At 35.2% G+C, this 121,896-nt stretch overlaps 16 protein-coding genes and 5 pseudogenes across 21 annotated transcripts; 7 read left to right on the forward strand and 14 right to left on the reverse strand.

The window, feature by feature from the left end:
• Window positions 1-7,561: 7,561 nt before the first annotated feature.
• Window positions 7,562-10,336, reverse strand: LOC145203142 (osteoclast-stimulating factor 1-like). Its single transcript, XM_080075835.1, has one exon. The coding sequence runs from the start codon at window positions 9,218-9,220 to the stop codon at window positions 8,582-8,584; it is 639 nt and encodes a 212-aa protein (XP_079931961.1). The 5' UTR covers window positions 9,221-10,336; the 3' UTR covers window positions 7,562-8,581.
• Window positions 10,337-11,468: 1,132 nt separating this feature from the next.
• On the reverse strand, window positions 11,469-12,116 carry LOC145207395 (uncharacterized; annotated as a pseudogene).
• A 4,117-nt stretch (window positions 12,117-16,233) lies between these two features.
• LOC145221327 (cytochrome b-c1 complex subunit Rieske, mitochondrial-like) lies at window positions 16,234-19,007 on the forward strand. Its single transcript, XM_080088017.1, has 5 exons — window positions 16,234-16,395; window positions 16,759-16,894; window positions 17,351-17,506; window positions 17,876-18,050; window positions 18,587-19,007. Exons 1-5 carry the CDS (start codon window positions 16,342-16,344, stop codon window positions 18,879-18,881), a joined length of 816 nt encoding a protein of 271 aa, XP_079944143.1. The 5' UTR covers window positions 16,234-16,341; the 3' UTR covers window positions 18,882-19,007.
• A 2,201-nt stretch (window positions 19,008-21,208) lies between these two features.
• On the forward strand, window positions 21,209-23,322 carry LOC145221295 (ribosomal protein S6 kinase beta-1-like). Its single transcript, XM_080088015.1, has one exon. The coding sequence runs from the start codon at window positions 21,258-21,260 to the stop codon at window positions 22,752-22,754; it is 1,497 nt and encodes a 498-aa protein (XP_079944141.1). The 5' UTR covers window positions 21,209-21,257; the 3' UTR covers window positions 22,755-23,322.
• Window positions 23,323-23,725: 403 nt separating this feature from the next.
• On the forward strand, window positions 23,726-30,818 carry LOC145221279 (N(6)-adenosine-methyltransferase catalytic subunit METTL3-like). Its single transcript, XM_080088014.1, has 15 exons — window positions 23,726-24,058; window positions 24,374-24,451; window positions 24,850-24,971; window positions 25,087-25,186; window positions 25,473-25,599; window positions 25,669-25,954; window positions 26,115-26,223; window positions 26,475-26,698; window positions 27,065-27,178; window positions 27,486-27,559; window positions 28,000-28,038; window positions 28,670-28,778; window positions 29,109-29,174; window positions 29,901-30,013; window positions 30,642-30,818. The coding sequence occupies exons 1-15, from the start codon at window positions 23,965-23,967 to the stop codon at window positions 30,760-30,762; spliced, it is 1,776 nt and encodes a 591-aa protein (XP_079944140.1). The 5' UTR covers window positions 23,726-23,964; the 3' UTR covers window positions 30,763-30,818.
• Window positions 30,819-30,822: 4 nt separating this feature from the next.
• LOC145221311 (arsenite methyltransferase-like) lies at window positions 30,823-33,309 on the reverse strand. Its single transcript, XM_080088016.1, has 8 exons — window positions 33,184-33,309; window positions 32,819-33,087; window positions 32,323-32,459; window positions 32,084-32,235; window positions 31,743-31,874; window positions 31,471-31,592; window positions 31,225-31,359; window positions 30,823-31,085 (listed from the first exon to the last, which is right to left on the reverse strand). The coding sequence occupies exons 1-8, from the start codon at window positions 33,239-33,241 to the stop codon at window positions 30,999-31,001; spliced, it is 1,092 nt and encodes a 363-aa protein (XP_079944142.1). The 5' UTR covers window positions 33,242-33,309; the 3' UTR covers window positions 30,823-30,998.
• Window positions 33,310-33,654: 345 nt separating this feature from the next.
• LOC145209258 (arsenite methyltransferase-like) lies at window positions 33,655-39,157 on the reverse strand. The gene is made up of 8 exons (XM_080079525.1): window positions 39,070-39,157; window positions 37,660-37,928; window positions 36,521-36,657; window positions 36,082-36,242; window positions 35,633-35,758; window positions 35,172-35,290; window positions 34,375-34,509; window positions 33,655-34,151 (listed from the first exon to the last, which is right to left on the reverse strand). Exons 1-8 carry the CDS (start codon window positions 39,113-39,115, stop codon window positions 34,104-34,106), a joined length of 1,041 nt encoding a protein of 346 aa, XP_079935651.1. The 5' UTR covers window positions 39,116-39,157; the 3' UTR covers window positions 33,655-34,103.
• A 7,951-nt stretch (window positions 39,158-47,108) lies between these two features.
• LOC145209166 (arsenite methyltransferase-like) lies at window positions 47,109-51,261 on the reverse strand (annotated as a pseudogene). Its single transcript, XR_013855019.1, has 6 exons — window positions 51,246-51,261; window positions 49,806-50,074; window positions 49,595-49,731; window positions 49,336-49,483; window positions 49,065-49,196; window positions 47,109-48,738 (listed from the first exon to the last, which is right to left on the reverse strand). The product of XR_013855019.1 is annotated as an arsenite methyltransferase-like (transcript).
• A 1,822-nt stretch (window positions 51,262-53,083) lies between these two features.
• On the reverse strand, window positions 53,084-61,856 carry LOC145214573 (arsenite methyltransferase-like). Its single transcript, XM_080083138.1, has 8 exons — window positions 61,746-61,856; window positions 60,898-61,166; window positions 60,686-60,822; window positions 60,424-60,575; window positions 58,551-58,682; window positions 55,881-55,999; window positions 54,432-54,566; window positions 53,084-54,235 (listed from the first exon to the last, which is right to left on the reverse strand). The coding sequence occupies exons 1-8, from the start codon at window positions 61,789-61,791 to the stop codon at window positions 54,143-54,145; spliced, it is 1,083 nt and encodes a 360-aa protein (XP_079939264.1). The 5' UTR covers window positions 61,792-61,856; the 3' UTR covers window positions 53,084-54,142.
• Window positions 61,832-63,108, reverse strand: LOC145214602 (glutathione S-transferase kappa 1 pseudogene; annotated as a pseudogene). The gene has a single exon (XR_013857079.1). The product of XR_013857079.1 is annotated as a glutathione S-transferase kappa 1 pseudogene (transcript).
• A 68-nt stretch (window positions 63,109-63,176) lies between these two features.
• Window positions 63,177-64,305, reverse strand: LOC145214591 (glutathione S-transferase kappa 1-like). Its single transcript, XM_080083155.1, has one exon. It carries the CDS (start codon window positions 64,303-64,305, stop codon window positions 63,616-63,618), a length of 690 nt encoding a protein of 229 aa, XP_079939281.1. The 3' UTR covers window positions 63,177-63,615.
• A 26-nt stretch (window positions 64,306-64,331) lies between these two features.
• Window positions 64,332-65,649, reverse strand: LOC145214612 (glutathione S-transferase kappa 1 pseudogene; annotated as a pseudogene). Its single transcript, XR_013857086.1, has one exon. The product of XR_013857086.1 is annotated as a glutathione S-transferase kappa 1 pseudogene (transcript).
• Window positions 65,650-65,712: 63 nt separating this feature from the next.
• LOC145214582 (glutathione S-transferase kappa 1 pseudogene) lies at window positions 65,713-66,826 on the reverse strand (annotated as a pseudogene). Its single transcript, XR_013857077.1, has one exon. The product of XR_013857077.1 is annotated as a glutathione S-transferase kappa 1 pseudogene (transcript).
• Window positions 66,827-70,464: 3,638 nt separating this feature from the next.
• Window positions 70,465-72,766, reverse strand: LOC145209000 (B9 domain-containing protein 1-like). Its single transcript, XM_080079252.1, has 5 exons — window positions 72,529-72,766; window positions 71,926-72,106; window positions 71,378-71,537; window positions 70,995-71,094; window positions 70,465-70,859 (listed from the first exon to the last, which is right to left on the reverse strand). The coding sequence occupies exons 1-5, from the start codon at window positions 72,595-72,597 to the stop codon at window positions 70,758-70,760; spliced, it is 612 nt and encodes a 203-aa protein (XP_079935378.1). The 5' UTR covers window positions 72,598-72,766; the 3' UTR covers window positions 70,465-70,757.
• Window positions 72,767-80,087: 7,321 nt separating this feature from the next.
• Window positions 80,088-87,165, forward strand: LOC145238841 (uncharacterized). The gene is made up of 12 exons (XM_080102441.1): window positions 80,088-80,222; window positions 80,486-80,695; window positions 81,196-81,310; window positions 81,666-81,853; window positions 82,291-82,443; window positions 82,726-82,889; window positions 82,953-83,007; window positions 83,313-83,426; window positions 83,707-83,877; window positions 84,268-84,405; window positions 84,610-84,865; window positions 85,207-87,165. Exons 1-12 carry the CDS (start codon window positions 80,103-80,105, stop codon window positions 85,476-85,478), a joined length of 1,956 nt encoding a protein of 651 aa, XP_079958567.1. The 5' UTR covers window positions 80,088-80,102; the 3' UTR covers window positions 85,479-87,165.
• Window positions 87,166-89,402: 2,237 nt separating this feature from the next.
• On the forward strand, window positions 89,403-90,735 carry LOC145204720 (CCAAT/enhancer-binding protein gamma-like). The gene has a single exon (XM_080077656.1). The coding sequence runs from the start codon at window positions 89,642-89,644 to the stop codon at window positions 90,143-90,145; it is 504 nt and encodes a 167-aa protein (XP_079933782.1). The 5' UTR covers window positions 89,403-89,641; the 3' UTR covers window positions 90,146-90,735.
• Window positions 90,736-91,402: 667 nt separating this feature from the next.
• On the reverse strand, window positions 91,403-105,100 carry LOC145237398 (RNA polymerase II subunit A C-terminal domain phosphatase-like). Of its 2 annotated transcripts, none has more exons than XM_080101381.1 (19): window positions 104,579-105,100; window positions 104,406-104,489; window positions 103,990-104,068; window positions 103,476-103,616; window positions 103,057-103,298; window positions 102,356-102,465; window positions 100,972-101,036; window positions 99,037-99,229; window positions 98,454-98,810; window positions 97,959-98,122; window positions 97,674-97,793; window positions 97,265-97,392; window positions 96,832-96,923; window positions 96,360-96,533; window positions 96,146-96,256; window positions 92,913-92,998; window positions 92,524-92,624; window positions 91,962-92,166; window positions 91,403-91,642 (listed from the first exon to the last, which is right to left on the reverse strand). In XM_080101381.1, the coding sequence occupies exons 1-18, from the start codon at window positions 104,794-104,796 to the stop codon at window positions 91,998-92,000; spliced, it is 2,634 nt and encodes an 877-aa protein (XP_079957507.1). In that variant the 5' UTR covers window positions 104,797-105,100; the 3' UTR covers window positions 91,403-91,642; window positions 91,962-91,997. The 2 variants fall into 2 exon arrangements, with proteins under 2 accessions (XP_079957507.1, XP_079956758.1); XM_080100632.1 differs by having other exon boundaries at window positions 98,454-98,813.
• A 203-nt stretch (window positions 105,101-105,303) lies between these two features.
• Window positions 105,304-106,454, forward strand: LOC145202624 (PIH1 domain-containing protein 1-like). Its single transcript, XM_080075827.1, has one exon. It carries the CDS (start codon window positions 105,481-105,483, stop codon window positions 106,387-106,389), a length of 909 nt encoding a protein of 302 aa, XP_079931953.1. The 5' UTR covers window positions 105,304-105,480; the 3' UTR covers window positions 106,390-106,454.
• A 152-nt stretch (window positions 106,455-106,606) lies between these two features.
• Window positions 106,607-108,323, reverse strand: LOC145203856 (ubiquitin-conjugating enzyme E2 C-like). The gene is made up of 5 exons (XM_080076570.1): window positions 108,087-108,323; window positions 107,883-107,969; window positions 107,616-107,820; window positions 107,351-107,410; window positions 106,607-106,988 (listed from the first exon to the last, which is right to left on the reverse strand). Exons 1-5 carry the CDS (start codon window positions 108,219-108,221, stop codon window positions 106,933-106,935), a joined length of 543 nt encoding a protein of 180 aa, XP_079932696.1. The 5' UTR covers window positions 108,222-108,323; the 3' UTR covers window positions 106,607-106,932.
• Window positions 108,324-111,583: 3,260 nt separating this feature from the next.
• LOC145214621 (ras-related protein Rab-2) lies at window positions 111,584-115,797 on the reverse strand. Its single transcript, XM_080083183.1, has 8 exons — window positions 115,637-115,797; window positions 115,387-115,458; window positions 115,178-115,245; window positions 114,875-114,957; window positions 114,624-114,716; window positions 114,361-114,472; window positions 113,239-113,307; window positions 111,584-112,937 (listed from the first exon to the last, which is right to left on the reverse strand). The coding sequence occupies exons 1-8, from the start codon at window positions 115,680-115,682 to the stop codon at window positions 112,839-112,841; spliced, it is 642 nt and encodes a 213-aa protein (XP_079939309.1). The 5' UTR covers window positions 115,683-115,797; the 3' UTR covers window positions 111,584-112,838.
• A 1,884-nt stretch (window positions 115,798-117,681) lies between these two features.
• LOC145220647 (dnaJ homolog subfamily A member 1-like) lies at window positions 117,682-121,608 on the forward strand. The gene is made up of 8 exons (XM_080087862.1): window positions 117,682-117,914; window positions 118,161-118,305; window positions 118,549-118,787; window positions 118,958-119,084; window positions 119,343-119,457; window positions 119,777-119,892; window positions 120,101-120,320; window positions 120,407-121,608. The coding sequence occupies exons 1-8, from the start codon at window positions 117,774-117,776 to the stop codon at window positions 120,501-120,503; spliced, it is 1,200 nt and encodes a 399-aa protein (XP_079943988.1). The 5' UTR covers window positions 117,682-117,773; the 3' UTR covers window positions 120,504-121,608.
• The last annotated feature ends 288 nt before the right edge of the window (window positions 121,609-121,896 follow it).

Below are 121,896 nucleotides of genomic sequence, written 5' to 3' on the forward strand. Positions count from 1 at the left end.
ACAGTAAACAAAAATGTCACACGAGGAAACGTCCTAAAACTGTCACGTAAACCTTTGGCTAGATGTACCTGTAATACCTCATAGTGTGCATACTGTTCTATCACTGCAATGTAAGAGAAAATCTGAGATCATTTGGTGTTGTCAGACGTTGGCAAGCCTCGGGCTCAGAAAAAGAAAAAAAGTTACAAAAACAATTTTGTGTCTATTGAAGGTCGCCGAAACGAGAGGTGTAGTAAAAATGCAAACCAAACACTACATGACTGACGTCGTTTGTTCAGCAGGGCTCAGTTGTTGACATTTGTTTGAACGTATAAATGCGTTAGTCGTGTCAATGTGAGACGCAGCTTTGAACAAAATACAGCCTGTATTGTTCTCGTATTTGCGTAAGTGTAGCCTACGTTGGATCTTACGTATTACGTCCACATTGATGTATGTTCACTGAATTTATTTTTTTTGCGTACATAATATGTTGAAAATCATGGAGCAGCACATTGTTTCTTTTTGTAGCTCATTTTGTGATGTAGCCTACGCAATAGTTATGATTTCGAAATGTTTGTTGCTTTGCCATTTTCTATGCAAAGGTTAAATATACTTAGTTTATCAACAACTTAATATCTTTATCTAAACAAAGCGGCATCCGTCACAAATAAAGTCATTGCAGCAGCAGTTTTGGTCACTGTAAAATGTTAGGGCCTACACGCATGGTTGATTTCAAAGCGGCATTTATCTTGGCACAAGAAAAACAACAATCTCAACTTTTCGTCTTTATCCGCAATGTTAGTCAAATAGCACTACGTTAATATGGGTTGAAAACAAACATCTAATGGACTGTACTGAAAAAAAAAACCTTTTAACTTGCACACCACCACAAGGCTATAGTTACACCCAGTGGTGGGATTCAAATTTTTTGTTAGGTTCTATCACTAAAGTCATATTTTTCAGCCGGTTCTGTACCAAAAAGTCCATTGATAGTAACCAGTAATGCTAACCGGCTTGTTGATCTTATAAAATTTCGTTAGACGGTTCTATAGAACCGGTACGAACCGGATAAATGCAACCACAGGTTACACCCCAAAGTCTTAAAGTATAAACAACTCAGGAAAGCATCCTTAAAGTTTAAATGTTGTCTAATCGTAAAAAAGTTGGAATAAATATCTGATATAATAGTGCAGTATTCAGCATGCTTGCTTATATTTTATTTTACCACAAGCCTACCGCTTGTTGACAACACTCTTCCATTAACTTTCAACCTGCAACAAATTTTACTTCTTCGTGGTTAGTTAGCCTGATCTCCAAAAAATCATACTAAGCACAACACGTATTGCACTATTTCATTATAAGCTTAAACTGGCACAAGATGGACACCACAACCTGAATACGTCCCTTTGTTGACCAGCTATTCTGTCAAAATAAGTTTTTTGCTAAAAATGCTGAGAACAAAAACTTGCAGAGTGAAGTTGTAGTTTTGTTGGTACAGCTATCTGTACATAACGTACAGTGACTTATCTGTCTATAGTGGAAGCAGGTAATTAGTGTCACATCCTCATCAAATATGCATATGTCATTATTTATACGCTCCACTAAACGTGAGTTAAAGGGTTTATCCAACCCAAAGGGCAAATAGAAACTCTCATGTGGAGTATTTGCGGGAATCGTGTTGCGAAAAGTAGCGGTTTCATTTGATCTGAACGCAGAATAGTACACGATTGACATTTACAGCGCTTAGTATAAAATTTCGCCTAATTTCGAGAAGTATACATTAACATGCGAGCATATATTTACAATTGGAACCGGGACAAATGATCACATTCTTATGTTCCAGTTTTCACCTGCATTTTTACTATTGGTTTTCGTTATGTTTACTCTTATATTTGATAAACTTGGAAATTAAACTAGCAAAAGGCTCCGTGATTATTCTATTATACAATGCCACACCCAGCATAATCAATCTTAATTGTGGCTGCATGAACAGTTACTTGACTTTAGTTCTTTGTTAGTGCGACGACTACGTAGTGCTTCGATATTTCTTAAAAAAACAACGGCTTGCAGTGAAGAGCTAACATTCATGATTTAACAAAAACTGCATCTCTGCAATGAGAACGTCAGCTGTTTGTTGCACCCGCACTTTGCAATAACATCGAACAAAACTTTGCTTTCTATGTTAAAAACTGTACAATCACTGCATAAACTGATTCAACTCACAACACTAATTGTAATGTAAGCATTCACTGGCAGGAAGTTTGACATTTGCTGGCTGTACAGATTTGCGACAAATGACAAATAAGCGCTGAGATAGGTTGATTGATTAATCGTTTAACAAAGAAATGACGATTCCTACGCACGACCCATAAAGGCCCCCACGATAAAACGTATTTTGCCCAACGCATGCACTATAATAGCCTACTGCGGGTGCTCCAAAAAATACCAGGAGGCGTTTCGGATTCGGTTTGTGCAAAAATATATTTGGGGTTCGTTTTTTTTCTTTGAATTAACCTGGCCAAAGGGGATTAAAAATCCATTTTGTTTAATTTCCATTCTTATTTTACCTACCGGTGCACCAGGAGTTTTTAACGATTTCAGTAATTACCCCTAAAATGATGATTTGAAATCATGCAGAAGGCAGTTAGTTAATATTTTTAGTTTGACGTCACAGTTAATTATATACGCTTTTTTAATGAGGCTAAATACGGCAACATGGTGGTGTTTTTTTCTGAAAAGTGAAGAACTATTCCATTTACAGCAGCGGTTCCCAACCTTTCTGGTGCCGTGACCCCTAGATAACCTTTGCCAATTTGCGGTGACCTCAAGGAAAAAAAGTACGTTATTAAAATTTACAGCATTTTTTTTAAACAATGAAGTGGTCCATGTGTTTATTTTATTGGGGCTAGTGGTCCTTTCTATTTGAATAAGACACTGAAGATGCTTTTTGAGCGAAATATATTTGTTTGTTTTTAAAACTGACAACTGATTTTAACCTGGAAATAAAGATTTCCCAAAACGTGTGCTAGTGGTCCATTGGCTAAAACAAGTTGAAAACCACTGCTTTAGACGAGCCCAGGCAAATTATCACCCACAGGTTGAGAACCACTGATTTACAGGTTACAAACAGAGGCGATTGTTTGCGCACAATCCCTGAACTCAATGTTCAGTCGGGTCTGTGTTGGTTACGGTAGATACTTGTTGCGGGAATATTAAACATGTGTTTAAGGGTTACCAAATCGTTCTGCATTGAAGTTCAAAAAGTTAAATAACCGATTGGAATCACGTCAAGTATGTTTAAGAGTGACACTTGTATGAAAGAATTATTGTTAGGCATCTGTTTTATGAATCTCGTTTTTGCTTTGTCATCGAACGAAACAAATCTCTTTTTAATAAAACGTAAAAACCCTCTGGTGGAACTAATCGACTGAACGAAAACAATTGTTGTACCAACAGAAAAATAATTCGACAAGTTAAAGAAGCGCCTACTAAAAAACTTGCAATGGATTTGCTCCCCTGCTGTAAGGCTTTATCCATGCATACATATTTTTATAGTATAATATTATATAGGCTATAATCTGTATTATACATACAGATTTTTATAGCACTTTGTGTAACATAATATATAAAACATACAGTGTTTTATATATACTTTGGAGCTGCTCTGCTAACACAAAAACTCACAACAGAAAAGTTTGCCGATAGATGGTGTAGAGCAGTGGTTCTTAACCTTTTGTAACGGTCGAACCCCAACGATATTCTTCAGCCTTTGGTCGAACCCCAAAGTTACATGCTAGGTTTTTAGCTCATTTTGTTTGGTGGGTCGAAAAAGATGAAGTAATAAGTTTTTGCTGCCGACAAAATTTCGTTGTTTTTCTGCTTACGAACAAACAAAGCTTGTTCTAATGTTCTGTGTTACGTCAAAAATAAAAGAAAATAAAACCTTAGTGCAGGGGTGCACGACCATTTTGCTAGGACGGCCGCATCGCAGATTCTTATTTCACCAACTGCCGCCATTTACCTGCTTATTATTGTTTTAAATACTTCGTTTATATGATGTATTTACCATCTAATAGCGCCCAAAAGCCCAGATTAATTTCTAGCTCGGTGCACAGATTGAGCTGCACAACGAGGAGATCAGTCTTAAGTGTTTATGATGTCATAATCTATATTCTATATTGTGGTGCTTTGGTACCTGTTTTGTTCGCATTGTTGGCACACAATATGCGTACAAAAAGATTGACACATACGGGTATTAAGCTGGTAATACTTTTTTAGTGCCACAAAAACTGTTTAGTGCAGTTTAAAACACCCCTGCCTAAGTTAACCTTCCAGTGCTTTGATATTGAGCAAATACAAATTGCCGTTTTTAGCGACAATAGACCCTAAAGTTTGACAAAAACGAGTATTTGTATTGTACTTCAAAAAGACCTTCGTCGAACCCCTGATTCAGGCGTTGCCGAACCCCTGGGGTTCGGTCGAACCCCGGTTAAGAACCACTGGTGTAGAGAGTGCAGTTGTTTAAATTAACAGTGAGACTGGGTTAGGAACTGAAATTAACGTTTGGAGGTTGATTATATTGTTCTTATTATTATAAAACCTCACCCTAACATTAATAGCCCTACTGTCAGTATTTTTTAACTAAGCTCGGGTAGCGCTGTCTTCATGCGTGCTTGCATGTGCACTAAAATCGATTGCATGTCAATACCAACTGGTGATTGCTTAATGCAATTGTGTCGCTATGTGTTCTTTTACCAAGCGAAATAAACTCAACTGAAATATTCGTGAATGCTCTTTACGTCGCCCACCGTTATTTTACAAACTTGTCTGGTGTTAGTTCTTGTAGATTTTCCTACCTTTTGTAGCGGTGATGGGTAGCCTACATAAAGTAGTACCGGCTGCATCTTTCCTGGTTGAATTCCGGTTTAACGCCAAACATAAGATAGTCACATATAGTTCAACTCTGTTTAAAGCTTTTTGGAAAATTTGAATTACGATTAAATTTTGGTTCGTGCCCAATGTAACAAACCGCCCAAGCCGCTTTGAAGTTTAGGCTCATGGACCAAAAATGTGTAGGCTACTGTGACAAAAAGAGTTTTTCTTGTTTGAAGAGAAGGCAATTTCGACGAAAAATATTTGTTTTAGTGATTTACCCAATTTGAAAACAGTGTTTGGAAAATTGGATAACAAAGTGTTAACGCTTAGCCTGTAGGAAACTTCTCTTTTAAGCAAGTAGGCCTTTGCTGTCTACGCGAAAGCCCCAAACATATTTTTCATACCGAACAAATCAAACGTTTTTGAACAAATGTTTGCATTTATTCCAGCCATGACATATATCTTGTTAAAAAAAATTAAAGTCAAAAAGAAGGTAATTTCTTAGAAAAAATGACAATAACTTTGACCTCCCAAATAAGGACGAAATGTCAACCCTAGGGTTGTCCCTGCCTATATTTTGCGTTTTTGAATTAACGATTTGGGGACATATGCTTGTTCAGTTAACATTCGGGAGAATCAGTTCCGGATAGCTACCTACCACGCGAGTGAATTTAAAAAGCTTGAAACACCCTTCTCTTGGCCAAACATGTATCGTTAGGCAGAAAAAATAAAATACTGACGAAACATTGTCCTCCTCAGGGACAGAGACCCATACCATCTATTGCAGTGGTTCTCAAACTTTTTCATTATTTTTTCAAAACGGCCCCTTTGCCATTATAACGAGGACTCGAGGTTCTTCAGCCTGAATGTGTATTTTAGCAAAACGAAAGTTGTGTTGCAGAATTGTTGGTAATTATGGAAAATTACGCATAAAAATGATCCAAATTCCAAAGACAGCTTGTAAAATCACAGACAAGACAAAAAAAACCACTACGATTGTGCACGAATAATTGTATTTTTGTTAGTTACATGGAATTAAGGCTATTGTTTAGCAATGGAGCAATTTTACTTTGATTTAACTTATTCAGTGGCACAAACTGACGCCAAATAAGATTATAAAGTACTTCAACCTTTTCGCGGTCCCGCAAAATTACTTCACGGACCGCGGAACCGAGTTTGAGAACCGCTGATCTATTGTGAGGTGACAATTAAGAGCGATATCAACGCGTTGATTTGTTTTAATAATAATTGGGTCGAAAAGAGTTTCTCCTTTGACGGCCCATTACGTTCTTTCCAAACCTTAGTGTGGCCATCTATCCCCTTTGTCTTGGACCACACTGCTCTAACCATTTTCTAACACGTAATTAGCAAGAATACTTCGTAATGCAACTATTTTGAGTTGGCAATTACCCAATTATGTAGAACGAAGAAAAATTAATTGGAACACAGGCTATTGGTCACATCATGGTGCAACCGATGGCGTCATTCAGCAGTTCAAATACGTCACAGTACGCGAACCACACGCGCAACTGAACTAAACTTCTACATATGACGGTGTCACCCTGCACACAGACGGAAACTACGAAGCGAGGCAGCAACGTACTCACCTATTTTGGGGATGTGAATCATGATTTTACGAAACACCAAAAAGTGCATTTAAAACGACGAGCGAATATTTAATTGTTTGAACATATCGCTTGGTTTTATGTGAACTATATGACATAAAACATTTACTAATGGCGAATAAAACCCATAAAAACTTGTACTAACAAGTACTACCAAAAGGCAGCTAAGTTATTCATTTTAATACAATCAAGCTTCACATTGGGGATATGTATTGTAGACCTAAATGGGCAATTTCTATGTCATGACATTGTCCCGAACAGTTTATTTGTCATGGTGAATGGCCGGATACATTCTCCACACCATTATACAATAGCAAGATTACAGGAAGGAAGTTTTATGTTTGGTTCCTGGCATACGCACAGCAAACAAATGGAAAAGACAAATTATTAACCAGAATTCTCTCAAGTTTTTTTTATCCAACAACCTCCTAAACATCACCAATTTTGTTCCACCAATTAATGCCTGTCGTTTTACTTTCAATTTGCTATGTACATTACCTCTTCAACATGTTTTATGCACAAACAGGGTGCATATTGATTTCAATGTTCAAAAAATCTAAACCTAATTAGTTTAAGATAATACAGTAATACATGGGTCGGCAACCCCTGGCAGGCATGCCAAGGTTGGCACGCGAGGTGGTTTTTCATGGCACGCCAACCGATTTGAGTTTTTATATTGAAGTAACAATTTAACCAGTTACACAGCTTGTTTTCAGTTTTTATCATGCCATTGTCTTAAAATTCAGCCCTATGTGCACAAAACACTTTGGTTTCCCTTTATTATTGATATCTGCTGGCATGCACCACTATTATTTAGAAAAACATTGGCATGCGAGGTCATTAATAGTTGGACTCGTTTGCCAGTACATTTGAAATCCAAGCGTCTCTGCGGGCCGCACAACCTTTAAAGAAGGGCCGCATACGACCCGCAGGTTGCCCACCCCTGGTGTAGAGTTTGCAAATCAAATTAAATGGTTGGTAATCTGTTGGAAACATTTGTGTCAACGCACAAACCTGAACATTATTTTTACTTGATTTCTCCCCTGTAAAAATCATTAGAAACATGACAACAAGTATATATATATGTGTAAAGCCACTTTCTGTTGTTCCAAACAATGTAATTTACAGTGGTTTTGGGAGAAAACATCATTTAAATCACTTTTTTCATGACTTCCTTATTTTAATTGCATGTTATATGCGGGGAAGTCAACATTCATTGAAAGACAAATGCATTTGGTAAAATGACTAACACTGTACATCTTACATAATTTTACTTCCTTGTAATTAGTCAGCCAATTTACAGATAAAGAATACATACAAAATAACTGGGGTATAAAAAATTAACACTTTTACACTCAAAAGTTTAGCAATAAGTTTTTAAATTAATTACTGAGAATATCATAACATCTTGGATTGCAAAATTAGTAAATTCAAAGTAGCCAACATCAATTACAGAGACAACTGGGTTTAAATTAATGAAGCTTAATGCATAAAACTATTGGTAAAGGAATATAAAATAAATTTCATAGCAATAAAACATTATATTACAAGGGCAACTAGTCGTAGTTGTATATTTAAAAATTAGTAAACCAACTGCATTAACAATTGATTGAACACACAGTTGATTTTTCCAGCTGATTGAGTTTAATGCACAGAACAGTTGAGTGTATAACATAATTCAAAAACATACATATATATAATTGTGAAAAAGGAATATTATAATACAGGGGCTATGAGTGATAACTGATAAGTTTATTTTAACAGTATACAAATATATCTGACACACATACTTCTGCTGAATAAAAATAATGGTAGACATTAGATACACAATAACCAAATATTTTGAAATGTTGTACCAATGGAAAGTTTTTTGTACTTTAACTTCTAAAGACAGTGGTACCTTTAAATGAGAGGCACAGGTGGATTTATGATTTGTACAGTTGAAACAACGAAAGTTTTGTAGGGAATGGTTTGAGTCCACCTTGACCTAAGTGCACTTATTAACAAATATCAAAACAAACATACACAATATACATTGCTGTACGGCAAATCTTGTCTGCATAAACGCACCATTAAAAAAAGGTATTGTAAACTTGTTCACCTTAGTCAGAGTCACCAAGATAGTCATCATTTGAACTGCTGATTGATCCTCGTCCTTTGGGTTTCAAAAGTGCAGCTGTAGCAGGATCATTGGCCAAGTTGAAGGGTAATTTATTGTCATTATTTTTTATATTCGTGTCAGCCCCTTTATGCAGCAAAAGCTGAACAATATCTGCATGGCTTTTCCATGCTGCAGCATGTAAGGCAGTATCACCCAGCTTGTTTTTTGAGTTAAGGTCGATGAAATTGTTTTCAAGAAGCATGGAGACAACTTCAGTATGCCCACCATGGCAAGCCCAGTACAAAGCAGTACTTCCAGACTTGTCAATGCCATTTATGGCAACTTTGTTGTCCAGACATTCTTCTAGAAAGCAGATGTTACCACGCTTAGCTGCTTCATGTAGTGGAAAGTCAATGGAGTCAGCTATATCTTCTGCCACATAATTACTTGGGACCAAGCCAGCTTTTCCTTTTACTGTAGCCTTCCACCATCCGCTTTCAGACTGGTCCGATATATAAATTCGATCACCTTCTTCAAATGATAGCTCATCTGGCTGCTGGGATGTATAACTCCACATGGCTTTGTAAACCTTTACTACTCCTGGTTTGGGAGTCAATTTGGGTGGAGCTGGTTTTGACATTTTTTGTATATTTAGTGATTTTAAAGTAAGCAAGCTGTACTATTCTAAAACAAAATGGATTCAAAACAACAGTTTCATTGTGATTTGAGTTTCCTATAAACGTGAAAAGGCAATACAAAAGTACATCAAGTGCATGTACTTCAACACCACAAGATTATATAATACTAAGTTTTAAACCTTATAGCTACAAACAAAAATTGATTTGAACTAGAAGGGTGGCTTAGCACATATTGCCCTTACACATACACTATACCCTATTTTAAAAGATTAATACACTTCCTTTACATATTTTATACTGGGTCCCATATCATCCACTGTCTTTTATAACTTCGGTTGTTTCTGTGAGCAAAAACTCATGGGTCCCCACACATGCAAAGTTGTAGATAATGCATTTCAATAGATAACAATGAGTAAGTTTGGTATTGTGAAGACAAACACAGTGATTGGTACTGTGCATTTTTAAATATGCTATATGGAGTACAAACTATTTAAATTAAAAAACTCATTTTATGGGGCTAGTAGGATAACTAATGGAGGTTCAACACACACAAACTTAAAAGTAGGAAACCACAATGACTCAATCAATAGTACTGCAATTTCAGTCCAATCTGCCAACGTTTAAAATTTCAACCACTAGAGGTGTTTTGAGCAACAACCGTTAATGTTTCTGACGTCAAAGGGCTGTTAACAACCCCTGAACTGTAATTGCGCAATAATGTCCACCAAGCAACCCACAAAGTCACAAACGAGTAACATACAACTGGTTGCCCTTGTAAGACTATTATGTCACAGAAATCTTTTGTTTGTGTTGCACAATAACATACACATACGAAGCCGCCCTCAATTCTAAATAAACCGCACAAACAGCAGGTAAAAAACAATATTTACAATCGAGTAAATACGGTACATTTTTGACAGCAATGACTAAAAAGTATGGTGTCAAACAACACAAAAAATGCTATGACACTTCAATTAGTAGCAGCATTCATTGAATTGTACATATTTTTCTGAAATCATTGCATGTCAATAAATCTTGTCCAGTACTGTAAAGTTCCATCAAAGTAAACTTAAACAACCAAAGGACAACAACAAAAAAAACAAAATGCAAAAAAAATAATGAATTTTGTTTCTTTTGCGAGTGCCGGAGCTCGTCACAAAAATATCAAAGTTAATGACTAAAAAATATAAGAAAGATTTCCTAGCCACTAGGTTTAATTAAAATATAGCCAAGTTAGCCAACAAATTAGCAAATCTGCCGACTCTGATGATAGTGTGCTTTTCCAACGTTGCCGTATTGCTGATCAATCTGTTTAGAATTTAGATACGCCTTCCTTCGGAACGACGGAAAATTGGGAATCGAGGGCAAAAAGGCGGAAGATACGGAAGTAAGAGGCAGATTTTCAATTTCGACGGATCTAAGATATTATCAAATTTTTCAAGAAAACACAAAAACAAAAAGCAACAAAAGACCGTGATAAGTGCGTTTGACCTGACTGAAAAGCGGGATTCGCTAAAAGTTTGCAAACACAAGCAGCACCGTATAACATAGGCTTGTAGCGGCCTCTCTACCGTTATCGTGTGCTTTCATAGTACCACACAGCGAACCGGACAGATTGCCTTTTTTCTTTGACTCTCGTCTTGTTCGGCGTATGCGCACATTGTGTTATTCTATTACAGTGGTTCCCAACCTTTCGTGGACCATGGCCTCCTTAAAGTAACTTTTTGGCCTCATGGCCCCATTCAACTTACCATGTAGGACCTGTGCCCCCCTTAAAATGTAGATAGCAATCTCGCGTTGGAATGCGGTATTAATTTTGGCCTTAAACAGGTCTAAAAGAGGAAATGAGTGTGATAAACCTCACTATAAACGAATAGTATGTGAAATAGTCGATTAAATTCGGGACAAAAGTTAAAGTGAAAATGACTTTTAGTGGGTCTCTCTTGTAAATCTACGCGCGTGGCCCCCCTGGGGGGCCATGGGCCCTGGTTGGGAACCACTGTTCTATTACGATGCACCTCGAATAAACACCTCGCTACAGGCTTGTCATATTTTGATGTTGAGCTTAGTCATGTCAAACGTTCCCTTATTGCGTCGATTATGGTCACTATAGAGCATGGGTGGCCAAACTGCGGCTCTTTAAGTCTTTTGATTGCGGCTCCTTAATGTTGCAGTGTTGCACATGTATTTCCCCATCTTGCCGAGTTGTTTAACCTGATTATAAAACAATGCATTCTATCACGTATTTGTAGTGTTTTATTGCCAGGAGCCAAAAGCACAACCGCACAGCATGCGCGCGTAACTAGAATGACCTCCAAGAAGGTGGAGAGGTACAAGAAAGACTACGTAGTAGAAAACCACCCAAGCGTATAAATACGTCACAAATTCACTACATCTTCCCTCTTCAGAAAGATTGTAAATACAAACATAACAATAATAGACAAAACGAAAAATACGTAACACTATTCGCTAAATCGCTGCGGTGCGTGTATAGTCCGACCAGACCGAGTGTGGTATGTTGAACCTTCCAGTGAAGCACTCCGAGCGTCATCATTTCTTTCGACATCTTCTGTGTGAGGGATAATGGGCTCAAACCGAGCCTTGTACAGAAACCGTCGATTTCGCCTGAGCAAATCGTCTTTTTTATCCTTAATGATGTAAGAACGATGCTTGTGAGAGGCTTTGATAACAGTGGCCGGTTCAAGATTTTTGTCACGTCGGTGATAAGATTTTGTCTCCAGTTTGAAGTGGTGGAAGTGGTCGAGCACCTTTATCAAAATACTTCTTCTGTTGGTTCCGCCTCTCACGCATATATTGTTGTGCGACTGATACAGGCACAGTCCTTGGCTCAAGATGTCTGGATGTCATAGGTGACAATTCTCTTAATCTTCTCCCCATCAGCAATTGCGCTGGCGAGCCTTCGTTTCCGATCGGCGTATTCCTGTACTGCAAAAAACTTAAATACGGGTCTTCATTAGACTTGAAGGCTTTATCTAACAAACGTTTTACAGTTTGTACAGTTCTCTCGGCCAAACCGTTTGATTGTGGATATAATGGACTCGACGTTTTATGTAATATGTTCCAATTTGTACAAAAATCTTTAAAGTTTTGACTGTTGAACTGCGGACCATTGTCTGATATGATAACCTTCGGAATCCCATGCCTTGAAAATAAAGATTTTAAATGAGAAACTACGGCTGGACTAGTTGTAGTTGTCAACAAAACCACTTCAAAATACTTGCTGTAATAGTCCACTACAACTATATATTCATTTCCATTCCATTGAAATAGGTCCATAGCGACTTGCTCCCATGGCGTCCTAGGTATTTCATGATTGACTAAGGGTTCTTTTGGGTGCTTATTTTGAAACAATTGGCAAACTTTACATTTGGCAATGTAATCGCGGATGCAATTTGTCATTCCGGGGCAGAAATACAAATCTCGTGCTTTTTCTGTACACTTTACAATTCCCATGTGTCCACCATGAATGCGTTTTGTTACAAGTTGTCTCAGAGACGAAGGAACAACGATTCTCTCACCTTTTAACAGGACATCTTCTGTTACAGACAGTTCGTCTCGAAATCCCCAAAAATCACGTGTCTGCTGGGTGCATGAATTTCGCGCGGTGGGCCAACCGTGAAGAATATACCTTTTAAGCATTTGGATACATGGGTCCATCTCAACAGCGCGTTGAATTTCTTTGAGATCATGAATCCCATCTGATGGCAAATCTATAAAATTAACATGCAAATTGTTGTCACATTGGTCCGATTCGTCACTGTTTTGAGGGTGGTTTCGAGATAGGGCATCTGCAATCGGGATATCTTTTCCAGGTTTAAACGAAACAGCAAAATCGTAATCTTGAATCTTTATCATCATTCGCTGCAGTCTAGCAGAGGCTGTCGAAATCGGTTTCTTGAAGATGATTTCCAAAGGCTTGTGATCGGATTCAACTGAAAAATGTCGGCCATATATATATTGATGAAACTTTGCGCACCCAAAAACTATTGCTAGCATTTCCTTTTCAATTTGTGCGTACTTTTGTTCAGTTTCGCTTAATGCTCGGGATGCATACTCGACAGGACCATTGTCTTGTAACAAGACAGCGCCCAAACCATGTTGCGATGCATCCACTTGAATTTTTAATGGCGAATTAGAGTCGTAAAATTTAAGTACTTTACCGGTTTGAGTAACTTGTTTCTTTACAGCGTTGAAAGCTGTTTCGTGTTCTGTTTCCCAGCACCACTGCTTGTGTTGGAGTAATTGCCTTAACACAGAAGTCTCTTCGGAAACCTGCGGCGAGAATTTGCGCAAGTAGTTAACCATTCCTAAAAAACACTGAAGTTCCTTTACGGATGTTGGCGATTTCATTTTTGATATTGCCTCAATACGTTTCGGATTGGGCTGAATGCCATTCTGACCGATCACATGTCCAAAATACTCTACTTTCGGACAGCAAAATTTGCATTTGTCAAGATTAAGTTTAATACCTTGTTCCCGGCAATGTTGCAGCACTTGTCTCAAGTTATCTATTGCTTCATCTAACGTGTCCGCCCATAGCAATATATCGTCGATTATGGCAGCTTGTTTGGGTAAACCATGCAAGGCTTGTTCAATTCTCTGTTGAAAAACGTCTTGGGCCATTTTTAGACCAAATGGCATTCTTAAGAATTTGTATTTTCCGAAAATAGTGTTAAAAGTAGTAAGGTTTGAGGAAACTGAGTCGAGCGGAATTTGCCAATAGCCCGATCTTGCGTCTAATATCGAAAAGTATTTGGCACCAGATAATTTACTAAAAATGTCGTCAATAACCGGCAGTTGATAATGTTCTCTTTGGATTGCTCTGTTAAGAGGACGTGGATCCAAACAAAGGCGAACACTACCATTTTTCTTTTTAACAACTGCAATTGCGTTTACCCAGTCAGTGTACTCACATACAGGTTCAATAATTTTCTTTTTCACTAAGTAGTCGAGTTCGTCTTTCACTTTTTCCTGAATAGCAAACGGTATACGTCTTGGTGGACTTACGGACGGTTGAACACTGTTGTCTAAAATAATGTGGTAAGGCTCTGAAAAACATCCAATACCTTCAAACACATCTGAATATTCTTTACACAGATAGTCGGGAGTTTGACAGGGAATATTTTTATTTATTTGCATCAGTATTTTTATTAGGCCCAACTCTATGCTTGGTCTTAACCCCAAAATTGGTGGTGAATTTGAATGGACAACGTAAAACACTTCCGTGATTTCTTTATTCTTGTACGTGCATGTTAAATTAACTTTTCCAACAGGGCGGATTACTGATCCGCCATAAGCGACTAAAGTCACATTTGTTCTTTCCAGTTGAATGTCCTTCATTGCTGTTTTGAAATAACTGTGAGGGATGATGCTGGCTTGTGCCCCAGAGTCTATTTTGAATCTAATGGATAAACGTAGTCTATTATAGAATATATCCACAGAAACTTGGTCCATCGTGGTAGAAAATGTTTCAACAGATGAAATCTCACCTTGACTATACTTGTAGCACACCTTTGCAAAATGATTCCATTCACCGCAGCTGAAACAGCGTTTTCCTTGTGCGGGACACCTCCGTTCACGACTATGCCTTGTTCCACATTTGTAACAGTGCTTGAGGGGAGCACGTGTAGAATATCGAGGTACCATCCCCACAGCATCAATTGAAGACCTTTCGTCCTTGTTTAAAGAAGTTAATTGCCTCTGCGCGAATTCGTCTCCCCGAACCACGTCGATGCACTGGTTTAGCGGCATGTCCGGTTCCTGTAACATTCTTTGAACCACTCTATCATTTCTAATGCCACAAATAATGCGATCTCTAATGAGACTGTCTTTAATGTCCCCAAATTCGCAGTTAGCTGCCAACAGCTTTAGCTCGGTTGCATAAGCATCAATTGTTTCATGATCCTCTTTATTTCTTACAAAGAATTTATACCGGTCCATAGCTAGATTTCGTTTAGGTTTGCAATATGCATCGAACTTATCAAGAATTACCTTCGGATTTTTTCTTTCATCATTACTGAGTTCCCATGTATTGTAAATGTCCCGTCCATCCTGACCGATGTAAAGCAAAAGATAACTACATTTCTCCACATTGGATTTTGCCGATAAAGGACCAGAAAAAGTCAGTTCAATCATTTGTCGCCATTTCCGAAAATTCTCGGCAACGTTTCCATTGTGAAAATCCATTTCTTGTTTGTTGCTTGGAAATTCCATTGCAAATCCAACACTTCTGACACCATGTAGCCTAGTGTTTTATTGCCAGGAGCCAAAAGCACAACCGCACAGCATGCGCGCGTAACTAGAATGACCTCCAAGAAGGTGGAGAGGTACAAGAAAGACTACGTAGTAGAAAACCACCCAAGCGTATAAATACGTCACAAATTCACTACAGTATTGACAATACACCGACTGTTTGTAATAACCAAGGCCTACAGAGTCAAATGTTTTTAGAAAAAAATTGACTCCGACTCCACACTGGCTGCTGTTGGGTAGCGCAAAACATACTCCGACTTCTGATAATAATCCGGTGTAACCGTGTAACAAACAATAGTCGTTTAAACAAAGCAAGATGAACTCCAGCTTCATCTGCTCCTGTTCCGGCTGATCTGACAAAATGTAAACTGCGGCTCCGGTTGGACCAATGATACTATAGAATTAATTTTGTTATAGTATCATTGGTTAGACTCCGGCTCTGTACACTCCAGTGCTTCGGCTCGTGTACACCTCTGCAACGTTTTCGCTTTGTCCGTACTAGTTTCAATATCAGAAACAAGTTACTTAATTTGGGGATCAACTGATTCACATAAAACCCGAATTTTAACTTTTTGAAAATATTATTGGTGACACCAGTTAAGAACAAAGTGTATTTTTTAGATGTCATTATGCCTTTAACAATATTAGATAACTGGGCAAAATCTAACAAAATTAATTTAAAAATATCCCAGATGGAGTACCGTGCCGCTCCGGATAATACAAGATTAAACGACCTCGAAGTGATTTGACGCAGTTAGGTTTTCTCAGTTCAGGTTCAGCACGATTTTCTGTTGGCAGCGTTTATTTTAGTAAAGTGTTTTATTGATGCAAGTTACATCAACTTGAAGCGATGTCTTCTATTGCCAGGGGTGCGTTGAGTTCCATGGTTTCAAATACGGTGCAGGTTCGTATCTTATTTCTGTTCTAGACTGACTAAAATAAAGATATTTACGAATCAACTCAAAATTTTCAATGCAAGGTAAAAAATAATGATATTTCGATTAATTGCAAGCCATTCTGTAAATACTTAATCTACTGAACTCCTCACCAAATGTAAAAAATGTTTAATCCATGTATCAAATTTAGTTTATCATCAATTCAGGTTAACGTGGTGAGGTAACCAATGGTTATTTGCTGTTCTTCTGTACTGGGTAAAAGATAAAAATTTGCATTTCTAAGAGCTAGTTTGCTCAAAATAAACAACACTTCAGTTAAAAAAATATTGTAAATATTTATATATGCCTAAATATTTTTGTGTTAAACATAGGTAATTGGAAACTCAGTGCCTCGATCAACTCCTGTTGTGTTAAAAGCTGCAGATGTTCTTATTCCTAGAAACAACATGACTTTGGCCAATAAAATGGCTCCAACAGGACGAGTCTCGACCACGACTTCATTTAGTGGTGGGTACTGCCCAGATTGGAAAGAATGGGATAAATCCTCCACGCAAAATTTTGGATTTTCCCTTGTAATTCGCGCAATAAAATGTTGTCCTCGTAAATCCACCTGTCAATCAAAAATCAATCTGCGCAGAAAATTGTAATTCTGCACAAAAATCCGTGCAATTGTTTTGAAGAAAAATTTTCAGTGGTTTTTGCTCCATCAAGTTGGGATCAAACTGTAACTGATTTGGGCCGTCTATAGGTGTTTCAAGTTATTGCTTAACTAAGAATGCATGGTGAAATGTATATTTATCAGTTGGCCGAGGTGGTTTGAAACCAACTTTCCCTATTATTTGCAATTGGTTATGTAATTCGTTATTTTTTTACCTGTTAAAACTATTTTTTGAAATGCAAAGATCCATTGAATTAATGTGATAAAGATATTTATAAAATTTATACATGATATTCACTATATAGGGCTCATGAGCATTAGGTATGCTCACAGCGATGTCACAGTTCCAGACTACAGTGACTACAAGGTTGATAATGTTACGAAACAGAGCATAACCGACTTTAGAAAGAGCGAAGATGAACGAAGAACAGAAAACAAATCCTTTAACTATGCTGTATCAGGTAATTACATGGATCTGGTTTTAAAATGTATAATCAGTTTTATTTTGTAAATGTAACACTGTACTTATACTATGCTGGTTTTTATTTAGGATGTTTAAAAAACTTATTACAACACGACGATTATAACATAGATACAGATTAACCAAAAAACCTTCACCCATTTTATTTGAAAAACTTGAACAAACATGTTTGTTTCATGTTTAGAATTGCTAAACCCCGTTCAATTTGCACAAAAACTTTAAAACAGATCTTAAATTTGAGATTATGGATTTTTTTATAACTTTAAGATGATAACTGGGAACAAGGGCAACTTTCTGGAAATATGAGTATTTAACTACGCTGGTGTAATATTTATGCATTTTCTTGCAGCTGCTGTTTGGATGGGAGGTGTTTATGCAGCCAAATCAACTGTCACCGCCTTTATAAAGTACATGAGTGCGTCTGCTGATGTTTTGGCGCTTGCATCCATCGAGGTGGCCCTGTCTGATGTGCCTGAGGGTAAAAGTGTAACATTCAAATGGAGGGGAAAACCACTATTTATAAGGTGGGGCTTTAATATTTCAAGGTTGCAGTTTGCAGAAGTTATTGGCAGATCTCGAACTTGTTTCACTCTTATAATATTAAATTAGAAAATGTCAGGGTGCAGTTACTCAACACTAAAATGTGTCGTTCTATAAAATGGATATACATAAGTTTTAAGGTATTAAGGGTCCGTTTTCTCAAGGTAAAGCATTTTGATTTTGCTCAATTTCCGTTGTTATATTTACCCCATAACACCACCAGTTACTCCACTGGGCCAAAAAAGGGTCAATTTTTCATAAAGTTATCCTTATGTTTGACCTTAAAGCACCAAATTTCCATCTGCTGTTTTAGTTGAAGGCATGTTTGCATGTGTGGGGGCCAATGAGTGTGTGCAAACGCAAACAATAAAATATGTTTATGATCGTTATAAATGTAACATTAGCCACACAAATTTAGGATTTTAAGATTCTAAACTTAATAGGCAACAGTTTCTGTCTTACCTGGTCATGTTATCTTTCATTTGAAGATTTTAGGTTTTCATGTTAAGTTTTGTTGCAGGCACCGAACACCGGAAGAGATTGCGATTGAAGAAGGGGTTAACGTCGCCGAACTTCGTGATCCCCAACATGACAGCGATAGAGTTCAGGATTCTAAATTCCTGATAGTCATAGGAGTCTGCACCCATCTTGGTTGCGTGCCTATTGCAAACTCGGGCGACTTTGGAGGCTACTATTGCCCTTGCCATGGTTCCCATTACGACGCCTCTGGTCGTATTCGCAAAGGCCCAGCGCCGTTGAATTTAGAAGTTCCTGAGTATAATTTCCCAAGTGAAGGCATTGTAAAGGTCGGCTAGTTGGTTGGGGCTGTTCTGGAGATTTTGTATTTATGTTCAATTATTAGGTTATGTTCTCAGAAGTTCTTTGGCCAAACTATCTCTTCTATGTTGGTTTCATAAGATTTAATAAATTGCGACAGCCTGTTGTGGTGTTTTGTTTCAAGGTCTATGATGAATATCATCTTGACTAGGCGTTTAAAAATCTGATGGCAAATTTGTAGGATTCATTCCAACAACCTACATGTGTCAGCAAAGACACAGCCACCCTGAAAATAACAAATTAAAAGATATTTGTGATTAAACTGGCAAACTAAATTTTTGCTATTAAGTGTGTTCATGTCAGGCGTGCCTAAACTTTGCGGGAAAATGCGGGAAACTTATTTGCGGGTTGGAGACTCCCGGAACCCTGGCATCAGAAATTTAAAAACACAATGCCGCGCAGGCTTTGTTTCGACAAAGGTGTTTATCGAAACTTTTAGTCATTTTGTATTCTCAGGCATGGTAATACCCCTAATCTAGACGTACTTTTGACTGGCACTTCTACGCAAGATGTATCCTCATACCTCACTTCAGAGTTGTAAGTCGGGCCGGGTTCCTCTTCGGTTTCTTCAAAAAACGGGACTGACTTTACACTCTGTCGGTATTTTTTTGAATATATTTAACTAGTCTATTGTGTTTGTTGTCTTGGTCTTTCCTGGTGCTACTATGTGTAGGCCTGTCAATCAAACTTTCGAGCCTAAATGGTCTTCACAAAAACGATCCGGGTTTCGGTCTTGTGCTTTCGGGCTCCAATTTCAGGCCCGTTTACCACTCGGCCTCACTTAGGCTACTCTTTTACTGCGTTGATCTGCAGATGAACATTTAGGGAGGGGCCAAATAGTTTGCTGTCTAATAAATTTTTGCTAATGTTTGGCGTAGGGCGTGCTTTTACCAAACACGTGACTTGCCAAACCTTGGTTCGACGGGACAGCCAAACGCTTTATTGATTTATTCGATGTCTACATAAATATAAAAAAGCATGGATTTCACCTCACAACTTGGTGACAACAGTCATTTTTGTTAATTTATAAATTTTTTGATAGTTGAAAGACTAAACCACAATGGCTACGCCACTGGACTAAATACCAGCAAGTGAAACCGCTTGTAATTTGGGTTGGGTTCACTATTTATTGTTTTACCTTTTTTATGAGGTGGTGGCAGTTACAAGTAGGAAAGACTGCCTTTTACTGGTTCGGCGTAGGTTCAAACCACACACCAAGGTAATCCACGCCAACGATTTCTTCGGAAACAAAATCCAAGCCTACGCGCTTAAAGTTGACTGCTTTCTGATTGATATTCAAATCATCTTAGACAAACCACTACTACACACAAAAATGTTGGCAGGTCAAGACATTGCCGTTTTGAGGTAACAATTACATGGGCACGGGGCGTTTAAAACGACCCCAAACTTCCTTTTTTCAAAAACACTTTTGTCACCATCATGGACGCAAATCCCGGAGGAAAAATTTGTTGGGTGGGGGGTGACTCCTGTGCATTTGTATCCCCCCCCCCCCCCAATAATTTTTAATGTTTATTTTAAAAAGAGAGAGAAAAAATACCAACAAAGTTTTCTTTTCTGAGTGACGTACGAGTCTGAGCAAAAAAAAAAGTTACAAACAGAGGCGATTGTTCGCTTACAATCCTCGAACGCCCCTGGTTGTCATTATCGGTAAATAAATGCCTGACAAGAATACTTGCAAGATGACTGCGTTTCATGTTGCATCAAATTTGTTACAATTTAAAATTATTTTTAATCGTCTTGTTTTCTCAATACATAAAATTAAAAATATGATGTCTATGTCGTCTCAATTCGGATTTTGTTGTTGCGGTCGTGTTTACTCGTGATTTTTACGCACACGCGCGGCAGCGTGACGTATATCCGGATATTGCGCAAGAACCCGCGACTGTGACAAATCGTATGAGGCCAAAGCCGGTCCTTCAGGCGTTGAGCGGCGTGGCGCGAATGTCCTTTTAACGCTGTTAAGTGTCAAAAACAATAAAACTAGTGAACTTGGGTTTAAACAGCTTTTTATCCATTGTTTGCCGTGGAAGATGTTTTGCTTCTGTAAAATTTACCGAATATAGTTGTGGATTGTTCGAAATGCAAAGTTACTTGTACAAGCATCGTGAATAGTTAAATGTCTTTGTTTGCGTCGGTTTTTTTATCGGTTTTTTTCTGATGTGAATAGTTCGTTATGTGCTGATAAAGTAGAATTTTATGAAGATTGTGGATACATACCTTATGTGTCCCTTAACAAAGCTAAAGTATGGTTCCTCATTTGTCTTAAGTTGAGTAATTTATACAGTTTAACACTTTCTTTTTTGTAATAGTTTGTTGTAGCATCTACAGCAAACATGGCAGGTGTTTTTGACATTGATTTGGACACTGAGATTTCCTCTGACAATGAAATTGAGGACAACATTGAGCTTAATGAAAACATGGCTGAGGATTTTATGAATGAAGATGAACTAGAAACTATCGACCTAACTGAGACAGTTGTAAACAAAGGTACAGAAAAAGTTGGTCCTCATTGCTTTCAGCTTCTGAAGGTACTTGGAAAAGGTGGATATGGCAAAGTTTTCCAGGTTCGTAAAATGACTGAGCCTGATGGAGGGAAAATCTTTGCTATGAAAGTGCTCAAAAAGGCGTCAATTGTGCGAAACCAGAAAGACACAGCACATACTAAAGCTGAAAGAAATATCCTGGAAGATGTCAAGCATCCGTTTATTGTTGACCTTAAGTTTGCTTTTCAAACTGGAGGCAAATTGTATTTAATTTTAGAGTATCTCAGTGGTGGTGAATTGTTTATGCATTTGGAAAGAGAGGGAATTTTCATGGAAGACATGGCCTGCTTTTACCTTGCGGAAATCACCATGGCATTGGGACATTTACACAGCAAAGGTATTATCTACAGAGATCTTAAACCTGAGAATATTCTCCTTGACATGACTGGGCACATTAAGCTTACTGATTTTGGGTTGTGTAAAGAATCAATCCATGAAGGTGCTATGACCCACACATTTTGTGGTACTATTGAGTATATGGCTCCAGAAGTCTTAACCCGGTCTGGACATAATAAAGCTGTGGACTGGTGGAGTCTTGGAGCTCTGATGTTTGACATGCTCAATGGAGCCCCACCTTTTACTGCAGAAAACAGAAAAAAGACAATAGAGAAGGTTTTGCGAGGGAAACTGACTTTGCCACCATACCTTACTGCGGATGCAAAGGACATTTTGAAAAAGTTGCTAAAACGTCATGCCCCTTCAAGGCTTGGTGCATCATTAGATGATGACAAAGCTGTTAGAAGACACCCATTTTTCAAGCAAATTAATTGGGAGCAACTGCTAGCAAGAAAAGTTGAACCACCCTTCAAACCTCCCTTGAAAAATGAGGAAGATGTCAGTTTGTTTGACACAAAATTTACCAAGCAATCCCCTGTGGACAGTCCAGATAACTGTCCTTTGTCAGAGAGTGCCAACCAGGTCTTCCAAGGATTTACCTATGTTGCACCTTCAGTCCTTGAGAGCATCAGTGAGCATTTTGTGGGGCCAAAAATCCGGTCACCAAGAAAGATCACCCCCTTGAGTCCAATGAAAACTGATAGTCCTTGGCAATCACAAACCATAATCCATGACATGAGTTCAAATGACATGGATTGCACACCAGTTGTGGTTACTACTACACAAGGTCCTGTGTCATCAAACAAAACTGGATTTGCATCTTTTGCAAGTGGCACAAATGTGTCAAATTTTAGCGTAAGAACTGAAAAAAGTCCACCGATTATGGTACGGGGAACAGAACTGAATGGAAAGCAGGGAAACAAAAATAAAAAGCGCCTTAATTTGTTTTAATATGTTTATTTTTAATTGCAAGGTGAAGGTATCCATAAATGTAAAAAAATCACATATAATTTTGTAATATTTTTAGATAATGATACAATTGAATGGACACCATAATGTTTGTTATGTGATATAAAAATGTTTTCCTATTAAACTCACTTCTTCTCATTGGCAATCACGAATCCTCACATATTTTTGTAACTAGTATTTATTGAGCGATTGTGTTCTGTTCCTTTTAAGCCAGTTTTAATTTTTATCAATACATGTTTTAGGCAATTGTTTGAACTTCTTGTTCATGTATACATTTCCATAATAGGCCTTCAAGTTGCTCTAACTCATAATATTCATGTATTTATTGCTGTCTGTTGCTATTTATATTTTGTCTGCTGAAACCCTTAACATTTAAATATGTTTCAGTGGTTTTCTGTTTTTTCATTATTGTTTTGCCATCTTGCAAAGAATAAACATTTTGAAACAATGTAATGACTAAAATAAGAATAAATGTTTTTGTGAAATTATGAAAACGGTTGTTTATGTTTTTCGTGAAACAGCACAGTAATAAACAAGCCACTGTTTTTAATTGATGAATTGTTTTTCTAGTCCTAAAAAGTGATGATTTTGTTTAATAATGGTACCATAAAAACACTGGTAATATCGTATTATGCATACAATTGCACAACTGTAGCATCATGTATTGGAAAGAGTACAAAGCAAAACAACATATTTTGTTGATTGTGTGCCGGTTGGCAATTGCAAAAAGTTTTTTCCCATTTTATTTCTTATCATTTTAAAATTATATAAGGGCAAAATTACTAATAAATTATGATAGTTTCAAAATGCAGCCAAATATTTGCATTGCTGTAAATTTTTATTGTAATGGCATTCTTACAAAATTTTTGTGTAAAATCCAATGTCCAATACAAAGAAATTGTTCAGCTTTGAAATTTGTTAGCTGCTCAGTTGAAACTTATTCATATTTTATTGTTTCATTGTCTATGTTTAGCTTTGTCTAAGTATGCCCCTTATTTTTACTGTTTGTTTTCTTTTTTGAGCTCGCATGTTGTAAATTTCTATGGTAGAAAATAAAAAAACAGTCGATTACAGTCACAAACGACTTTTTTGCTTTGATTTATCCGCTTCAACTGTTTGTTTATTCTTTTCTTTGCAAATAAAAACCCAGTAGAAAATAATATTAGTGTTGGTGCTGGTTGAAAAAACTGTGATGTCTTCAGAAACCTGGAAAAATATTCAAGAAAACAAGAGAAAGTTGGATTCCTTTCGTGAGAGGTTACAAAAGCGGCGCAGAGAAAGGCAAGGTTTGTTGCTTCTTATTTGGACCTCCATTGTGACTACATGCTAATTTTAGAGTTTATTTCTTTCTAATTTGGGGCTTACATTATGTTTATTCGGCTTTTCAGAGTTTAAGCCAATGTAGTTGGCAGAAAGCTAAATTAGGATTTTGTGTTTTGGGTGTACAAGCAAGCAAAATCTTTTACCAGGAGTAGGGCCGAAAGATTGTTTATCATAGCCTTAACATATGAGGAATAAAAACCATGAGAATAATTGACTTTTCCTGCAACTTTTCTACCACTGATGAGACCATTGTTTACCATAGAACAATTGTCTTTTAGATGTGTTGACAGTTGGTGCAAAAGATATTGATATCATCGAAACTCAAACAGTTCAAAAATCTGACCAACAAATAGATGGTGAGTATTCTAAAGTTTGTTTTTACTGACACTACATTTATTTTGTCGAGGCAATTAATGGATTTCATTATAATCGTCAGCTTTATTCATTGTTTATCCAGGAACACTTTATTATAGTATATCATTGCCTTACAACAGTCAATGCCAAAATTGGGGTATGGTCCCATAGTGACAGCAAAGCCACTTTTGCATGACTACCAAAAGCTTGCAGTCATAAGTTCATATCAATCAACTAAAAATGTGATTGTTTCCACCTAATTTTAATGCCTGCAAAGTTATAAAACAACCCTTTAATTACGGATATGTTCAATTTCAAGATAAATTAAAAATAGTTTTTGTATGTTGCTCTGAAAATATTTGTCTGCTTGGAAAATTGCACAGTTAAAGTTTTGTTTCAGAAACCAGTGACTTGATTACATATGTTGATCCAAAGATTGAAAAGATGCTTCAACAATACTTGTGTCTTCCAATTTTGTCCTTTCCGCTTGGTGTGAGAGAAGTAATGCAAGGTTTAAACCAGGTAAATCACCCAAAACATGTTTTGAAATGCTAAATATAGATTTGAAGAACATATTTGAAATTTTAAATCTGTTTTAAATTTGATGAAAAAACTGTAACAAAGCAATTGTTTTCAGGAGTTATTGACACACTGCACTGAAAATATTAAAGTGACATTGCTGGAAGTTGAATTCCTTTTGCAAAAACAAGCAGCTCAACAGTTCATTTCTCTTTTCAGTGGGTGCACCAACATAGTATTATGAGTCCCATTCCCTGAATGGGGAACATATTGTTTTGTTGGTATTTTTTTTTGTCTAACACAAGCTTGTTCACGCCTTTGGCTCAAAAAATGTGGTTCAACCTTTTTTATTGTACACATGAGATATCAAAAGTTATATATACTTATATATGTGTGTGTGTATAAAATTTATGTATAAAATTTGGCAAACCATATGAAAGACACCTTGATAGTTTTCATCAGTTAACCTAAAACAATGTGACCTATCACAAACGCTTTATCCAGGTGATGGGTCAAAGACCGATGTAATGTCAATTGAACATGACAAACTTACTGCAGTTGTGGGTGAAATGGAACAAAGTGATACAGTGAAAGGGGAACCAAAAAAAACTGATGAAAAAAAGTTGGAAAAGTAATATTATGTGTTAATTATGTCTAATGCTGGCCACGGTTATTTTCTTAACGATGTTAAACATTGTAGAAAAGATTTTGCAGAAGTGAGGAATCACAAGCCTCCCAAGCGAGTGTCCAGTGATCGTTCTAATGAAAACCAATCATCGAGTCGTAATCGTTCTAAAATTGCCAAACCAGAGAGATCTAAGTCTTCATCTTTAGGTCTGGATGACATTGAAGCTTTGCTTTCCACTAAAACTGCCAAAGAGCAAGATACAAATAGAGTGTCTGATGAAATACAACAGCTGCTAAGAACTGCATCAACCAAAGAGTTATCTTTGGCAGAAAAATTTAGATCACTAGGAGGACCCCAGGTAATGCTTTTTGAGTTTGTGTAAATCAAGAAGTTTCTTAGTGTTTGTAGAGAAACAAAAACTTCGGTTTTAAATGGTAATTAATCAAAAATAATTGGTCAAAATAGTTGTTTAACAATATGTTTTTTAGCACATTAGGGCTAAAGTTGTTTACTAAAAGGTGCGAGAATTTTGTCCTCATGCAACAAGAGAGGAATGCTTACGACACAATCGTTCATATTCATCATGCCAAAAACTACACTTTAGGAAAATTCTAAAAGCCCACACAGGTTTGATATTTTTTTCAAAATGGACTTAGAAATATAAGGCCTTTAGTAAAAAAACAGACATATTTGCGTGACATTTTTGAAACAAAATAATTATGACAACGTGTTATTACTTACATGTGCTGCTGAATAAGTGTGTTCATGTATGTATTGTTGTGCTATAATTTTGCACATTTACTTTTATAACCATGCACCACATCGAAAATGACAAATACCTTGACTATAGTGTATCTAGTGTGTACCTTGTTTTTCAGATGAATCTTTGGGGGATTGTTCATTTCTTAACACTTGCTTTCACATGGACACATGTAAATATGTGCATTATGAAATTGACTACCGAGGGACAGATTTGGACCCTCGAAAGCACAGAAAGGCTGGAAAACGCCGTGAAGAGACTGGACTCAAATCTCAACATGATCTACTGCCAAAGTTCGATTCTGATGAAGATTATATAAACAGGAAAATGCTACCACCTCAGGTTGTGAAGCATGTTTGAGGTTGTGTGCCATAATACAAAATTTTGCAGAATAGCAAACAGTTTAAAAGCACCCAAATTTTAAAATTTTAATACAATTCGAGTTTAAGAAATGATTTAAGAAATTAAACAAAGCATTTTTATGAGTACACTTGCTGATACTTTTTATTTTCTAGTGTTTTTACTTAATGTGTCAGAATGTAACATTATTAGACCCGAAATTAAAGTAATATTGTGCAACTAAAATTACATGAAATAATTACCTGTATGCTAAAGCCAAGGGCCAGTGTTTATTTTTTCTGTGTGTTTTAATACTTTACCAAATAAGCTGTTAGGTAGTTTGTAGTTTCTATGTATATTTTTTTCTAGTGGATCAACTGTGATATTCGTTATCTGGACTTTTCTGTGTTGGGCAAGTTTTCTGTTATCATGGCTGACCCACCATGGGATATTCACATGGAGCTGCCATATGGAACTATGCAGGTACCATTGTGATGTAAGCACCACACATATATATATATATGTGTGTACTAGCCTGTCATTCCAGCTAATTTGCCTTTCAATATTGCCCGTGTTTGTTATAAATGCCACACAGCATCAACTGTAATTAGTTGTAAGAAGCGAAATTATATTCCTAGTCCATTGCTGTTGGCTGTAACTTGATATCCTAAGACTGGTTTTCAGGCATGGTTCAGTGTACTGGATATCAGTTTAACATTTTTTATTGTTTGTCATTCTTCCTTAGTATGTACAAACAAATCATTTGTTTTCATTGCTATTCTGCATTTAGGATGATGAAATGAGGGCAATGAGAATTCAGGATTTATCTGATGATGGTCTTATGTTTCTTTGGGTTACTGGCAGGTTTGTGGAAAATTGACTTGTTGCATTACCTTAATATTAATAAAATTGCTGTAGTAAAAAAAACTATTGTTTTGTAAGAACGCAGAAAATTCCCAGTGCTTGAATGCAATGTGTTTCTGCAACCTACATTAAAACATGATTTCTAGTAGACACAACTTTTTTGAGTTTCAGACGTTGGTGATTGGTACATTGCAAACTATATAAAGGCTGTTTAACCTTCTTAATAAATTCACCTTAATTTTACTCTTTTTTCCCAGACGCTGTAGGTCAAAAATACACCCTTTAATGCTCATTTTATTTATTCAAACTTCCAATTGACCTTGTAATTTCTCTTACATCCCCCAAAAATCTGTGTAAGCGATAAACCATGGTGCCTATATGCACAAATATATACATACATAAAAATAAAAAAGAGCCACCTTTATATTACTTGGTTTTAGAGCAATGGAATTGGGGAGACAACTATTTGACATTTGGGGGTAAGTCAACTGGATTTTTGTATGTTAGAATTTTATTATTGTTGCACTTTGTTGATACCCTGTCTGTATAAAATCTTACAAAGTATAACTTTAGTGTAGTGTTGACATAGCCACACACATTTGTAAAAAGAACACCAAATGAAAATAAAACGTTGATTAAGCACAATCTGAATACTGCAAGTAGATTACTGTTTTTTAATTATAACACTGTTTATGGTTGCAAACATATTAAGGTAAAGAAAGTGTACAAGAAAATTGCCAACCAATACAGCATACCGCATAAACCCAAATTACCTTTGTAATCACTTTAAGTTGTAAGAATGACCAGTGCATTTTGCCCAAGGCATGTTAGAGTAGCAATTAACATTTCAGGTGTAGATTAAAGTAATTCTTTATTGTTTGTTTGTATCATTTTTATCCTCAATGGATGGGCAATGCTGTACTTAGCTCACTATGTATTCAATGTCAAATTGCCTGTTTTATTGGAAGTCTATTGATTAATTTTGTTATTAATGTTTTACTTAAAAAGTGTTGACTTCTGTTCAGTTTACCCGATCTGGTTACTCTGTGAAAACAAGGTAGTTGCACTCACCAAAATATTTTTGTAATTGCCCGTATAATTTTGTAACAGCTACAAACGTTGTGATGAGTTAATATGGGTTAAAACAAACCAACTTCAAAGACTGATTCGAACTGGAAGAACAGGTCATTGGATAAACCATGGAAAAGAACACTGCTTGGTAAATAACTAACTTGTAATGATTATAGGCTTTTGATGGTGATAATGAAACCAAGTTTAAGTTATGTATAAGTTTTTTTTTCTCAAAAAAATGAACTTAATACTATGCTGAAGTTTTTTATGTTTCAAAAATTGCAACCAATGATCCCATTTAGGTGTATAATTTCTATTAATTTTTGCACATCAACTTGTACCATATGTAGCATATTTGTCTAATAGAAAAAAAATCCCTCAAAAGTAACATGTGAAACAAGCAAGTTGTTTTTAAAGAAATTGTTTTTTTGCCAAAAATATTGTTGCAAGTCAACATAAACCCCAAAGAAATGTTTAGATCGGAATCAAAGGCAACCCAAAAGGAATTAACAGAAGACTTGACTGTGATGTCTTGGTAGCAGAGGTAAGTGTAATCAACTGAATTTTTGCTTTTGGTCTTTTTTTTCTATCATTATAAAAAATTAAATTGTTGTTTACTTTGGTTAAAAAATTAAATACCTTGTTAACCACATTTGATTATCCAGTCCCCTTTTTGTTATTATAGTGTATATAATATATGTTTTAATCTTAGCATAAAACAATCCTATTTTTTACGATTTTTATTTAAAACCAACATTATCTGAAAAAGCATTGTTTGTATCCATTCAAGACAAGTTAAAGGTTTGGTTTAATATACAAATTCAATTATCCTTTTTTGGCTTATTCTGTCACATTTTTTTAAATTGGTAGTTGAATATTATTTTAAGAGGAAACCAATGGGCCACATGAAAGGAAAAAGGGACATGCTTTATTCGTGAATTAATTGTTTCCACATTTTAAAATTGTTTTTTTGCCTACAAACATGTGATGTAATGTATAACTTCTCTACCATTCAGTAATTTTTATAAATCATTAAGTAATTTGGGTAATATTCACCATATATATATGGTTAAAATCAATTAAATGACACAACAATTTTTTTGGTGTGTGAAATTTCAGCCCTGAAGGAATTATGGCTCAGTGGCTTGGTTTAACACCACAAAACAAAAAAGAAATAGATACAACAACAAACTGTCAAAAGCAATAACTACTGGCCAATTGTTTGTAGTTATCATTTCCTGTTTTATGCAACATTTGTTTACACTGCCAGGTAAGAGACACTAGTCACAAACCAGATGAGATTTATGGAATTATAGAACGATTGTCTCCTGGAACAAGAAAACTGGAACTGTTTGGCCGAATGCACAACATTCAACCGAATTGGTAAAAATAACAAGAAAAGTGTAAAAAATGCATTTTTAAATCTGGCATACCAGTAAAAAAAAACATCAGCAGAAACACAGCAGTAAAAAACATAAAAATACGAAATACACTCTTTCTTTATTGGTTGGGTACTTTTGCTTTTACTGTGACATAGAACTGTGATAGATTTGAGTCCTTTATTTGATAGAAATACAAATATTGTTTATTGATTAGAAGAGTCACATAGAAATACATAACATCATTGAAATGTTAACTTTCACAGCTGATATAGTTGTTTGACTTTGTAGCTCATGTGGTTGCTTTTTAGCCCTAAAAGTTTTTTTTTATGTGTGCTCTTTAGCATCCTAATTTTTATTCATTAGCTTTTTGGGACTAAGATCAGAATTATCGTCCTTGACATGCTTTTTTCCATTTTATTCTAGTTGTTTGATACTTCTTATGAGTCACCCCACAAACCGATGTTCATACATGTTCTATAAACTAATGTGGTTTTGTTTCGCAATGTTGGTTTCATACAAAACATATTCAGTGTATTGGTTCCCAATAAGTTATGTTTAATATATTGGTTCCTTCTCTAAGGAAATGTAAAATGGTAAAAACACCCTTCGAGTATGTATGTTTTGCATAGGGTGACACTTGGAAATCAGCTTGATGGTGTTCACTTGGCAGAATATGAATCTGTAGCAAAATTCAAGGAGAAATACCCAGATGGAATTGTTACAAAACCGAAAAAGAATGATTTGTATTGACCAACTATTTTTACAAATTCTGCCGTTTTAAACATGTAATAAACTTTGAACCATAATTAGTTTGATTTCTGTACTACAGTACAAAACAGTGTTTTATTATGAACATTAAAAAATAAATACACAAGAGAACAGTGTCATGTTAAATTGAAGTCAACAAAACATCTATAAATGAACATAAACAGTCACAATTGTCTTGTCTGTATTTATAACACTGTAATTATGTGATACAAAGAGTTTTAACAGCATTTTGATTTACCACCGCAACAACGACTTTCTTCGTTTGGAGGAATAATTTGTACATCAAATGGATTCACTTCAGTCACCTGTTTTGGTAGAACATAATTTATCACAATATTAATGGTATGGTGGTTTTAAAGACCTTAAAAATTGTTGCTTGGCTATTCATATCCAATGTTTTAACATATATTTTCTATAGTGTATTTTTAACAACAAAATGATTACCTCTTTGGGTTCAGCACCACATTTTGGTTTAGAAAATATGAAGTGGTCCTTAAAACGTGATTGTTGTAGAATTGCTGCAGTCGTTCCATCAACAGTAATATCATCACCTTTCTTGAAAGTCAAATTTCTGTCAAACTGAACAAAACATGCGCTTAACATTTTATTAATGTTCACAAATGTTTGTATTCAATAATACTGGTGCAAACAACTGTATTGTTTTCATGACATTGGCTATAACTTTCAAACCTTTATTGCTTCTTCATGGCCACTGACTGAGCCTTTATAAGAAACTTGACAGGCTTGGTCCCTGGTGCTGCCTTTTTGAAGCTTAAATAGTCTGTAGACCACTGACACAAACTTTGCATCACCTAAACATTATACAGTGCTTAATTTATAAAAAAATTTCCACTAAAACAGGTTCAAATCCCACCAGCTTTAATTTTAGTTGTAGCATTTTTAAATGATAATTGTTAAGGAGGTCCAAAGAAGGGTAGTGTGGCAGTTGTTTCAATACAAACCTAAAACCTCCTTCAAATCTGATTTTTCCAAAGCAATAGAGGTGCATGTAACAAGCCTCGGAGCCTCAAAACCAACATCTTTTGCTATTTCACCAAGTTCTGTCCAGCACAGTGCACCAGCCACACACTCTCCTATAAATCACATTTAATATAAGCTAAACTGTTTAATCACTGCAAATGTAGGTACACATTTGAAAAGATATTCCAGGTAAACAAAATAAACCTTTTTTGAATATAAATGACAATTACCATGAAAATAGAGTGGTAATAAAACATTATTTTTTAGTTTAAAAGTAACAAAGTAGACTTAAATCATACAGTATTGAAATGTTTTAACGTACCCCAAAGAAGCTTATGACTCCTGACATCATCTGAAAGCACTCTGTCAGCATAAACATCACTAAAATAAAGTTCTCCCCCATCTTTTAAAACCATAAAAGCTTCCTTTAAAACTTCTTTTTTATCCTTGCACAGATTGATGACACAGTTTGATCTGTATAGATTAGCATCAAAATATTTTGCACCTGAAACCCTACCTCAAATGCTTAAAGTTATGAAAAGCTAATACACATTAACTAACATTATTAAATCAATTGAATGCTGTTCAATCCCAGCTTCAAGCAACTTTTCAATATATCCATTCACAAACTTAACATTGGATTTTGGGAACCCAAGCTGCTTTTGGTGATAATCCTTGTATTTGTTAGCAAGTTCAACCTTCATAAAAAGAATAAACCAGTACAAAAAGTTAAATTAGGGTGTGAATCATATCCTTGCATAAGTATTGTCATGACAACAAGTGGAAGGTTCCCAACTTCCAAAGCCTTCTTATAGCATCAATATTGTATTGCTTAACACAAGAATAAAATGAAACATTAAAAATTATTCGACCATGGCTATGAAAAAGGGATGCACAATGTTTTTTCTTTAAATATTTTTATGGTGCAGACTGCAGATTCACAAATTAAACACCTTTAAACGCAGACAGGAAATCAAAATTGGGTAATAATAACTTGATCGGTTAAGAAAATACGACAAGCAAGCATACAAAATAATTAGAGAAAAAACCTATTCACCTGCTCTTTTGTCATGTCAATTCCAGTCACAAATCCCCTTTCCCCCACTAATTTTGCGAGAGCATAACAATCACGGCCACTTCCACTGCCCAAATCTAATATATTCATATCTTGAAGACATTCTGGTACCACGATGCCACAACCATAGTATTTTGAAACAACTTCTTCATGTACTGAGGTGAGGGCTTCCTTTACATGTTTGGGCAACTGTTGTGATGGAGTTTTGCAAGCCGGTGTGGCAAGATCATTGACATTTTTGAGAGTTTTGCCTAATAGATTGCAATGTCAATGGGTCTAAGTAGTGTATTTACACAGTATAGCAGCAATTTGGAAAGGAATAACAGCCAAAACCATTTAATACCTACCATAGTATTCTTTTACATCTTCGATAATAGAACTTTTATTTGTCTCACAACAAGCCATGAGTTTAGTTTAAAATTAACTTAATTATCTTTCACCATAACACAAGTAATAACACCAACAGCCTGATTTTTGCCTTTTCAATAATAGTGATATTAATAAACAAAAACTAGTTTTGTTAAAATTTTGATGATGAAATACACAAAGTGCCGAACTAAATCAAATCATTACCACTGTCGGAAGGCAACTAGTTGAACAAACAGAGCCAGATACATTAAAAAGTTGTGCGTACTTTTATACACCATTTGCAAACAAACTTGTTTGCCAAAGAGTCAGCAAATTTCGTGAACCCTAAACTTAGCCAATGCTGTTAATGTTTGATAGAAGTTTAAGGCAAAGCACAAAAGTTGCCAACCAACTGTACAAAATGAACATCCTGCATTAATGAAGTGTAAGAAGTAATTTGTAAACTCAAGTATATATTTATTAGCAATTATCACAAAATTTAAAATGCATTTTTGGAGAAAAACAAATTGGACACAGCAATATGTTAGTTTTTTTACATTTGATCGGGAGAGTTTGGGTTTGAACTAAGAATACAAAGGAGAAAAAAAAACACTTGTTTTACAATATTATTGTCACAATAAAATTCCAACATGTTTAAAATTTAAGAAAGCATTAATATGAAATTACAATAAATTTGAACTTTACAGCAAAAGTTTTGAATTTGAACTTTACAGCAAAAGTATAAATAAAAATTTCACACAAGTTACTTTTTGATGTTTAAATAACTTAAAACAATACATTTACAATTCAGATGCTATCTTAGCATTGTTTAGGTTTCAAATCTTTTAAAACATGGAACAGGAAATGACAGTTGTGGTAACTTGTTGATCTTGCTGAAGGGATCATATTCTGCCCCATTTCATGATTCAGCTTTTTCCAAAATTTCAAAGGGGTTTACTTTCATTACCTACACACAAACAATATTACATTGTATATTAAAAAGTCTTTTTTGACATTGTGTAATCTATTTATTTTTGATAAAAATTATTTAAAAAATATTTAGCTGCTTTCATGTACAATAAACACAACTTTTGGGTCTGAGTAGTATAGCTAGTTTCATGTTTTTTTTAATGTTTTACTTCAGTGTTGTAGCACAGTAATATTAAAATTTCACCAAACATATTTTTAACCTCGTGGGGTGTTGCTGAAGTTAGTGGTTTTTCAAAAAGGAAATCATCTCTGAAACGAGAATTTTGCAGGATAGCAAAAGTACTTCCACTGACAGCTACAGGTATACCCTTTCGAAAGGTTGTATGTTGATCCAACTGAAACAAACATCATTAATGGACCAAAATAATTGTACATTAACTGTTGCTGTCAGACATAGTATATTAACTAAATACTGCTCTTTTGGCAAATGTATTTCTTTAACCGACATTTTAAAATCCTAACCAGTTGGCCTTCATCAGGGTATTACCACTCAAAAAGTAAAACATACAAAACAAACAAAGGGCAAAATTCGTATCAATGCCTTTGCTTGGTCTATTTGTAAACCATTCAGGATCCTGAACTATACCAAGGTTTTTATGAATATTCATGTCATTTCGCATGAAAGTGCAAAATGTTTAATCTTAGCACTAAATCAAGTAAGACAATTAGCGAGCCCAAGTAAATTAGGATTTCAACACTTTTCCCTTCAGTTTTTATAACTATGTAAGAAATTTTCTTTTCCTGTCTAACTCAACCAAGTTGACTAGCTACAAATCATCACATAGATTTATTTAATTTCTATCTCAATCCAATATACTGCTTTTTTCACAAGTATGCATTCGATTTAGTTTAAAATTTATGTTAACTGATTTTCTTAAAAAGTTATTTTCCCACAAACACCCTTCAAAAATGCTATTGCACTTAAACACAACAATAAAAGATTTTGAATATATTACAAAAGGGCACCCCAAACTCTATTTTCAAAATTGTAGTCTACCTTTAACTCCTTTTCACATCCGGTTACTGATCCTTTGTAAACAACCTGACTTATTTCACGCTTTGCATCCTTGGGAATTTTGAAAAGTCGAAATACAACAGATGCATATTTGGCATTCCCTGTATTAAAATGTGAAATTAAATATTACACAATGTTAAATTAATTACTTTGCTTCAATAAACATGATGATGTTGATTTTCCTAAATGTGCTATACCCACATAAGTATTGCGCTTTAGGAAGACAAATATGTATATGCCTTAAAGACAAGTTAATTTAAATCATTGCATAATAATGTGAGAACAAATCCAAGTTGAATTTAAAATATAACAAGACACATTAGAAAATCTGGAATTACTAATGATGTAAAAGTGTATATCAGTTTTTTAAAACATTTTTACTATAGAAGTTCTAGACCCCATCTATTGTCAGTCTCACAAAAAAAATATTTTTTATCACTCACCAACTGCTTTTTTGAGTTCTGGTTTTAGAATTTCTATCATTCTGCAAGTCACCAACTGAGGAACCTCAAAACCAATGTCATTTGCTAATTCATAAAGTGTCTTCCAGTGTAGAGCTCCACCAAGACCTTCTCCTACAGGTCAATGAAATTTTGCAATACAAAAGTGATCACAACTATGTTAAACACCTTATTTACAAATGCAGTATTTGTCAAAATTATGTTTATTTTTTTTAAAAAGCATTATTTTTTTTTATTTTTTTTTAAAAGCATTATTTTTATTTTTTCAAGGTCTTTAAATGCAAAAAGACCAACTACTTTTTTGTTTTCATCAATTTTTGGAATAATAAGAAGTAATCAATATAAAGTCTAAATCAAAAATGTTCAATAACTTTTCACATAAAAAGTTGATTGGTGTTATAGTGATACTTTTTGTCTCAGTTTTTTTTTACAAAACTTGCCCCATAACACTTCATCAGTCCTAACTTCTTTGGGTTGCTGTCTGTCTGTATACATATCACTAAAGTATAGTTCACCACCATACTTTAGCACTCTATAAGCTTCTTCAAAGATCCGTTTTTTGTCTTTGCATAGATTGATCACACAATTTGACCTTAAAAAATAAATTTAAGTAAACAAATAATTTTTATAACTTTTTAACCCATTATCGCAGAATGATAGAAATCGTTACACTTGCATTCTGTTTTATCAAGTTTTTTAAACAAAAGTACCCACACTTTTTTTAAACATTTTTTTTGTTTACATCTGTTTGATGACTAACTATAACAATACCAACTACACTGAGGCTTTTTAGAAAATTAAGCTTTAAATTTATAAGCAATAGAATTCAAAATAGTGCTTAAACACAATCATAAGATTAAGTTGACTCACACAACAATATCAATTGAATCATCTTGAATTCCCACTTCTTTTAAGTTTTCGATGAATCCTGTTACAAATTTTGTGTTTGGTTGCTGATATTTAAAGACATTCCTGTGGTATTCAATGTACTTTTTTGACACTTCAATCTAGAAAAAAATGTCCCTAATGTGTGCAGGTTAGTGCAACTGTGTTACAAAATTTATTACGGTGTATGACAATCTCTCACAGCAAAAAAACTAGGACACAACTGGGACCCATATACCCTAAATTATAAACAATTAAAAAATTAATTTATCAAAATTGCAATTCGACCATCAGCTTAGTAACAGACATATAATGAGTACAAGGCATTGTTTCATCCAATGTAGATATCAATCAAGAGGTGGCTCTTGGCTGAATGTTTTCCCTACACTTTCCTGTTTTCAAAAAACATCTACTTAACAAAGGAACAACCTTTTCTAATTAACATTACAACCTTTTTTCTATGACACTATTAAAGTTTAATATAACCCTTCTTCAAGATTTGGCAGCTAAAGATTACCAATGAAAACTGTATTACATTTAAAAGCTTGATGTAAAATGTTTGTTTAAAATTTAAATTGGCTCGACTGCACCTAGATTAAATTGAACATAGATTTTAAGTTTGGGCTTTTGAAAAAAAATCATGGAATGTGCTGGTTACCATTTATCCATCAATTTGGATGAAAAACAATTGAGTTTTATGATATTGTCTGTACTTGGGGTTTTGTACCGAGATCTTGGGTTTTCAAAGACTTTTTCAATACCCGTTTTTTTAATGAAATTGAGTTTTAAAAGAGCTAACTGCAAAACAGTGTTTTAAAATAGGGATTGTAGATTTAAACTGATTTTTTATTCCAGTGGTTTTTAACCTGGGATAACTTTACCCCAATCCCCAAGGGATTCTCTTAGTTTTTAAGGTTTAATTTTTTGAAATCATTTCACCTATAAGGTTTTCTGTGAGGCAACGACAAAAAAAAGGTTTAAAGTGAGCATGTAAATATTATATTCTTGGATTTTGGTAAAACCTCATTGGCAGTCTTGCAAGTGTTTTATGGTAATTTTGAATGTTCCCAACTAAATGTTTAGCTTGAAGATTAAAAAAAAACTTAATGAAAATATTTTTATACCTGTTCATCAGTCATGTCAATACCAGTTACAAATCCACTTTCTCCAACCAATTTTGCAAGTGCATAACAATCCCGACCACTGCCACTACCAAGATCCAGTACTTTCATTCCTTCCAGATGCTCAGGTACCACCAAACCACAGCCGTAATACTTTGAAACCACTTCATCATGGATAAGTTTTAACGATTCTTGCACATGTTTGGGCATGCACAGGGCTTGCCTATTGCAAGCAGTTGTCTGCAGATCATTTGATTTTTGTAGAGTTTTACCTAAAAACCTCAGAATTTAGTAGAACAGCAAAGGCAGAAATGGACTAAACCAGTGGTTCTCAACCAGGGCCCATGGCCCCCAGGGGGGCCACGAGCTGTGTTCCGAGGGGCCACGGGCATAGATTCACAAGAAACACCCACTAAAAGTCATTTTCACTTTAACTTTATTCCTGAATTTAATCCACTATTTCATATATATACTATTTGTTTGTAGTGAGATTTATCATGCTCGTTTCCTCTATTAGATCTGTTTAAGGCCAAAATTAATCCTGCATTCCAACACGAGACTGCTATCTACATTTTAAGGGGGCACAGGTCCTACATGGTTACTTGAAGGGGGCCATGATGCCAAAAAGTTACTTTAAGGGGGCCACGGCCCACGAAAGGTTGAGAACCACTGGCCTAAACTGTATTACTGATAATGATTATTGTTTTGTTGTTATTCCAAGTTGACTTATTTACCACACTGTGCACAAGCGTAACTTGTAACAAGCGTAACTTGTACAAAAACAAATTTGTTTAAGATTTGTATAGATCAGGGGTCGGCAACCCTTGGCATGCATGCCAACCTTGGCATGCGAGGTGGTTTTTCATGGCACGCCGACCGATTTACCTGTTTATATTGGAGTAACATTTTAACCTGTTACACTGCTTGTTCATAGTTTTTATCATGCCATTGTTGTAAAATTCAGCCTTACGTGAACAAAACACTCTACTTTTCTTTTATTATTGTTATCTGCTTGCACGAACCACTATTATTTAGAAAAACGTTGGCACTCGAAGCCATTACCACAAGGAAATAACAAGCAAATTGGCATGCGTCGCCTAAAAGGTTGCCGACCCCTGGTGTAGATGGTATTTCATGTAGATAATAAACTGACTGCCCTAAGTTCAGTTAAAAAAGTGTTAACAGTACTTTAAACAGTGGCAGCCCATTTTTTTTAAATGCAAATGAAACTAAAACATTAACAAGAGGGAATACGAAGCTGCACAAACTTGGCTATGGCGTAACACAAGCAAAAACCACAACCAAATCAGTAATTAGTATAACACTGGGAATAAAAACATGTTATACTTTAGAATTTCCCAATTGTTAAGGCATAATAGAAAAGCCATACTAACTCATTTCTAACCAACATACCATAATATTTCTTCACGCTGTCAGTGATTTCAGAGCAGGATGACATTTTAAACTTTTAATGTTTAATCTTAAAAACTTGCTAGACTTTGTTTAATCTAGAAGTGAATAAACATGTGCACAAAAGTTGCATGTTCAATAAAAAAATTAAATAACCAATTTTTTATGTTTGTTTTTTATTTTTAATGAAAATCAGGATGCCCATATTAACAAAAAACAGACACATGCCCAGCAATAATGCACGAAACAGTTTTTTTTTTTCATTTTTCTAATTTCTTACAATGGACAGGAATTTGTTGGTTTGTTTCATAGTAAATTAACATGTTTGGGGCAAGATATACATTTATTGTTTAAATATTTTTGTGGCAAGTCAATTGTTCAAGCATGCAACAGGTTTGCACTGAAAAAATAAAACTATTTAAAACGCAATGAGATTATTACCATCCATTCCCTGTTTTTGAAACAAGTTTGATTATTCTATCACTAAACCAGTATAGTTCTTAAAATGCACAAAATGATAGGTGACTAACAATAGGTCCTATTATTACAGGTAAACTTATAAAAAATATTTCAATTGGAGTCAAATTCTGTATTCATGCTTTTTTTTGTCAACACATGTTTTTCACAAAACACAATTATTAAGTCAATATTAAAAATATATAGCCAAGACAAATTAAAAAAATACTTTTAACATAAATTTTGCTGCATAAAATCTGCAATAATGAAACTTGACAAAAAAAATATTAAGGACTTATGACTTATATAATTAGGTATAAGCTCTACAAGACCAATAAGTTTAATTTCAATGATTCTATAAAAATACTAATTAATTCTGCTCAATTACTATTTGTAGTTGATCCAACTCTGATTTGAAAATGTTTAGGGATAATAAAGATGGAAGTACACTTGAAAACAATCCCAAAATATTCGGTGAGTTTAGATGTAAAACTACTACTTGGTTGCAAGTTCTTGTTTTCTAAAAACCCATTCTGTCCATTTTGACTTGTGTTCGTGGTCTGACTTTTGGTTAAAAGTGATATGTTCAATACAAAAAATCAATATTATTATTTGACACAAGTTGTTAAAATTCAGGTTATTATTTACATCACAAGTATTATCTTTTACTTTTATAAAGCCACAGGTTGAAAGCAACATTATTATACTGGCAGATTTCTTACAGTTGCAAAAAAATATGTATATATAACGGCAGGGATACACAAAAAGTGTACATTTAAAATGATATTGGTTGCCACAATATGATTTAAGTCAATTCTACTTTCACTTTTGTCCTATATGCAGTGGGGCTGTATGAAAGAATAGTTATAGATATAGTGCTGTTGTACAGTGTTTAAGTCAGCGGTTCTCAACCAGTGGGCCATGGAAGCATTTTGATTGGGCCACAGACCAATCAAATAGGAAGCTTTTTTTAAGAATTTTCATTTGTGTCACTACACTCAATTTTACAAGAATAATGGCTTGGGGAGGAACTGAGAAGGAATGTAAATTAATTTGAATTATTCTATTTACGGTAGAAAGTTACTTGGAGTTTCTGCAACCCCGTATGTTTATGATGTAATAAACTACTTTGTGATTACAATAAAGCCAGATAATAGCAGCATATCAATTGTCCAATTATTCAGTCATAACTAAAAGTTCTTGATTAAAGAAGGGAAAGTGCTGTTTTATGATTGTTTTGCATTAACTTATTTTGAACTTATTATCTGTTTGAAATATGTCCTGCAGCTTTTTTTGTTCTGAACCTACTTTATAGTTGTTTCTTTCTTTCATAAAAATTTACTGAGCCACAGAATTTTTGTGCAATGAAAGTGGGCCACGAAAGAAAAAAGGTTGAGAACCACTGGTTTAAGTGGAGTCATATGCTTCACTGGATTCCTTTTTGTTCAACATACATGCTTTCTGCTTGCTTAGGTGTGAAACATAGTGTCCATGCTGTTAATTAAGCTTAAACAGTTTGTTAAAGTTATGTTTCCATTGTCCTCAAATCGCCCAGTCCTGATGACCAATAGATAGTTTCGATGAACATAACCAAAGTTGTTGCATTTGTGGTAATATATGTGTGACTTTTGGGCTGCATTTGTTTGAAGTAAGAGTGTTATCTACACAAAAATATCCAGCTAGGAATTGGTACATAAAAAAAAACCAATATGCACAATAATTTTTGTGAAATTGCCACATTAACGTAATTATGATCTATGCCAAAAGGTCAAATGACTAGGTTAGGTTCTTACTGTGTTCTATGGGGAATGAGGTAATTCTCCCCTCCATGTCCCATCGACATTTTGTGCGCAGTATTTTATCCTCTTATCGAATTGTGAGCAAAGGTTTAATCAAGCCTCAAGCATTGTTCTTGTTAATGGTATTATATGGAGTTCATTATCTTTTAAACTGTTTATCGAGTCACATATACAAAGAAAAAGTGATTCAATAGTTTTACCGACAAACTTACAAGCGATGGTGCGACGCTTTTTAAACCAAAATAGTAGTTCTAATCGTTTAAAAAAAAACTCAACGATGTTACAAGGCTTTATACATCAAAGGTGGCACTTGTAGCCTGCAAAAGGTTGATTTTTTGTCACTTTTGGCGCAATTTATTTTTGATCGCCAGTCTGCAAGGACGCTTCAGGTCTGATCTCGGTTATGAATTTATGTTCATCTTAACTGATAGGCTACTGGTCAATCTGACGATCCGCTACTACGGAACTGACATGTGCACGAGGCAGGCAACGGTGCTTGTGATTAAACTTTCGGCGGATTACCACTCAGTCTGCGTAGCTCAGTTGGTCGAGCGCGAGTCCCGGTAAGACTCCTGTCGTGGGTTCTACTCCTGTTGTGGGTTCTAGTCACACCGCAGGCTTGATTTTTCTAGCCTACGCCTTGCCATATGGCGATGAATGCTTGGTGACCTGTTGATTCGGTATGGCAACTTCAAAGGATTTGGCGTTTTGTGACCTATATGTGCTGGACCGGAATTTGGGTGAATGGTCTGGCGTGCCTGACCCACATACAGACAAATAAGCGATTCTCTACCGGGAGCGACCTGAGTTCAAACCCCGTGAAAAAAGTTGCCTGGGTACTTAGCCGGAGCAGAAACGTGGCGCATAAAAATTGTTACTGTACGGTCGATTTAGTTCAGTAGTTATTTCCTTTTTTGCACGTCCTACATAAACTTACACGTATAAATTTGCCGATCTGGTAGGAAATACGATTGCAGCTAAACTGTAACATTCTTTGCGGCTCCCAAAAAACGATGAGTTGCACAAACATGCATGCGAGTGTGGAGTTATACGTGGCCGAATTGGGAGGATGTTAAACATTTGTGGGAAAGCTTTTGTGGCTTACCCGGACCTTACCAGCGGTTTGAAACAACGCTTGTGTTATGCAAAATGTGCAAGTCAACAATTTTAGGGCCCATGAACTCGGGTGCACGCCACAGTGTAAACAAGTGATTGAACACAATAAATCAAAAATCAGGAGGGGCACAAATACGTACGATTGTCCCCAAACCAAAATTTTTGGGGATGTAGACCACCCAGGGATTTGTGCCCGTTACTGGGTCAAATACCAAAGGACGAGAGAACATAAAAATAGATTTGTTTATCACGTGGACTCGAGCAATTATTTGCAAATACTGCAAATTGATCGATTTGGTAATCTTTAAAACTCAATGACTGGCGGCTTGTGAGTAGGCTAGCACTGTAAAACTGGAAAGCAATTTTCACTTAATCCAGTGGTCGGCAACTCGTCGCGGACCGGTACCGGGCCGTATAACTTTTCAGGTAAAATGCATCCCTGGGATGACAAATTAATTTATGCGTTTTCTTTGCTGAATATTTGTAGTTTTTTAAGGCCGGTCCGCGATAAAATTTCAGTTTCAAAAACGGTCCGCAGTACAAAAAAGGTTGCCGACCCCTGACTTAATCCATCTATTTTCGCAATAGGCTATAGCTGATTATGGTCACTAATGTAATAAGTTATCAGCATAGCCACTCCTTGTTAGCTTGGACAGGGAACTTTGGCTTCAACAGTGGTAAAAATAATGACACCGTAGCTGCAAGAGTGAAACAAAGAAGAGCAAAAAAACAATCGAATTTGGCATGAATACAAATGCTTAATAAACATTCGGAATAGACAGTTGGTCTTGCACAAGGCGTTTTAGGGCTGTTTGACATTAGGTCAAGTCAATCAACATGGCTACTTAAATTTCAAAAAATAAAAATAAAAAAAATAAAAATAAAATACTGATACAGAAGCCCGAACCCGGCCCAAACCTGGCCCGACTTACAACTCTGTGCCACGGCAGTGGCGTAGCCAGGGAGGGGCCAAAGGGGCCATGGCCCCTCCCAAATTTTTAAAGTTGTTTATTGAAAAACCGAAATCCATGTTTTTTTATATTTATGCAGACATGGAATAAATCAGTACTGTCCCGTCAAACCACAGTTTGGCAAGACACGTGTTTGGTAAAAGCACGCCTTACGCCGAGCGTTAGCAATAAGTGGTATCGAACAACAAATTATTTGGCCCCTCCCAAAATTTTTGGCTGCCTACGCCACTGTGCCACGGTACCGAGGTAACGTGAGACCGGCCTAGGAATATGTCGGTCAACATTTCTTTTTAAATGTTCTGTGTTTGGTTAAAATGCTTAAAACAGAAAAATAGGCCGTTTGTTGGAAACACGTATTCTAACAGAGTTAAGCGACATAAAAACTCTATCTGTGATCTGTGAAATTTCTTTTTTCATAAGTTTACAACACAGCCTGCTTCATTTTGTCACTTGAAGAAAGATATGCGCGTTGGGTGGAGTAGTGGTAATTAATATTAAAACAAATAAGTTATGTTTCAATAATAGCAGAGAGTATATTGGGCCCATCTTTAATGAATTTGCACTCTATGTTTTGTAAACATGTTTTGACCATCATATAAATACGATTGTAAACCACCGACGACCTACGATTTATAACAAATGTGCATCATTGAAACTTCCTCGCTCAACATGTCCGACACATTTCTAACCAGTAAATCGGCCAACCTGTCACCCGATGCAAAAAATAAGTAGCCTAGTAACTTGTGAACCGAAACTTGTATCAATAAAAAAGCTGTTCCAAAAAGATATGCTGCCTCTACTGGGGCAACATGTATTGTGTAAAGTGTAAATAACGATATCCTAGAAATACCTATATTATATATACATATATACTATCTAATGGCTCCTAAAAAGCCTAAATTAATGTCTAACTTGATACACAAATTGCCAGTCTTAGCTTTTATGACGTCATAATCTACATTGTGACGCTTGTGGTATCTGCTTTTTCGCATTGTTTGCACACAATAGGCATAAAAAGTCTGGCGCATATGGCTACTAGGATGGTAATATTCTTTTGAGCACCACAAAATGTGTTCAGAGCAGTTTGAAAATCAAAATATTTGGCAAAAGAGTTCTTATTTACGTCACGGCCGCCAGTACATATATTCTAATAAACATGTCTCTGTACGGCCGCACAAACTCGTCTCCGTACGGCCGCAAGGTTGTGCACCCCTTGTATAGCCTCTACACGGGAATGATGTGTAAACAATAAATATATGCCTTTTATTATGACTGACATGATACCGCAAAATGTTTCGCGACCCGAAAATTTTATTCCGCGACCCCAAATGCGGTCGCGACCCACAGTTGAGTTTATTTCGCTCGGTTTGAGAAGCCCTGCTCTAGGACAGTGCTTGTCAACCTTTTTCTAAATTGTACACCCTTTTAACGTTTACTTAAATATTGTAAACCCCAGTCAAAAAAGTCAAAAAACACCTTGTAATACACTGAATCTGTGGTTCCAAGAAGAATTGAATACGCACAGTGTAAATCCATTATCATAAATATTTTTTGTATGAAACAACTAAGTGAAAACTATAATTTGTAAAAAAGAGAAATACCAAATATACACCTATGACTGGAGTGTCCAATACTGTATCTCAGGTGTACTAAGCTTGTAAGTTACAATATATACTATATTGTATTATTGCAACTGGTACACCCTTTAAAAATCATGGTACACCCTGGGGTGTACGATACACCCGGTTGAAGAGCACTGCTCTAGGTCTCTGGGACCTAGGTTACCCTTAAGTGAGATTACAACACCATTAACGTGTAGGTTAGGTACCAAGTTCAGCGAATTTGAATGAAATAACAAACCTTAAGTCTTCGTACGAGAACAAATCTATCCGTTCAACCTGATTATGGCGACAAGACTATCAATAATATTCGAGCCAAAGTAATAGATTGTGACTGTGTGCTTTAAGTACGAAGTTGTAGCGGCCTCTCTCACTTCCGTTATCGTGTGCGTTCATACTACAGCGAACCGGACAGATTGCCTTCTTTATCTGACTCTCGTCTTATGCGGCGTATTCGCAAGTTGTGTCATTCTATTACGATGTACCTCGAATAAACACCTCGCCACATTTGGTGACCCCGACGTAGCGGCCTCTCTCACTACCGTTATCGTGTGCGTTCATACTACAGCGAACCGGACAGATTGCCTTCTTTCTCTGACTCTCGTCTTATGCGGCGTATTCGCAAGTTGTGTCATTCTATTACGATGTACCTCGAATAAACACCTCGCTACAAAGTCGGGGTAATCAGATCTTTAAGACACGGAAGTGTTTACAACAGCAATTCCGCTTTTGTTCAGACTTGCGTTGAATACCAATGTATGTGGCGCGTCTATTAATCACAGGAATAAAAAATTGAAAACTTTTCAATAGGCTACTTTGAACTGAACGATTTACCGATCACTCTTAACTGTTTATGACGTCACCATTAAATTGTTATGCCTTATGTTTCCTGTTTGCATTGTTTGAGCCTAAAAAACTCCGAGTTAACTCTACTTTTCTTTACAGCTTGCCTGTCCAAAGCCGAATGTCTAGCAAAGGATAGTGAATATACGTATGGCCGCTAATACACACATTTTAAGATACATGTCCGCAGGCGGTGCATGTGCCACAAATACTATTGAAACTTGCCCGAAGTTTGTGAATTACGAAACAGCTCGTTTAGGAAATCAAACACAGACTTTTTGTTCACAGCAAACTTTGACCAGGCTTTGAATAAAATTTATTTGGACGCATGACTAACACTCGTTTAGTTTAGTTTTTTCGCTCAAGAGTCAAGAATGAAGACATATACGGCCATGAAAAGGGGTTAATATCGTCACTTAAGGTTTCGTGGTTTGATAGGTTTATTTCCTTAATGCTAATTAAAACACAAATTTCACAAAGACTATCGTAACCTGCCACAACCCTTTTACGTTATATCTTCACATAAGCCACATTGTTTTAGGCAGGAAGTCGAACCGCATGTGATATTGGTTCAGGTTCGGGTTGAATTTTTATTGATTTAGTTCAGGTTTAAAAAATGTTTTCGGGTTCGGGCAAATTACCCGGTCCAAACCGGTTTGTGGTTTTGAAACCTGTTTAACCCCTCTTTTGGTTTATTTCTAATCTACCCTGAGCATTAGTAACACACACTTTCTGTGGTGGCGATATATAGCCCAGGCTGCATACTATTTACTAGTTCGGTTTCAACGCAAGACAAAATATGGGGTTCAACTCCGGTTTGGGTTTAACGCAAAACAAAATATGGGATTCAACTCCGGTTCGGTTTTTTAAGAAAATGGAATTTTTGATTTACGGTTCGTGTTTGTTGAATTCAATCGCTCAATTTCTGTTTTCCTCAGCATGGAACCGACTGGTAAAATGTGATGGGATGAATTAAATTGATCTCACCAAGTACAAAGTCGAAATCAGAAGGCCAATCAAGTACAAAATATTCAAACGACTGACGATAAAACAGACAGCTTGACGACGGACTCGATTGTGAGCTTCATGAATTTAGGCATTCACCCACCCGCAGATTAGTTTAAAAGCGGAAACATACAAGTTCTAAGCTAGACTAATGTGCGTAGATATTGGGCCAAAGCTTATTTTATTCGCCAAGTGCCATGAAACACATGTAATCTTTATGCAGTAGTTTGCAACCTTTTTTATTTCAGTGGTAATATTATACTGATATGCAAAAGCGAAAATATTGGTAATTAGTACTTTTACACTTAACATTGACAAGCGAATTAACTTTTGGTGTGCATTGTTGCAAATTAAACTTCTAAAAATTACATTTGTACAAAAAGCACCAGATGACAAATTTTAATTTTAAAACTCATTTACATCACATAGTCACAAGAAAAAGTTGCTCAAAAAGATTTAATCTTGACAAAAATGAAAAGGAAAAAAATGACATGTCAATGGATTCTTGTACCTATGACAAACCAAGTGATTTGGACAAACTGGTTGTAAATGAACTGATAAAAGATTTAATAGTACAAGTCATGTACAGCAAGCACAGTAGAACGTGTGGCATGTCTCACACTGAAACTTAATTGTAATAAATAACACAAAACAATTGCATAGTTGTTTTTATATTAAACCAAGTACGCAAACATAACATCTTAAAAGCATGTTTTGTTACTATGTTTTGACTTATTAGTTTAAAGAAATACTTTACATCAGTGGTTCTTAACCTGTGGGTAATTACCCCCAAAGGGGTAATTTGGCTTTTTAAAAGGGGTAACATAGATTTTCTGTTATAGTTATCATTAGATTCTTGGTTATCATTATTGCAACCAGCAAACATTTTGTAATGAGGGTAAAATTTATTCAAAATAATTCAATAAAAAGTCAATCTTAATAGATTTCTCGGCGTCCTGCCACATTTTCAAAATAAAAAAGAAGTAACTTCGATGGCAAACGTTGTCATGCGCTTCTACTCTAAAAGTCTCAATATGTTTCACTCGTAACCATGCTATTTGTGATGTCATAAAACTAGAACTAGAGTCTCTCGTAAACATCTGTTTCGTATACAATTGACGGTATAGTCCAGTTAGTGATAGGCATTATAGGCGTGAGGTAGCATTTGTTTCTTTTGTAGTAGTAACTAATTTGGACCCCAAAAATATTAGGTGATGTTTTTCTAAAAAGGGGTAATTGATATCCCTCAAAACATTTTGTGGGTAACAACAGAAAAAAGGTTAAGAACCACTGCTTTACATAATCAGAATGCTTGTAAAGGTTAATGCCTGTAAAAAATAAGTAAGGTACGAAAAAATTTGTAGCGCTGTAATAGATAGTAAATAGCCTTAAAACATAGTCTAACTTTGAAATAGAAGTGTGTTTCCTGTTTATAGGACTTGCAAAAAAATGACATCTGTGTTTGTTTTAAAGTGGCAAGTAATTTGTTGCAGGTACTTTAATTAACAGCTTGGGACATTAATATATTCTAATATCATTGCTTCTTAAGTTGACAATAACAAACTAGCTTAAACAAATTACAAAAAAAACTTTTTGTTTCTTTCCAAGTGCAGTTTACATGCCAGCACCATCTGGTACTGTTTGTGTATAGATTTTGAATAATGTTGTGTCTGATATGTGTACATTTAAATGCCAGGTGTGTAATGATATAATCATTTGTGAGGTTATTTTTGTGTGTGGTTAGGACTGGGCAAGCTGATGCATATATAGACACACTTAAGAGGATTTTGATCCACGAGCATCGTTGTTTAACTGCTTTGAGTCAGTGCTAGCTAAAATCACGAAAGGATCTTCCTCTTTGATCTGCAAAAAAATTAATCTTATGTTGCTTTTTACGTGCCAAAATTAATAGGTTTAAGACATGATTTATCATACAGGGTCAGCGTGTTTAGCCATGATCCACCAATTGTGCCCTCCACTGCTTTGCACTCAATAACGTTTAAACAATGTGCAACTAATTCCTAGTTGGTTTTAGTGCAATTTTGTCCCTGTGTGCTCTTTCACCACTAGAAACTAACTCAACTTAAAGCTTAATGTTTTGCAGGTAGAAATTCATGCGACCCCATTATAATAAAGCTTTGGTTATTAAGCCTGCAATATTGGTCTGCAGTAAAGATCATTTAACTTACCAACGACTTCTTTGAGATCAGGTTTGGTAATTTCAAGGTTGCTGCAAGTCACCACTCTGGGAACCTCAAATCCAATTTCTTTTGCCAAGTTGCAAAGTGTTTGCCAATGTAAGGCTCCACTAACACATTCTCCTGCATATTAAATACAGTACAGATATGATATAACCTAACATAATACAGAACTGATAATATTATTGGTATTCAAGTAGGTCTTATTTTTTTTTTTTTTTTTTTTTTAATTTTTTTTATTAAGATTTATTTTTTTACTTACCCCAAAGAACTTCATGCTGTCGTATTTCATGAGATAGTTCTTGGTCTGCATAAACATCACTAAAATATAGTTCACCGCCATATTTCAAAACCCTGTAGGCTTCTTCCAAAACCCTCTTTTTGTGCATAGGTTGATCACACAATTAGATCTGGATATGACAAAAATCATTAATTAAAACTCCAGGCTAGATATTTGACCAGGTCTGATATACTTTATAGAAGCACAATAAACTGCAATTTTTCTGTGTCAAACAACTTACACAATGATATCAATGGATTCATCTTCTATTCCTGCATCTTTCAAGTTTTCAATATACCACTTTACAAATGTAGTATTAGGCTCGGGGTATTTGAAAAGTTTCTGGTGGTAATCAACATACTTGTTTGCCACCTTAAGCTGAAAATAAAAATGTTCTTTTTAAAAAACAAGATTAAAGATTTTATTAATATTTTTGCATAAAAATCAATTACCTGTTCATCTGTCATGTCTATTCCTGTCACAAATCCATTGCTTCCAACCAACTTTGCGATTGCATAACAATCACGACCACTTCCGCTCCCAAGATCAAGTACTTTCATTCCTTCCAAACACTCAGGTACCATCAAACCACAGCCATAATACTTTGAAACCACTTCATCATGCACCTGCTTAATGGATTCAAGAATGTGCTTGGGCATGCGCTGAGCTGGTGTTGTGCATGCTGTAGTTTGCAGGTCATCTGATGTTTGTAGTTTTTCACCTTTAAATGTAATAACTTTAAATATATTAAAGTTAACCAGTATTGTATCAGAGTTATTATAGTAAAAAAATTGAATCACAACTTTTCAACATCATACTCCTTCAATTTATTTAAACCTGTATAGAACAGTGGTACACCACATCTTGACTTGGGGGTAAATACAAATTTGTGTAATACAATATAAAAATATTAGTGAACAAGTGTTAACAAATGTTGCTTGTTATACAAGTGCTATAAAAACTTGCCTATCGGGATTTTGGTGTGTTACGAGCCAAGTAGAGAAATGCTTTTAGTTATTCAACATTTTGCAGATTTAAAAATAAACAGGTGACTAAAAACTGAAAAAAAGATCGCTGGTGAATGAACAAATAGTTAAAAATGTTCAGCCATTTGTTCTGTTTAATCTAGAAAAAAAATATTAGACATTTATCTAAACTGCTTATCATGGAAAATTTGTATAATATGAGATAAATCCTTTAATTACACTACAAATAAAAAATGTGGACAGTTTATTTAAAAAGGTTCTGTGTGAAAAACAGTGAAAAAGTTAACCACATAAAGAGAAAATACTTTAATCATAAACATTACTGCCAAGGTAGTGGTGTATATGGAATACATCGTGTAGACGTTTCGACAATCTCTGTTGTCATCATCAGTAGATGTATTCCATATACACCACTACCTTGGCAGTAATGTTTATGATTAAACTACTTTTCAAGTCCGTGCATAGTGTTCCTGAGAAAATACTTGTTTTAACAACAAGTTTGATTCTATATGTTCTATCACTAAACCAGTGGATCTTAAAATGTTGCACAAATGTTAGGGGACTAAAATAGGTCGTATTATTACAGGTTTAACATCCAATGATTGCAGCTGTCCCTATGTTGTAGTGAGCTTGAAATGAAAATGTCATCCACCATATTAATATTTTCAGTTCTACATAATAAATTAATTTGGCCCATTAATAAATAACCCTTGATAAAAATAAGAATGTTTCTTTTTGCGAAACTTAACTGTCAGCAAAAGTGTAGTTTGACATAAAAAAATGCCAACTGCTATCAGCAATTAAAGTGGACTGAAATGGTAAAATTTGCCAATGTTTTCGCAGCCTTGTCATTTCTGCAAGCAAAAAATATAATTTTGGTGCTATCATTAGATGTAAATGTTTTACCATTTGTGTAATGCATGTCTATATGTGGGAACCATTATTTTCAGTTTTTTTCAATAAATGTTACCAAATTGCTCTGATGATATTTCATAATCTTTTCGACATTAGTTACTTTTTCTATAAATGTTGAGTAAAAATTGCAATGATGATATTTCATGATCAGTAGAATTTTACTTTTTTACGCAAATATTTAATAACTCGAAATTAATTTGCTGCAAGTTAGGAATTAATTTCTTATTGTCAGTAAACTAAAATATCAAATAAAAGTGCACTATAAAAAATTAAACAATATTCTACTTTGGGCAGGGTTCCCGTGGGTATGGAAAACCTAGAAAGGTTATGGAGTTTGACATTGTATTTTTAAGGCCTGGAAAAGTTTTGAAAAAAGCCAACTTTGGAATTTGGCGCCTGAAAATGGCAGATAGAGATAGGATTTTCAAATGACATAACGTTTGTATATTTGTCGCAAGTAAATTGGCAAGATATACAAGTCTTTTTTCTAGTTTTACTATGGGAATTGTTCGATTTTTTTCGAATAAGGTTACGGAAATTCGTTTTTTTCTTCTTAAAAAGTTTTGGAAAAGACATGGAATTTATAAACAAAAATTGGGCGGGAACCCTGTTTGGGGGCCTTAGAGTTTCTGCTGCTGCATTTCTTGCTTAAGCATGCCAATGTACTTCTTTGTTTTGTGTCTAATATTGTTCTAATACTGTATACCTATTCCACAAATTCAACCTTATTAATTTTGCTGAAGATTCATTTATTTAAGCTGCTATTTTTGAAATCAAACATGTTTGTGATGTCACTTGTGTAAATATTGAAAGTTAATAAATGAAATGGGCTAGTACGCCCCTTTTCTTGATTAAGCAGAAGTGATTTTGATGTAAACTTAATAAAAAAGATTTCAATCGAAGTCAAATTCATTTTTTGTCAACACATGTTTTTCACAAAACACAATTATCAAGTCAATATTAAAAATATATAGCCAAGACGAATTAAAAAAAATACTTTTAACATAAATTTTGCTGCATACAATCTACAATAATAAAGCTTGGCAATAAAAGTTATTTAGGACTTAAATAATTAGGTAAAAGCTTCACAAGACCAAGAAGTTTAATTCCAATAACACTATAAAAATACTAATTAATTCAGCTCAATTACTATTTGTAGTTGATCCAACTCTGATTTGAAAACTTTTAGGGATAAAAAAAATGGTACACTTGAAAACAATCCCAAAATATTAGGTGAGTTTGAAAGTAAAATTACCACTTGGTTGCAAGTTCTTGTTTAGTATTAAAAAAACATTCTGTTCCGTTCACCCACCGAGGATTGGTGTGAAAGTTGAAACAAACAAACTGTAGGCATCCGTACCCAGATTTTGGGACAAAGTTATGTTTAGAAGAGGGTGGGGTTGGACAGAAAAAAAACCACTCGTGAAAAAAATGCATTTTGGACTGATTTACTTATCGTGAGATCTCAACTTTTCAACTTAAAATTTGGGCATTCCTTCCGTTATTTAAATATATTGTAGATTCTGTTCAACAACCAGTCAACTACTAATGACCATGTTACATATCCTGGACAACTGTAAAATTATTGAATTTAGGAAACAAAGTTATGATTCAAAAAATGACCAAAAAACATTTTGAAGTTTATTTTGTTTTCCAAATGCCAGAAACACATATAAACTTCATGCAGTTTGCAGCCTTTTTTATTGTAGTGGTAATATTATATTGATATGCAAAAGCAAAACCATTGTAAATAACACTTTAACACTTGAAAGGCAGATTCATTGTTACAAATGAAACTTAACTTCAAATAATTACATTTGTACAAAATATAACCAGATGACAAAATTTTATTTATTTACATCACATAGTTACAAAAAGAAGTTGCTCAGATAGATTGTCCTCAGTAGTTGTCTTGACAAAATGTAAAAGGAAGAAATGATATGTAAATCAATTCTTCTACCAATGACAAACCAAGTAATTTAGGCAAAATGGTTGTAAATGAACTAATGAAAGATTTAATAGTACAAGTTACATACAAAAAACACAGTAGAACATGTGGCATGTCTCACACTGGAACTTAATTGTAAATAAATAAAATCACATGTAAAACCATTGCAGTGTTGTTTTCATATTAAACTAAGTACGTAACACAAAATCTGAAAAGCATGTTATGTTAGTCTTGTATAACTGGTCTAAAACTGTTAAATAGTACATCTTGACCTCCTAGAGTTAAAAAGTTTATAGTATGATGGGTAATTTTACAAATCAATATTAATTCAAAACGGGTAAGTTAACTGCAGTTAGTATGTAAAAATTAAAATATATAATTGTTTTGTATGCCATAAAGTGTATTAAAAATGTTTTTTTAAACATTATGTTACACACTGATTATTAAAATCCCTTACATGATGAACATGCTTGTAGAATGGAAAGGTGATGCCTGTAAAAACTAAGGAAGGTCGCAACAGTTTTTTAACAACTTTTGCAATGCTTTGATAGTTAGTTCATAGCCTTAAAATATAGTGTATCCTTAGATAGAAATGTGTATACTGTGTATAGAACTTGAACCGCAAGAAAATGGCACATGGGTATGTTATAAAATAGCAAGATATTTGTTGCAGGGATTTTAAATAGCAAATTAACAGACACTAATATATTGCAACAACATTGGTTATTTAGTTGACACTAACAAACTGGCTTAAATAAATTACAGTAAAACTTCATTTGTTTCTTTCCAATGGCAGTTTACATGCCAGCACCCTCTGGTACTGTTTGTGTACATAATGTAGTGTGTAAAATGTGTATACTTTAAAATGTGTATAGGGTGTGTAAAGATGCAAACATTGTGTGGTTATGAGTGAGCAAGCTGATGCATATATAGACACACTTTAACAGCATTTTGATCCACAGCATTGAGCTCCGTTGTTTAACTTCTTTGAGTCAGCGCTAGCTAAAATCACGAAAGGATCTTCCTCTTTGATCTACAAAAAATGTATGTAATGTTTGCTGTTTTACCTTAAGTTTCACCTAGTGCGCACTAAACACAGTTTTAAAACCATGACATCAATTCTCTGTTACTTGAATAATGTTTGCAAAAATTGGATGATATATTCTAGATTTGAAGCACCTCCTGTATAATAGCCAGATATTACAACATAGAAATGACATGTTTCTAACCTCTGCAACTGTGGCACAACAGGGTGCACTTTTGTACAAAAAATCTTCTTTAAAACGAGAATTTTGCAGGATGGCAAGTGTCCTTCCACTGACAATTACAGGTTTCCCCTCAGGAAAGGTTGTGTGTCGATCCAACTGTTTAAAAATGCCATGTTTATGTCTAACAATTGATCTGTAGCTACATTTGTTTACATCTACACACAGTAAAACAAGCATATGTATTGAATAGTTTACTTTTAAACACAAATTTGGGGAAGTAAGTGTAATCACTCAACCAATTAGGCTAAAATGTAACATAATAAATTCTTATCATAATAATCAAATTGTAGACACCCTTTGGAATCTCTTTAAAGACCTTTAACAAAAAATAAGTATTGTGTTTTTGTGTGTTTTAGCCAATAAGCAATCTTTAACTTTATGTTCATCAAGAACATTTGGCCGGATTTATCGACACCTAATGATTGCGAGTTTATAACTCAACAAAACTATAAGGTATAAAACCTTGATAAGATACAAAACCCCAAGCAAGGGGTGTCCAACTTAAACATGCTGCCGTGCCAATTTAGGTTTCAAAATATACTCGCCAGCCAACGTTTGGTACTTTTTCAAAATCATGTCTTAAACTTCTTAATGGCACGGGCACAATCCGAGTATTTTGCCATTATGTAGAACCCTATTAAATAATTAGAAAAAAAAATGTATCGTCAAATGCGAGTACACTTGTTTATGATACTCCAAAAACCTTTTATTATGTTTTTGCAACACAAGATACAAATAGTTTCTGATGGGGGTTAAGTTTTGTCAAAAAAAGCAATTAAATTAGTGGGTTGTGTAACTTTACTACAGATAATCTTTACTGAAGTTAAAATAAAGGTCAAGAAGAATCAATAGAAATGAATTTAATTACATGACAAATCCTAATGTGTACCATCTAAATGTACAAAAGCTTGTGTGCCATCTTTGAATGTCCTGCATGCCACTTCTGGCATGCGTGCCTTGTGTTGGACACCCCTGCCCTAAGCATCCAAGTTAAAGATGCACATGATAGGATTGCGGCGCCAAAGCAGTTGATTTCTAATCGCCAAAAAGACTGGGTAGTAACCCATTTGTTCGACCTTGATACTTCTCTGGTAGTGTCTGTCCGACCAGTGTACACATGAACTCCTGGATTACATACTTTAAAATATAGTCGTTTTAAAAATAAATATATTTTGGAGGCTAATGGGTAAAACGCTATTTTTGGGGCTAGTGGGTAAAACTCTTTCTTGACCAATTGGTTGGAACAAACCAGTGTCAAAAAACAAGAAAGAAAACAAATATAGACAAAACTACTGTACCTCCCTTCAGGGAAGGCACCAAAAAACATGCTGCATGGAAGAAAAAAGGCAAACAAAGTGAAAACAAAATGTGTCCCTTAATAAACCAATGTTAATCATCACTAATTTTTACCTTGAACTCATTTTCACATCCAGTTATGGAACCATTGTAAACAACTTGAGTTATTTCACGATTTGAATCCTTGTGAGTTTTAAAAAGGCGATATACAACAGATGCAAACCTGGCATCACCTGAGTAAAAAGATTAAGATTAAACCAAAAATGTTGTCATAATCTTCTTTAATGCACTCGATATGAAAGGTTTGTGTATCAAGCTATAATAAACACTAAAAAGGTGGCTTTCTAATATACTATGATTTACAGTAAACAAATGTTGCAGTGATTTGTAATTTCTTAAAGAAAAATTATTAGTAAGCCTTAAACCAACTTTAAAACAGTTTTGACTGTACTCTTTTTGCATCATTATTGTCATATAATCACTAGAGCAGAAAAATTGAATGGAAAAAAATATTTTTAATCTTTTGCTTTGACCTTGATATTGTTGTCCAACGTCAGTTTTTAAACACAAATTTTCCTAGAAAGCCTTAACAATTGTACCACAGACACTATAAATTAAAAAGACAGTTGCTACAAAGGTATACATAACAAATTGTTTTTCACTTAACTTTGTTTTACATAACAAGTACCAACTAGAAGGGTGGCTTAGCACATATTGCCCTTGCACATACACTATGATCTATTTTAAAACATAAATATATTTCATATGCTTATTTTGAATTGGGTCCCATATTAGCCATCGTCTTTTATAACCTTGGTTGTTTCTGCGAGCAAAAACTCATGGGTCCCCACACATGCAAAGTTGTAGATAATGCATATCAATAGATAACAATGAGTAAGTTTGGTATTGTGAAGACAAACACAGTGATTGGTACTGTGCACATGTAAATATGCTATATGGAGTAAAAACTATTTAAATTAAAAAACTCATTTTAGGGGGCTAGTAGGATAACTAATTGAGGTTCAACACACACAAACTTAAAAGTAGGAAACCACAATGACTCAATCAATAGTACTGCAAAATTACAGTCCAATCTGCCAACGTTTAAAATTTCAACCACTAGAGGTGTTTTGAGCAACAACCGTTAATGTTTCTGACGTCAAAGGGCTGTTAACAACCCCTGAACTGCAATGGCGCAATAACGATAATTGGCATACTTTACAAGCTATCCAAATTTTAGCCAATTCTGACATTGTTTACAAACTCACCCCTTTTAGGGGGCTAGCGGGGTAAATACTAGGGTTATCTGGACAAACAAAGTGGGATGCACATCTACATAACTATATCTACCATCTGTATAAGTTTTAGCCACATCCATCAAGCATTTGATAGAAAAACGAGTCGGACAAACTTCGGGGGAAAATACCATTTTAGGGGGCTAGCGGGGTAAATACTGGGGTTATCAACAAAAACAAAGTGGGATGCACATCTACATAACTATATCTACCATCTGTGTAAATTTCAGCCAAATTCATCAAACATTTGATGGAAAAACGAGTCAGACAAACTTCGGGGAAAAAATACCCATTTTAGGGGGCTAGCGGGGTAAATACTGGGGTTATCAACAAAAACAAAGTGGGATGCGCATCTACATAACTACATCTACCATCTGTGTAAATTTCATCCAAATCCATCAAGGATTTGATGGAAAAACGAGTCGGACAAACTTTGGGTAGAAGAAAAAAAAAAAAAAAAAAAAAAAACATTTTCAGTAAAATCAATATGTGTCCCCTTCAGGGAAGGGGACCCATAATTACCTGTAGTAACCTCTCACGGTGCAGACACCGAACGACCGTGTAATGACCTTATGACACCACTTTCAATACCACTCAGTCCTTAGTGTTTAACAATATACCGTAGTTTTGTGAAATTTATACATGACTTAAGTATTGATTCTTGAATTGATTTGTCAAAAATAAAGAGGCGATGTTATGACGAAAAATCATGTTTGTAATACCTACAAGTTGACCTTTGGTGACCCGGTCATGCCATGCCATGTCATGCCACGGCAAAGCTGACAAGAAAATTTAAAGACCATTTGTCATGGCTTTCGAAACATTTTTTTTCATCTTTAAGTTGATCAACAAAGTTTTGTTTGACATATATGAAATGAAAGCACATTTATCGAGTTTATCATGTCTCAGGTGTGAAACCTTCGCCAACACTGAAAATATGCATGGTAACTTAATATAACGACATGGCAATGCTGCACAAATACAGCTGATTTCCAATTGCCAAAATCACAGTCTCATAAACGTCTGTATCTATTTGACTGACAGTGTACATATATTATAGGCTGGTAACCATTTGGCCAATTAAGGCAAAATTTTAAGTACAAAAAAGTAACCTACTGCGAACAATTGTTTAAAATTTCAGCACATTGGGGATTGTCTTTCTGGCCTAAAACTTAAACCGATTATTTCGGGGTTAAAGGAGTGAATCCAATAAAAAGTTAGAAAAATCTTTAAGAAATACCTTACACTGCACCAACCAACAAAGCATGAAACTCCCAGATTATGTACTTTAGTCAGTACACCTGTTTTAAAAATTTTAGAATTGGGTTCCATTTTTTATACTAATATTCTTGTTTTAAAGGTTTTGTACCAACCATTATGAATATTTTTAAGACAAGATTGTTTTGCAGGTAGAGATTTATAGGGACCCCATTATTATAGCATCGTTGGTTATAAGCCGGGATATTGTAGTTAAGAGCATTTAACTTACCAACAACTTCTTTGAGATCAGGTTTGGTAATTTCAAGGCTGCTGCAAGTCACCACTCTGGGAACCTCAAAGCCAATTTCTTTTGCCAAGTTGTAAAGTGTTTGCCAATGTAAGGCTCCACTAACACATTCTCCTGCATATTAAATACAGTACAGATATGATATAACCTAAAACTAGAATGGTGGCTTTCTGATATACTTCCATTTTATATATTCTATACGATATTTACCAATTTACTATACACACCATTTGATATGATTTGATTATTTTTGCACACTAAAAGGAATGGGTCCCCACACGCGTGTTTGTGCGGATTTACGGTAAACAAATGTTGCGGTGACTTTTAGATTTTTAAGGACAAATTTGTAGAAAGCATTAACCCAACAATAAAAAATTTTTGCTCGTATTCTTTTTGCACTATTATTGTCATATAATTACAAAAACATTAAAAAAAACGAAACAAATACTTTAATTTAATCTTTTGCTTTGACCCAGATATTAATCTCTTGCTTTGACCCAGATATTGTCGTCCAAGGTCAGGTTTCAAACACATATTTTTCTAGAAAGCTGTAACAGTTGTGTTACAGACACTTTAAATTAAAAAGCAATTTGCTACAAGTGTATACATAACAAATTGTTTTTCATTTAACTTTGTTTCGCAAAACCATTGACCCGTAGTAACTCAGAGTGCACACGCCAAACGACTGTTTGACCTATTGACACCGTTTTCAATAGCACGCCGTCCTTACTGTTCAACAACACCGTTTAACCTAATTTATACATGCCTTGAGTGTTGATTCCTAAATTTATTGCCAAAAAAACGCTACGTTATGACGAAAGAAAGTTCTGAACTGTGTTAGTAATACCTACTAGTTGACCTTAAGTAACCCGTGGTCATGCGGCGGCCGACCTGACAACGAGCATTTAAAAAAAAGCATTTATCTTGCAAAAATGTCAAGTTTATTTTTTCAACTTTATTTTGATTAACAAGTTTTGCTTGACATATACGAAACCGAAGCACGCTTATTAGGTTTAAATCACGTCATAGGTGTGAAACCTTTGCCAAAACTGAAAATGTGAGTGATAACTTAATAAAACGAAATAGCATTGCTGTGCAAAACAGCTGATTTCTGATCACCAAAACGACGTCTCGTAAAACGTCTGTCCGACGTCAAGCTGCGCCCTCCTGCTATCGTAAACCAGTGAGTTACTCTCTTGGGACTTCTGCCTACAGTGTCTTTCTTGACCAAACGAGCGTTAGACACATTTACGTTTCGGGGGCCTGTGGGTGAACCGCTGGGTAATTCAGGGTCAAACTTCTGGAGGATCAAGTTTGGATTAATAACTAACATATGTCCAATTTGAATAAATCTGAAGCACTCTTTCTTTACCAAACCAGCGTTAAAAATTTTACGTTTCGGGGGCCTGTGGGTGAACCCCTGGGTCATTCAGGGTCAAACTTCAGGAGGATCAAATTTTGGTTAATAACTAACATCTGGCAAAATTTAAACAAATTTGAAGCACTCTTTCTTGACCAAACGCATATAACAAACCATGTTTTAAAAATTTTGCATTTTGGGGGCCTGTGGGTGAACCGCTGGGTAATTCGATGTCAAAATTAAGGAGGATCAAACTTAGATTAATAACTAACATCTGTCCAAATTTGAATAAATTTAAAGCACTCTTTCTTGACCAAATGCGTTTAACAAACCAGCGTTAGACAGAAAAAAAATACGGACAAAAACAATATGTGTCCCCTTCAGGGAAGGGGACCCATAATAACACAGATCTGATAATATTATTGGTATTCAAGTAGGTCAGCTGTAACTTTGAAAACAACTGTGTTTTCCCTGATGATTACTTTTTTTACTTACCCCAAAGAACTTCATGCTGTCGTATTTCATCAGATAGTTCTTGGTCTGCATAAACATCACTAAAATATAGTTCACCACCATATTTCAAAACCCTGTAGGCTTCCTCCAAAACCCTCTTTTTATCCTTGCATAAGTTGATCACACAATTTGATCTAGGAATAACAAAAATTGTAACATTAAAACTTCAGGCGAGACTTTTCACCAGGTTTAATATACTTTTTAGAAGCACAATAAACTGCACTTTTTATGTTTAATGACTTACACAATGATATCAATGGATTCATCTCCTATTCCTGCATCTTTTAAGTTTTCAATATACCCCTTTACAAATGTAGTATTTGGCTCAGGGTATTTGAAAAGTTTCTGGTGGTAATCAATATACTTGTTTGCCACCTTAAGCTGAAAATAAAAATGTCCACTTTAAAAAAACAAGATAAAAGATTTTATTGATATTTTTGCATAATAATCAATTACCTGTTCATCTGTCATGTCTATTCCTGTCACAAATCCATTGCTTCCAACCAACTTTGCGATTGCATAACAATCACGACCACTTCCGCTCCCAAGATCAAGTACTTTCATTCCTTCCAAACACTCAGGTACCACCAAACCACAGCCATAATACTTTGAAACCACTTCATCATGCACCAGCTTAATGGATTCAAGAATGTGCTTGGGCATGCGCTGAGCTGGTGTTGTGCATGCTGTAGTTTGCAGGTCATCAGATGTTTGTAGTTTTTCACCTTTAAATATAATAATTTTAAATATATTAAATTTAACCAGTGTTTGTATCATAGTTATTCGAGTAAAGAAATTGAGCCTAGGATTAGCAACATTTTAACATCATGCTCCTTCAACTTTTTCAAACCTACATACAACAGTGGAACACTACCTGTTGACATAAGGGTAAATACAAATTTGTGTGCTATTGTAACAGAATAAATATATTAGTGAACAGGCATTTTGTTTGTTATCTGTCTATAAAAAACTTGCCTATGGGATTATGGTGGCTATAATGGTATGTTACAGGTCAAAAAGAAAAATGCTTTTATTTATTTGACATTTTGCATACTAAAACATAAGAAGGTGTTCAACAATCTGTTCTCTTAAATCTAGAAATAAAGTTAGACATTTATCTAAACTGTTTATCATAGAAAATTTGGATATTATAAGATAAATCCCTTATTTACACTATATACAAATTAAAAACAAAAAATGTAGACAGTGGAGTTAAAAAGGTTCTGTGAGAAAAGCAGTGAAGAAGTTAATCACAGAGAAAATACTGTAAATGCTAAACAATCAACTAAGCCAAGTTTACCTACCATAATATTTTTTGACACTGTCAGTGATCTCGGAGCTAACAGACATGACAGATAATCAGTTCAAGTTACGTAAAAACTAATGAAAATCTATTTAAAAAACAAAAAGCAACAAATATATTAAAAGTACAATGCAAAAACAAACAAACACATGGACCAAACTGACCACAGGGCATTATGATGAGTTTACAATTTATCTCTGTTGTTTGCTCATTGATATGTGGTATGATATTGACCAACACCGTTAGTAACAATGTGCATTATAAAAAAAGTTTATCATCATTTTTATATTACTCATAGTACTGTTTTCAGGCTAAGATGTTTTAAAATTCAAAAAAAGACACTTCTAATTTTCTACCAAAACAGTGATTGTCTGTACATGAATTAAACATTTGATCGCAAATTTCAAGCACAGATTGTAAATTGTTAATGGTATACTAAACTTGTCTGTCTGTTTAAATGATTTTAAATACCTATATCTTATGAATATCATACACTCTGGTACTCGATTTAAAAGATTAACTTCTGTTACAACATAAGGTATCAAAAAAGATCAAACCAACCAGTCCCAAAAACCTTTTTAGCATGATTTAAAGTAGGAAATTATCATTGTCCTTAACTTTTAATAAATAGTGGCACAAATAAAAAATGAGATAAATAGAAAAAATGGGATACATTAGAAATTCTCAGTTCAAATTTTATGTATTGGTCCATGCCACTTTTCATTTATTAAATAAGCCAGCAAGAAAAGTTTGTCATAACCAAAGAGCAAAACTGGATCAGGATCTAAATGTGCAATAAAAGTTGGTGTACCAAAAACTCCTTGCTTTACAGCAAAGTTTGTGGTATCTTTTAACTTTTGTTTGATTTCATCTGATTTAGATAATCGTATTACATTTTCTGCATCAACACTTGACAATCCACCATCCATACAAGCAGCTTTAAGGCTCTCACGTTTTGTGGCATCTATATCTCTGGACCATATGCGAAGATAAAGTTCTCTAGACACTGATTCTAACACAGCAGGGTGGTGCTGTTTAATGGCTGTGAGCAGTCTTTGTGGCTGCAGGGTTCCCTTTTCAAACAACACATGCTGTACATTGGCTGGTCTCACCAATGGTATGTGATTATACTCAGCAATTAACCTTAGTTCAACTTTGGAAAATTTGGCCTGGTTAGGTGATGGTGGTTTTGCCTGATTTGCTTTCAGTACTGCCCCAAGAAGCAGTGGTTGCAAATTCAGATCCATTTTCTTCCATTTTTTATGGTGGCTTGATAATGCTTCAAAACCAATCCAAGAATATGGAGATGCAACATCATAAAACATATCAACTGCTATTTTTTTCACAGCTGAGTTCATTGTTTTTAAGAAACAATCGCACCTTATATTAAAATGCTTTAACACTAGCTAAATTGATAAATTTTTGTAACAGATTACAAATAGGCAATACAAAAACATACACACAATAGATTGCAAATAGCTATAAAATTATTTAGTAAATGTTTTGTTGTCCTCGTATGTGAAGTAAAGTTGCTTCTATTTCAAAAGTTTTGAAACATTTGTATTAAGGATCTTTGTTGGTATGACACATTTTTCGGCCCTCTAAACTGATAGTAGCCAGACATGAAGAAGTTTTTGGGACTGTTTGTTGCCAAAATATAAATTTTGCCTAAAGTGAAAAACTTATTTTACGACTATTTTTTTCACAGGGTTGGTAGTTTTTAGACAGAGGTACAAAGGACATGCTATCTATTGCAAATGCTCTTGTAAACAATATAACCACATTAAAAACTGTCGAAGTTTGGTTTTGGCATAAAAGTATCAGTAAAAATTGAAACAAAGGAGGAATTAAAAGTCCGGGGTTCAAAATATCTACATCTTGGAATTATTGGTAACTGTCTCATTTCCTGGCCACTCTTGATTTAGGTAGTGGCATAAAAGGAAAAACCTATCAACACCAAACAAAGTTATAGGCCCATCTTTTAAATGCACAACATAAGTTGGAGCACCAAATGCACCAGCATTACATGCAGCTTGTGTATGGGCCTTCAACTCATCTTTAACTTCATTCGTTTTTATCAACTTGAGCATTTCCTTTGTTTCCAAATCCTGCAATCCGACTGCTTGACAGGCAGCTGTTAAGCTGTCATCAGTAGTTATATCTTCATCTCTTACCCAAATTCTGTGAAACAATGCTCTTGATAAAGATTCAAGATGGCCAGGGTGTTTATTCTGTACAACTGTAAGCAAACGTTGTGCCTCCAATGATCCTTTTGTAAACATCACATTTGGAACATCCATGGGAAACCGAAATGGAATACCATAATATTTGGCAACATGAATCAAGTCTTTGGTCATGTATTTAGATTTAGCTTCAACTAGACCCGGAGGCCTGTTGCCTGTCAATCCCATAATTCCACGTAAAGATACAGGTTTCAGTTTAAGATCCATGTTATCCCATTTTGTATTGTAGTGCGTTAATATTTCAAAGCAAATGTAGGTGTATGGGGAGAGAACATCATAAAATAGCTCCACTGCTACCTTTTTGCCAACCTGACTCATTTTCAGCACAGTAGTTAGTTAATTACCTGTTAGTTAATTAGTAAATAGTTAATTAAAGTATAAAAAGATAAGTTAAGAGTTAAAACAAACATTTTTCCATACAGGCGAATCTTAAATACAAGCACTGTGTTCTGTATAAACAGTATGCAATGTTACTAGATGTCCTTTACACAGATTTTCCAGCCAAAATGAGGTTACTATGATGTAGATCTACACAGACAAAGATTTTTGATCTTTGATGGCCATGGTACATACGAATATTGCCAAGAACAAAAACAACTCATGTTATAGTGCATTATGCAATATTTATGTTAAACTGTTCTGTTATTGTTCAATAGGCAATGTTTGTTTCAAAAAAGATAAGTAATGCACACAAATAATGCATTCTATAACATGCCACACCTCATTGGAGCTTGTGATGCAACTTTCACCAGGATCAGTGGTGTAGCTAAGTTGGAAGAGAGCATACTCTGAAATAGGTCTAGCCATGGCCCCCACTACAGGCTTGAATTTTCTAGTCTATGCCTGGCCAGACAGGAAGAGACCCGAAGGTTACTTTAAAAAAATAGTTACTTGGGCCTTAGTGCATGAAAGGTTGAGAATTACTCCCAGCTAGTAGGTGACAGCTTTTAAACATAGGACACTATTTGATTCATGTTATTAAATTGAGTTATTTTTTAAATCCTGGCCATTCATGTCCTAGAAAATATGCTAGCAAAAATAAACGATCTGAGCCAAACAACATTTTTGGACCATCATCAAGATGGGCAACATATGTTGGAACACCAAATGCACCAAAGCCTAATGCTTGCTGTGTTAGGTCATTTAATTGTTGTTTTCCAACATCTGAACTGCTTGCAGACAAAACCGTGTCAGCAGCAGCTTCAGTTAGTCCTGCTGTCTGACAAGCAGTCTTTAAAATTTTGTCGCTCGGAATGTCTTCATTATCTGCCCAGACCCTTCGAAACATATCACAAGACAATGATTCCAAATGGTCTGGATAATCTTTCTTTACTATACCCAGCACCCTCTGAGTTGGTAAAATTTTGTTTTGGTAAAAGAGCTCTTGTATTTGTGCATTAAAGGTAAATGGTATGTTGTAATACTCTGCCAACCGTGGAAGGTCTTTGGTTAAGTATTGGGTGTGAACAGACAACACTGGAGCGTCTTGCTTGCCAAAGGCAGCCATAATGTCACGTAGAAACACTGGTTTCAGTTGTAGGTCCATATTTTTCCATTTACCCTTGCATCGTTGAATGGCTTTAAATCCAATGTAACTGTATGGTGAGGCAATATCAAAAAAGAAATCTACTACAACTTTTTTGGGAACCTTGCTCATTTTTTACATGTTATCCTATTTTACAGTAAAAAAGTTTACTATATAAACAAGTAATTTGTAACAGAAAACTGTAATTCGAAAGCAATTGTGATTTGCACCATTTGTATACTAAATCATAACTTACACTTTTTAACATAAAAAAAGTCAACTGAAATACATCTGTCACAAAAATAACATATTTCTCAATCACAATAGCTACTTGGGTTTCAAAACCTTATTGAAAATTTTGTTATGGTGCAGATAAGTTATACTTGAAATAATTTCCAGTTTCAATTTTCTCCCTTCTTTTAACATTGGCAGACCTGTATGCAGCTTTCAAATTAGAAGCTACCCAAAACAAACATTTAATATAAATGTTGGGGAAAAAAATTAAAAAATCAAGCTACAAAAAAATTAAGCACACAAATTGTCACTCTAAATCAGTTGTATGTTACAAGATCTAGTCATTTCTAGTAGCTGTCCATTCATGTCCCAGATAAGACGCAAGCAAAAATAAGCGATCTGAGCCAAAAATCATTTTTGGGCCGTCATCAAGATGGGCAACATATGTTGGAACACCAAATGCACCAAAGTCTAATGCTTGCTGTGTCAAGTTCTTTAGTTCTTGTTTTCCAGTGTCTGAAATGCTTGCAGACAGTACCTCATCTCTAGCGGTGTCTGTTAGCCCTGCTTTTTGACAAGCTGTCTTTAAAATTCCATCACATGTAATATCCTCATTATCTGCCCACACTCTTCGAAACATATCACTAGACAGTGATTCCAGAATGTCTGGATAATCTTTCTTGACTACACCAAGTACTCTTTGAGTCGGTAATGTCCCTTTTTGGAAAAACAGCTTTTGTATGTGTGCATTAAACTGAAAAGGCATATTGTAATACTCTGCTAAGCGTGGTAGGTCTTTGTTCATATACTGAGCTCGAATTGGTAGCATTGCTGGGCCTTGGTTGCCAGTTGCAGCCATAATTCCACCTAGAAACACTGGCTTCAGTTTTAGGTCCATATTTTCCCATTTAACATTGCATCGTTGAAGAAGTTCAAATGCAATATAACTGTACGGTGAGACAACATCAAAAAAGAAATCCACCACTACTTTTTTAGGTACCCGACCCATTATTATTTGTTGCACTACTTTATAAAAACAACTTTTCCCTAGGACATATATACTGCATGTAATATACACATAAGATTTGGACACATTTGCAACTGAGATGATCTTTTGGCATGTTTTAAATAAACTCACCATTTGTGATATAGATTTATATAGATTAACTCATAATCAATACTTTAGAGCAGTGGTTTTCAACCTGGGTTCCGCGGAACCCTAGGGTTCCGTACAACCCTTACAGGGGTTCCATGAACTTTAAGAGTTGCACAGGGGTTCACAGCATTTTGGTGTAGCAATTCAAACATGAATGATTCATAATGTCATTGTTGTGAACAGCAATGCTCGCCTGTACGATCTAGTTTTCCTTGGTTACACCATTGATCAATTGTGACGTAATAAACATAGTCTTGATACAGTTTGGCTAAGTTGCAAGAATGTAGAAACGACCGATCCAAGCAACATGGCAATGCGTTTCAGTGAATCGTTTAATTGAAGTCAACTTTTGGCTTGGGGTGTGTTAAGTAAAATGTATGTTTTTTCTTTGATACTTGTATTATGTTTGTGACGTCATAATGCACCCGAGCGTGCTCGGCCGAGCACCGAGCATTAACGTGAGATGCTCGGTGCTCGACCAAACAGAGCACTTGCAGTTTTGGCCCATCCCTAGGGGGTTCCGCAAAGTTTGCCAAAACACCTTGAGGGTTCCGTGCCACTAAAAAGGTTGAAGAGCACTGCTTTAGAGTGATAAAAATACAGGTAAAATCGTACTGACATCATCAAGTTTAAAACTAAATAAAACTGTTTATTTCAGTGGTTCCCAACCTTTTTTGTTACATTCCTCCCTTTGCCTATTTTCGAACTATTCATTTTTCCCCATAAGATGAAAAACAAATATAACATACAAATTATAGCAATTTAAAATATCAATTTATTTCACATTACTACTCAATGTGTAAATATCAATTTATTTCACATTACTACTCAATCTCGTTTGCACTCTGAAAGTCGTTTTTTACTACTTCATGTCTCTTAAATACTTCTAGTTGACTAAAACTTAGGCTACAGCTAAAATATACACAAGACAATGATATGCAACAACTAAAAACAAAAATGTTAAAACAATGGATTTTGTTACGACAATAATTGATCAATTTAAGCGCCTGAAACGTAGCATGCAGCCTTATATACAAGTAGACCTTATAATTAGGGATGTCCATTTCAGAATCTTTTTACAACCAACCGGTTTTAAATGTGCATCGGATCCAAATTATAATGGATATCTCTAATGTATGTGCAAAAATATTCTGTAACATTTCAAATGTAAAAATTTTTTTTTACAGTTTTTATGAAATTCTGTATTCATAAAATTCCTCCCCGGTTGGGAAACACTGGTTTATTTTATACCTACTGAAACACAGTGATCGGGACTTGACTTAAATCATTCTTCTATGTAAAGTGCAAACTATATAAATTGATTTAAATTTAATGTTTATCCTATTTAATGTTGTATAAGAGGTAAATAGTGGGACTATATAGTAAAATGCAACAAATGACACCTATAATTATAGTTTTACTATATGCCAATTATAATTGGCAAATTCGACATTTTGGGTTTAAGCATGGGGTTGGTTGTAGGGTTAATCACAACAATTAACATGACAAAAAATAGCATGTTCTATAAACTGTTCAAATTTAATGCAATTCTAAAACTGTTTATTTTATTTTGCAGTGCTGATAGGGTAAATGTTAGAGGTTTTGGGTAAAACAAAACCATCAACAGCTATAAATCTGCAAACTCTACAAGCTAAACAAATGTCATAAAATATAAACAATGCTTAAAAAAACAATTTTTGGGGGCTGGTGGGGTAAATGTTAAGGCTACAGCCTCAATCTCATATTCTAAAACCTATCCAAATTTAGCCAATTCTGACACTGTTTAAAAAAAATCACCCACTATAAGAGGCCCAGTGGGGTAAATATAGGGGTTAAAGGTATTAATACAACAATCAGCTTCTACACATAGCATATTTTACAAGACATCCAAATTTCATCACATAAACCTTTTGTTTGTGGTGCCATGCAACAACAGCCTTATGACAGTTAGCTGGGTAAATACTGGGTTTATCAAAACCGGTGGTTCTCAACCAGGGCCCATGATCATGAAACAATTTCACTTTTTCTGTTTTGTTGAATTACATTTTTTCCTCTTTCTTTTCCATTTTTGATGATTTTCCCGTTTTTCTGCTTTTAGTATTACCCAAGCTTCTAAAACATCAATTTCTTATTGATCAAATCACCGCACTCGTTTTAGTTACATACCTAGTCACTTTATTTGACTTTGCATGCTCGCTTATATTACCGTGTCACAAGCTTTCATCAAGCGATAGAAAATAAACGAACCGAATTGCATAATTAACCACTGCGTAAAGAGATTTCGGGTCTCTATCCTGACAAGTACATGACCTAATGGGAGGTTAAGAACGGTAGTTTCTGTATAATTTGTACGGTTCGTCTTGAGAGTTAAGACTCCGAGTCATGAAGCAAACACGTTGTAAAACAATCAATCTTGCAAAACAGCATTGGGGGAGCAGTTGTTGAAAATTTATGCCGACTCATGGCACGAAGTCCACATGTCGACTATGACTCGACACATTCTCGTGGGAAAAAACAAACAAACAAATTTGCACGTGACTTCACAAAACTTTACATACCGCAACCTTTTCATTTCTGAGTCCATAGGCGCCGAGTTTTACGAAAATACAAGGTGGCTAACTAAAAATATGACGCAGCCACTAGATCTCAAACTTGAAGCCCAACAAACTTGCAATAGAATGGAACGTTCGTCAAAATGAAATAAAACGAAATGTTTGAAATAAGTTAACATATATACATATATAAATATATATATTTCAATTTTGGAACACGTTGCTCTAACGTTGATTGTTTTTTTAGCATCGTTCAAAAAATGTTTCGTCAAGTTGTTGCTGCTTTATTTCACCCGAGATGACCATTTATTGTTGTGTGCTAACAATTGGGAGTTTGACGTCATAAAGAAAGTACAAACCAAACCTTGTTGTAGTTTTAAGGAACGTTTTGTGGCCTTGTTTTCATAGCAAAATCTGTGCTGATTTTCTTTTTACGATGTTTCGTGCAAAACCAATCAAAATATCCACGGTGGCCGCCACCGTGATTTACGAACCCAAGATGGCGGCGCCACCCCGCCACCGCCTATTTGGCCGAATGGCCTAGCGCGCCTGACCCACATGTACAGACATAAAAAACCTTGATCGGGATTCGTCCCGGGAGTGTCCTGGGTTCGAACCCCGTTAAAAAAAATTATGACTCTTACTTGCAACCAGAGTTTCATACCTGGTTACGTTATATCGGAACAGAGCGAAACAGTTTTTTTCCCCCGTACCGTAATTCATTGTGGGCATTTACCATGACAGAGTTGATTAAAATTTTACGTTGTCGCGCCATAACAATAAATAAAACCTAATCAATATTACATTTGTCGGGATCCGGCCCGTCGGCCGTAGTTTGGTAACCACTGGACTGTGAGGTAAACATGCAAAATCGACAAAGTGGGTAAAAATGTGTTTGCAAAAAAGTTCAGCCTATCCAGTATTCCAGTCTGCTACTACGTAAAAACTCTGCCTATTTCTGTCACAAGAACATTCATTTGTCAACAAAGCTGTTTGAAACACACTTTGAATCGCATGCATCTAATATTTAATAAAAAATATATATTATCAGTAAATAACAAACAATAAACGAGTTCAATACCAGGATTTATCAATAGTTAAGTAAAAAGTCATTTTAGTTCCATAAAAAATAAACAGATGGTAATGTAATTTTGTTGTTGTTTTTGCTGAGTTGAGGTTACAATGAAAACAGACTTTTACCATGCCAGAATTTATAAAAATAAAACATGATATGTGTCATATAATGCACATTTTAAGCATTAAATACGTTTAACAGTAGCAATAAGGAAAAAAGAAAAATATTTTAAATTCCAGCATTGACACCAACAGGAACTGATGTAACATCAGAAGGGGTGACATCATAACCTAACTTTTTCATATCTCTGGTTACAATGTTCAAACAAACCTGTTAAATGAAAAAATGTATCTGTAAATGGTCATAAAATAATGACAATTTGGTTATTGAACAAGCAATTGCTTTTTATATTAAGTTTGATACTAAATCTATAAACAATATTATTACACATGTTTCATTATTGACCTTTACATGTCCTTGGGATCTGACTCGTGTTACATCTCGTCCTTCACCCTGTGAAACCACTTTAGGATCAACAAACTCGGGCCTTCTTCCCATAAACCAACTGAAAAAGTATAAACATACAGATTATGTGGGGTTTATCACACATTATTTATAACCAGAATATATATTTCCAACAAAACATTTCATCCTCTTTAAACTTAAAATTGAAATAAATATTAACAAAACCTTTACAAAAGTTAACTTGGAGGCCCATATCATGTTTTGCATGCCTGTGGAAAATCTAGTTTGGTAAATATGACTGGCACTACCAAATCTGCTTGACACCCCTGTTCTATAAAACATTGGCCTATCATTTTAGAATACAAGAAGTATAAAGCTTTTACCTTGTAAATTTTTGAAATCTGGAGGTTGAGACAGGAACATACATTGGAATGTCAAGTTCATGTTTTCCGGGAGTAATCGGTATGTGGACAGATCCATATCCCCTTACTATTTCCCTCCCAAAAGCATCTGGACCATAACAACTGATTACAAGTTGAGGCCCTAAAAAGAAAGCACATCTATTTCTATTCATTTTTTTGCAGTTCAAAGTGGAAACAAGGTTTTGGTAGATATTGGTGCCTAAAAAAACTAAAATACGGCAGAGTGCATCAGTACTATAAATTTATTAATGCATCATATTAATGCATTTGTTTTACTATATCATGCCATGAGTTAAAGTTGCTGGAGTATCATACTAAAACCATTCGTCACATTAGCTTGAAAATCATATCTCTACCTTCTTTCTTATTAGTCTTTTAAAAGTCTGCTCAGCTTTGACAACATTACAAGAGTTTTAAACATGAGTATGACAATAGTCAAAAATTATAGAGCAGTAACTTTAGACAAACAGAGGAAAACCAAATAATTTGCAGATTATTTAAGTGCTTACAGCCATATGGATTTGTGCTTTTGTATGTTACATTTAAAGGAAAATTCCAAACAAACAACTGGCGCTCATCATGACTTTTATGCGTAAACTGAGAAATTCCTTCCTCCAAACCACTGGTCACCACCCAGTCCTGGCCATGGACAAACATAAAGCGACAGTACAGTTCATCACAGTCTGGAAACTGTAAAACAGAGCAGAATTTTAACACACTGTTGAAAAATATACAATCTTTCAGACCATCCTGCTTTTTAGGTTTACACTTGTTTGTGTAAAGAGAAAATTTCCAATCCTTGAGACCTGGGCCGTCTATAAGACTATCATACTAAATCAACATGTAACACAATAACTCCAAAATAAGGACAGGGGTTATTAAGTTTGGCATTAATTGCTAAATAGTTTTAAAATATTTAATAAATGTATAAGGTGGCAGAGTGGTGTAAAAAAATACACTTTCAGGTTTATAATTTAGTGTGCTTATTCACTGACAAACGCGCAATACGCTCAACTATAAATTGCCACTATCAAAAATGTAATTAAAGTCACATTAAAGAAATGTTTGAAAACACTCACTAAAGCGGGTTTAAAAAAAGCCTAGTAACTTACTTCAGCTGTCTTAATCTGACCGTTTGCCATTACCAAAAATACGGCGGGATTGGGATTGACCCCAGTCATTTCCAACTCGGATGTAATTGATGATGATGATAAATTTGTAAAAAGACACTGATTTCAGAACTTGCTACACTAACATGAGCAACCTTGGTTTCGCCCGTTTCATTATAAGGTGTAAAGAACTTAAACGAACATTTTTAAAATAGTTTTGTGTAAAAACATTTGAAAGAATGTGGTTGACAGGTTATTGTTTGCAAAATATCCGCAGCTATAAAATCGTAAAATTAATGTTTTTAGTTTTAAAACGGTTAAATAATTTAAAATTTATTCTATATTAAATAAAATTTAGTAAAAACAACTATCAAAAGTATTGTGACAAAAAAATTAAAAGATTTCAAGTTGAAAGGTGTAACCTGTGGCCATATTGCATGCTTCAACATTTTTCCTGAAGTTGCGGATTAGAACAATCACTCGTCATGGATAGTGAATTTAGTATTAACTAACCAAACTATATTATTCATATCATATTTAACACCAAAGCACCTACCCCAGCAATTTTATAGCTGCAATATTACAAGTATTAGCATTGGTATAAAATTATAATCGAAACTTAAGAAATTAATTAAATATAAATCCGGCTCTAGCGAGTAAACGATCCCAGCTAGCGGGATTTTTCCACCGGTTTACAATCCATTCATTATTGGCTGTTATCCTAATTCTGCAGCAAATTATTTTTGGGCTGTTGTTGCATCGTGATTGTAAACTTGCCAACATTGAAAAAGCGACAGTTAAAAAGACTTAATCTTGTTTTTAACCAGTACAATCAAAAAATATCATTCAACAAAAAATGCTGATACATTATTGCGCATGGTAGGTGAAATGCATAATATTACATTTTATTGTGCACATACTGCAAAACAGAATTAAATTGACAAGTACGAATCAGTTTGGCAGCGTTTGACAAAATTAGGTCAGTTTCAAATACGATCGCCATTCATGTCTGTGGTTTCTTGGTTCAGTGATACAAAACCTAACACCCGCTTCCTTAAAAAACCCCAATAACGAAACGAATATATAAAAGGATTGATTGCGCTGTTGATAGGCAAAAGAATAAGAGTTAGCAGCGAAAAACGACCCTGCCAGATATTCATGTAACTGTGGTAGTCGCAATTTTGGTCAGTGTACGTGGTAGACTTAACAAAGTGAAAAAGCGACAAACCACACAAGGGCACCCAGCAAAGAAAATCAGTTGCAATTATTATAATGATACGCATCTGCATATTGCGATCTTCGCGACTGCGGCGGTCAGACAAGTTCTTGTTTGGGTCTATGGTCGGATTGCGGCAAGGCCAACAACACCATCGAGATGCAAATTCTCTTTGACGTATAGTTTGTCGCCATACAAACGTATAAGCAAGCAAAATGTAGAGGAAAGATAAGGTGTTAAACATTACCACAACGAGAGTAAAGAAAGCTGAACGGTTTGTGTGTGTTACAAAATACTTTGCCGTGCACACACTCTGTTCGTTGTAGTACCCGAAGAACTCTGGCTGATCGTCAGCATCAAATATATCCAAGTTACGACCGATTTGCAGGAGTTGCAACCAATCAGGTTCATTCGATACTGAATAACTGCTGGCTATTTGTGATCCGCAGTTCGTGTCGATGAAGTCGTTCACTTTGCGCATTACAGCCACAAGGTAGTCGTAATGCATATCAGTCTGTTCAAAGCATTTAACAGATTTAATCTTAACAAAGTTGTCGAATATGACGCGCACGCTTTCGAATGGTAAAAACGGCACAACAGCATAAACACTCCAAACCACCCATGCTAATATAGTTACAAACACCGCTGTTTTGAATTGTTTGCGATCTTCCCGGAACGGCGAAGCAACGCTGTCAAGCCGAAAAGATGTGATGATCACCAACATGCTGACCGACATCTGGCTCGACACAAAAGAGATCACTCCCATTGCAGAACAGGTCGAACTTGAGAGCCACTTGTAGCGATCATCGCTGCTGTATTCATGGTCATGATGTCGATGTGCGAGACCGTACATCGCTATATATGTTCCCATTAGAAAGTCAGATACTGCCAGGTTAAGCACTAACCATCGGTGCACTTTTTCTGTTTTTGCAAGTTTTTTGAAGTTGCGTACTAATAAAGGAGCACAATGAGCAATCACGGCGATGTTTCCGAACACAGCCGATATTGCAAAGCACCATACGATCCCCTGGACGATAGCTTTATGTCCCAGGGCATCAAAACTGTTGTGATCGCTTTCCGATAAAGTATCCGGCACTGCACATGCATGATTTCTGTCAGTACACACTCCAGCATCTAAAATACTGACATTTACTCCTTGTATTCCATCTCGAACGGCACAGATTAAAACAGGCGATGATTGGGATTTCTGCAGGTGAACGTCGGCCAGCTGTTGGTATTTATTGCAGTCCGCTCTGCGCCATGCAAAGTCGTGCCAGTTTGCATCCAGTGGCTTAGCGCGTGGCGTTGCATTAAAAGTGATGTTGCCCGTATCAGTTGCGTTTTGTGATATACACAACGTGGCATCTTTCCACACATGACTCATCGCCTAAAACAATCAGCTGACTAGGCATTACGCTGTTTTTGAAAGAAATGTTTAATCGTTTATCACAACTATTAAAAACAGACAACACGGTTTTGAAGACCGGCGTTTTTCTGTGTAATCCTCGTTTCGAAAACTTAGCCTCAATACTAGGGCTACCATGCAGCCATTTCTAAACTATTGTCCTGGAAGCTCTAGTCCAATGACTGCCCAGACAGAAAATTGCCTTTTAACGTTAAGCAGCACCTGTCCATAACAGCACAGAATATTGTTTTACAGCATGTAATCGGATCTAAATCACTATTTTCACCCACAACTAAAAAATACTCTTATAGTGCCTGATAATCAACTTTCTATGTATAGCTAGTAGGCTACTGTGTCATTTTGACGTCAGGGCCTCCATTTAACTTTCTTGAGCTATATCCCATTGTCACTTAATTGATTTTAAATTTCATAACAACGCATTACAGGACCTGGTAAGTACACTTATGATACGTTGTCGGAAACGCCACGCTTAACATTTGAATGGATTCATGCAACTCGATGAAAACTTGACTGGACATGACATCATATAGCCAAAAAGGCAATTGGCAAAGTCACACTGCAGTGGCAACGTCTGAATCCAAAAACGTCTCGAAGAAAATCTTTTGCAACTAAAAAGGTACGAAGAAGTTTGATCTGAAATTAAACAAGCGTACATAGCACTTAGTCAGCGTATGATGCGGATGATATTTATTTGTTTACGTTACACAGTGCTACCTTTAAACTGAGGACGCAGACTGAGGTTGGACTCAAAACAGGTTTTTGTTGGATACCACCTCTTGACTACCCAAACATTTTTTCAACTGCATACTGTTTTTATTAAGCTTAATACACGTTATTCATCGGCTCTGTTAAAGATTGTACGTTGAGCTGCAAATATCACAAAAACTATATTTAAACAGCCCAACTATGACTATAAACTTTCATGCGCCTGTATTAACATGGTCATTTCGGTTAGCTCTGCATTGCAACATTCCGCATAGCTTATTTAAGCCCACCTAGTCACAAAATTGTATGCATCTGGTTTACAAATTGTATGAGCGTCGTTTAATTTGTCTGGCCGTGGACTCATCGGACGTGGTGAAGCATTATGAAGGAATTAGCAGCGCAATTAATATTTTACCAGGATATTTAATGCGCCCATTTTTGGAGGACCATCAACACTAAAAGCTGTGGTATTATTAGTGATTTATCTTGTCATTGATTGGCGTGCGCAGTGCAATTTTTCATTCATTGCCTCCGAGCGTTTATCAGGTTCCGTACAAAATTTGTAACGAATAGACAATTGGTCTATACTTCTTGGTGTCGAATTAAAGTCAGTGGCGTTCAGCATCCAAAATCAGTAAGTTTTTATAAATAATGTCTGTGATGTGCCAAGTGCAAATTTTCGGGAGAAGGGAAAAGTCCAACAAACGGGTATACAAATCGATGCGCTCTTTACTTGCATTTGTCAATCATACAACGTAACACGTATTTTTAACCATCCCTTTAAAATGATCATTTCTATCAACAGGGGTTGTGTGGTCAAATGTTTTAGCGCTCACAAAATCGATCGGTAAATGATGTTTGTGTCGTTTATATCCCATGCAACAACCAAAGGCATTGCGTTAACACGAGTTGCATTTTCAGTTGCATACCGCTGACCTTGACCAAACATTAAATATTTAAAGGGTTATTGATTTTTACTTTCGCTGTTTTTAACAATAAGACATACGACAGATTGTCATGGTAATTTATACTTTGCATGATGCAACAGCTTTAAAGACATGTTCCTGTTTTTATCATAGCAGTATATTGTTTCAAAACATGTTTTATTGTAGTGCTTAAATGAAGTTTATAAACCTCAAAATAGTTGTCATGCATTCACGTAAAAATGTCAACACGCCTCGATATAGGTCAGTTCATATACATCGACATATGTTATAACGAATTCTGTCTTCAAAACATCCGAAATGTTTCAAACAAAAAAGATAACAACTAATATGCGATATTTTGAAGTCTTACGACCAGAAGTTGTTTACAGCGCTCCTTATATGCCTTTTCTAAGTCTTTTTGGCTGAAAGTTCGCAAGGTGTGCCAATACTATTTTCCGCAAATTAACTTTAGTTTCATATGATGCCTACGCTCCAGTTTGTCAATCTACATCAACCTATTTCTGCTACAAATAACAATTTAAATAATGGTGATTTTCCGTCTGTCTCGCGGTGACACATTTCGCTAACCGCCAATTAATGCGATAATTATATACCAAACATTCTGTCCACCCTGTCTTTCCTTAGGCACACATACAGAAACCTTCCGACATTCTAAGCCTCGCATTTGCAGTTTATCCATCATGGTTATACAATACTACTCTTTATCGATCAGCAATTTTTTAGTTCGCTGCATCTGATTGCATCACACGGTCCGCACCGGAATGGGAGATCAGCTGCACCTCTTATCTCTGTTAGCTAATTGGAGCATCGCCACGTCCCCAGTCCGCTATTAATCACCATGCATTTCAACGCCGCATGATTAATTTGCCTTTAGGGGTCGTAATTTTAAATATTAGGCTTATACCTGATGCTGATTATACAATGTGATTACTTAAAGGATTTTGAGGGGAAACGGGCGGCAAACACATCAGTGTTATAAAAAGCCAATACAGTGTTTTAAATTTGAAATTTGATTTTAATTACTTGCACCAAACGCCACAAACTAGTACTAATAAAAATAGTCGCATTTGTTACAATACTCCCTGATTTGGCCTCGGTAAATTAACATTATATTTGTACATTATATGTGCACTTCCATAGACGCCATTTTTGGTCTTCGTGCAAACTTTTTGAAGTAATTTTAGTCATTATGGTATCAATTAAGCCGTCACATTATCTGTTGAGACATGAAGCAGACATGTGTAGTTCTCCCATGAAATAATTCAGAAGTATTGCCTATTCAACTGTTTCTCAACTAAAACTGGTCTACATTGCTTCCAAATTACACCGGCTTTATATAGCCGACTTACAATCCATACTTTATAACTTGTGGTAGTTTCAGAGTTGAACGGAGACAAATCGCGTTTTCCGCCACGCTGAATTACAACTACGTATTGATTTTTCGCGTTCTACTGTTATGTAACAAACAAATTACCTTTTGATTGTTGTTCAAGATTTTTGTACATACTTTTTAACCTTTGCCACAGCTTCTGGACGTGCATCACATTTCGTTAGCAGAACATTGGTAATAAATGAAAATGATTCGTCTAATTACAGAAAATGCATTACGACTGTTTTATTTCAACCTTGTTTAATTTATGCTTTTTTTTGGTTGAGTTGAAGAGACATATAACTTACATAATGCCTATTTTAAACCACCGTTAACTTTGCTGGGCCACGAAAAATTTAAATGTGTCCATAACGATATTTTTCACATGCTTCCTGCTATACAACAACACATGAAACTCAATGCTTACTACGGAACTGTTTTTCTTCTTTACGTCGCTTGTAATACTTAGTTACGTCGCAGCAATTTTAATGCGGTAAGTTAGCAACAAAACAGCGATTATTTACTGAGTATAATGATTTAGGGCTTACTTTTCTAAAAAGTATTTGAAAACCCCCGGTTGTACGCGTGTCATTAAGCACAACAAGTTTTATGATGTAATAAATTTGTTAACAATTTGCCTCACAAGGAATTGTTTGTTGAACGTTTATTGAGTTTTTTGTTTGTTTTATGTGCAGGATCTGATCGTTCAGACTTCACGCGGGAATCGACAAGAAAACCGAGTGCCATATCACGTTTAAAAGAGGCATATGGCAGCCGTAAAATCGATGCGTAAAACTCGAAGGTAAAAGCTGAATAATTGGTATTTTCTTGTCTAGAATTGGTCATCGCTAATTGCGTTGCGCAACTAATTTGCTTTTGAAAAGCGTGTAACCAGTTTTGACAGGTTTCTCAGGTTACATTAGGGTGCTAGGCCAAATCACTGTTAAATATGCATTCAATGGCAAAGGCAAATCGTTTAAATTTTAGAAACACGTCAAAACAAAAATAACAATTATGGTTTTTCTGTACGACCGTTGGCAATGTTGTTTGGAGTTAAAAGTAGCAATGGGCCGAGCCGAACAATAAGCCGAGTACTCGGTACCAAACATTACAATTTTTGATGCTCGGTGCTCGGCCGAACAGTTGGACAAACTGACCGGGACATTAAATTTGCATATTTATGCCGTGCTGACATACGAAACTAGTGTTCGAAAGGGTATCCAAGATCAAAAACTACTTTTTTAAAAACGTGAAAAGATGATGGACAACGCGTACACTTATAGGGCCTGTACAGCTCAATGAACCGCTGATGACGCAAGGGATCTTGAAACGCTACAAAACTAGCTTGGAATTGGAAATGTTTGTGACGTCACAATGCACCGAGGATTAATTTGAGATGCTCAGTGTTCGACCGAACAGTACATTTGCAGTTTCGGCTCTCCCCAAGTTAATAGAAATCCGGTACGGTGTTGTTAACATGATGAAATATTGTGTGTCAATAATAATGATGTTCCCGCCGTTCTTTCAGCTGCCGCCAAACACAAAAACAAACCTACTCATCATTAGCGCGAGAGCGTGTGAAAACATGTCGACATGCGCAATTGTTCACAATTAAGATTGTTTCAAGTAAACGACCGTATGCATATTTATGGCTTTGTATGTTACCCGCATTTTTATGGTTGCACAATCACTGTAGTATGTATGCACAGGTAGTTCGTATTTGTTTTCTAGTTCGAATTGCATTCTGGCGATACGCAAAATGTTGCAAAAAGCAAAATAAAGTAAAATGAGTTTTTTAGTTTTTTTTTTGGTTGTAAAGTATCAAAATATGTTACATTAACATTACTCATAGTTTCTCAGTGCAAAGTCTTTGAAAACTTTTTTTGGAAATCCGGTATTGATTTTGAGGCAATCATGTATTTAAAGTTACATCTTATTGCGGGAATTGTCACGTGGTTCTGCGTAGATTTATCAAAATCAGGAAAAGGTGGAGGAAAAACTGCTTCAAAAGTTGGTCTAGCGGCAATTTCGCAGGTAAACTGTAGTCATGGCGGTTTAGCGACGTCATGTTTCCAACTTTTAACTACTAATCGAAATCATAAGCAAGCGCTGTGTTAACTAAGTGTATTGCAGTTATTTTAAACTATAGGTTTACATATTTTGAAAACAAAAATTTAAAAACGAAATGCGAAAAAAAAATCCATTACCACCCATAGTAAATTGAAATTGACTTATTTTTTAAATTCTTTATTCGCAAATCTGCTTGAAAAATAACACCAAACATTTTTTTTAATCAGGCGGGCTCGTTACCTACGGCCGCGGATGGATCGCATGCCTTGGAAGGCGATATACACCTGGATGGAGTAAACGGCACCCTGATGCAGAACAATATGATGGCAAAATTAAAACATGATCTTCTTCTGCTTAATGGATATGATAAATCAGTTCGACCAGTTCGCAACCACTCTCATAGCGTTTTTGTTGAGATTGATTTTACTTACATACAGGTTTGAATTTAAATTTGTATGTAAGATCCTGTGTTTTCACCCAATGGTTTCATGCCGATGGTTTATTTTGATTTTATCACGGTTGCTTTTTAGAATCCACAAAAATCCAAATGGTTTTTATGTCACAACTTCACAATTCTTTTTAAAAATTTACAAAAGATTTAGTACCAAATATCAGTTAACAATTTGGGCACTCAAGTTTTGTTTTATGTAAACAAGGGCCAAATGCAAAGCAATACAATTTTACTTGTCACCATGACAACACAATGTGTGTTTTTCGAACGAAGTCTAAGTAGGGCGCAAACCCACTTTCGGCTTTAAATACGTATTTCGGAACAGATTGCTGTTGTAAAACACACATGTTGTGTTGTGAAAAACTAAGTGGTTATCTTACGGTAATGTCATCGTATTTAATATCTACTGGTTTTTGTACATAGGTTTTGGTGTCACTTCTTTTTGTACAGCTTTTACCTAAATCGATTTAACAACCCTACTTTTAGGTGTTAGACTTAAACGAAAAAGACCAAATTCTAAAAAGCTTGTTGAGGTCTAGACTGAGTTGGATTGATCAATACTTAACCTGGGAACCTGACCAATACGACGGAATTACAAGCAGTAAGAAATATATAGTATCACCTACTTAAATCGTTGATCTGAGCATGTAGAATTATTTTCGACCCCAACACAAAACCAAATGACAACCAAAAACTAAATGATAAACAGACGACAGCAGGATTTAGCAACTACACTGCTGTAAATCGTGGTTAAAATTTCATATTTATTGATTAATCCCAAAAAATCGTCTCCTCTCCATCCCCCAAAATCTATAATCATTTCTTCGTTGTTGATTTAATTTGTTTTATATAGGTTTGGTGACTGTTTCTTGATTGTTTACAACACATTAAACAACTTCCTTGTATTGTATAAACTATAAAGTATGGATCATAAGACGCTCAATGTCTTGTTTCAGTACGTCTTCCATCTTCTATGGTGTGGATGCCCGATATAGTTTGCTATGAAGAGATCGGGACGAAAGATTATAGTCCCCGCGTTCCGTATGTCGAAATAAGTAGTGATGGAACTGTTCGATATTTTGAGCCAACTGCTTTCGAGACGACTTGCAGTGTTAATATTGCATACTTTCCGTTTGACCATCAGGTATCTACAAATAGTCTGTCTTCCATTTTTTCACTTTTAATAATTGTGCCGAATCGTTTTCGGAAAACAACTTCGGGTGATAAATTGTCAAATATGACGTTCTTTTCAAGTAAAGTGACGAATAGGCTGTGTCGCGATAAGTTTAAACAGCCACATGTTCTCACGGCTTGTGCTTCTAAATACTAAATACATGTGTTTGTATTTTTGTTTATTACTAGCGAGAACATACAGGCAACCGTTATCATTTAAAATACGATAAACTATATTAACAAAATGTTATGATGGTGTCCCCCTTAAAAACGAACACAAATAAGACTCTGCTCATAGGTGCGACGTTTTTTTTTATTTGGCGACATTTGTCCAATTTTTTTTAATTTTTAATATTTTAAACATTTCTTTTACGGCAACCAGTAATCGGATCAATGTTGTTTGATTAGGTTTGTTTGATGACATTCACTTCATGGTCGTTTCCTACGTCAAAGTTAGACGTCCAATCGTTTCGAACGAGTCCCGAATATATGACTGATATTTCAGTGTATTTTGTCAAGACTGGCGAGTGGATTTTGGATGAGATCGTTGTAAAGAAAATTGTACGGTTACAGATTTTTTTGTTTACATGCAGAAACTAGACTTGTTAATGCAATAAAAAAAGTATTTTAACGAGGTTCGAAGGCAGGTGGTTGGCAATATGTTTATGTAAAACAACACATCTGAAAATAAATTCTGTGTGAGACTTATTACGCTTCTGGTATTGAAAAAGCCAAAGGGTAGCTGTTTATTGCATGTATTGCATGTAAAATGAAATCCGAAACTTAACAAAACAATACTCGGCAAAAACGTCGATCCCTTACGAGCTTTGAATGGTTTTGCAGTCACAGAGTTATGCTTCGATTCTTGCGGAACACGAAGGTGAAGATGAGGATGAACACGAGGAGCACGAGGACGTTGATCAAATCATTGAGCAGCAATATTTTTACATGGACCCTAAGAAGACGGTTAAGGAAGTTGCTGAAAGCCGCCATTCAGATTTACACTGGTAAACACTTTAAATGTATTTGAAGATAGAGCTTCTAAATGGAAATGGTATTTTTGTTTGCAGGTCTGAAATCCAGTTTCAGTACAAACTTAGACGCAACTCGTCATTATATATGCAGGTTAGTAAAGCCGCCACAGCTAAAAAACATTGGTCAAAAATGTCCAAAAATTCTATTTTCTAAATCATTCTATTAAAATTCTTTTCAGCAAAATTAGGTACGTATAAGCTTACCAACTCTAAATTAATTCCAAAATATGTATTTTGATTTCATAAACTTCTCTTTAAAAAATGAGTCGTTTCGAAACGCAACCTCAAACACATAGACTATAAAGAGTTATCAGAAGTTGTCTGTTTCCAACTCAACAACTAAACTCATTTACATGTTCTTGTACATGCTTTGCATTTAACAAACCTTTACCACAGAGCATGTTATTTCCTGCCCTTCTTCTTACCACAATTTCTCTTCTTGGATTTTATCTCCCCCCAGACAGTGGCGAGAGAATCGGATTGCAAATTACTATCATGCTTACTTTTATGGTACGAGCATTATTTTATTAGGGTGTATGTATATTTTCGGAATGTTGTGACAGCGTATGTTTTACAATTTTAACACTCTACAAAGTCTAATCAGGCTTTTAATAATAGTAAGACTATTTTAGCTTAACTTTCATGTACTTTTTGTGCCGTTGGGTTTCAAAATCCTCAAATATTTTTTATTACTGTACATATATATATGAGTACCCGATAAAGTTTATGTGATTAATGTGAATCAAAAGATAATTTCAAGGAATTCAATCATTACATTTTTATCCAACAGGTGTTTTTATTAACGGTTGGTGACATGTTTCCGGCATCCACTGGTCCTTATCTTGGTCTCTACTTTGTTCTTTGCATGGCAATGTTGGGACTAAATATGGTTATGACTGTTTTGATACTTAACTTGCATCACATGCCATACGCAGCAGTAATGCGCGGACCCAATGACAAGGTAAAGTAGCGATATGACAAATAAACGTTCATGTTAAATTTAGCCTTCGACACAATTTCTAATCATGTTTAATTAAAACAAATATAATCTCAGAGTAAAATTTTGGTTAGCATTAGCATGCAGCATATTTACAGGAAATCCATATTGATTGATTGATGGGACTTAGTCCGAAACCCAATTTAATGGTAGTTGCAATGTCATGTAAACTATACCTATGAGTTCATATTTGCTTGGCTAAGCACCGAGAGTAATGACGTCCTTAATGTACTGGCAAACCCTACAAATATCTGAAGAGAACTAATTATTCCACGGGTTTTCAATTTTCATTTTAGCTTTTTGTGGGTGTGTCGTGTACTTCTACAATTTACACCACCTTGTTGCTTTTTGTAGGGCGAATATACTGTGGCCATGAAAGCTGTGCCTATTTGGATAAGAACGTGTCTCTTTTTATCCGGACTTTATTCGGAGTTGACCGATTTTAAGCTCACTGAGGAAGATATCAGAGGAAAAAAAAACAAACCAAGAAAGGTAACATAGGCTTTACAATTGCCTGCGTTAACACTTTATATGAGCACGATGGTAACCTGTTTTAAAATACTCAAATGAGTCGTTTAACCACCAACGTTGCAAGTACATGTATGTTTGAAATACAATGACGGTGTTTCTACTAACAGCTTGTTTAGTAAATAATATTATATTTTTGTAATGTTTCACGGAATGCTTTATTGTTAGCCAACAGCGATTACCGAAAAAGTGAAACCTATGCTGAAGAAATACAAGTCTTTCGTGCGATCCAAAACAATGGGCACAATCAAAGTAGAAGACATTGATCATGAGGGAGGTTGTGATAATGGATCTTTCTCTACATCGAAATCAGAGCAGGACGCCACGAACCGTTATGACAAGAAGAGCTCCAGGATCAGGTTCAGAAAAACTTCAAGTGTAGATCGAGAAGAAGATGTTGTCGAAGAAAGGAAGGAATTTTGGGGTAAGTTTTAAATTCGTTTTTTTTTCTGAATACAAAATAGGCGTAGGGCTCTCATAGTAATAAAAGGGAAAAATTCAAATAGATTTTTTTACCCTCAGTTTAGTATCAAAGACATTTAACTTCAGTTTAGGAGTGTGTCCCGAATTCGTATATCTTTAACGTGCATTTTTTAACAAATGTTCCACTAAATGCAGCATCAAAACCGTTTAACCAGTTTGTCTACTCTATACAGAGGACAATAATATGTACGTCTTGATCGACTGCACAAATTTCTTAGTTATTTGCCCTAAATAAAAGTTTTTTCTGTGCTTCGATAACATCTAATTCCCATGCACTTTTAGATTCGAGCAAGCTGCAAACGCTTTGTGACACTCTGGCCAGTGGCAGTGACAGTTGTCGCGAGTTTCTGTCGGCGCGACGAGACCTGGCATTTGCCACTGATTACTTGCGTTGTCAGTACGATGAGTTGAAGGACGACAAGCGAGCTGAGGCGATTGCGGAAAAATGGAAAGATGTAGCAAGGAAGCTTGATGCTGTGTGTTTGCGGGTGTATATATTTGTATTGGTGGTATTGCACTTGTGTTTGCTTGTTGCTATTTTGGTCGAATTTTAAACAGATTTAGGTGGTTTAAGTATTTGCTTTATTCGATTCCTTTTCTGACATAATTTTTTTACATACTTAGGATGTGGGAAAAAGGTTTTCTAAAGTGATACAATTATTTTTTATTTTATGCAATGTGATATGATGTGGGAAAAAGGTTTTCTAAAGTGGTACAGTTATTTTTTTTATTTTTATGCAATGTGATGAAGATAAAAATCTATAAGCAGTGTCTATAAGCACGTTTATGTACCTGAATTTTTTTTAACTTTAAATTACTTTTTTCTTGTACTTATTTCGCTAATCAAATCTTAGACAGACGCATCATTTTGTAAAATGTCTATCGTTTGCTCTGGGTTTTTGCACATTGACGCATTGATAAACGACTTGCATTAACTTAAACGACCTACAAAAATTCATTGATTATCAACGCGATGCTGCGGCTTACACTACAACAATCTTTTTGCGTGTGTGTTTATCTTTAGACTAGAGCCACAAACGCGCTAAATAGGGCTTCCTACTGGGCAGCCTCCACGTTGTAGAGCAAAGGTGGGCAACCTTTTTGCATCCGCGGGTCAAAATGCAGTGATATATTGTGGAGGCGGGCTGCAACGATGGTCATGCAATAACATAGCAGTGCTAGGCAACGTCAAATAAACAATGATTTTGTCTTTCTTTGTAACAAACTAAAAACTTCACGTTTAATGTAACAACTCTTTGGTGCAAAAATGGGATTTAACATACACATTCTGTTCGGCCGACCAAAATCAAATACCAGTCGCGGGCCGCTTAAAAGTTGGTCTCGGGCCGGATCCGGCCCGCGGGCCGTAGGTTGCCCACCCCTGTTGTAGAGGGTATATGGTTTTGTGTCGTTTAAACAGCTAATGCTCACTGGACTATATAACATGAAAAGAGTTTTTGTAATACACCTTGTTTTACTTTATAAAAAAAGCCATTCAGAGAAACATGCAGAACGGCTAAAACCCACTGTAACAAAGGGCAGAAAATTGTGCAACAATCCGTCGTACTTCGCCTCTGAACGTCGCATTCAATGTTACATATTTTGCGACGGTACTAATAAAATGACCAGTCTTGCATCTTATGATTCCCGCTTATCCTCGGTAGAGCTACTAACACTGAGCATAGGCTTTGGCCCGGTCTGAGAACTTCTCGTAGATGGCGCAACAGAGCATAGGCGTTTATGGTGCTGACTCAGCAATTATTCTTACCATAAACCCAAATTGCTGTAACAGCACCATAAACGCCTATGCTCTGTTGCGCCACCTACCAGAAGTTCTTAGGCCGGGGGCCAGCCCAAGCTCAGTGTTAGTAGCTCCACCCTTATCCTCAGTATAACTTGCGATGCAATCTATTGTGTTGTGTGACGTAACAATGAACTGTCAATTTTGTGTGATAACGCAATATGGTAAATGGTTTCGTTTATTTCGTCATACTGCCTTCGGTGAACCACGGTGCTACGTCGATGTGGAAAGCCGTGTTTTATCATTAAACGATTGTCATTGTTGAGTCGATTTGTAAATATGTGAAAAATGTGTACTCCTGAAAGTAATCGTGTTACACTTCTTTATTTTAAGCGGAGTATGTAATGCAATTTGCTTTTGTGTAGATTTTAGAAACCGTGTCCTTTTTTTGCATGCATTTAATCGGTTCGCACAACAAGATCTACAAAACGCGTAGGCTACCTATCTGCGTGGACAGTTTGATCGAGGTCTTTAGGAAGCGCGTTTCAATTTTCCCTCTTTCGCGGCTTCACGGGATGTTTCAATCAGTCTTTTTATAGTTCCAACCAAATCAAGGTTTTGAGATTCAAGTCATCTTTAATATTGAAGTCACAGTTGCAATGTCCTGAACAACTTTTTCAATACAGCAAACTTTGGGGGAGGAGATATTTGGCTTAACGCCAACATTAGATGAGAATAAAGTGCGTAAATAAAATTATAAACGAAACAGCACCTACCCAAATATTCGTCCTCTTACTTGCAAATCAGCTTTATCACAAAGCGGATAGATAAGTATGGGTATTTTTACTGCTTTCGTGTATTTACAAGTTTTCAAAAATTCTGCTGTTCCGGATTTATAGGTTTGCTCAAGCGCATCGAATTTCATCACAATCAGATAGTTCACAGATTTTTCACCAATACCAAGTCTGACTCAAGTCATTGGAACTTTTTAACCCGGTTGTGTGTTATCATTTTAGTTCAAACAAAACGTACTTCACAAAGGAGATTTGAGGTTAGTAACTGTCGAATAAAACTGAAGGTTTAAGGGCCTGGGTGAGAAAAAGAAAGTTACAAAAAATATTTTTAGATGTTTTTGTGATTGATCATTTCAGAGTAGAGTTTCTTACTTCCTTCTCGAGAAATCTCGAAAAAATCGAGTCTTGATTCTCGAGAAATAAATAAAATTTCTCGAGGAAAGGTACGTCATGTATCATAAACAAAAAGTAAATGCGACAGCTCTTATCACCAGACATGGGGTCAAACACATGCGTCCTGTATTCAAATAAATTATGAATACCTTCATGATTGTATTCGAATTCATGAATACTTTGGTAATTTTTGAATGACAGCTATTCGAATATTTGTAGTATTTGTATTCATGAATAATTGACCAAAATACAATGACATGTCATTTGAATACTATTCGAATATGCCCAAGCATGTATTTGCATTCATGAGTACTTACCCACTTTTTAAAGTCCAGCAATTCAAATTGTATTCGAATAATGCGAGTCAAGTATTCATGTTCATGAATTGTTTCATAATTTTTAAGTGACATCAATTCAAATTATATTCAAATAAAACGTTTTCAAGTATTTGTATTCATAAATAGTTTACCAAAAACAACATGTAATTTGAATAATATTCGTATAAACCCAAGCATGTATTCATATTCATGAAGATTATTCGAACAAAAGTAACATTTGGGTTTATGAATTGCAAATTAATTTGTAAAAATGTAAACCAACGAGCTTTGTCTTGCCACATTAGCGTGACTGATTCAAATCTCCATTATATGAATCCAAATTTACACAAGATGTTTGCTTCCAAAACATGCTTTACCTGTCATGTGCTGAGAAAAACATAATGTTACAAGCTTTATAACACAATTGCATTTATGTAACGTCACAATCAAAGTTGTATGCGTCATTGTTTTGTAACATAAACAAAAACTTGTAGAGTCAGGTCACACCCAAATCGAATTTCGAATTGTGCCTCGTGTCTGCTTATCACATGTATTTTCCTCTAGAGCGCACAGGGCACATAACTTTTTTATTTTGCGTACGAAACAGCGATATTTAATGTGCTTTGCCACTAGACTTTCACCTTTCCCAGGCAGTAGTCACACCTGGTTGCGTGAGATCTATAACAGTCGCTTTGTTTTTGCTGGTTTGCTACCGAATCACTATTTACGATCGTTCTAGAACCGAAAAAACGTACAATCGGAAATTTTTTGGTTTGTTTTTGTTAGGAAAATCGTCTTAAATAAAAAATTTGAAACTTTTGATATTCTCGGGAAATGGATTTTTAATTTCTCGTTTCTCGAGAAACGAAAAAGTCGAGAAATAGAGGAACCCTATTTCGGAGTGTTTCATAATGTTAAACAGCAAAGATATAAACCATAATAGATGGTGAAATATTACTTGTTTTTGAATATTTGTTTGTTGGGGTGCATCTAAAATATACAAAATGATTTGGATCGCTTGATCTTTATACCAGCAGTGTATAGGTGCACCAAGTGACCAAGCAATATAAAGGGGCACCAAGGATGTTGACATCAAACAATATGTACAATAATTGACTTAAAGGTGCACCAAGCGGTGGTAATATTTTAGATTCACTGTGTTTGTTTGGAAGTTTAACATGACTTTTTAACTTGTTTTTCTGTTTTGATTGGTTTTAGTAAAATAGTGCATTCTTTACAACAGTCGTTTAATTGTTTACTGTTTCCAGATTAAGTACACTGGTAGGGAGGTGCATTTTGTAAACACTGCTTTTTGTGTTGGAATCATGTCTAAGTGTGTCCTTTAAAAAACTATCGTTTTTAAAAGCACTGTGACCTATGCTTTGGAAAATGAAATACTGTTACTATATACTAGTCATATATCCAACATAACTACACGGGCAAGCAGTAGACACACACAACACTTTTTTGGAATGGATCAGAATTACAACAACAATCAAAATTTTTTTGCCGGAACGTCGGATCAATTTTCAAACAATATTAATCTAACGGTTCCATTTAATGAACCAGAGTTTAAAACTCCACAAGACATATGTCCCAATCCTGGGGGTGGAAAAGCTACACCTCCGAGTAAAGAAAAAATCAAGGCTAAAGCATGTGAACAGAGTGAAGAATATGTCACCCGGCGAAAACGAAACAACGTTGCCGTAAAAAAAAGTAGAGAAAAAACAAAAGAAAAATCTATGACCACCATTGAAAACATTGAGCGATTAAAAGTGGAAAATGTGGATCTTGAGGAAAAGGTAGAAGTTTTAAGCCAAGAGTTGACCACTCTTCGAAAAATCTTTATGGATCATGCCAAGGGATTTAGTGGAGGTGAAGAGGTGCCGGACTTAAAACAGTTGGAACAACTGCTCGGTCACAAATTGACAGAAGGTCCAACCACATCCAAGACTAATAACAATGAAAGTCATTAGCTTACATAAGTGCTTTCAAGTTAATCACAGTGCATCAGCAATCTCAATAAATCAAAGCTGTGTTTTTAATTTCTAGATTTGTATACATTTCAAACTTTAAATCAATGTTTCTTTTGTTAGTTTTTATTTTAAAAATGATTTTTAAAAGTTCCATCTCATTGCAAAACCACTGGCCCATTTTTGTGGGTATTTGTTTGTAAATTCACATGTTACTGCATCATAAAAGCTTGTTTTCTGTACAGCATCATTAAAGTCAAGAATGGGTGGTAGGGAGTAAATAAGGCCAAGCCAAATGTTATAGTGCTCCTTGCATTGTTTTTGTTATTTCATTTTTATGCATATGTTGGTTATAGAATAAAATTTCAGCAATAACAATTTCCAGACCAAGATTATATTCCCCTGTTTGGATGTCATTCTATTAAATGCAGAAGTATGGTAACATAATGCAATTATCTGCTACTAACGTTTAAAAAGACTGAAGTTCTTCTGTAAAACTTGTATAGTTTTGTAAGTCACCTCCACCATTGTGTTTTACTTTTATTGATCATGAAAATGCGCAATTTTCAACATAGAAAGATTGGCATTTATAAGTGTGGGCTCCAGTGAAAGATTTATTTTTGAAAAGTTTAGTTACATTAGAAATGATGATGTTTAGATGAACGTGGAAGCTAAAAAAGTTTTTGACACCAACAAATAGCCTCTTAGGAAAAAAACAGCATAAGACTGATTTAGACAGCTTTACAATGACGAATACTAAGTGTTAGAGTATATATAATATAATATACTTCAAATTTTGTCGAAGACTTTTTTCGGCCACTGTTTAGATATTTGACCGGCAGAGTCATTTAAAGTAGAAGTTTGTGGCATTAGCACAATGAAAAACATAATGGGTCATGGCAAAATTGCCACAAAGTGATACCAGCTGTACTTCTCATATCTGCACTGCTACATTTTGGTGTGTAGTGTCTGGTGTTTTGTAACATGTAATGCATTTAACTCTTGGGAACTAGCAAAGTGCCTGTTGTTGTGTCAAATAAAACAAATGTTAAGACTACTGTTTCCTAATTCATCAACACTTCATACTTAAATAGGACGGACAAGCTGCAGCTAAACAGAGTGAAATCAAAATGTAAACTTGGTAGGATACTTGAACTTAGCAATAAAACTTCAGTAACAGCAGTTCTGTTTAAACATATTCTGATTCTCTTGTTCAAACCTTTCTGGTAACAGACTATCTAACTGGCTGAAGGGTCAAAATTTTGCAATTTGTAGTCATGTTATAACAAACAAAGCTCATCATGGTTGACGCAACACATAGAAAACAATGATCAGCCAGCAGAAAAGGCAGGCTAAAACATCATGAAAAAGTACATTGGAAAAAAAAAACTTAAGAAAAATCATTCAGCAGCGCTTTCATGCAGGCAACAATGAATAAAGCTCGATGTTTTGATTTCAAACAACAAAGAGTGATTCAAGCTTCTTAAAACAAGCTCTTTCCTAAATCAACAAAAGTACAGGTTAAAGCTGATGTGGACAAACTTTTAGTTAAAAGTGATCAGTGGAAGAGTAATAATTCAATTTGAACTGAGAGCTAAGGGGAAACAATTAAACTAAAGAGGAATAATTGTATAAATTAGTGCACATATAAACCTAATTAAACAAGGTATATGCAGTTTTGTCAAGAAGTAAGTCTGGTCTGGTTCTGCTGTTTTTGCACAAAGTTTTAAACTAATCATACTTTGGAATTCACACTATGTCACAATTGCATGGATTTAATATTGTGCAGACATTTAATAATTGCTATGGGCACACTTACTGTAAAGAAAAGCAAATCCATTGCTTGTATTTCAAATCAGTCCAAAGTATCAAGATTGTCCCCTTCATTTTCTTCATCATAGTGCATTTCATGATCAAGTAATTCTGCCATATGATCAAACTCTTCTTCAGAAGAACTTGATGATTTTTCTGATGCATTTTCTTCCACAGTCGATGGCAAGCGAGCGCTTAATTGATTAGGCGATCTGCAATTATGTAATATTAAAAATTGTGGTAGAAGTTAATGTAACATCAGTGTTGTAATTAAGTCAGAAATTTTATCCCCTAACTATTTTTTTCTCTATTTATTTTTTAACAAATGATGCACAAAATATGTGAAAAAGGGATGTACAATTGATTTTTTGTCATTTTTTTCTGTAACTGTGAGTTTGTATCTTCCTGAAACTGTTTCGGCATGTGTCTCCGAACAGACCACACCCAATTAAGTATTAAAGAATTTAAATATGGTTGTACATGTTTGATATAATATGTGCTTGATAGATCATTCTTGATTATTTACATCAAATGTTACTTAGTTTTGTAGAGATTAAATCAGCACTTACACACGAGATGATCGACTTGCTTCACTGGATGATGATGATGACGGGAGATCGATCATTGTTCCTAGGGAATTCTCATCCTCATCATTCATTAAATCATCAACCTGACAATACAATAATATAAAATACTTCATAAAATTTTGATCCTTTAGTATGTTTGTATATTCTGTGAACAGTGATTGAATATTAAAGCAAATTGTGCATGTAAAGGTAAGCAATGAATAAATTTAAAAATACACACTTGAATTTGCTTGTGCAAAAACAAATTGAAGAGAAATAGTGGGGCGAACTTCTATGAGTATTCATTATTGAAACCAAATTCATCCCAATGGAAATCAAACAAATAAATAAACATTCATTAGTATTGACAATAATATGAGTAGTATGTCAACCTCTTTGTCCATGTCCTCAATATCATTAGTTGAAAGTGAGTATCCAATCCCCATTACTTCAGCCATACTTGGTTTCCTCGTTCGCCCTGTAATAATATGAAACCATTAGTCAGAAAATTACTTTGTACTGCAATTAAATTTTTTGTGTGATTTACAAATTTTTTTGAAATAATTTCTTACAAAACAAGTACAGACAAATCCGGTTAATCGCATCATCGATTTGCCACGGGTATTTGATGCGATCAACCGGATTATGCGATAATCCGGTTGCTATGTAAACAGTACACGCCGTTAACGAAAGTGCTCATTTTCACTTCCCCAGCTAAAACAAAGTTGCAGTCACGCTCAACTATGGCAACGGGGCAGTATTTTCTCTCTTTTGTTGCCGAGAATCGAAAAAAGTACTGTCAAGTCAAAACTAGATTTATTACTCTCAGCGCAATGCATGACGCCATGCTTCCTAACTGTCGTGGCTACGGTGCAATCGCCTAAGTGTGTTGAAGAAACAGTAGAAACGCACACACACACACTCTTAGTTGGCGCGCACGCCACAGTTCGCTTGATTTGTGCTTTCTCTTGCAGTCAGGTTTATTTGAAAAGATATGTTACATGGCATCGTAGGCAAGGGGCCCCAACATTTAAATTTGGGAACTTCCCTATGAAGACGGTTTATGACGTTTTAGTCTTGTTTTGGGTAGTTTCCCTTATAAATGTGCCAGGCGTCTCGCTTCATATACACGGAAAATGGCCTGTTGTTTCTAACCTATTTCGTTTTCTAGTTCAAACCAACGCGTTAAGCGGCAAAGTGCTAGGTGCATATTTGTAAGCAAGCCCAAACCCGTACACGACCGAAACCTAGTCAAACTTACAACTTTGGCACATTTTACAGCGCAAGGGCGCTAAAGCGAGCTGCATCATCAGTTTCTATTATAACCCGTTATACAATTGACAAAAAGAATAATTAATTTTAGCAAACCTTTAAAGACTCAGATTGTGGCGCTACTTTCTAGCTTACTCAGCAAAACTACAGCTGCAAGCCTAGCGTGATTGTCACGTGATCAACGTGTGATCGTTGCTTCAAAAATTTAAAGCAGCAACAAGTACTAGAGGAATAAATGCCTTTTTTAATCGGTGTTCTTCCTGATAAGTTGCGCAAGGTCACGAATAGAAGACATAAAATATGCCAGTCGTTGGCACGTTACCAATTACGTGAATCTAAACAACATCGTGTGATTACTTGCGATCTAACATTTTTTACCACCATTACGTGTTTGGCGGGTCATGAACAATATAACAGAAAACATTTTTAAACATTTGTTTTACATTTAACATTGTTTAAATTTCAATACAGTTTAACACGTCGAATTTGGTGCAGTTCGCACTTAGTAAGAAATTACAATCAGCGTCTTTGCCGGAACACCAGTTTCGTAATTTTGACACGTTGAACTCTTCATTTCAATTTTAAACGCCTGTTATATCACTATTGGCGATAGAAGCCAACAAAAAAAAAGATCAATGTGCACGGCTTTGAGATAACGACTCCTTGTTATCGCACAGCGGTACACTGAACGCCGTTTTAATCTCCTAATGACTTTTCCAAAATATTTTATAGTCGAGACGTGTCATTTTCAACGTTGAAATTAGATGCGTTATTTGGTGTAGAATGCAACCATACATCCACGTCTTTTCGTGTACATTACCTCCGGAGGATTTTACTATCATATCGTCGTTTTTTATTCGAAAAACTCGGTCTGTTCGACTTTCACATAGAGATCATCAATCCGGTTAATCGCATATTTCGTTGAAAATCGATGCGAATATCCGGTTTATGCGATAAACCGGTATGCGATTAACCGGACGATTTTCTTAACAAACGATGGGCGGCGGTTTGGGATTTTTAATTGTGATGCAATTAAACGGATTATGCGATTAACCGGATTCGTCTGTATTATATTAAAATGATAGACTATTAATAAGTTCCATGTGGCACACTTCTTAAAATGTTATAAAGTATAATAGGCTAATACATACTCTATCCAGTGACCTTGCTTGTTATAACATAACACAGTGTGGTCCAACTTTATTTTGTTGCGGGCCATTCAAAATCGTTAACTTACTACGCGGGCCAAGGTTTAAATATTTGCAGAAAAAAACTTTTCTGGGTCAAACTCTAGAGTAACTATGTACCTTTTTTATATGTAGATAAGTTTTATTTCATATTTTATAGTTATTTACTAAGTAGAAGCTGTCAAAAACATTGAGTTTCCACTCTAACGCAAAAATGCCCATGAACGGTTTATGGAAGCAAAACCCTTTATTACATAACAATGCCTTGTCATGCGTCACAATACGAGATTTTACAGTATTTAGTGTGTGTTAATCCTCACATTTTAAAAACATTGAATTATTGAAAACAAAACTTATAGTTGTCATTAAAATGTTGGGACTTATAATTCGCGGGCTAACAAAATTATCTCGCGGGCCACAATTGGCCCGTGGGCCTGCAGTTGGACCACGCTGACATAACACATGGAGTTATGATGATTTAAGCAACAAAGCATGTTCACTTTGAACAATATTTAATATTTGTTGGAACAGATCAGCAAAAATGAATGCAATGACAAACTTGCGATAAAAACACAACTGGTGTGCACTGATATCACTTTGAAACCCTTGTGTTAGATCAGAGGTGCCCAACCCACGATCAACTGGTTGATCACGAACTGATATCAAGTCGATCGCAGGTGATACAGAAAATTATTTAAAATAGTTGTTTTGTGACATGTTTTTAAGGAACGTTGCTGTACATAGATGAATATATTGTAAGAATTCTACATACAAGTTAAAGTTCACACCTCAATACTCAGTAGGCGCTTTGTTACATCACAAAAGTAATTCTGTTTTACCAATTAAATCGCTGGTTTGACCATATCACTAATTAATTGTGGCCTAAACTTTTTCCTCTCAATTTTGTATTCCAAACTAATAGATCAAGTTTACGAAATGCGTTCATTGCACTGTCAAAATCATAACCAAACCCCTAAAAAATATGAAAACAGGGCTCAGAAAAATGCAAGTTATTCTTCAGTAAACATAACGTGTTGCATTACATTGCTGATTTGTATTGGCATGGTATATCCCGAAAGTACCTCAAAAGTCGATCTTATGTAAAAAAAAGGTTGGGCACGCCTGTATTAGATAATAATTTCACTGTAAAAAATTCCAATAATTACCTGCAGCTTTGGAAGTGGAAGAATTATCATCTTCTTGTTTTGAGGTTGGAGTATTTGAGGATTTTTTTGATTCTTGAACTTGTGCCACCATCGGTACTGCCACTTCAGGATCTGGAAAGTATTTAGCTTATTTTAAAAAAATCGTTTATTGTGAATGAAAGTTTAACATTTTTTTTTTCTTCTAATCAAAGGAAAGTTATAAGCAAAAACACACCTATTAATGAAGAGTATATCGGGGTCATCCGTTTATGTTGCACATTTCTGGTCACTGCTTCTGATACCATAAAGTCAAAACGAGCATCTTGAACTTTTTTCACTAGTTTTCCAGTGAAGGCGTTGTAAGTTTTAGTACTTGATGTTTCAGAGACTGAAGATGCCTTTCCTGCAGCTAAAACATTGGGCCAAATCCTTGTTAACCAAAATCACTGATATGATAAAAAATAGAAACATTTAGCAAACGGTAAGTATGAATTTGTTACACAAACTTTTAAAAGGTGTAATAACAAAAAGCATGGATATATTTTAATCTTCACTTGGAACATTTGTTTTCTTAAATGATACAATTATACGTACAAAAAGTAATACCACAAATATAACATTGTTAGGGAAAACAGAACCTTTACACTGGCAGTGACATATTTTGTCTGGATTATATTTAACCAGAATGTTAAGAAATGCATTTCTACCTTGAGTGACAGGAGGTGTTCCTTCCCTACTTGGATGGTTACTGGTAGAGCCTTTAGGAATTGGAAACAATTTTTCATTCACTTTCTCCCACCTGCAACGTCAACACAATTTTAATGTAAAATTTTGTACAACACAAATAAAAAACAACAATGATTAAAATGAGATTCAGTGTTTTGAAGAGTTATTTAAATTTCACTTTATGCAGTGTAATATAAAGAAAACATATGCAGAAAATTAAAAGGCAATAGTAAAACTCTTAAAAGTATGCCATCATGGCCAAAACTTTACAGTCCTCTATAATATGGATGAGGAGGGCGAAGTTGAGCAAATATTAAAAAAAGCTGGCTTGGTTGAACATGATGTAGCATACTTTCAGAAATAGCATGTAAAGTTCATTTCCAAAAATTTTTACACCTTTTAAGGGGGTGTTACCTTTCAGAACATGACCACAGCCAATCGAGTGACACAAATTTAACTTTATCTTTTCCCATTTTTAGGCACTCCTGATATTTTGCTGTGCCTTTCTTGCCTCCGACCAGATGAGTTGTGCTCTCACTAACCTGAATATAATTTTGAATTGTATTCAAAAACACAATCGAGTTTTTCAGCAAATGTAATCTCAATTTGTTCTATCATAATATGGCAATGCTTTTTCTAAAGCTAACAAAAAACGACACTGTTTTTTTAAATTTATTTTCCAGATAATGGTACTTCAAGAAATTTTCGAAAAATGAAAAGCTTCAAACAAACAGAAGGTTTGAAAATAGCTTTATGAATCTAGTAACTTTACAAATAAGAATGTTTTTTCTCAAAGACTAAAAACAATACATCTAGTACTTACCTTTGCGTCTACAGTAGCACCAAGTTGCTTAGCGACAATATATGCTCGATGCTGATGGGGAAGTCCCTTAAAGTTGTTTGGTATGACACCAGTAAATACGAGGTTGCAACCAAATAAAACCTGTACAATGAAAAACAAAGTTTATATCATTTGATCACTGTTATATTATAACAATCATATTTCATTTCAGTATGTTATTCACAGAGAGGCAACAGTTGTCGAATTTATTCAACAATACCTCCAGCTAGTGTAATGCATTTAGTTGGATATAAGTATTTGACATACCCTGCTTCTTAGAAATGGTACAACACCCCTCAAATCTGGTGGATGTTCAAATTCACCTTCTTTGTACTTAGTGTATGCATCATAGTATGTTTTGTGTATAACTGTAAGCACTGCCTGGAGGTACAACAAGTAATCATCTGTATCCTCTTTGAGCATTTTGCTTCCTGTAAAAAAATAAATTAGGATTTAACCCCTAAAATAAACCAGTAAACTTCAAATTTTCAAAGACTGCTACACTCACAAATGCAAACAAACCAGTGTTTACAATGTTAGCAAACAAAGTAAACCAAGTTCTATTACATATTTTGCCCAAATGCAAGCATTAGGTGAGTTTGAGAATTCAATGCATAGATGCAAATCAATCGGAAAGGTGGCTTTCCTATATATTTCTAATTTATATTCTATATCCTACATAGAAAAAGGCTGGGATACAACAATTGTTGGGTTATGCATTATCAATAGATATGTGTATCTTTTTTACAATATGTTTGTTACCTAATGAGGAGCATTCTGGAGAGGGAGGCTTAGCTTCACATTTTGCATCTCCAGTTTGATACACACCATTGTCCTTTCTGTCTTCACAGACAGTTATTTCTTTTACAGAACCTTCGTTTTCAATTTTTTCTGTATGATTTGTTTTTGCATCATTTTCTGCATTAACCCCAGTGTCTGTCTTTTGGCCCTGATTAGATGATATTTCATTGTCTGTGTTTGGTTCATCATTCATATTTTCTGTTATTTGACACTGTTCTTTTGGGTGAGAAGTGATATCTTCTTTGTGTTCCTCTTCAGAAATTACTTGTGATGATTTATCACTGTTTTTATCAACATCAGAAGTTTTCACTGTAGCCTCTTCTGTCATTAAAATATGAATAAACTTAAAATAATAATAAAGAAAACAAGGGTTCAAATGGTTTGTTAATTTAATTAGATTAAAAATCAATTTGTCAGTCGGAATGAAACAGGATGGTATAAAATGGAATATTTCTATTGCAAACCTATGCCCAAACAATATTTATTTTATAAAGCAGATGAATTTATCAAGTAAGTTTTAATGCAAACCTGGATCTAACCGTACCATGTGTCATTTGCTCAGATTCATCACAATTTCCAGACTTTTCTTTCTGAGAAACATCTGACTTATCTTCTGCCTCATTCGAAGTCTTTGGAAGTTTTGATGATGTTACTTCTTCATCAAGGTTTTCTTCATCAGATTTCCTCTTTCGTGGCGAAACTTTACTATTTGTGGGATCATTGTTGGCTGTTCCATTCTAAACACCCGATATTTAGCACAAACCATAGTAAAGCTGTTTATTTTGTAAGATCACTTTGTGGTAATGGTAAAATTTTATCAGCTTAGGTAGACTACTTGGACATATAGGAAACCGACAAGCAATAATAGAAATGGGGACAATACAGATACAAAATAATCCATAATAAACACAGGCAGTGTTTTTTTTAAGGTGTTTTGATTTCTCCAGCGGTTTCCCAAAATTTGGAAATGGCTATTTTTTGGTATTTAAATGAAACACGTCTCTCAAAACTACTTAGCGGTCACCCAAACCAAACCTTAAAAAAAAACCTGAACACAGGTACATTCAATATATATTACAACAGTAGAGGGTTTCAATAAATGAACTAGAAGGGTGGCTTAGCACATATTGCCCTTGCATATACACTATAACCTATTTTAAAACATAAATATATTTCCTATGCTTATTTTGTATTGGGTCCCATATTAGCCATCATCTTTTATAACTTTGGTCGTTTCTGCAGGCAAAAACTCATGGTTCCCCACACATGCAAAGTTGAAAATAATGCAATTCAAGAGATAACCATGAGAAAGTCGGGTGTTGTAAGGTAAAACACAGTGATCGGCACTAGGCTTAAATAATAATACTATGTAGAATACAACCTATAAAATTAGATTCACCCCAGATATTGTTTGAAGTATGTCCTATTTAACGTTTTAAAAAACTGACCCATTTTAGGGGGCTAGTAGGGTAACTAATTGGGTTCGACACACAAACAAAAAAATATATAAAAACCACAATGACTCAATCAATAGTACTGCAAAATTTCAGCCCATTCCGCCAATGTTTAAAACAAAACACTAGAGGTGTTTTGAGCAACAACCGTTAATGTTTCTGACGTCATAGGGCTGTTAACAAGCCCCTAACTGCCATGGCGCAAAAACGACCACCAAACAACCCGCCAACAAGCAACATACAACTGGTTGCCCTTGTAACACTATTGCTCCAAAGAAATCTTTAGTTTGTAGTGACCAGTAACATACAAATACGTTTTACACTTTAGGGGCTTGTGGGGTAAATGTTAGGACTACAGGGTTGAACACAACAATCAACACCTATAAATGGCATACTATACAAGAAATCAAAATTTCAGCAAATTCTGACACTGTTTAAAAACTCCCCTATTTTAGGGGGCTAGCGGGGTAAATACTGGGGTTATCAACAAAAACAAAGTGGGATGCACATCTACATAACTATATCTACCATCTGTGTAAATTTCAGCCAAATCCATCAAACATTTGATGAAAAAACGAGTCGGACAAACTTCGGGGGGAAAATACCCATTTTAGGGGGCTAGCGGGATAAATACTGGGGTTATCAACAAAAACAAAGTGGGATGCACATCTGCATAACTATATCTACCATCTGTGTAAATTTCAGCCAAATCCATCAAACATTTGATGGAAAAACGAGTCGGACAAACTTTGGGAAGAAAAAAAAAGGAAGAAAAAAACAGAAAAAACAACAACAAACAATTTGAGTAAAATCAATATGTAAGATGACAGTAAATTAATTTGCAGGTTACATCATGCAAAAAAATTCCAATCGATTGCCGGTTACAAAATGTGCAATGCCAATGACTAATCAATGCATGTATTTTCTTACTTTCTTCGCGTTTTAAGTTGCTGTTTAAATGTAACATATATAAAAGTGTTCTTTAGTTTTGTGTCATAATAGTTTTCAAAACAAACATTACAAACCTTTTTCTGTTGCTTTCCACTTTTGTTTTTTTCTGCTTTATCTGGGCTGTTTATATCACCAGCACCTACAAAGTGAATAAATTTATGAAGCAAAACACAAATTAAACCTGCCAAGATGACTTTCCTGTACTGTCATTTTAAATATTCTATGTCCAAATGAACAATTTCTACATACACCTTTTGACCTGCTAACATGATTGTTTTTGCAAGCAACAACAAATGAACCCCCATATATGTGTTTATACATATTGTTTGCAGGAGTGGTTCCCAAACTGGAATTTGTTGAGTTGAGGAATTTACTTTAATTTATACATTATTTGTAAATAGGCAGTTAAGCTCTGGGAATGAGACCAGGGAATATGACTTATGAAATTGATAAAAGGCCCAATTTTAAATGATGTTTGAATGTTTGTGCATTTACTTCCCTGTGTGTTAGAGAGGAATAAAAAGGGAAGGAATCTGTAAAAAGGTTAGGAGCCAAAACAGTTTGAAAAAAATACTTACAATTCCTTCAATACCATGAGAGTTCAGTGTCTTAGCGTCACTATCGTTATTTCTTGCAGAAAAACCCAAACAGTATTAAAAACACTGGCAAATTAAAAAGCCATGTTGTGGCAAATGTACAACAAATTGTTTCTACCATTGTTTCACAAAATCCATATGTTGACCTGCAACAGACTGTTGCCAAGCTAAATTACCTTTTAACTAGCCTTTCGGTAGCACACAGTTAATCCTTTATGTTTAACAACAATGTATTGCCTAAATTATACATAACCCAAGTATTGTTTTGCGAGTTTATTTTTATGTCAAAACTAGAAAGTTCGCTTTCCTATATATTGCCAATCTGTACATTCTATGTCCTATTTAATGATTTACTATACACACCATTTAAACTACTAACATGCTCATTTTCTGCAAGCAAAAACGAATTGGCCCAACACATGTCAATTAGTAACGATATTAATATGCAAGTGCAAAAGGCATAACAGACTACCAAAATCCATATAACAGGGTGCTGACCAACAGATCTGCTATCACTTTGTTAAATATCAAAAATAAATCAAGAAAAGATTAGTAAGGCAAAATTGTTCTAAATAGGCAAATTAATATTTCTGTTTAGAAAAAATATCACAATAATGCTGTTTCGAACAAAGGGGTTTCCCAAATCAGCCAACATTAATTCACATTAATTTATGTGCAAAAATACAAAACATCATGATACAGATCACCTGAAAAAGTTGCAATTAACCAGACAGACCTTTCAAAGTGGTTAATAAGTTTAGGGAGTAAAAAATGTCAAAAGCAATGTTACTACTTCAGCTTTGTATTATTAGTATTAGGAGTCCACACATATTAAGAAACATTGTAAAAAATGAATACACACCAGGGAAGTAGGAGTATTTCTTCACAAGAATTAGATTTGGTATGGCATTCCAAACATCATCTCTATCATCAATGATACAAACCATCGAATCACCACATGGAAATAAATGTCTAAAAAACATGAAAAATTTTTTATGAAGTGTTTTGAAAAAAATTTGTACAACATTTGTTTTACCACAGGATAATCCTGACTAATGTGGTCAGTTTCATAGTTGCAAGAAACAAACCGTTGCATAATGATAGATTAAAGTAGTATATAACTTTAACAAAAAAATCAGTGAAAAAGAAGTTATCATTATATATTTGTCCTACAGCATATACTGCAAATAATGAGTTCTGTTCGTTAGATTAAGAGCATTATTGGTATGAGTACAAACAATATTTTAATGGACCCAATTTCTTGTTTACCTTCAAACATTTTGATTTTTTACTTCAGTTGTCAATCACTCGATCAAACTGCTGCTCAACAGCAAACTTATGTATGTTTTAAAACAAATTTTACTTAAAAAAACAGTTATCTTGGATTTCAAAATCTTTGTTTCAAATTTTCCAATAGTTTTACAATAAATGAACGACTCCAAAAACTATATCAAAACACATGTCAAGTTAAATAGCATGATAAATCATGACTTAGAAGTTTGGTTATTAATTACCAAGGACCATTTTAAACATTGTAAACATTTTTTCTTTGAAATAAGATACCTCAAATTTCCAGACTTTTTCATAGGATTGATGCATTCATCTCGTGATAAAATACGGTTTGCAAAGTATTTCTTTTTCGGATCAATAAAGTCAGCAATTTTGTGTGCATATTGCCTTGATCCAAAAGTGACGATTTGAAGTTCAAATAATTCAGATATTTTTTCTAAGAATTCTCGACTGTGAGGTCTTAGCTTCGTGTAGAGAGTTGGTTCATTTTTGTTCAAATGAAAGGTATAAAAATTCTATGAAAAGGTTAAAATTTTAAAAAAGCTGTACAGCTGTACATCTATGCAATAAATTATTATAGTTCTTTTTTATTGCATAATGTGATTTTTGTGAAAAACACAATTACCCACATTTATGTGCAACCAAATACGGTTGCTTTACAACAGAGATTCAGCAACACAACTATTACAAACCTCATCATTAGCCTTGCACATATTTGCAAACAAAGCATTTTGAGTAGTATGAATCAAGGTTTGATCCAGATCAACGAGCAGGACGAGTTTCTTCATTTTATGAAGTCGATCTTCATCTTGTTTGGCAATCTCCTCTGCTTGCTGAAACAGTTCAACAAATTCAGGAAATAATTTTAATTTAATCAAACATAAACATGCAATTTTAAAACTTATTTTTGCAACGGAATGCTTTCACATTTGCATGATAAACAAAAAAAAGTTAGAGGACAGTGATACATTTGTTTCATTTTCATTTTTTGCTTAAAACCCAAGTAGAAAGAATGTTTTCTATATACAACCATGTTTTGAACAAGATACATTCAGCAGATTTTATTACACACCAAGCAATATTGTTTTTGCTTATCTCTTGTGATAATAGACTTTTTAGAAAGAGGTCTGCCAAAATAAATTGCCAGCAAGACGTTTTACCAACACAATTGTTTGTACTTGTAACAAAACAACAAGTGTTCAATACCTGTGCACTTATTTTTAGCTCCGGAATGTTGGGAACCATCGATACATGTGCTGATTTTTGACCATGTTTTTCTGCCAACCTGTCCAAAAAATCGAGTTAACCTATTGCAAAATTAAAAAAATATCGTATGGTTACACCAGTCAAGCACAAGTTCAACTAAAATGTTTCTTCACTAATTGAAATTGAAAAAAGCATCCAGACCAGAATATTTTTGGCGACAATGCATTTTAGTCATTGCATGCGAAGACAAAACAAATTTTTTAATCATTAAATTCTTGTTGCAAATAGGCAAGTCACTCAGCAAACAGAAAAATGAGTGTGCAATAGTCAGTCAAAATAGTACATCTTTGCATATTATACTTCTTTTCAAAAAGAATAAGTTTACTAAACTAAAGTCGTTTTGATGCTTTACTTACAGTCGCAGATCCAGTCCACATTCTGCACACATATCTTTCATTACGATGGGGTGACTGCAGCTCTCCAATTCTAACAAGGGGCATCTAATAAATAAATGACAAAAACTAATGCCTTGTATTACCTTATTGCTTGAATGACTAAAAGAAAACTAAATAGAATATCACACACTTACCCAGGTTTTGTAACCTGTCCAATTTGCAGCAACAGTTTTTTAACGCGGCCAACACTTTTTGATTTAAGGGTTGTTTCTTTTGTTTTGATGCCAGTGGAGGGATCCTCGATTTGTCTGTAAAGGACCAACGGAGCTCCATACTTAATCCAATCATCAACTTTCACAAGCCATTTAAGAAGACGGACTGGTTTGTCTCCTGGAACAAACACCTCCTCCATGCTTTCTCTCCGAACTGCCTTCAAAATCAAGACTTTATATCACACTGAGTGACAAGATTTACAAAATGGTGTCCTTGTTATTGCCATAAAAAGCTAAAAATGTTGGTTAAATGCCCATTGCCCACAATACAATGTAACTCATTGTGCATTATTTATATTGTATTCTTTCCTAAACATGTTTAAGTCTTTCTGTGTATAGTGCATACTATGCGGCAAATGTGTTATGTACAAAACAAACAAGCGTATCTTTACGAATCGTTAAATAACACAAAAAATTTTTTCATGATACGTGCTACAATTGTTTATGAAACTATGTGAAAAATAGTTTTGCGTCTCAAAAAAAAATCCTGCCCGGACATGCCCCTTTAACCAAAACATACGCACAGACAGACAAACAGACTTGCAATTTGAATTCTGAAGCTTATCCAAACAGAGGAATGAAAGAAAATGATTGCAGATAAAGTATAAGTTACGAGAAACTAACAATTCAAATACGCACCCCTATTAAATTAAAAACTTTAATCCATTTTTAAAAAATTGGTTTCGCACGAGTGGGTTTGTGGTTGGATACGAGGGGAATCACCGAAATCTTAAAGCTTCCTAACTTTTGAAAATCGTTATTTGGTCTACTTTTACTTTTTTTAGTCAGACACCTAATTTGGTTCTATAAATCAACCAGATAAAATGGCAGAGGAAGTTGATGCTTCTGAACTCTTTAATGTAGGCTCAACAGCAGCAGGCAGTGATATGAGTGATGAAGAGTTACAAAAATTCTATCAAGATTTACTTTTGAAGTCACAACAAGAGGGGGAAAATGAACCAAAACAAGCCCAGCCCTGGAACACTGTGAAACCAACGCCAGGGTGCTGCATAAAAACCAAGAATATCAAAACAAGCGAGAAAGTCTTTATCAATGTCTGTACGTCAAGCAACGTTCCCACACCTGAAGCTATTACTGAGCAAGAACTGGTTTGCATGCTGGAAAAGTTGGAAGACCGTGATGAAATTGTTGATTACCGTGTGCCTATGAGTTTGGGTGAAGCACATGCTGAAGTTGATAACAGGGGAAATGGATGTACTGCATATGATGTTATTATCAGTCCTGGGTTTTTACACACCATAAATAACAGCAAGGTTTTCTTTGGATTTTTTATGAGTGTTGTGTTTGAGGGGTTGTTTAATAAATACAATGTCGAGCTCGAGCGCAACTGGGTATTGCTGAAAAATAAGAAATTTCTTGGCACAGTGGAAGAGCAGAATTTGCGCAAACAAACATTGATACAAGAAATCCCAAACAAAGCTCCAATGACAACAGAAACCAGCACAAAAAAGCCAAAATTTAAAATCATGAGAGAACCAGAAGAGGGGCACCCAGAGTTTTTGATTGCTGAGGTTTTTCTTCCAAGGATCAACAAAGCCAGTGCTGTATTGGTAGATGTTGGGGAGGACAGGCTGGTTGTATGCACTCGACCAAAGGAGTATCTTTTGGATATATTTCTACCTTTTAACCTCGTGCAAGAAGATTGTGGGTCACAATTTGATGTGACTACCAAGCATTTGACAGTTACAATGCCAGTGCAAAAACTAACATAGCCAATTGTTAGCTTACTGTGTTCCGTAGTTTTTTTTTGTTTGAAATAAACACGTTTTTTTTATGACTTGTTGATGACCTCATTGGTCAAAATCTCAGATTGCAGACCTTATGTACTCATGTACTCAAACTTTGTGCAAAAACATGGGATGATCTATCTATAACTGCATGTAAAACTGAGTATGGAAAAATATTACATCATCATCCATTATGTAAAAACTTGGTGCAATAGTGTTTATTCAACATGGCAATAGAAAGACTTTTCTAGAGTCTTAATATGATCAGAAAAATAGTTGTGCAATGTCATTGCAAATTTGACCCAATAAGCATGTTTCAAAAATGTTGATTGAAACTTCAAATAAAACAGATGACATTAAACAATTACAGCACCAACTATTTTAGGATATTGATTGACAACTTATAACCTAGCAATTCTGTTGCAATAAACACAGATCAAAATACATTAAATGGTAAAATTCATGGACAACAAAATGTAACATATGAAGGTAGAAATGTGTAGATTTGCTTGGTGGACTGGCACAGCATCATAACGTAGGTTTTGCATGTTTCTCGTAATGTCCCAATAAGTGCTTTTTGTAAACTATAAAAGAATAAAGGGGTAAATAAATGGCGAAAAACATTGCTAGCAACTACAAAAAATAAGAAATAAAAATTTACCTATTTGAAGTGGCAAACTATATTACCATAACAAATTGAAATAGTTTCAAATTACAAAACTTAACAATGCCTTTCTATAAGCAATATCTTTAAAAAAGGTGGTAACATAATGCAAGTCTGCAACTTAATATTTTATTCTTGGCATTCCAAACCCGTTAATAAGCTTTTAGTTAAAGAATAAAAGACTAACAAAAAACAACAACCTGGTGTGTTAATAAGAAAAAAATATAAACAACAAAATAACATCAGACAAAAAACAGTAAGACAGAGAGTTTAAAATCCTACCATTTTGTGAAGCCCACATGTCTGCAGCTTGAACATTCAAAGGGCTTTCATTGTTAGGTTCTGAAAAAGGTAAATTAAATTGTTTCATACAGAAACGTGGTAACAATTTATGGCATTTAAATAAGCTTAACTTAAGTTGAAAGCCACCCCTAAAAAGCAATTTTAATTTGTGTCAAAAAATTTAACTTCATTTTGCCAACTTGTCTTAAATTTACTGACTAAGAAGTGGTGATTTGGCACAGAAAAATAAGTATTTTACACTTACCGCCAAGTAGGGATTGAATGGATAAAAGTATGGTTCGAATTTCATAAAGTGCTGACCATTTTTCCTTGAGAATATCAAGGCAAATATTCCCATACTCATCAACATTCGGATGAAAACAAGGGGTGGAAAACTTCACAGTGGGTGCATCATACGGATATGTGCTGGTAAATTCAAGGGTCAAGCGATATTTCAGATTTTCATAAACCTAAAAAAATTAAAGCTTTAGTGGTTTTAATCCATGAGTTATTTACATACAATTAGTCTTACTGTGTCTTTAGGTCCTTCTATCGTCCCCACCCAGAAAAATAAGTTGTCTTCTTCCGGAAAAGCACTGACTCCTTTTTCAGCGGACATCTTTAATCATAAAAGTACTTGTGAATTTGTCCGTTTTATCACAACCCTGACATTTATATATCATTAAACAAAACCCATGTACACAGCGTGTAAAAATAACAAAGCATAAAATGTTACCATCAGTCCCATTAGCTCTTGTTGTAACCTCTTTTTAACAGATGCAGAATCTTTTTTACATGTTGAACTGGCATCTTTTGTCCTTCTTGTGTTGTTGGTGTTAACTTGAACTGGATTAGTGTTTTGAGAAGACATTTTATATTTCACAGTTGTGACAAGTTTTTGTGTTGATAATCAATTCACAGATTTTTCGCGAAGAAAAGTAAGAAACTAACCCTGAAATAAGATGTTTTTTATTACTTTATAAAAGTAATAGCGGACACTACAATATACCATACAACAGGACTGGCACATAGCAAAGTTATGTATACATATATTAACATGGAAAAGAATATCTTCCTTAAATGCCAAAATTTTGTCACTGGCTTTTTCTCTGTTAGAAAAAGAATTTGATGAAAATCAAGTATTTAATACAGCAATTTGTTGTATAAAAGTCATATTTAACAGCAGAACTGTTCAAATCATGTTCATTACACTAGTACTGCTTAGTTAGGGTCAACGTAACATATGCAAAGCCATACAATTATCGTATGTAAAGCCATACAATCATACTACTTCAAAGCAATTGCCTTCAGTGCAACCTCACTCAGCAGCAAAGTCAGTAATCAAATGAATCTGCATTTTTTTAAACTCTGTTAGTCAAAAACAACTTCACTGAAATGTAAACAATCACAAACTGCATGGTGATTTTTTAGGTGACTCAGTGAGACAAGAGCCATAAATGGACTCTGGTGAGGCCGCTGAGGCGTAAGCCGCGTAAGGTTGAGAAAAAGCCTTAATGTTGTCAAATAAATGCTACATAACTTTTCTATGGTGGTCATCAAACAGAAATAGGCCTTGCTAAATCAAACAAAACTTGAACACTTTCGAAAAAATCCAATTTAAGCAAGTCAAGTTCAAGATCAACAGCCCAAACTTAAATGTTAACAGCGCTGGTCAAGCGAATCTGATCGATTTAAATGCAACAATGGTTTTGTCGATCAACCAATCACCACCTTTGGTAACCCAAGGTTGATTGGTCATCCGTGACAAATCAAAATTTTTTAAAACAGGGCTACAAATAATTTACATTTTATTTTGCATGTCCTAAATAATACCATATTGGTCTCGTAAGATGACAACTTGACCTAAGGGTGCTTTTTTAATGCTTATATATCTGCCTAGCATTTTTTTAACTTATGGACAAGTTCCTTTGTTGTCTGGGTTTTATTGTAAGTTTAAACCCCATCGACATGCGAACTGTCCCGGGTGCAAACATTATCACCACAACCTGCTAAGATGCAATGGTGCCATCTTTTGTTGCTATCAAGAGCAGGACTGGATTTAATTAAATGGAGAAAGTCTGTCTGCACAACGTTGGATAACATCCTATCTCCGTTGGTAACTGCAGTTTTATTTACTTGCACACGTTACATCCTTATCAGGTTTTGGCTGATTGTAGGATTACGGTCAATGGACGTTTTTGTGCTTACCCTAATTCATAAAGTGTACAGCCTATATCCAAGTGCAGTATTTCCCAAGTATAGATGTATGGAATGGATGGGTAGCGCGTTTTTTTAAATAATTTCATGACGACAATAGATTTAACGAGATAAACATTGTTTATATTTGTGACGTCAGGCGTTATTTGTCTTGGCAGATAGGCTATTGCATGAAATTCGCTTAAAAGTTCGGGCTAAACATTTTATCAAAACACAGATATGTTTTTTTACCCAAACATTCAATACTTGAAAATGAAACAAACGGTTTCACGAAATTAATTACTTCTGCTAAGCACCTGATTTTACAGGTATGTTCGTGTTACAAATTAATAAAGTTACCGTGCAAAATTTTAGGTCAGATAACGACTATAGTGACTAGTCTAAGATGTTTTATTTTTAATAAACCGGCGCTGTACACATTCTTGTATATTGAGTCGTGATTTTTCTTATATGTGCACATGGTGCTGGGAAAGCACAGAGAAGCAAAACGTCAAATTGAATTTATGTGGCAATTTTTGCAACCTATAAGGCTTTAGTCTTAGTTTTTAGGTTCTCCCTAAAACATAAACGGGTTATTAACTACAATTCCCAAACTTTTGAGTAATCTCACACATAGAGCTGTCGAACGAATCAAACGCTGAAAGACATCTCAGGAGCTCAAAAGACACAAGTGAGCTGGTCAACATATATTTACAAGCAAAACCCCTTGGAAAGTCGAGATAAAGACAGTGGCGTAGGCCTAGGCAGCCAAAAATTTTGGGAGGGGCCAAATAATTTGTTGTCTAATACAACTTTTTGCTAACGCTCGGCGTGCTTTTACCAAAAACGTGACTTGCCAAACTGTGGTTCGACGGGACAGCCAAACGCTTTATTGATTTATGCCATGTCTGCATAAATAAAAAAACATGGATTTCGGCCTACAACTTGGTGACAAAAGTCATTGTTGGTAATTTATATATTCCTTTGACAGTTGAGAGACAAAACCACAACGATGAGCGACGAAACTACACTAAATTTAAGTTTATCAATGTACAACTTTGAAAATTTGGGAGGGGCCATGGCCCCTTTGGCCCTTCCCTGGCTACGCCACTGGATAAAGATCTTCGACGTATATAGCTCCTATATATGAACACAGAACCAGTTATGCATATCATGTGCGCATATTTTAAACGTCAGCCCAAGCCCCAATCACTTGGCCTTCTCGCTTTAGCGCATTACGGGCGACATTTTCGCGTTTTGCTGGCTAACTGGAAAATATACTTTGCACAAGATATGATTTTTTTCGAAATCTATTGAATGTTGAGGCAGAGTTGTAAGTCGGGCCCGGCTTTTCGGGCCGAGTTCGGTTTCTTCAAAAAAACGGGCTTGATTCGGGCCTGACTTTACACTCTGTGTCAGTTTTTTTTAAATAAATCTAACTAGCTAATTGCTGGACCTGACCTAATGTCAAACAGTCGTAAAACGCCTTGTTCCAAACCAATTGTCTACTGTGTTTGTTGTCTTGATCTTTCCTGAGGCTTCAGTATATGTCAATCAAACTTTCGGGCTTAAGCGTGCTTCTCAAAAAGCGATTCGGGTTCGGGCTCCAATTTCAGGCTCATTTACAACTCTGTGTTGAGGGAGGGTTAAATGTACATGACAAGAAGATGAGTTTTGCTCGTGAAAGAAAATGTGTTTCACAGGTAAACAACCAATTAGCCACGACATGGCACGGAAGTGTACTATCCAATTTTATTTTTTTTAAAGTGAAACTCAGTCGTGGCCCCTAAAACCTTCACCAGTTTTACTTCGTGTCAACGGTTTTCTGGTGCCAAGGGATAAACGCTGTCACTTCTAGCGTACAAAAGCGTTTTTGGCAAAATAGGTACACATTGGGTACCTTCACGTTTGTGTTCACCAATTTCAGAGCTATGATTTTGTACTATTTTAATCGGAATTCGAACAAAAAAGAACAAGGTCATGTTGTAGTTAAGGCTTTCCTACACAACATCCCTTTCAGAAATACAAAGCAACACAACAGGTCATAAGGAGTTTTATTTTATTGTTTTCACTGGGACATAGACGATACCAGCACCTACAACATTTAAACCGATATAAGTCTACCACAAAAATGTCTTAATGGCTAAAATTGGGGTATGGCACTGGTTCGTACAATTTTTAACATGAAAAAGGATCCATTAGGACAAAAATGTCGAAAGTATTATGTAAAAAGAAAATGATAATGTTTTAGGTCGCTGATATAGCCTTTATACACAACATTTTCAACATGTATTGAGACATTCGAAATGTAAAATATAAAAAGTCAGTTTAAAATTGGTTGTGTTATGGAAAGTCAACCAATATTTACCACCAAAGTTGCAAAGTTTTGTTAATGGTTAAATATTAAATTTTCATACTCTAACTTGTCATAACTTGACAAATCTGTACCTAATCTTATTGTTTGCAATTTAAAAAAATGCAAATTTTAAATATTCGGATTCGCACAGTATGTAACACCACGCCACAAAATTTTAAAAGTCAACAACATCTAACATACAGTCAATGCATTGTTGTCACATTATCACACAATGCGTCGGACACAAACAATAAAATCTACTACATACCATACATACAAAAATTTAAGATTTATAATGCAAATAGTAACAACATATTTATAGCAACTACATTTTCCTATCTACAAGAAAAAGGTCAAAGTTATTTGACTTTTTATAAACTGGAAAAAATCAAACATTTATTCCCTCAAACCCCTTTGCTTACTGTGAAGTCATTGCAGAAAAACGATACAAACCATTGCACATTTGTTGTACATTTCAGCTGTACAATCAACTTAGGACAGATGTCAGTTGTATTAAATTTCGACAATCCCTACTTTTGTACAGAACAGTACTGTTTGGTGTGACTTGGGCACAATGAAAAAAGTACATCTAGTAGACAATACAATCAAATAGCTACTCTAGACTGTTATTTTGTTTTTGTGGGCATTTAGAGGTTGCTCTAAACCTGTCATTTTCTTGTTCAAAATAATTTTGGTCATTAACAGGTTTAAATATAATACATTACTTAACAAATATTAAACTATTGCCATCAAATTTTAAACCCTGTTGACTAGTTGTACATCGCTGACAAACTAAAAATCTGCATATGCAAGGAAAAAAAACAAAAAAAAAACTAGGCCACAAATAGGCGATTATCAACTGGAGTCGTTGCAATGATAATGTACCCAGCTTTTGTGGAACATAATCTTCACCAACACAATGAGACACTCAGCCTCTCAACAGCAACCCCCACTGTCAGCCTGTTGACGAGGTCGCGACCCTCCAGCACCCCCAGATGCAGGTGAGTGTTGGGGTCCAATTTTGATGCCATTGGCCTGAAAAGAATGTGAGAAATTTTGCATAAGCCTGCAGTTTTGGAAGATTTGCGAAATTATTTTTCAACTTTATACATAAAACCTTTTCTTGCAGAAACAGTTTGTCCATAAATAATTTCATTTTATAAAACATGTCAAGATGTGCAATATATTAACAGTCAGTAACGACAGCCAAAATGACATAACATATAAGCAGAAGAGCTACCAAGCATTCCAACACTCATATTAAAACCAGTTTGACATACTTTCTTTCGGAAATATGAATAATTAATAAGTTAAAGCATATGGTGGTGATGCTTACCTCGTTATTGATGTCGAATACGCCCTCCTGAATTTTTTCATAGATTTCCTTTGCTGTATTGATGAATGCCTGTAATTGTTGTCATAAAAAGTAGGTCAGCACAGGATAAAGAGATCAAAAATCAATAGTCATGAAACACACATGATGAAAAGAACAGAACCACACAAAGCACAGATTATGGCTTACTATCAGCTTTAAATTTGTGCAACCGCTATTTAAAGACCAAATTAAGAGTTAAGTCATATAATTGTGATGTTTAAAAACTTTATTGGTAGGTATGTTCATGATAATGGATAAATGGATGAAGTAAACATGAAATATTAGGCAATTAAAATATAGTAATAATATGGTGCAATTTGTTTGCCCTTTGTACTAAAGCATGACACAGGCTCACAGTTACTTCACAACACTGTCTGTTTCCTAAAAATGCTAAAACCCAAGCATGTTCAACATGATAACACGGTGCCAAGACATAAGTCATGTGGCTACAACTTTTCAATCAAAATTAAGTGTTACTTTGTCTGTGCAACTCTGTTTCAGTTATTTGTTGCTATGCTCCTTCACCACAAAAATAATTGTATTTCACTTATACATGAATGATTTTCACACATATGTAAAAAAAATATAATGACCATCGGATTATAGTTGCTAGACTCATTACAAGCAACTGTAAAGAGCATACAACCTAAAAAGTTATTGTTTGTCGTGAGGAAATTAATTCACAACCTGTATTACAAACATATGCTCATCAAAGAGAATATTTCACTATTTTCCATACATAATAAGTATGCATGTTACAAACTGACAAAGTATTTGCATGTTTCTTCCTGACATTCAAAGCGGGTGAAAAGCATTTCAGGAAACACTGTTAATTACACAACCTTCCACGCTCTGTAATGACAGCTCAAACATTTCCTACATTCATTCATGATTAGTGTTTGTAGTACATGAGTTTTGGGATGTTTCTTATGAAACTGCTGTTATATGTGTCTTACCATACATTTAAACAGATACATAAATTACCCATTATTGTATATTTAAGTACGAAAGTACATTTCACTTTTCACACTAAATTTTTTACTGATATTGAATAATTTTGAATACTAAGTAATCTTTTTTTACCTCCTCTACATTGGCAGCAGTTTTTGCAGATGTTTCCATGAAAATTAGACCATGTTCTCTGGCAAATGCTTCACCTTCTTCTTTCTTAACCTCTCTCCTTGCCTCCAAATCACTAGGACAATACTCAAAATTAAACACAACATAAAAAGCACAAACAGTGCCCAAAATCACAAGCACAGATAAAATCCATCATGTTAGTGATGCAGACTGATTACAAAAATGAAAATTATTGCTGGTTGGGTAGGAAAGAAATAAACACTAACCTTTTGTTTCCGATAAGCATTATGACCATATTGGACGAGGAATGTTGTCTTGCATCTTCCAACCATGTTGTCAAATGGTTAAATGTGTCTCGCCTACAAAGTAAATATTGCTTGGTGTTGTTGACAAACCAAAAGATTAACCAAAAAACAAATAAACATAAAAATACAAGAAAATTTTAGTGGAACCGCAATCTTCTAAACTGTGTCCAAAAAATTGTAATATTTCAGGAAAAACACTAACAAATATGCACCTAGTAATATCATAGACAAGCAATGCACCAGCTGCTCCTCTGTAATAAGATCGAGTAATGGAACGGAAAGACTCTTGTCCTGCCTGCAATACGAAATGGCAAACACTTAAATTTTTTATGTGCTCTTTAACTAATTAGCTAATTATTAGATAATTAACTAATTTATTTAGTATGGAATGTTTTAAAAAGTGTTGCCATGAATAAAGGCAATTGTATGATCGACATACTGCAGTTTCACAATTATATGCCTGATTTAGGTCTATTTGCCAGAATACTTTATTGTTTTGTAGATTTTGAACTTACAGTATCCCAAATCTGGAGTTTAATTTGCTTTCCATCGATGGTAATCATGCGCGCACCAAACTCAACACCTAAAAAACATGGGAAATGGAACAAAGTAAAACATATGTATTTAGCTTCATTAAATTAAACATCTCCTATATTTCAAATTTTAAGAAAACATACAAACATGAGTCAGTCTCTTCACACATATACTGTAAAGCACTCCTTACCGATTGTTAAATCATGAACTGGTTGAAATCTCTTGTCTGTAAACTGAAGTAGAAGACAGGATTTCCCAACACCTACAAAAACAAAACAAACATATATTTTTTGTACGTATTTAAAAATGACAATTATTGTTTGCATTAACGAATCAGTTCTACCGAGTTCTACTTTAAGAGAACATTTGTTAGTTGCACAACATTGTCTGAAAAAAAGTAATCTCATGCAGGACCAAACAATGACTTCTTCTTGCTTTACCTGTGTCTCCGATAATAATGTATTTAAAGAGATATGCATATGACATTGTGGAAAAGTTTTACAAAAAAATGCAGTAAAAGTGTCTAGAAGGCTTCGTTGTTGTACAGCAGATGATCAAAACAAACAAATACTAAATCTGAAAACACAAGCAGCTTGTCATATGGCTTCAAATTTTCTACCCATAATAGACGACAAACTCTTTCCACTTTCCAGCCAATTTGACTTAACTATTTGCTCGATGTGGATAAATATTTTTAACCTGCAACTGTAAGACGTAAAAACAATCTTGCACGTTCCAATACAAAGCAACAGATTTTATGAACGCAGCCCAGTTGCCATTCGCCACATTCACAATACGTTTTCAGCCAATTAAAGCTTGGTGTATGACGTCAGAAAGGGACATGAGACACAGAAATCTCGACACCAAAACAGTTTTCTCGACACCAAAGTATTATGGACACCAGGGTTGAAATCACTGACCAGTGGTTGAAATGCACAAAAATTCGATTGCGAAGATTAAATACATAAATGGTTCAATATTTTATTTAAAATGTACTAAAAATGTCGTTTTTGTCACGACCTCCCCATAAATTTATGCCATTTTTTGGACTCAAACCATTTTAAAAAGTGTTCTACAAAACAAATTTAAAAAGTAAGTTATCCCTGGTCAAACTGACCCCGAATCCTTGTTCCAAACCTGTTGACCGAAAAGCACACTAGCCTACAGGTAGGCCTAAGCAATTAAGCAAATCCTACTTAAATGTACCGGATAAAGCAACAATCCTGCATAACTCAGAGATTTAAGAAGGAGTTTTAAATCAGGGAGTCGAACCGCTTGTCATATGGGTTCAGGTTCGTTTCGGGTTCACTTCGTTTTGTTTTTAAGGGTTCGGGTTCGGTTCAGGTTTTTAAAAATGTATATTTTCGGGTTCGGTTTTGTTCCAGGTTGGGCAAATTATCCAGACCGAACCGGTTTGCGGTTTTTAAACCGGTTCGGATCTTCATTCGTTTTAAATTAATTCTCCCCATCATCTGCCTGGCCTTACCAAACTCAAAAATTTTTTTGCACGAGCACTGTTATTTTTGACACGCCCTATAAGTGTTATCTCGTGTATTCTTCATTGCGCTGTTTTGAAGGAAAAAAAACACAAAATATAAAACAGACTGCATTTTTTACTGGTTCGGTTCCGGTTCGGGTCCAACGCCAAACAAAATATCGGGTTCAACTCCGGTTCGGGTTTTTAGAAAATCGTAATTAGCGGTTCGGGTTCGGTTCGGGTTTAACGAAATTAACCGCTCAAACCGGTTCGCGGGTTCGGGTTCAGTTCGGGTTCGACTCCCTGTTTTAAATAGTATCAGTCTGTTTTTTTAACAGTTTGAAACCTGCAAAGAATCTCTTGGTTGTCAGTTTCACATAAAAATCAAACTTTGACGCCCTCTGGTGTAAAGAAGCATCCAGAAATATCCACGAGATCGACAAAGAGGAATTTATATTGTGTGTGTTGCTTGGTGGAAGTCGGTTGTTTTTGCGTGCTTTTTTTAAAAGTATGAAAGCAAGTCTATCCTTTTTTAAAGTAATCTTAGACTTAATGTTTGATTTTGCTGCCCAATTTTGTTTAAACGTCAAGGTACAGGTTTCTAACTGTGTTTTTTTCAAATAGTTTTACTTCAACAAAACGCATGACTCAGCATCTGCATCACGTGTAAACGTTTACTAATTTGTCTTCAAAAATAACTTAAGTATTAAGATCAAACTTCATCGAATTGTTGTTGTTCATGATTGTATTAGTACGCCAGCCCCATTAAAGGCGTTTTACTGAATCAAGATTCAAGCCGGTCTCCCGAACTTGATTCATAAATCAGTATGTCGTGATCGCTGGTCTGCATCAGCGCTTGCCTTCAGGGCTGATTTCAGTACATGTGTATGTTTACCTTAACATGTTGTTATTGTTTTTTCTCTTCTATTTCTAATTTTTTTATTTCAAATTAATGGACATATTTATTTTATTTTAACTTAACAAAGAATTTATGGTTTTGGCACAACAATTTTTTATCTTGACTGTTTTGTAGAATTTGTCTTTATTTATTCTTTTACTGAGTAGATAGCTAACTTATTGTCCGCTTTTTCAACACCACAATGGTGAGAGAAACCAAACTATATGATGTGATTGGAGTTTCTCCAAATGCCAGTGAGGCAGAATTAAAGAAGGCTTACCGCAAGCTTGCGATGAAGTATCATCCTGACAAAAACCCAAACGACCAAGCTGCAAATGACAAGGTTTTTGTACTAAACATAAATTTGATTCGCTTTTGTGGATTTGTTACTTGGCTATAAAGAGCACTTTCACATCAATTTGCCTGCTAAAGGTTGCTCTTGAACTTTTTGCCATTACCAAACATGTTGTAAAACAATCTGAATAATGGCATTAAAACTTTTAAATTACCTATTTCTGATTGATGATTCAACCAAACAATTCAACTAATGTTTGCTAAATCATGATCAATTTTTTTGCGTGTTTGGTAGTTCAAAGAACTGTCTGCAGCATATGAAGTTTTAAGTGATGCCAAGAAACGAAAAATTTATGACGAGGGTGGCATACAAGCGCTGAAAGAAGGTGGAGGCCGGGAAGGCCATGGTGGAGCATTTGACATATTTGATATGTTTTTTGGTAAGTTAGTGAAAAGAAACTTTGAGAGATTGATTGAAATGGTGTACCATCAACACTATAACAAGAAACATAAGTTTTAGTTTTGATTTATAAATGGAACCCAAAAAACTAACCAGAAGCTATAGTGCACAGAGAGGAAGCAAATTGTGTTGAAACAATGCCTGGGACTAACAATTTGTGTGTACTCTGTTTATTCGAAAAAGTGGACCAACTTTCTAAAGCTTTGGAAAAACTTTCTTAAAGGTGGGGGTGGAAGACGGCACCAGCCACACAAAGGCAAAGATGTTGTTCACCAGCTTAAAGTTTCCCTTGAGGACATGTATAACGGCACAACAAAACGCCTTTCCTTGCAAAAGAATGTAATTTGTGATAAATGCAAGGGGAGGGGAGGTAAAGAGGGTGCTGTCAGCAAGTGTATGACCTGTCGTGGAACTGGAATCCAAGTAAAAGTTCACCAGATTGGACCAGGAATGATGCAACAGGTCAGTGTAGTTCATGAATGGGACACATTATGCTATAAATTGCTGTTTTGCATGTGTTATGATATTATTGCGCTGTGTCTGTGATGATTCATCTAATGTTCGCTTGTGCAAGGCTGTGTCTCTGGACTGTTGTTAGTGTACTTAATCATTTTTGTGTTTCTCTGTTCAAGATCCAATCCATGTGCCGTGAATGCGATGGCAAGGGTGAAAGGATTAATGCCAAAGACCGTTGCAAGACCTGTAATGGCAGAAAAGTCACCAAACAAAGCAAAATCCTTGAAGTTCATGTTGACAAAGGTATAATATTATTGACCATTTTCAAGTCATTTCGGCCTTATGCAATGGTTGTAAAGGATGTAAACTAATCAAATGGGAGTAATATTTTCTGTAAAACTTGCTGGTATGTACATTACCGTTCAAAAGTCTTGTGCCATTAATTGGTGCTGCAACAGATTTTGATTTTATTCACTTTAAGCTAATATTTACTCTTAAACACTTTAAATTAACATAGGTTGTCTTGTTGTTGAAAAGTCAATATACTTTGCATCTTTTCAGGTATGAACGAGGGTCACAAAGTTATGTTCCATGGAGAAGGAGACCAGGAGCCAGATTTGGAACCAGGCGATGTTGTGATAGTTCTTGTTGAAAAGGAACATGACATTTTCCACAGGTTGTGATTTATTCTGCACCAACCCATGCTTCTGCACTGCATGTCTTCTGCTTTTGGGGAGCAAAGGAAAAAACAAATATATATAAGCTGTGTTACCTCAATTCACAAAGTTATTAACACATGAAATATAGTACTGTTTTGTCATTAAGGTTTTTTGCCAATGACACATAAGAATTTGATATGTATGTATTTATAATATGTAGTGACAATAGATAATTTAATTTTTTTTTTTACTTTTAATTTGGTCCCAAAAGTTAAACTGATTGACCCTTTCACAAACTTTTGTTTTGCATTTTAACCATTTCATCTTTTTATACAGACAAAATGAAGATCTTTTAATGAAAATGGAAATTTCAATAACCGAAGCCCTGTGTGGTTTTCAACGAGTTATCAGAACTCTGGATGACAGAGAAATTGTTATTACCACATATCCTGGTAAGTTGATGCACGGTATATCGTTCAAATTTTCATCAACTAAAAATTCCCTAAAAATTAAAATCAGAAAAATTATAAGATGCATGTAACAAAATGATTTGGCAAGCAACCCAATTTTTAGAGGTCTCATGAAATTTTGTAAAGCTTAGAAATTGTTGTAATTTAAAACAAAATAAATAATTTAAAAAACAATTTTTTTCTTTTGCAGGGGAGGTTATAAAGTATGGTGACATCAAGTGTGTGTTGGGAGAGGGAATGCCGATATATCGGGATCCATTCGAAAAAGGTCGCCTTGTTATTCAATTTAAAATCAACTTCCCACCAGACAGATGGACTTCACCAGAAAACATCAAAAAACTTGAGAAACTTCTTCCACCAAAAGACGAAGTGATTGTGACTGATAATATGGAAGAAGTTACCCTTCATGAGTAAGTTTGACAATATATTATTGTTTCAAAAAAATCATTACTATTAGTCTATATCAAAACTCACTTAAAAATATTGCTTGTTTTAGATTTGATGAAAACCATAAGTCTCATAACAGTCGTAATGCTTACGATGAAGACGATGATGAAGGTCACCCCAGAGGCATGCAGTGTCAGACACACTAAAAAACTTGAACCAAACCACCAAGTATTGAAAATGTACCACCTTAATATGACCAATACTTGTTACCTAGCCACACATTGTTACCCACAACAGGCAGGATTTGGATAGAAATAATGAAACTTTAATTTTAGAACAAGTTTCAAAATAGTAACATATTAAAATTCTGGTTTGCCAAGTTCTGGCAAAGGTGATTACATTGTGTCTTGTCGAAAATTGTATAGAGCCTACATTCAAAACTTGTTTTTCAAACTAGACCTTAAGTTATTTAAACAGGTCATTTTTTCTGCAAGTTTGAAACTACTGTGGAAAATTATGTTTTTCTAACCATGAAATAAAGATCACAATTCATGTTCAAACATGCATGAAACACAGACATATATTTAGAAATAACAGACTTTAAAAACAGTTGTTAGATTTCACAATAGTTCACACACCAAACATTTGCAGCTGTGGTTTCTGAGAATTAACCCATATACTTAGTGCTAATCCAGATGTGTAATGTCTGTTCCAGATCCTACAGCTGTTTATAATAGGTGCAAATTTCTTCACTTATAACACTTTTGGTCCACTCTACAGTGACAATAAAATATTTTTTCTCCGATGTGTGTATTCTTAGAACGAAATTTCTTTGTTAAATAATCAAACTTAACTTCACCATATGTTTGCCCGTTCCTAACCTTGTCACGCAACCAACAGTAGTGCATTTCAGCCATGACAAAATCGCCATGCAAAACATCACTAGTTGACCCACAAAACTACTGCAACACCCGGAACGTATGTTTTATTTTTTTTGTCGTTTTCTTGCTGTTGTCGCTTTTTTGATGTCCCATTGTAGGAAATTCTTTTGTTAGTTTTAATTCCTGGTCGTTTCCAGCTGCTGATGGCATTTCCCTGTGTTTTTCGAAACATTCGAAGTCGTGACGTCACATTGTGCATCAACCGTATGATGGTTCAGTGCTGTTTCAGTTCAGTTCACGTCTCTGTCCCAAAACGGGCTTAGCAACTTTTAAACGTTTTTCCCAACGAGCGCATTTTAAATTTAATCCAATTGTCCGTTCTTTTGCGCTACCACGTGACAAATAAATGTAAATAAAAACAAAATTGAAAGATTTTGTCAAAACTGTCTAGAACAGCAGTTCTTGAAGCTCGCGGACAATCTTAAAACTTACGTAGTCCGGTGTTTAATAGAATGTGAACTTCACAGTTTATAACTGTTAAAAACGTTTATAACTCTCTCGTGAAACAGTGCAGAAAAATCACAAGGCTATCGGTTGCGAATGAGAAAAAAAGAAATTTTAACCGATTATCTCGTTTCCTCCTATGAGATTAGTTTATTTCGCTTGGTGAACATAGCGACACAATAACACTAAAACAATCACCAAGCCGGAAATAGCT

Source organism: Phallusia mammillata, chromosome 1 (assembly GCF_965637545.1).
Source record: "Phallusia mammillata chromosome 1, kaPhaMamm4.hap1.1, whole genome shotgun sequence".
Lineage (NCBI taxonomy): Eukaryota > Metazoa > Chordata > Ascidiacea > Phlebobranchia > Ascidiidae > Phallusia > Phallusia mammillata.

Coding starts and splice junctions, on each gene's coding strand:
- LOC145203142 (XM_080075835.1), bottom strand. CDS start 9,220: ATGTCAAAACCAGCTCCACCCAAATTGACTCCCAAACCAGGAGTAGTA.
- LOC145203856 (XM_080076570.1), bottom strand. CDS start 108,221: ATGTCTTCTCAAAACACTAATCCAGTTCAAGTTAACACCAACAACACA. Junction 107,821..107,882: donor TAGAAGGACCTAAAGACACA/GTAAGACTAATT, acceptor TAATTTTTTTAG/GTTTATGAAAATCTGAAATA. Junction 107,411..107,615: donor CATTCAATCCCTACTTGGCG/GTAAGTGTAAAA, acceptor TACCTTTTTCAG/AACCTAACAATGAAAGCCCT.
- LOC145209258 (XM_080079525.1), bottom strand. CDS start 39,115: ATGTCATCCTGCTCTGAAATCACTGACAGCGTGAAGAAATATTATG. Junction 36,243..36,520: donor GATTCAATTGATATTGTTGT/GTGAGTCAACTT, acceptor TTATTTTTTAAG/GTCAAATTGTGTGATCAATC. Junction 35,759..36,081: donor AGTGTTATGGGGCAAGTTTT/GTAAAAAAAAAC, acceptor CTGTAGGAGAAG/GTCTTGGTGGAGCTCTACAC.
- LOC145221311 (XM_080088016.1), bottom strand. CDS start 33,241: ATGGCTTGTTGTGAGACAAATAAAAGTTCTATTATCGAAGATGTAAAA. Junction 33,088..33,183: donor AGATGTAAAAGAATACTATG/GTAGGTATTAAA, acceptor GCAATCTATTAG/GCAAAACTCTCAAAAATGTC. Junction 32,236..32,322: donor CATTCAATTGATTTAATAAT/GTTAGTTAATGT, acceptor TAATCTATACAG/ATCAAACTGTGTCATCAATC.
- LOC145209000 (XM_080079252.1), bottom strand. CDS start 72,597: ATGACTGGGGTCAATCCCAATCCCGCCGTATTTTTGGTAATGGCAAAC. Junction 72,107..72,528: donor GTCAGATTAAGACAGCTGAA/GTAAGTTACTAG, acceptor TCTGTTTTACAG/TTTCCAGACTGTGATGAACT. Junction 70,860..70,994: donor GATCCCAAGGACATGTAAAG/GTCAATAATGAA, acceptor TTCATTTAACAG/GTTTGTTTGAACATTGTAAC.
- LOC145221295 (XM_080088015.1), top strand. CDS start 21,258: ATGGCAGGTGTTTTTGACATTGATTTGGACACTGAGATTTCCTCTGAC.
- LOC145204720 (XM_080077656.1), top strand. CDS start 89,642: ATGGATCAGAATTACAACAACAATCAAAATTTTTTTGCCGGAACGTCG.
- LOC145220647 (XM_080087862.1), top strand. CDS start 117,774: ATGGTGAGAGAAACCAAACTATATGATGTGATTGGAGTTTCTCCAAAT. Junction 117,915..118,160: donor ACCAAGCTGCAAATGACAAG/GTTTTTGTACTA, acceptor CGTGTTTGGTAG/TTCAAAGAACTGTCTGCAGC. Junction 119,085..119,342: donor TGAAGTTCATGTTGACAAAG/GTATAATATTAT, acceptor GCATCTTTTCAG/GTATGAACGAGGGTCACAAA.
- LOC145214591 (XM_080083155.1), bottom strand. CDS start 64,305: ATGAGTCAGGTTGGCAAAAAGGTAGCAGTGGAGCTATTTTATGATGTT.
- LOC145214573 (XM_080083138.1), bottom strand. CDS start 61,791: ATGTCTGTTAGCTCCGAGATCACTGACAGTGTCAAAAAATATTATG. Junction 61,167..61,745: donor CAGTGTCAAAAAATATTATG/GTAGGTAAACTT, acceptor TTATATTTAAAG/GTGAAAAACTACAAACATCT. Junction 54,236..54,431: donor GTTGTGCCACAGTTGCAGAG/GTTAGAAACATG, acceptor CATTTTTTGTAG/ATCAAAGAGGAAGATCCTTT.
- LOC145202624 (XM_080075827.1), top strand. CDS start 105,481: ATGGCAGAGGAAGTTGATGCTTCTGAACTCTTTAATGTAGGCTCAACA.
- LOC145221327 (XM_080088017.1), top strand. CDS start 16,342: ATGTCTTCTATTGCCAGGGGTGCGTTGAGTTCCATGGTTTCAAATACG. Junction 16,895..17,350: donor GACCACGACTTCATTTAGTG/GTGGGTACTGCC, acceptor TTCACTATATAG/GGCTCATGAGCATTAGGTAT. Junction 17,507..17,875: donor CTTTAACTATGCTGTATCAG/GTAATTACATGG, acceptor ATTTTCTTGCAG/CTGCTGTTTGGATGGGAGGT.
- LOC145238841 (XM_080102441.1), top strand. CDS start 80,103: ATGTATTTAAAGTTACATCTTATTGCGGGAATTGTCACGTGGTTCTGC. Junction 81,854..82,290: donor ACTTTCCGTTTGACCATCAG/GTATCTACAAAT, acceptor TTGTTTGATTAG/GTTTGTTTGATGACATTCAC. Junction 82,444..82,725: donor AGATCGTTGTAAAGAAAATT/GTACGGTTACAG, acceptor ATGGTTTTGCAG/TCACAGAGTTATGCTTCGAT.
- LOC145214621 (XM_080083183.1), bottom strand. CDS start 115,682: ATGTCATATGCATATCTCTTTAAATACATTATTATCGGAGACACAG. Junction 114,473..114,623: donor ATGCTTATCGGAAACAAAAG/GTTAGTGTTTAT, acceptor GTATTGTCCTAG/TGATTTGGAGGCAAGGAGAG. Junction 112,938..113,238: donor TATTCGACATCAATAACGAG/GTAAGCATCACC, acceptor CATTCTTTTCAG/GCCAATGGCATCAAAATTGG.
- LOC145237398 (XM_080100632.1), bottom strand. CDS start 104,796: ATGGAGGAGGTGTTTGTTCCAGGAGACAAACCAGTCCGTCTTCTTAAA. Junction 98,814..99,036: donor ATCTGAGCAAATGACACATG/GTACGGTTAGAT, acceptor TTTTAATGACAG/AAGAGGCTACAGTGAAAACT. Junction 92,167..92,523: donor GCAAGTCGATCATCTCGTGT/GTAAGTGCTGAT, acceptor ACATAATTGCAG/ATCGCCTAATCAATTAAGCG.
- LOC145221279 (XM_080088014.1), top strand. CDS start 23,965: ATGTCTTCAGAAACCTGGAAAAATATTCAAGAAAACAAGAGAAAGTTG. Junction 26,224..26,474: donor AATTCTAAAAGCCCACACAG/GTTTGATATTTT, acceptor CTTGTTTTTCAG/ATGAATCTTTGGGGGATTGT. Junction 30,014..30,641: donor CACAACATTCAACCGAATTG/GTAAAAATAACA, acceptor TGTTTTGCATAG/GGTGACACTTGGAAATCAGC.